General features: G+C 40.6%; 2 protein-coding genes, 2 non-coding genes and 1 pseudogene across 4 annotated transcripts; 2 read left to right on the plus strand and 3 right to left on the minus strand.

Moving 5' to 3' along the window:
• Positions 1 to 10,545: 10,545 nt before the first annotated feature.
• Positions 10,546 to 76,204, minus strand: Zyg11b (zyg-11 family member B, cell cycle regulator). Its single transcript, XM_074080115.1, has 14 exons — positions 75,987 to 76,204; positions 59,242 to 59,407; positions 53,564 to 54,318; positions 45,417 to 45,557; positions 43,448 to 43,624; positions 39,898 to 39,962; positions 34,783 to 34,882; positions 34,483 to 34,533; positions 28,441 to 28,602; positions 28,279 to 28,326; positions 22,418 to 22,615; positions 22,233 to 22,285; positions 20,205 to 20,302; positions 10,546 to 16,203 (listed from the first exon to the last, which is right to left on the minus strand). The coding sequence occupies exons 1-14, from the start codon at positions 76,014 to 76,016 to the stop codon at positions 16,013 to 16,015; spliced, it is 2,235 nt and encodes a 744-aa protein (XP_073936216.1). The 5' UTR covers positions 76,017 to 76,204; the 3' UTR covers positions 10,546 to 16,012.
• LOC141425155 (U6 spliceosomal RNA) lies at positions 18,743 to 18,845 on the minus strand. Its single transcript, XR_012450247.1, has one exon. It is a non-coding gene; the product is annotated as a U6 spliceosomal RNA (small nuclear RNA).
• A 16,446-nt stretch (positions 76,205 to 92,650) lies between the features above and the next one.
• On the plus strand, positions 92,651 to 92,746 carry LOC141425268 (U6 spliceosomal RNA; annotated as a pseudogene).
• A 9,126-nt stretch (positions 92,747 to 101,872) lies between these two features.
• On the plus strand, positions 101,873 to 118,784 carry Coa7 (cytochrome c oxidase assembly factor 7). Its single transcript, XM_020186533.2, has 3 exons — positions 101,873 to 102,025; positions 104,264 to 104,404; positions 117,503 to 118,784. Exons 1-3 carry the CDS (start codon positions 101,920 to 101,922, stop codon positions 117,949 to 117,951), a joined length of 696 nt encoding a protein of 231 aa, XP_020042122.1. The 5' UTR covers positions 101,873 to 101,919; the 3' UTR covers positions 117,952 to 118,784.
• A 12,952-nt stretch (positions 118,785 to 131,736) lies between these two features.
• LOC141425086 (U2 spliceosomal RNA) lies at positions 131,737 to 131,927 on the minus strand. The gene has a single exon (XR_012450191.1). It is a non-coding gene; the product is annotated as a U2 spliceosomal RNA (small nuclear RNA).
• Positions 131,928 to 144,179: the final 12,252 nt, after the last annotated feature.

Genomic DNA, 144,179 nt, shown 5'->3' on the forward strand with positions numbered 1-144,179 from the left:
TCCAATAAGCCATTTCAGGGAACCACTCAGTAGGTTTCGGGGGAGGGTCCCACAAGGAGAACAAGCGATGTTCATCCTCAAGAGACATGATCAAGGCTTGGAGGGGCTGTCCTTGTCCATCTGTCACTTTGATACCGTCTGGCTCAAAGTGAATGTGAGCCCTCACCTTAGTTAGCAGATCGCATCCCAGAAGGGGGGCAGGGCACTCAGGAATGACCAGGAAGGAATGGGTCACCTGATGTCAGCCCAAATCCACCTGACGTTTGCTAGTCCATTGATATGCCTTGGATCCAGTGGCTCCCTGCATGAGACTAATTTTCTGGGACAGTGGCTCAGTAGGTTTATTAAGGACTGAATATTGGGCCCCTGTGTCCACCATGCATCTCACAGGCTTCCCCTCCACGTATATGGTTACCCAAGACTCGGGGAGGGGGTCCAAGTTCCGTGCCCTCTAGTCACTGTCCATTCCGGCTAACAGGACCCGGGTGTCATTATTGGGCCTGCTATTTGGTCCCAGGTGACCCTGGAGTTTGGGACATTCTTTCTTCCAGTGTCCATATTCCTTACAATAGGCACATTGTCCCTGGTCTAGCCTGGGTCAATCTCTTCGGGGACATGTGGGGCTGGTCCATCCAGAACTCGGTCCGGCCAGACCCTGGACTCCTGCTAGCAATATCTTAGCCATCTCCTTTTGCTGTTTCTTGTTTTCCTTACTCTGGTGTTCCCTGCCCTCCTTCCAAAACCTTTCTTGTAGTTCCTGATTCTCCTTCCTGATTCTATCCTCTCGTTCTTCTGGGGTTTCTCGGGTGTTAAAAACCCTTTTGGCTACTTTCATCAGATCCCAGGTAGTCATTTCCCCAAGCCCTTCCTGTTTATATAGTTTCTTCCTGATATCTGGGGCAGCCTGATTTATGAAGGACATTATCACAGCTGACTGATTCACCTCTGCTAGTGGGTCTAGGGGAGTATACTGTCTGTATGCATCATAAAGACGCTCAAGGAATGTGGCAGGGCTTTCATTATTGCCTTTACCTTAGCCAAATTGGTAGGGCAGCTGGCTGCCGCCTGGAGGCCTGCCATAAGAGTCTGGCAGTAGACCCGGAGATGCTCCCTACCTTCTGCATTCCCATAGTCCCAGTCGGGTCTGTTTAAAGGAAAATGAACATCAATCAGGTTCGGCAGGGTGGTCAGTCGCCCATTGTTGCCAGGGACATTCTTTCTGGCTTCAGTGAGAACCCACTCCCATTCCTTGGTGGTGAATAGAGTCTTAAGGAGCTGCTGACAGTCATCCCATGTGGGACTGTGAGTATGCAAAATGGACTCGAACAGATCAGTCAGGCCTCTAGGGTCCTCAGAAAAAGGAGGATTCTGGGCTTTCCAGTTGTACAGGTCACTACTTGAAATAGGCCAATACTGATAGGTGTGTCCCCCATTGGGACCAGCACCATCCAGGGCCTGCACCGGAAGGATGGGGGGCCCGGTGGAAGTGGAGGAGGGCTCCTCCTCTGGGGCTTCTTCTCGCTGCCTATGGGGCCTGAGTCCTCTCGCCGGTCCAGAGACCGGGGCAGGGGATGCAGACGGGGAAGCTGACGAGTGGGAAGGCTCAGGGGAGCCAGCTGCCTCTGGCTGGAGTGGCGCAGCAACAGCATATGGTGGGGGATTTACTTCACAATCTAAGTCTATCAAGGATGGATGGATAGTTGGGTCTTCCTGCAGAATAGGCTTCTTAGGGAAATTAACAGGAGTGGGGGTGTTCCCTGACATGGCCAGTATTGCAGGCCGGTCTGTAGGTGCCCCATGGATAAATGGCCGCAGCCAGGAAGGGGGGTCTTCTACTAAAGTCTGCCACATAAGGACGTAGGGATATTGATCAGGATGGCCATGAAGACCGGGTCTGTTAATGACATCTTGGACCTTCTTAATTGTGTCCAAGAAGAAGGTACCTTGAGGAGGCCAGCCTACATTAAAGGTTGGCCATTCCACTGATCAAAGGGTGTCAAACTTACCTTTCTTAATTTTCATGCCATAATTGTGTCCCTTAGCGCGGATTTCTGAAAAATGACTCAGAAAAAGGGTCTTAGGAGTTACCTGAGCCTGTCCCATGATGATCAGGAGAGATGGACAGAGGAGACAGCAAAGAACAAGAGAGACAATTCCAGCAGACAAACAAATTCGCACAGGATTCTCTAACATACACAAGTACCGGCCGGTCAACCAGACTACTCTCACAGGCATAATTCCATTCACACCAGATTCATGATCCTTACCCAAAGACTGCCCAAACGGCGTCCACTGAGGACGTCAGCGCAGTTACTGACCGTCAGGGATGTCTCCCACGACTTCCAATAGTGGAGCCTCCAGGGCTGTAACCCCTTCCTTCCACTCAATGAGAATTCTCAACCAAATTCAGAAACCAAATTCAGACGGGGACTCTAAGTCCCTCCAAACGGAGGTGGCCAATTCACCTTCCGCGGTCTTTCTCAACTAAACCTCGGTATCGGAGGCTGTTTGTTCCTCTCAGGGAGGGGCTGATATCTCAGTGGGACCTCCAGATGTTGGGGCCCGAGGTTGACCACCCCTCAGAGGAACAAAAGACACTGACGATAATGTAAGCCACAAAGTGAGGTTTATATTTCCAGCTAGCTGGGGTCCGGGTATCCGCCCAATGCAGTGGGTTTCAACGAGGACCCCAAATGCAAAGTTCAGGCTGCTTTTATATTTTTTAGACATTAGTCATGGTCACACAGCAATTTTTATGGCCCCTGGGGTCACATATTTCTGGTATCATCCACATCCTGGTGGTGGGGCAAGATTACTTGAAGATTATTTATCAGGAACTTGATAAACACCAGGTGTCTTAACTCATTGACTCACATACCATTTAGCAAGATTAACCAGAAACAGTCCCTGTTCCCAGAAACCATCCCACCTCCCTTTGTGCCAGTAAGTGGTGGCTTGGGTCATGTTAGTCATGGCCGGTTTCAGGCTGAGTGGGCTGCAAGCCTCAAAGGTACCCTAACAATAACAAGACTATCTTAAAAATATTATTCTTAATAACATTTATAAAAAGTGTTTTAAAAATGGTTTTTGTTTTGTCAAGATAACTGTCAGAAATTTTTGGTGTTACAGGTTAATCTACAAATTTATCAAAACAACAGAAATTTATTAAAACACAAAAAAAGCAGGAGACAACTGAGCACAGGGAGTACTACTGCACTGATCTAAGGGCTGAGACACACTTACTTATATAAAGGAAAAAAAAAACTAAGCCAAAGTACACCCTCCAGATAGGATAAAACTCAAAAAAAAAAAAAAGCACTACACTGGAGATCAAGATGTCTAGTTTTTATTGGAGTCAACAGAACAGAGATGTTAGTTCTACACCTTCTACATAGCAGGCAGAGGGAATTTTTGGCCTGAGATGGCCAGATTGGGCCTGTTATTTTAGGGGTGTTCCATTGACTACAGGTTGATGGGATCCTGCTGTATGTCATGAACCATCTGTTAATGTCAACCATCTGGGATATGATCCCTTAGCAACATCTGAGCCATGATTCTTGGCCATTAGAATTCCTAACTCCACACTTAGTCCCAATAAATATTTACCTGTGTTCTCTGGTGATTTTTGTTGGGATTTTAACTACTAAGGTAACTGAGTCATGTTCATTTAGGAGTTGATTTATGTTGCGGCTAACAGTGAGGACAGCCATGTTAGGACCAGACCCTCTCCCCCCTTGCAGATGTCTTACTAGAAACTCCCCATTCAACCCCAAACACTGACAAAGAGATAATTGTTAACCTTTATCTCCCCAGATGGATGCCAAGGACAGTTGGGCAGACAGTGACCTAACTACAACTTACCTTTCTTGGTTGTCCAGCAACAGTATCCCTTAGTGACCTTCCTGGAACTTTTCCACTACCCCCCAATATCTAGCCCAAGTCTGTGTATGGCAGTTGGCTCTAGCTCTCTTGCTGGGTCCCCCTCCACAGGGCTCCTGCCTAAACAATAAACCCTGTACTGGTATTTGAGCCATCTCTCTGCTTCTTCCATGCCTCTTATTTTCTAACAGTTTATATAAAACTTTCTAGATGACCTCATGGTTAAACAACTGTTGTCTTGAGTGATTCTACTATAGTTGGTACCCTATATGTGTCTGTGACTGGGCTATTTGGATTTACTAAAACTGTTCTTCTCCCCTACAACTGACAAAAATCTAAGGGTTTACTTCAAGAACAATTAAACTAATATGTATATATGACCTCTATAGAGCTATGATGGTATGGACGGTTCCTTATACTAAATATATTTATGTTTTTCAAGTATATCAAACCTTCTAAAATACAAAAGTTAGATAAACACAGTAACAAAAAGTTAATGGTAATGATATACTGTTCTGTTAGTTGTCAAATTGTCCATCAAAATTTTAACCATGGCTCTTTTAAGTTTTTGTCATTACATTCTGATCCTTCTGGGGCATTTATAATCAAGTCCATAAAAAATGACTCTGATAACTACTTATGTGTCAACCAGGTTAACTTTTAGATGTCTGCTTTTGATGGATTTTGCTTTGTATAGTCCTTGTCTAAAAGCCCATTGCCTAAAGGTCACTCCTTCTAAGCCTCTTTGCTGCTTAAATTTGGCCAAAAGGGTCTAGTTGGTACTGACTGACCTGATCTGCTCATTATTTCCCCCACCCCACATGGGACCAAAACCAAACAAACAAAATCCAGGAAAAAAAAATCCTCACAATGAAGAAAGAAAATGACCAATCAAGAGAGATCTTCAGTCTATGGCCATACCACCCTAAACGTGCCCAATCTTGTCTGGCCTCAGAAGCTAAGCAGGGTCAGGCCTGGTTAGTACTTGGATGGGAGACAAATCTTCAAAACAGACTGCTTAGAGACAAACAGTTTGGAGACAAGGGGGGATGCCATCAAAGTTCAAATGGAGTCACTCATGCCAGATCTCTCAAAAATAACCAAGGCCAAGAGGATTGAGGAAATGGTTCTTATACATGTGTGGCTACCTGGCATTAAAGCCAGATACAAACTCATATTTTTTATACAGGCTCTTCTACTTAAATAGAGACAAAATGACTATTTTTACTAGCTCTAAACATGTCCTTTCATACTTAAAGATAGTAGTTTTAACTTGTTAGAACAATGAGTTTTTTGAACACATATACTGATAGTATATTGTTGCCAAGGTAATTCTACTCAGTTAAAAAGGAGAAGAAAAAAAGATACTGTCTAGATAAAAGGGTAAAATGTCCAACCATTAAAACCCCATTAGAGGGGCCCTTTTGTTGTTGTCTTGTCTATCCCCACTACAGTTAAAGTAGCAGAGATTTCTTCTTGGATCCACCACAGTCAAGTCAAGCCAGCTTCTCTTGAGTGGGAGTGCATCCCTGATCCAGCTTCACCATGTAAGATCATCCTCTGGAACCTGAGCATCTTCCCTTGGCAGGACTCCACTTCTCAGTAAACAACAGGGGACCAAGAACAGCAGGACAACTGTCCTGCTCTAGTCATCCCCGGAAGCTGACTGGTCTATGCACGGCTGAAGCTTGAGGAGTCAACTTTCCAATGGGACAAACAGACTATTTTCCACACCAGTTATTTCATTGTAATGCATTGTCTCTCCTTGTCTGTGTCTGTTGCCATAGTTCTCACCCTAGTCTTCACCATAGGCTTGGCAAAAACTGCCCACCGATTGGATTCATGGTGAAAGGCTTTTGTTAGCTCTCTTCTGTCTCTTTTGGGCAGGATGCATAATTACTGCTTATTGTTACTTATATGGTCTCCCTTCATGGTCCCAGAGCTTTCATACATGCATCATGTATACATACTACTCAGGCAGAAAGTGTTGTCACTAGGACTCTGCTTTTCCATACTTACTATTCCTATGCAAGTCTGTCATTGGGTAATGCACTCACAACCACACCACCTATTTAATGTGCTGCCATGGTCATCAGCATATCTGCTTCAACCCCACTTGCCGCCCCCAGGAGCAATGGTTAGAGATCTGGAGCATCTGCAACCCTGGGAACCTCATCAGCCGCACCCAGGTGTTTAACCCTGATAAACCTGTGTCAATGTTCTTTGAGGCATGTGCAGCTATAGACCAAGGTGGATGTGGAGGTATAGGCTGTGGCTGTGACTATGGAGGCCTAGCTTGGGAAAGAGCCTATACATCCAATGATAAGTATATGTGCAGGGGAGATACCTCTTGGCCATGTGATGATGTGGGTTCTTATTATTGTCCTTATTGGGGTTGTGTTTCATGGGCCACATGGGAAAGGTCAAAACAGTACCCCTCCTTCACAAGGGGACAGCTGCCCCAAACTGCACTCCTGGTACCTATAATCCTCTAAATTTCACTGTACTTAAACCATCTGATTGGACATGGGGACATGTAAATGGTATAAGGATAGATGAAAAGGGTCTTAACCCCGGGACTCTGATGCACCTCAAAGTAATAACCATTACCCATAAGAGTTCCTCCTACCAAGTTTTTCACTCCTTTTATGAGGAGATGAAGAGTGAATTTTCCAACTCTGCCAAAGCTAAAAACTTGTTCCTCTCACTGTCTGAGTATGTAGCTCAGATACTGAATGTCACTTCGTGGTATGTTTGTGGGGGACCAATGTGGGAGACCACTGGCCTTGGGAAGCAAGGGAACTGGACCCATGGGAGCCTTTTTAATGAGACTGCCTTCCCAAAATACAGAAAAGATGTCTAGCTCTTAAAAACTTCCATGATTGGAAATTACTGTATCTCCCACCCAGGAGGCCAGTTCTCCACCTCTGTGGAAGATTTAACGCTTAGGACAAAAGTTTTACAAAGACACTGCCCAAGAGACCCAATGATGGGGAGCTCCAAACCACACAGAACCCCAGCCCCATCCGCTGGCCAACTTTTCTAATCTCCAGAAAGCATGGAACAATGTTACTGCACACATAGATTGATTGGCAAGCGCCCAGGGGGCTATATTGGATCTGTTGGGAAGCAAGATTATACAGTGCTACCTAGTAGCTGGTTTGGGTCTTATGTGCTAGGCTCAATCAGACCATCCTTTTTCCTGCTTCCCCTCAGACAAGGTGAAAAGCTAGGAGTCCCCATATGTAAAGAAAGATTAAATAGACAAAAACAGGGTATCTTACAAATTGGCAACTGGAAGGATGATGAATGGCCTCCTGAGCAAATCATCCAGTACTATGGCCCTGCCACTTGGACAGAAGACAGGTCCTGGGGCTATTACACCCCTATATATATGCTCAACCACATCATCAGGCTGCAGGCTGTTGTTAAAATTTTAACTAATAAAACAGCAAGAGCTTTCAATTTACTGGCAAAACAAAGCACTAAGATGCGCAATGCCATCTATCAAAACTGCTTGGCTTAGACTATTTGCTGGCTTCTGAGGGAGGAGTTTATAAAAAGTTTAACTTACAGATTGCTGGTAAAAAAAAAGTCATAAAAAAATCACAGATAAAATGAGAAAGCTTGTCCATGTCCCCGTCCAGCCTTGGGAAAGATGGATTCCCAATGACCTGTTTGGAGGATGGCTCTCTGCCTTAGGCAGTTTCAAAACCCTGACAGGGGCAATAGGCCTAATCCTGGAAGCATGCTTAATATTACCCTGCCTGGTTCCCCTGGTATTGCAGTCTTTCAGGACCACTGTAGAGGTCACTATAAAAAAACAAACAAAAACCAGTCACACATGTAATAATGCTATAAAAATACAAACCTCTAAATCAAGATGATGCTCTTTAATCCTACCCGGGTCCGAGCATCAAAGGGGGGAATGTTGTAGCAGGGAGGAGGACCAGAAGAGAAACAGGCAGGCTGTGTTCTGATGATGAGACAAGGGGAGGGGATGGGAAAGCAGAAAGATAAAACTTAAGAAATTGAAACATGAAGGTCACATAGCACTGGGAAAATGAAATAGCCAATAAAGTCACATGTAGCCACATGTGGGATGAACTTTGCTTTTTGCTTCTGTACCCTGTATATACAGTGAGACCTCTTTGTTCTCGGGGCTCAGCCTTTGGACAGGAGTCCGCTGGGTCTGTCGGCACAATAAAACATTGCTTCCTGATAAATTGCCTCAATGTCCCATATCTCAGTTTGAGATTCCCACAACAGTGTAACAAGCTTATTTTTTGGTGGTACTGGGGTTTGAACTCAGGGCCTCATACCTGCAAGACAGGTGCACTACCACTTGAGACACTGTCAGCCCTTTTTTGTGTTGGGTCTTTGCAAGTTAAGTCTCACAAACTATTTGCTCCTGCTGGCTTCAAACCTCGATCCTCCTGATCTCTGAGTAGGTAGGAGATTACAGATCTCTGAGTAGGTAGGTAGGATTACAGGCATGAGCCACCAGTGCCTGGCTCTCATTTTCTAAACTTGGTAGTTGGCTTTATTTTTTGAGGTACTGGGGCTTGAACTCAGGGCCTTCACCGTGAGCCGCTCCACCAGCCCTATTTTTGTGAAGCATTTTTCGAGATAGGGTCTCACAGAACTATTTGCTCAGACTGGCTTCAAACTGAGATCCTCCTGATCTCTGCCTCCTGAGTAGCTAGGATTACAGGTGTGAGCCACTGGTGCCAGCGGTAGTTGGCTTTAACTGATAAAATTTGTGTCATGCCTGGTGCCAGTGGTTTATACCACCAGCCAGTTGCGGGTGGTCTGGGCCATCCCTGGGCAACCTACATGAGCCACAAACTTTTTCAATTTCTTGCCTGCCTCAGAGTGGCTCAAGGTGCAGGCTCTAGTTCAAAGCCAAGTACTGCCAAAAAAAAAAAAAAGAATTACACTGGTGAGGTTGGGATATTCTCTAGAATATGAGAAGTCCTGGGGTTTGATCCTCAGCACTGAAAAAAAACATAATAAAACTACTTTTTTAAACCCTTTTAATCACTCTAACACATCTACTCCCATTTTCTTCATTAGTGAAGCAGCAGTATTTGGAGTGACCACTTACTAACCCTTCTACAGTGTTTCAACAGTTTGCTGCTCTGTATTAGCATCCTTACTTCATGTTCTCTTTCCTGTAGCATTCACTTGATTCTGACTGAGATCTAGAAAATCTCAGCCTGTTGTGCTACAAAGTGGTGGGGTGGGACCCACTGTATTGAAAACTTAGAAATAACTTGGGTATATATTTGACCTAAGACCTATTTTCTTTAACTGTAAAATGAAGATTCTGGAACTATAATCACTAACTTTGTTTTTTTTTTGTAATCTCCATCACTAAAAGGACAAACAATATACATTATGAGGCAGGATGGAAAAGGAAAATGAGATATGGGAAACAGGAGCCAGGAATTCAAAGGTAAATACTGTATTAATGGATACTTAACCCAAAGTGCACAGGCATGGATTTCATTGCTTTAAGCTTCACACTTCCTCATTAAGCTGCAACATAGTCTTTTGTTTTTTTTAAAAGGCAGCTCACTCCCTGTGTAACCTTGCCTGATTGCCCAAATAATTAGTATACTCTGGGATCTGAGCAAGGATATATAAGGAAAGACACGTATGTTGGGGAACATTTGATGAAATGACTCTTTTGATCATAGTAGTGTTTGTAAAGGAAAATATTATCCTAAGGAAAGACACCTGGCTTAAAAGGAGCATCTGATGAAAACCATCCTCTATTTAAAAGGGATGCTCAAGGAAAACACATCTATGTCACAGTGACCCAAATTTAGTAAACTGACCAGACTTGGTATCTCTGGACCCAAATGATGTCAAAACTGTAATAGTGAGAATAATTGAATGTACTAGGTGTCCAGAACATAGGGAAACATTCATTCTAAGGTAAATTTTTTTGGCAGTACTGGGGTTTGAATTCAGGGTCTTGCTCTTCCTAAGTAGGTGCTTTACCACTTAGGCCAAGCCCCCAGTCACTATGGCAAATTTGAGCCAAATCCCCAACCCACTTTTCTTTTTTTTCATGATGTTAAGAGCACTCAGAGCATCTTTTATCAGATGTACCTTCACCTATTTCTGGTTGTGTACTATCTTTGCTTTACTAATAAATTTCTTGGTCTATACCTCAATATATCCTAAAATTCTTCTTTTTCGACAATGTCACCAATCCAGCAGCCAGGGAAAGGCTTCCTCCCTTTTAGAGACCTCCCTGTTGCTTCATGGGGTTCTGGTAACAATTATACCAATTAATTACTCAGTATTTGTCTGAATGAATGTCAACCAAGATATTATTTTCTCCAGGAATACTTTGTGGGCCTCTATAAGAAGTACTATAGGCTTATCTGAAATACACTGTTAAATAATACTTGTTTAACATTTATTCTTTTCCATTAATTTCCCCTAAGGATTTATAAGTTAAATAAGTTCCAACACTTAAACAGTACCTTGCATAGATATTTAATGAAATGAATGATGTCCCAGTAGTAGAAACTTCTGTAGTTTTCAGAAAGCAGTTATTGCAAGTGGACCATTAAGGAACCCAAAGCTTGAATTAATATTAAATTTTAAAATCAAATGGCCAGAATCAAAGTAAATAAGACACAGTTTACATAAAATTTATAACATTTATTTAGGCAAAAAAGATTCCAAAACAATCTGTACATACAACATTAATACTTAAGTGATGTCCTGATTTAATATATAGCATGATTCATGTACAGAACTCTCCCATTTATCTGGCCATAATGAGAACAATGCCTTCAGTCCAGACACTTAAGAACCTTTGAAATTTACAAGCATTATACTTTTCAATGAATTTTTCATATACCTTGAAAGGAGTTAAATTCAATCAGAATTCAAGCAAAAGATAGCTTTTCTCATACAAGTCAGTGAGAATTTGACAGGGAATTCTGCAAAAGTCCGGGACTTTAAAAATGTATTCATGCAAATTATCTGAGAGTACAAATCTTGACATAATATTCTCTCATTTTTAGAGAAAGAAATGCTATCAAGAGTTACCTTTTATGAAAGTATCTCCATTTTTATTAGCTAGTAGCTTATTGCCTCAAAGCTGATTAAAATAAGCTTAAACAACCTCAACTTGAACAGCTTTCCTCTAAGTAAACCCAAAATCAAGCACATTCTACTAATGAATTACATTTATGATTTCCCATAAAATAATTTCAATAAATTTGGAACTTTGAAATAGTCTTTCCCCTCCACAAAGAGTATTTCACTATGTTGCCCAGGTTTGTCTTAAATTTGTGGGCTCAAGATCCTCCTGCCTCAGCCTCCTTCATAGCTGGGGCTATAGGTTATAAGCCACTACCCACATGTGGCTGAATTTGTTTGTTTTTTTTTAAACAGGGTCTCATTTGTAGCCCAGGATGGTCCTGAAACTCTCAATCATCCTGCATGTGCCACCACATCTAGCTTGAAATATTCTTAATCACCATTTGTCTGGCTACAAAGTTAAGCTGTGTTTTTACTTCATTCAGAGTAATATGAAACTGCATTATCTTTGCATAATTTACCACCAAGAAAGTGGGGGAAGGAAGAAATAGGCAGAAAATGTTCTTTCTTAGGCTACCAGTCAGTCAGTATAGTGTCTTGGGTTAAGATGTGGAAATGGAAGAATGCATAATTAAGAGTGTACCATATCATGTAAGGTCTATGAAACATTTAACAAGATAAATCAATCACTCGTTTAAAGCCCAACGGCTTTAAATTTAGCAAATTTTCCTAAACACTATTATTTTCTCGTCACTGGACAAAGGCTGGTCTTTCATTATTCCCGAAATAAACAGTTCGTGACTTAACACTGAAAATTAAAATTGTGTCAATACAAGTAATGATAAAGACTACACACCCAGTATCCACAAAATACATAGAATCATTTGAAAAAGCTACAGGGGTTTAAGAGGGAATACAGAAGTTTGCAAACCTCTCTGGAAGCTGCCTCAGAGCAGTTCTGAAGCTCTAACAGTATAAAGTCCCCAAATAAATAACATACAAATAAAACTAGAAGAGCCCACATCAGCTGACAAAATGACACTATCTTTATTTAACTTAAGCCTGCAGCTTAATAATACTGTTTATATCATGATTAAGGTTGTACAATAACTAAATAATGTAAACACACCATTAGAGGGTAGGAAAGGGTACATTTCACCACATACAAAATAGTTCGTTTCTATTGCCCCTGTTAAACCATGGGTACTGTTGCATTGTTTTGGTTTTGGTTTTTTTTTTTTTTTGGGGTGTGGAGGGGTGGTACTGGGATTTGAACTTAGGGCTTTCTATGCACTCTACTGAGTAAGTCACAACTCCTGCTTGTTTTGCTTTGGTTATTTTGAATAGGGTCTTGCTTTTTGGCCAGGCTGGCCTGGACTGCAATTCCCTCCCCAACTTTTTTCTTGTGAGACTGGGGTTTGAACTCAGGACTTCAAGCTTGCAAAGCAGATGCTCTACCGCTTGAGCCACACCTCCAGTTCATTTTGCTTTAATTATTTTGGAGATGAGGTCTCACTTTTTGCCCAGACTGGCCTAGAACTGTAATCCTCTGGATATTAGTCTCCCAAGTAGCTAGAATTAAAGGACTGAGCCACTGACACAGGTCTGTGATCCCATTTTAAGGTTCCTGCCCTCACTGGAATGATAGGTGCGAACCACCATGCCCAGCTTTTTTCCACTAAGATGGGTCTCCCAAACTTTTTCGCCTCAACTGGCCTAGAACTTCAGTTCTCTTGATTTCAGCTTCCCATTTAGGTTGGGATGATAGGCCTATGCCACTGATGCTGGCTAAAAGGACTCATTTGTAAGAGCAAGGTCCTAAACTGGATATATGGGATTGATGTTTTTAAATGTTAGTCTTCAATTCTTTGGAAGATTGTAAATAAACTAACCTTTTATTATTACTTTATTTATTTTTTAACTGCAAAGAGAAAAAAAATTAAATCTTTTTTTTTTTTTTCTGGTGCTGGGTTAAAATCCAGGGCTTCATGCATGCTAACCACTCTCTCTAGCACTTAGCTGGGCTGCACCCTTAACCCAAAAGAAAAAAAGAAGCTTTTTTAGACTAGACTATAAAGACCATAGCAAAACTTACTTAATTTACATGATGCAAAGAATAAGATGCCTTAAGTATATTTGCTGTACTTTGTTTTTGTCTTACTCAATGATACCAAATCTGAAATACCTAATTGTTTCTTTTCTTTCTTTTTTCCTTTTTTTTTTTTTTTGGTGGTACTGGGGAGATCAAATACATTTCCTTTAACAGATCCAAACCTTGCTGTTGTTGTGGACTAATCTAGTGATGCTTTACAATATCTGAGGATATCAATGATTTGAGTAGTAGATTGTTCAGTCCTAATCTAAACTGGCTTGAAAGAGCACCCTTAAATCACTAAGAGGTAACTTTTTTCTTTTTTGGGGGGAATACTGGCATTTGGACTCAGGGCCTACTCCTTGAGCCACTCCACCAGCCCTTTTTTTGTGAAGGCTTTTTTAGAGATAGGGTCTTACAAACTATTTGCACAGGCTGGCTTCAAACCACAATCCTCCTGATCTCTGCCTTCTGAGTAGCTAGGATTATAGGCATGAACCACCAGCTCCTGGTGAAAGGTAATCTTTGAAGGACCAAGTACCACTATATTCTTGTCTCCAATTTAAAAAGTAGGTCTCATAGAATCTACAGATTCTAACTGTAGAGACTGTCTAGTTATACCTTACAATTTCAATGCATACATCTACTGTATTTTAGTCAGATTCAGGAACCTACAGATGATTCTGTGCTTTAATTCCATATACAATTTTAAGAACCATCCCAAAGAACCATCCCAACCATAAAGGCACTAAAATTTTTATTATTTGGGATATGATCAGTTATTTTACTTTTAAGATTCAGAAGTATCTGGCTACTACTGATGTTCAAAGTAGTAAATTTAAATAATTTTGAGTCTTCATCTATCAAGGAATTACTATGGGCCGGGTAACACCTGTAATCCTAGCTTCTCAGGAGGTAGAGATCAGGAGGATCAAGGTTCAAGACAGCCCAAGAAAGTATTTCTGTGAGACCCTATCTCGAAAAACCCTTCACAAAAATAGGGCTAGGGCTGGGGCTGGGAGTGTGGCTCAGGTGGTAAAGCGCCTGCCTAGCAAATGCAAGGCTCTGAGTTCAAACCCCATGCCCACCAAAAATAAATAAATAAATAAATGGTGTGTGGGGGATTTACTGTTTTCTGTACATTTTAGGCCATGCACTTTTGTCTGGAAAGGTAATATAAAATAGAAATGTAAGTCTAACTTTTCAAATAGTACTTCTTTTAGCTACAAAAGTAGACCTGGAAATGTCAACATAGTTAAATTTCAAGCTATTGCAGGCCATTCTACTTTCTGAATTTTGCCTTAAGACATTAAAATTGAGAAAAAAAAGGCAGAAAAACAAAACAACTCCCCAAAAAACCTCTAAAAGAATTTTCCATTTCCTCTGAAGTAAACAACTTGTGAAAATTCACCTTATATCTAAACAAATTAGGTGAGAAATAAACCACAATTTAATATGTTTTTTCATGTTTATAAGTATTTTTTTTTAGTTTAATTTAGTTTTCATCCCCATGAAGAATTCTCAAAAATTCATCAATCATCGTGATAGTGATATAAATAGTGTCAGAAATAGGATCAGCATATTAAGAAACCAGCTTCTTTCTAAAATGATTCACTCCTAATAACTACTATCATTTAAGTTTCCCATTTAAAATCTCTATTGAAATATTTGGGCCATCTAGGAAGAAAATGCAATCAGTGTGAGAGCTATGTGGCTCAAACTTGTGATCCTCCTGCCTCAGCCTCCCAAGTGCTGGGATTATCCACCATATTTACCTTAAAATAAAATTTTAAATAGAAATTAAGTCTCTTGGTGACTTGCTGTCTCCCAAGTGCAACTTTTTTTTTTTTTTTGTGGTACTGGGGTTTGAACTCATGGCCTTCAAATTGAGCCACTCCACCAGCCCTTTTTTTGTAAAGGTTTATTTTGAGATAGGGTCTCACGAACTATTTGCCCAAATAGTTCTACCACTGAGCTACACTCCCAGCACAAATATAACTTTATGTGCCAAAATTTACTGTTGTCAATTGTATTTTAACTAAGTAGGTTAACACTCTGAGCGTCTCTATTCCACTGAACAAAACTGATTTTGAAATAGAAGGAAAAGAAAAGCTAGTTCTAATCAGTGACTTGTTTTTAAATTCACATTTCAACAATATAACATATAGAGACTCAGACAGGATTTAATACAGAATGTTGTAATATTTTATACTGTGATACTTGGGGAAATATTTCTTGAGTAACCTGCAGTTACTGTGCAGGAAATAGCAGTTATGCTTCCAGCCACAAATGTGGAAAACAGCTTCTGTTCACTGCCTGAAGAGAGGGGGCTCTAGAAGGGTAGCCTGTTCTGTTTTAAAAACTATACCATGATAGCAATTCCTAGTTCCTAATCTCTGTTCTTCCTTAATAGTTTTTCTTTCTAATATATTTTTCTACCAGCCATCCAGTCTTGAGACAGTGAGTAACTTCCATAAAGAGAGAATTCAGATTTCCATTCTTTCATACTAAGAAGGACATCTTACAACAGATACACAGAGAATAAAGGCATTGTATACAGAAGTGGTATAAAATTTACAACAGAAGCAGTGCCAGAAATCAGATTAATAGCTCATCTAAAGCTGCAAATTAATTGGAAGGGACTTTGAGATCAGAAAAGTCTGGCTTAATGGTTCGTGCAAACTTTACCATAAAACTGTAGAATCTCAAGCACAGGTTAGTTCAAACACTGAAATACATGGAAAATTTCCTAAAAGGCAATGATGAAGGAAGAGACCTTTGTTGTCTCATAAGTTAAAAACCACAAGACAAATTAGAGTGTTCACATGGGCAGTATTGTACATTATCAATCTCAAACTGATCTTATGTTTCTTATCATAGCACCCCCCAAAACACCACAGAGAGTAAACTATTTCAAATAAACCAATCACAAAAGGGATTCCTGTCATTCAATTATCCAATTACCTATGGCTATTAATTTAGTTTGGCCTGCGGCTGCTTTTTACAGGGAGGTGGCCTCCCATGGCGCACAATGTGTTTTTCTAAGCTGTCCAGAATGGCTATAGCAATCTGCTGGACATGGGGATCAGTCTGTTCATGTTCTTTGATGTTGTATAAATGCTGCAGTCCTCCTTCCTCAATCAGCATACTGCAGTACCTTGAAGCTGAGATAAAACAGGAGAAAGATTTTCTTAAACACAAATTATCTCACAAAAAAATGAGTTCTTAAGCTTTCTGTACGTACATTTTATTGTTTTTTTGGTTTTTTTAATGGTACTGGGGATTGAACTCAGGGCCTCATGCATGCGAGGCAAACACTAAACCACTGAGCTATATCCCCAGCCCTGTACTTACATCTTAGACATTTTATTATTTTGATCACTGATAAGCTATAGGCTGATAGATACCAGATAATGATGTTGTGTCCAGAAACAAGGCCCATATGTAAATAATAAATAAATAAATACAATTTTTTATCCTAAACTCAAAACACAGACAACCTGGGAAAGAAAATAAAAAGGGCAAGAATCATAAGTATCTTTGTTAGGTATCTCACTCAAAATCAAAGGTAAAATAAGCACTGTTAGAATTTTACCATTTACTATCCCTTTTTAAAAAACCTAATGGTACTCATACTGCAATTTAATTTTGTTTATAATTTTTAAATATTTTCTGTGACTTTTTTGGTGTGTGGTGCTGAGAGTCAAACGAGGGGGCCCATACATGGAAAGTACATACTCTATTACCAGGCTATATCTCTATCTAGTTATCTATCTATCTATCTATCTACCTACCTACCTACCTACCTACCTATTCAGTAGAGCAGAGACAATTTTGTGTAGTTAAAAGGCTAGATTTTTGTCTTTCATTGTTTTTGTTTTTTACTGTGCTGCTGGGATCAAACCCGGAGCCTGAACTCTACAGGAGCTACATCCCAGGCCCATCCCATAAGTATCTTATATTTATGAATGAGCAACTCTGTTTTGGGTAATTTAGTAGGAAGGGTCAGGGAAGCCTCCAGGTGGCAACTGAGGTAGGCTCAAAGTAGTTTTCTTAGTCACATCCCATGCTCTCAACCCTTCTTCTCTGACACATAAGAGTTTTTATTGAGTTGCCTTTTTGTGATATACATCAAGTTTTCATCAAATAATGCAACAATAAATAATCTCAAAAATATCACTGTCACTGCTGTAAGTATATTGTTAAAAACAACTCTTAGCTGGGTGTGGTGGTACAGCCCTTTACTACTGAGGCAGCTGAACAGTAAAGTACAGTTTGGTTAAGAGGGGGTGGAAACTGACCAAATAAAATGTCAAAAAAATCCTGCCTAAATTGGTGCAGGTGGCTTACGGCTATAATCCTACCTACTTAGGAGGCAGAGATCAGAAGGATCGCAGTTCAAAGCTAGCCTGGGCAAATAGTTTGGGAGACCGTATCTCAAAACAAAACTCTTCACAAAAATGGAGTGGGTGAAGGTGTAGGCCTTGATTGCAAGCCCAAATACTGCAAAAAATAAATAAATAAATAAAATAAAGAGACATCTGGTTGGGAATGTCCTTGAAACTTCCTTTTTTGTGGTTAACTCAGTAGTCACTACATCATGATAAAAGAGATGTTTGTGAAGAAGGGAAAGTTCCAGAACTAGCACATGCCCTGAGGGCTGGGATCTGTCCTCAGATGACTTTTTGAGACACCCCTCCCCAATTAAAGCTTCTTACTTAGGGAATGCATCTCACGTATTAATTATAACAGAATGTATTATGAGTGGAGACATGCAGCAGATAAATTAAGTTATATAACATTTGTCCTGCTAGTCCTAAGAGGATGCCCCTTTCAGCCCACCGTGAGCCACAGCTCTAGTCTTACATTACAACCCCACCAAAAGAGTCCGGGCCTGCGCTTTGCTCAGGTGCTCCTTCTGCCTGTGGGAGTGTATTCCACTTCCACAAATCTATACTTTGCTTGCTACTTTTGTGTGTTTTATGCAAATCTTTTTTTTGGCAATACTTGGGTTTGAACTCTTTTCACTTGAGCCACTCTACCAGCCCTTTTTGGTGATGGGTGTTTTAGAGATAGGTCTCCAGAACTATTTCCCTGGGCTGGCTTTAAAATGTGATCCTCCTGATCTCTGCATCCTGAGTAGCTAGGACTACAGGATGGGCCATCAGCACTGGCCAAATGTTTTTCAATTTCCCAGGAACCTAGAAAACTCGTAATGGACAGGTGCTCAGACACCTCCCCCACTCCTGTATCACCACCTCCCAGAATATATAGAAAGCTTTTTCCCCTTATATGGAAAACCATGGAGCCAATTATTTGTAGCCAGTCACAAAAAAAGTATATGAATTACTATGTAGGGCCTACAAGTCTACATTTTATTATCCTTCTATCTATCTATCTATCTATCTATCTATCTATCTATCTATCTATCTGTTTATACTGCAGTTTAAATTCAGGTCCTTGCCCTTGCTAGGTAGGCACTCTACCACTTGAGCCACAATCCCAGACATCTTTTAATTTTTTAAAAAGTTATTTGTACTGGCTTTTTTTCTTTATTTCTTTTCTTTTCTTTTTTTTAGAGACACAGTTTTGCTGTGTAGCCCAGGTTGGCCTTGAACTCTGAATCCTCCTGTGTCAGCATCCCTAGTGCTAGGATTATAGGCATCTGCCACCACACCCAAATGGATCCTGATTTTTTTTTTTATAAATATGAACTGCTTCACAAATTTGCATGTCATCCTTGCACAGGGGCCATGCTAATCTTTTCTGTATTGTTCCAATTTTAGTATATTTGCTGCTGAAGTGAGTACTGGATCCTGATTTTTAATTTAAAAATATTTTAAGGTGCTGGTGGCTCATGCCTGTAATCCTAGCTACTCAGAAGGCACAGATCAGGAGAATTGCGGTTGGAAGCCAGCCCCGAGCAAATAGTTCAAGAGACCCTATCTCGAAAAAAAAAAAAAAAAAAAATCGCAAAAAAACATGGGGCCAGAGGAGTGGCTAAGCTAGCAAGCATGAGGCCCTGAGTTTGTACCCCATTGCCACCAAAAAAAGAAAGAAATAAAGAAAGAAAAATAAAAAAGTTTTAAGGTATACTTTACCATTAAACTGGTTCTCTATGTTAGGTCAAATCATTTGTAGAATGAGTTTATATTAACAAATATCTGACTAACAACTATATTATGACTTTGAAAAACAATGATATGGAACCTAATCTAAATACTTTGCTTGGGGCTAGGGATGTAGCTCAGTACTATAGTTTTTGCCTAGCATGAGTAAGAACCTGGGTTCAATTTTCAGCAGCAGCCCCATCCCCCACAAAAAAAGGAAAATAAAATATGTATGATATAACATATATATCTTCTGTTCAACACTGCCATTTAACCTGGTGTGGTGACGCACACCTGTATCTCAGCTACTTAGGAGGCTGAAGCAGAAGGATCACTTGAGCCCAGGAGTTCAAAGACAGTGATCCTAGGCAATTTAGTGAGATTCCAGCTTGCTGGACAGATGCTCCATTACTTGAGCCATTCCGCCAGCCCGAGACTCCATTTCTTAAAACAAAGAAAAATAAAAATGAATGCTTTGCTTCTCCAGACATTAAGAGTGCTAACAGCAGTTCTTCACAGAATACTGGGTAAATGAGGATTGAGCACTAGAACATATCATAAATAATGGCTGTAAATCTACTTAAGAACTTTTACTTAACAAATTGAAATTTACTATAGGATCTTAATTTTTAAATTCCAGGAGGTTAGAATAGTATTTCATTCACCATTGTCATTTAGTATGGCAAAGAATACATTTAGTTCATAACTAAAATTCTCTTACATTGAATTTTTAAAAATCAGTGTCTTGGGTTGGGGACATGGCTCAAGTAAAGAGAACCTGCTTAGCAACTGCGAGTGTCTGCGTTCAAACTCCAGTTCCACCAAAAAAAAAAAAAAAAAAAAAAGTAAAAAAAATCAGTGTCTTTAAATGTCATTGAAATACACAAATTAAAAATGGCTTTTTGGTCTGAAGATATACTTAGTGGTAGAGCACTTGCTAGTTAACACGTGGCACACCTTGGGCTCAATCTCCAACACTGAAAAGAAATGGCTTTCCTGTGAAAGGAGAATTTCACTTGAACAAGAATAGCACAATTTTGTTTCCTGGTACATACGATTCTTGCTGCAGACGTGTTGCATGGCCCACACTGCCCATAGCTGAACTCCAGGTGTTGTGAAACAGCCAAGTAACGGGAAAAATGGATTAAAGGATCTAAAAGTTAAAAGAAAAAAACAAAGTTACATTCTATACATAGTGTCAATTTCTAAGCAGTGATTCCTAAAAATTTTGATTTACAAATTATTTTCTATTTCTAGATTAAATGAGCAATAGAACATCTTTTCTTTGTTGTGGCCATTTTGGGAAAGATTGCATTCAGTCATGTCATTGGTACAGAAAGGTGGTTAGAATAGAGTACTAAAAGAGAAAAAAAGGTCTTTCAAAAGAACTTTTTTGGTCTTAAAGATATACATTTTTAAATCATTTTCTCTCCCTTTTGTTTTTTGAGAAATGGTCTCACTATGTAGCCTAGGCTGGTCTCCTGATCCTCCTGCCTCAGCCTCTTGAGTGCTGGGATTATAGCTGGGTGCCATGCCCAGCCTTAAGATACACATTCTAAAGACCTTGATTTGGTAATAAGAAATGGAGAAATCAGGTGATAATTAGTAGAATACCATGAACTAGAACAGAATTAGTTGTTTTTATTTCTACTGGTCTATACAAAAATGGGTAACACATAAGTTGGGGAAGTAAAAAATGCTAACAGCACAGCATTTATGAAGCAGCCAACAAAAATAAGTTGCAATAAAATTAATTATGCAATTAAAATATTTCAGGTAATTAATAAGATGCCTAGCATGCACCTAACTGACATAAACAGGATTAAGCATCCAATACGCACTTAAGATGTTTACCATTTTCTAGTATAGACTTAATCGTTAATTTTCTAACGTTCTATGCATATCTAGCATATTGGTGCACGCTGATATCCCTCACTAGACTATAACATTCTTGTCGAGAATCACATCTTGGTCATTTTTAACTTTCAAAAGCATAGAACATATCCATGGGACTTATCTTCATTAAATGTGAACTAAGGGCTGGAGGCTTGGCTCAAGTGGTAGAGCACCTGCCTAGCAAGCATGAGGCCCTGAATTCAAACTCCAGTAATATCACAATAAATAAGCAAATAATCTATCAATTAATCAATTTAAAAAAAAGTGAACTAAAGGATGGAATGGCGAATGATAGGCAGTAGAAAAAAAATCAAAATACTTCTTCTATTTATTTATTGGTACTGAGGTTTTAACTCAGGGCCTACACCTTGAGCCACTCCACCAGTCCTTTTTTGTGATGTGTTTTTTGAAGACAGGGTCTTAGGAACTATCTGCTGGGGATTGGCTTCGAACTGTGATCTCTCCCTCCTGAGTAGCTAGTATTACAGGTGTGAACCGTTGGCACTCAGGTATTTTTTAATTTGAGTTTTTTTTCTTTTTTTAAATTTGGTGGTAACTACAGTTTGAACTTGGCCTCATGCTTGCTAGGCTGGCGCTCTACCACTTGAGTCATTCCATCTGTGGATTTTTCTTTGTGGTACCAGTCCCAGAATTTTAAATGCTTTAATGCATTAAAATATATTTCCAAGCTGGGTGCTGGTGGCTCATGCCTGTAATCCTAGCTACTCAGGAGGCAGAGCTCAGGAGGATCACGGTTTGAAGCCAGCCAGGGCAAATAGTTCATGAGACCCTATCTCGAAAAAACCCATCACAAAAAAAGGGCTGGTGGAGTTGCTCAAGGTGTATACCCTGAGTTCAAGTCCCAGTCTGCAATATATATACATTTTGTGTGTGTGTGTGTGTGTGTGTGTGTGTGTGTGTGTGTGGTGGGTTTTTTCGAGATAGGGTCTTGCAAACTATTTGTCTGGGCTGGCTTCAAACCACGATTCTCCTGTTCTCTGCCTACTGAGTAGCTAGGATTATAGGCAAGAACCACAGGCACCTGGCCACTCTTTGCTTTTTTTTTTTTTTCTTTAAAGCCAGGACTAACAGATACTTTAGGGTAAGATTTATACATCTTAATAGGAGTGACCTTGAGGTAAGAAAAATGACCAAGTTATTGGCTTATTATATATTGTGCTGATTACCTGTATGCTACCATCTCACATTCTGGAGTTGGCCATTTCAATATAGCTGAATGCTAGAAGATATAAGAAACACAGAAATGATTATGGTATTCATTTAACATCACATTATTACATTATGATTTAGCCATTAAGAATGTTACTTCTGTTTATTCTCAATCTTCCAAGGAAACACCAAATGACCCTACCAAATCATCGAGAAGAGAATTCCTCTGGCTACGGCTCAGAGTCCAAGCTTGTTCACCTCTGGATATTAAATGGGCAATAATTCCAGCAGCAAAATAACTGACTTCCACTTCAACACTATGTAAGAGACTACTGATGTGGTCTATAAAATCTTTCCACATTAATTCAGAATGTAATTCTTGTACTTCAGCTATATTGTTCTGGAAAACAAAAAAAGAAGGTACAAAAGTTAAAGTAATTCATACAGTAAATGGCTGAGAGAACCATTTTCAGACATTGGACAAGAAGTAATGCCAGAAGGCAATCATTGAGAAGAAGTATTCAAATGGGGCAGTTTCCAGATTGCAGTGTAGAGAAGGGAAACCCAGAGAGAGCCTGGCAGTTTTGTTGAGCTGAGGAGGTAGAAATTATACTTTAGGGTGGCCAAGCTACAAAATTATGTACAATAAAGTAAAAATAAAGTAAAAAATAAATAAGGCCCCGGAAAGAGAGGGACACAGAGGAAGAGAAAGAGAGAAAGAGAGAGACAGACAGACAGACAGACAGACACACACACACACACACACACACACACACACACACACACACACACAATGATAGATGGAGGTGATACACCTCTCATGTCTTTGGCTGAGCAATGATATGATATAGGGTGAAACTTCATGAAGCTAAAAAGAACTTCCAGAAAGCAATACACAAACAAATTCCAAAGTAACAAAGGCCTAGGAATAGTTCATAGTCCTATTAGCCAGAGTGAGGAGATGGCAAAATTAGCAAAGGATTTGATAGTAGTGGAGTTACATTATGTATTAGCCCTAGGGTAAAGGCTGATCTGAAGCCACTTAACAAAACAACAAAACAAATATACAAGCTTCAAAAGAAGTAAGTCAGGGCTCAGTGGTAGAACACATGACATATAAGACCCTAGGTTCCATCTCCAACACCACAGGAGAAAGAAAAAAAAACAAAAAGCAATTTGATGTGCAAGTAATTTAACTGTATGACAGTATGAAGTACAAGACTCTTGGCCTTGTGGCATGGCTCAAGTGGTAGAGTACCTGTCTAGTAAGTGCAAGGCCCTGAATTAAAACATGAGCACCAGCCAAAAAAAAAAAGACAGGACTCTTTAGAAGAAAACAGTAAAATTTCACAATGAGTAGCATCCAATAAAAAAAAAAAAATTAAAAGATATCAGATAGACAAAGGGGTAGAAAATATATTCCATAACCAGGAGAAAAATCATAAGAATGGACCCAGAAATGACAGAAATAATAGAATTAGCAGACAAAGATTTAAAACAGCTATTGTAAGTATTATAAATATGATTCAGATATCATTTCTCTGTTTGAAATTCAGTTTTGTCCTTGAATCCCAATTGGGTGGTTTTTGACCTCTGTACTTGAAATTCTCTAGGCTTTTGTTCTTCTGTCCTCTTGTTAATTTTCACTATATTCCTCATAGCTTCCCATCAAGCCACAGGGCATTTGATGGTAGTCCACATGTACCTTGTGGATTACAATTTATTAGATTCTGGTTTTGCCCAAATACTTAGCATGCTTTAGTAATAACTAAAACCTTCCATGATTTGGATAGGAACAGGTATTTTTCCCAAGCTGATTAACAGAATATGGCAGCTGCCCTTTTGGAAGGAACAGTTAAAACCTAGATGTGGATTATGGAATAGCCTAAAGTTGAAATGATCAAGGAAAAAAGGTTTAAATCTAGAGTGAGAGGGAAGATCAACAAGAACATCACAAACTTAATTTTTTAAAGAAAAAACACGGCATTTTCTTTTTTTTTTAATTATTATTTTATTGTTTTTACATTTATTCATATGTGTATACATTGTTTGGGTCACCTCTCCTTCCACATGATGTTTTCAATAAATGGAACTAATGTTTCTTCTGGTCCCATATTCTTTGGTTTAAATGTACTTATATGGCTAGCCTAGGAAATGTTATCATTTTTACTATTTTTTATAGGGAAAACATTTTCTAATGTATGTATCAAACAACTCAATGGACTTTTAAATTACAACTCATTTTCTATGTTAGAGTACATTGTGTAGTGGTTTCTCAGCAGTTTTACATAAAATTTTTCAAGTAAAATGAGTTAATGTATAAAGTACTGCTTAATGCTATATAATAAAGATATTAGTACTTAAAATAAATAAATATAATTAATAAAATAATTATACTTTATAGTTAATTTATAATAAATCACAAAATAAATATGATTCAAGATAAAATGAAAACTTAAACATGAGAAAAAAATAAACAAAAGATGTAAGACCTAAATGAAGTTTCTAGAAATAAAAAACATGTCTGAAATGCAAAATCTGTAGGGGATAGGGATATAGCTCAGTGGTAGAGGGCTTGCCTGGCATGTAGAAGTCTCTGAGTTTGATTCCTAGCACCACAAACACACACACACTCATGAGAGTAATAGCAGATAAGACACTGCAGAAAAAATAGTGAACATGGAAAATATGGAAAACATTTAAACCCTGCCAGGTGTCAGTGGCTCACACCTGTAATCCTAGCTACTCAGGAAGCAGAGATCAGAAGGATAGCAGTTCAAAGCCAAACCAGGCAAAAAGTTCACGAGATCCTATCTCAAAAAAAATCCATCACAAAAAAGGACTGATGGAGTGGCTCAAGATGCAGGCCCTGAGTTCAAACTCCAGTACTGCCAAAAAAAAAGAGAAAGGAACGAGAAAGGAGAGGGGAGAGGGGAGAGGAGAGGAGAGGAGAGGAAAAGAGAGGAAAGAAAAGAAAAAAAAAGACTAGGGGAAAGCCAACAGAGGACTTCTGTGAGCTGTGGGACATTATCAAACTGTTTAACATACTTATAATTGAGTTCTAGAAAAAGAATAGATGAGGAAGGGTATGGAAAAAATATTTGAAGAAATAATGATCAAAATTTTCCAAATTTGATGAAAATTATAAACCCAAAGATTCGACAGAAAAAAAATGGACACTTAAGACTTTAATAGCCAATGACAACTGTATCAAAAATGAGAGCATACTAGGCATCATGGTACACATCTGTAATCTCAACACAGAAGGCTGAAGCACGAGGGTCATGAGTAACACAGTGAGACCCTACCTCAAAAAAAGGAGCAAAATAAAGGAGTCTTTCACCCAAACAAAACCTGAATGAAATTCATGGCCAGGATACCTACAGGATAAGAAATGTAGAAAGACAGAGAGAGAAAAAGAAAAGGGGGTGGGGTTGGTAATAAGAAATATCAAAGGCAAGTTTTTCATTTTTAAATTTATTTAATGGAAGATTATTGAGGATTCCTACTTTTACCTAAGCAGGAGTACAAGCAGCCAGACTTAAACTTCTACCTGGGAGCTACTAGCTTCCAGGCTCCGCTACTCTTCTCTAGCTGTAGCCTTTCCTTTCTCGCTAATAAATCTTACTTTATATTAAAAAAAACCTACCTGAAACAAGTAGTTTTAAAAAACAACAACAAACATGGAACAACGTTTTTCAAGATACTGAACCTTAGACAGTAAAGGACGGTGACTCTTAAAAATGAAAAACAAAGTTAGATATCATCTTGAAATACTTTTCTAGGCTGTGGCATGGGGATAAAGAGCTGAAAGAAAGCTCAGGGACTCATGGAGTAGAGGGCATGAAACCAAGAGTCTACATAGGACAGAACACCAGGGAAAAGGGAACTGCACAGAGATCTGCAGAGGACCTCACTATGCAATAGAGTACTGAACAGACTATCAGAGGACAGGAGAAAATCACCAAAAAAGATTAAGGTAAAGCAGGAAAATCTCTTGAACATAGGAGCTCAAAATCAAGCTGGTGTTGGGTGCTGGTGGCTCACACCTATAATCCTAGCTACCCAGGAGGCAGAGATCAGAAGGATCGGAGTTCAAAGCCAGCCGGGCAAACAGTTTGTAAGCCCTTATCTCGGAAAAACCCATCACAAAAATAGGGTTGGTGGAGCGGATCAAGGTGTAGGGCCTGAGTTTAAACCTCAGTATCGCAAACAAACAAAAACCAAAAAAACCCAACCAGTGCACCACAGGAAGATACTTTCTCAGAAAAAGAAAATTGGGAAGGGGGTTGGCAGAGTGACTCAAGTTGTAGAAAGTGGTAGAGCACCTGCTTAGCAAGCCTGAGACCGAGTTCAAACTCCAGTACCCCCCTCCCCCACTCACGATTAAAGTAGCCAGGGCTCACACCAGTTCAGAAACAGTACTCATTGTCTGTTTGTTTGTTTTGTCTTGCTTTGTAGCCCATGCTAGTCTTAAACCTGCTGTCCTCATGCCTCAGTCTCCCAAGTGCTGGGATTACAGGCATGCACCACCATGCCCAAATCCAAAAAGCATTTTTAAAGCTCTATGAGATCTTTCCAAATTCTTAAAATAAATTCCTCTTTTTCTCTTAAGGTTAACTAAACCAACTTCTGTAACCTAATAGTCTTAGAAGCTCCAACTAAAACAATCAAATACTGTAATTTATGTAATGATTCTGTTATCACTGGACATTTAAATTGATTTCCATTTTCTACTTTACACAACAACTACTCGATATCTCATGCTCTTGCATGTGGAAACAAATACCAATATACATTTTTTAACTCACAAATCTGTGCCTCCTGTGATTCATTCCTGAGAGCACAGGTCTACTTTAAAGTGGCTTTACTACATAGACACTATGACTATAGCAGTGATGTGAGTTGACAAAACATCTGATCGTCTTTGCCTCTAAAGCTTAAAGGCTCACCTTGCCTATGTCTAGTATATTAAGGAATATCTAATTTGTTAAGAAGCCCTTTTAGTAGTGATCATTAGCTATCAAACACTTAACCAAGCATCAAAGAACACTTACAGGTTAATGGAATCTTTTTTGGCAGGAGTGGGGTTTCAAGGGATAGAGCAGTTGCTCTACCACTTGAGCCATACCTCAGTTCAATGACAATTTTTTTTTTTTTTCCAGTATGGGGCTTGAACTCAGGGCCTACACCTTGAGCCACTCCACCAGCCATTTTTTTTTTTTTGAAGAGTATTTTCAAAATAGGGTCTCAAGAACTATTTGCCTAGGCTGGTTTCAAACCAAAATTCTCCTGATCGCTGCCTCCTGAGTATCTAGGATTACAGTGAGCCACTGACACCCGGCTTCAATGACATTTTTTGATAAGATTTTGTTTTTTGGGGGGGAGCAGTACTAGGGTTTGAACTTGAGCCACTCTGCCAGCTCAAGATTTTTTTTCTGATTATAAAAGTTAAAACATGTTTAGTTTAAAACTTTGTACAATGCCAAAAAATATAAAGGAAAGTATGTATATTTATGTTTTTCCTTTTAAAGTGACAAAAGTCTGAATATGTAGTTTTGCTGCTTGTATACGTGTGTGTGTCTGTATGTTTAGAAAAGGTAAGAAATTATCAGGTGCCAGTGGGCTCACAACTGTAATTCTAGCTACTTGGGAGGCTGAGATTGGGAGGATGAAAGTTTGAGGCTAGTCCTGGGCAAATAACTAGAACAAAATGGACTGAAGGTGTGGTTCAAGTGGTAAAGTGCCTGTTTTACCAGCACAAAACCCTGAGTTCAAACTCCAGTAATACCAAAAAAAGGGAAAAAAGATAAGATCTCACTATGTTTGTCAGGTGGACTCTAAATTCCTCAGGTCAAGTGATCCTCCTGTTTTCGCTTCCTGAGTAGGTAGAACTATAGGCATGTACCACCAGGCCTGGCCTTTATGTATTTAACAATTACATTGTACACATCTCCCTATATCATTAAGTGTTCACAAATAGCACAGCAGCAACTTTCAATGTATTCCCTCAGACAGAAAATAATTACAGCTTGGATTTAACAGGAAATGTTTGTATCTTACCAAAAGTCCTAGAACTTTCTGTTGAATGGATGACTCAGTTGGGAAAGACTGTAAAAAACAAAGAGAAAACTATAACTACCACCAAAATCAAATATAATAAATAAATGTTTAAGTAAGTAAAGCGATAAATGTCAAAACTATAAACTAAATTCCCATTCTAACCTCTAGAACCCTCATGAAGAGTTCTAACCCTTGGTTTTCAATAAAGTGTCGGCAAGTAGTTGGGGATTCATCTGTGAGGTTCCAAAGTGCACTCAATGTAAACTTCAATGTAGTGTCCACTGAATTTTGATTGGTTTTCTGCTTCACTATTTGAAGAAGTTGCTAAAAGGAAGAAAACAGAATTAATTTTTCATTTTTGAATTATTACAGTTTGAGATTATTAGTAACTACAAATCCATGAGGATTAGACTCAAAGCTTAAGCATTCCCTATAAAGGTATCTCAGGCTGGTCTTGAGCTCCCAATCTTCCTGCCTCAGTCTCCAGAGTGCTGGCATTACAGACAGGCACCATCTTGCCCAACTTAAAGAGTCTTTTAAATACAAAGAACAGGACCCTTTGCTCTGATTTCCTGCGTGGGGAGCAGGAAATGCTTTTCTCTAGTCCCCTCTGCCCCATTCCTCTCCTAATAAACTTCACTGTTACTTTTAAAAAAATAAATAAATATAAAGAACAATCTGTTGGATCATACATTTCCTTCAATAAGAAAAAAAAAGAGTATTTTTATAAATGCTTTTATATTTTCCTGAGCATGCCTACAACCTAACCACCTGTAAATAATACTTGAAGGCAAGTAATTGAAGCTTTGAACCAACTGTCTTTTCTTTTTTTGTTCTTGGTGGGAGTGGAGTTTGAACTCAGGGCTTCATGCTTGCAAAGCAGGCTCTCTACCAGTTGCATCACACGTGCAACTTATTTTGCTCTGATTAGAGATGGGGTCTTGTGAACTATTCCATGGGCTGTCCTCGAACTTCGATCCTCCTGATCTCAGCCTCCCATGCCTGATCTCGTGCCTGATCTCAGGCATGAGCTGCTGGCACATTCAGCCTCTCTCTCTCTGTCTCTCCCTCTCTCTTCCTCTTGCTCTTTTCCTCCCTCCCTTCCTTTTTCCCTCTTCTATCTGTCCAGCTGTCTATCTATCTATTCATCCATTCATCTATCCATTTTTGGTGGTACTGGAAATAAAGCCAGGGCCTCTACCACTTGATCTGTGCCCCAAATCCTGAACCAAGTATCTTAATTAGTCATAGCATATTCTTATTTCAGAATAAAAGGGGTGGAGGGAGAGAAGGGAAAATGAAACTAACATTTAATAAGCATCAGTAAATTATATCCTATATAGTAGTACTACTATACTCACTTTTTCAGGGAAGAAAACTGAGTCTGAGAAATATTAAGCAATTTTATCATTGTCAACTTAGTAAAATAAAGTAAGAATTGGAAATCCTAGTTGTAACTAATTCTAAATTTTCCTTAAGAAAATTTCTTTAAGAGAATTAGTCTACATTGGATATAAAGGTTTGAAATTCCAGTTGTAAACTATTTGTCATAGTTTTACCCTAAGTAATTTAAGTTTGAAAGGTAAATGGTTTATATACTACACAAGACATCTATATATAATTCAGTCTCTTAAAAATTTAGTATTTTTGTTCATTTTATTTATTTATTTATTTATTTATTTATTTTTACAGTGCTAAGGATTGAACCCAGAGCCTCATTAATGCTGGGCAAGTACTCTACCACTTAGCTACACCCCCAGTCCCTATAATTCCATTTTTAGATTACATTTTTAAAGGTAAGGGGGATCAGTGCTACAACATGTACAACACATTTTCTTAAGAATACTATTATTAAAGGTTATACATAATTTAGGGAAAAAATTTTAAAAGCACAAACATCTATGTACAATTACTTAACTTAATAGCACAGTGGTTAAGAGTGGAAAAGATATAAATAAAAAATTCTTGCTGGGTTCTGGTGGCTCATGCCTATAATCCTAGCTACTCAGGAGGCAGAGATCAGGATGACAGAGGTTCAAAGCCAGCATAGACAAATAGTTTTTGAGACCCATCTCAAAAATACCCATCATAAAAAAGGGATGGTGGAGTGGTGAGAGACCCTCCCTAGCAAGTATAAGGCCCTAAAAAATAAAAGTGTGGCTCTAGAATCAAGTCACCTGAGCTGAAATCGAATTTCTGCATCTGACTAACTGCATAACACTGCTTATCAATTTAACTATTTGTTTTCTCATCTATAATGTGGGGGACAATTAAGAGCTTAAAAAAAAACTCAGTTTGGGGGTGTAACTCAGGGGAAGAGCATTGCTTAGCAAGCTCCAGGCCCGGGTTCAATCCTGATCACTAAAAATTCAAAACAAACCTTAGCAATCATGATTAGTACTACTACTACTATTAATTACTGCTGAAACTAAATTTCACTCTCCCTCTATGAAGAATGAGTAGACTACTTCCTTAAAATCTTTGAACATACTTTCAGACAAAACTACTGAGACATGTATACACTTTCCTGTTCCTTCCCCCTACTCCCCATACCCCCCCCCACCACCCCTACCCCCGACAGCCTTGGGAGGCTGAGGCAGGAATTTTACAACTTTGAAACCAGACTGGGTAACATAGTAAGACCCTGTGTAAGAAAACAAAAAAACAAAAGAAAAGAAAAGAAAAGGAAGAAGTGGTACAAATGGGCAATAAATACATGAAAAAAATGCTGTACCTCCTTGGCCATAAAGGAAATACAGATCAAAAGGACACTGACATTTTTACCCCACTCTAATCAGAATGTCCATGATCAACAACACAAACAAGAACAAATGCCAGTGAGGCAGAGGGGGTACCCTTATCCACTGTTGGTGGAAAGCTGCATACTCTGTATAAGTGTGTGAAAACTGAATAAAGAAATCTTTTGAAATTGTTCTAAGGAGGATAAGGGAGGATGAAAGAGAAGGATGGAGTGGTGAATCTAATCAAGATACACTGTAACCACCCATATAAATGTCACAATGAAACTCCCCTGCACAACTAATATATGTTAATAAAAAATGAAAAAAAACAAAACAAAAAAACAACAAAAAGACATTTTAAAAACTAACGTCATCCCTGAAAGTAGTAAAAGTAAATAAAAAAGCATCCTTTCTTAGCAAAGATAAATTATATTTTGTTTAGGTGCTTAACATAGATTCCTACAATTAATCTTTTTTGGTTTTTCTGGCAGTACTGGAGGTTGAATTCAGGGCCTTGCACTTGCTAGGCAAGCACTCCACCACTTGAGTCACACCTCCAGCCCTTTCAGCATTACTATTTTTTAGATAAGTGTTCATTTTTGCCTGGGGCTAGCCTCGGACAGCAATCCTACTACTTATAGGCTTGTACCATCATGCCTCCCTTGTTAAAATAGGATCTCATGCTAGGCTCTGGTGGCTCACATCTGTAATCCTAGCTACTCAGGAGGCAGAGATTAGGAGGATGGTGGTTTGAAGCCAGCCCAGGCAAACAGTTTGTGAGACCCTATCTTGAAAAATCCTTCACAAAAATAGGGCTGGTGGAATGGCTCAAGGTGAAGGCCCTGAGTTCAAGCCCCACCACCACAAAAAAGCAAAAAAGCAAAAAAAAGGATAGGATCTCACAAACTTTTTTGCCAAGGCTGGCCTCAATCTAAGATCATCCTATCTCCACCTCTCAAGTACTTGGAATTTTAAACACGAGCCACTACAACTAGCTTTTTATACTTTTCACTGTTTACTATTATTTCCTTAACTGATTATAAGCAAGAAAAATCATATATCAGGTGTTTAAATTATCTGCTTCCCCAAAGCATCTACCACAATACTTATATTAGGCTCTATATTGTCTTTTTTTTTCTTTATTCATTTATTCATATGTGCATATATTGTTTGAGCCATTTCTCTCCCCTGCCCCCCACCATTTTTTTTTTTACAGTACTAGGGGGCATGAATTCAGGGCCTACACCTTGAGCTACTTTTTTGTGATGGGTTTTTTCAAGATAGGGGCTTGAAAACTATTTGCCTGGGCTGGCTTTGAACTGTGATCCTACTGATCTCTGCCTCCTGAGTAGCAGCTAGGATTACAAGTGTGAGTCATTGGCGCTGGGCTATATTTTCCTTATAAATAACAAAATTCACAGAATTTTAGAACTAAATAGGATCCTTGTATTTTTCCCCCTGATGCTGAGAATTGAACTCAGGGCCTTGTGTATGCTAGGAGAGCTCTCTACCACTGAGCTAAACCCCCAGCCTCTAGATAAGATTGTCAGGGGAGCAAACATGAGGGGGTATAAACAGCAGAAATGGCTCTGGGAATAAATGGCAGAAATGACCCTGGAAATGTAAAGGAAACAGATGGCAAAAGTAATTTTGTCTTAAAGGAGACAGGAATGCATCCCTAAAAGCAAGTATCAAAGGAGACATGAGGAACAGACTTCTCACTCAGATAATAAAATATAATAGTCTTTCTCCTAGATAAGGAGACAAGGAAGCATCTTTAAAGACAAGTATCTAAAGAGATGAAAAAAAAAAAAAAAGAGAACCCTTAAAAAAAACAACACAGAAAACTTTCCCAAAATAGCAAAAGCTGGGGGGGGGGGTCTCTCCAAAATAACAAGCGGTAGTCATAAAATGTGTATAACAGGTCTCAAGGACAGGATGGACTAACAAGACCCTACTGAATGTCCAGTCCGATAAGGATGGGGGCGGAAGCCAGATGGTTGGGTTCAGCAAGAAGTTAATTAGACAGATAATTATAGATGCAGCTTCAAAGCAGAGTAGGGGGTGCCTAAGTTAAGCTCTATATTACCCCTTAGATTTCAGCTATTCTTTAGCTTAGCTCTTTCGCTAAGTCCTACCAGTTCAGGTGCTTTGCTATCCTTTCAATAATCTATCCTGGTCTGGCATCTTCAATCATCAACCATTCTAGGACATGAACTTGGGAACAACACTCCAGTATCAAGATTTTAATGCTCATGCAGGACTCAATTGTTGAAGTAATTTGCCTAATTTATAAAGTAAGTTTATAAGTTAGAACCTAGGTTATCTAACTCCTAGTTTGAGGGCTGTTTTCATCTGTTAAGGAGTAAAAGCTGCCTCTATGAAAAGACATGAAAACAACATTTAGAAAAAACAAAATAATTTTTTTGAAAATAGGGGAGGAGGAAAAGAAGAAGAAAGTGATAGAGAATGAGTTATATTGAAATACACAGCATCTGTATAGGAACAAGATACAATGAAATGCACTGAAAACTGGGGGCTAGACTGATTAAAGTATAATATATTCACAGGTAAAATACTAAGGAAAGCTGGCCGCCAGTGGCTCACACCTGTAATCCTAGCTACTCAGGAGGCAGAGGTCAGGAGGATTGCCATTTGAAGTCAACCTGGGCAAATAGTTCTCAAGACCCTATCTTGAAAAAAACTATCACAAAGAAAGGCTGGTGGAGTGGCTCAAGGTGCAGAGTTCAAACCCCAATACTGCTAAAATAAAAAAAATAAACCAAGGTAAAATCCCACTGAACAATGAACAGACATTTAAACGATGAAGGACAGGAATATCAAACAGGTCATGTTAAGCGGAAGATACTAGTGGGAGGCGGAGGGTAAATAAAGATGGTAAAGGAGGGTGAAAATGGCTGATGTATTTTCTATATGTGTATGAATAGAAAGTAATCAAGTAATTTGCCTAATTTACAAACACTGAAATTTGTTGAAGTAATTTTAAGAAAGAGGAGGGGGAAGAGGGAGAATAATGGAGGCGATAAGCCAAACCAGGGTACATTGTATGCATATATGGAACCATTACAAGGAAACTCCCTGTACGACTATTATACACTAATAACAATGTTCAAAAAAAAATAAAACCAGTGGGACTGTAGAAACTCATAAAATAACCAAGCTGGGCATCAGTGGCTCTCACTTGTAATCCTAGCTCCTCAGGAGGATCTAGCCTTGGTAAATAGTTTGTGAGACCCTATCTTGAAAATATCCGACACAAAAAAGGGCTGGTGGAGTGGCTCAAGTGGTAGAGCACCTGCCTAGCAAGCGCAAAGCCCTGAGTTCAAACCCCAGTACTACAAAAAAAAAAAAAAAAAAAAAGTCCAAAGATACACAACATGGCCTAACAGCAATAAAAATGGATACTTTCTAGTAGCCTGCAGAGAGGAGATAATGAACTTACCCTGACAATGAACAGCTCAGCACCAAGCTGCGCAGTTTGTTCTGTAGAAAGCTGGAAATAAGCAGAAGACAAAGTAAATGTCCAGGAACTAACTAGTGTGAATTTACTATAATTCATTGTAACAGACTCCAAGGCCAGACTAAAATATCTGATTAACCTGGAATTCGGCAATATTTAATGCAGCTTGAAGAAACAGACTGGCTGAGAGGCTTAATAACCTTTCTGGAACACAGATTGAGGGGAAAATAGTAATTATGAAAACAACTGCCTATGGAATATTATTTGGCAAGGGTCAGGTACCTTGGCAGCCAGGATGGAAATGATGGCAACTGCCATTCTTTGCATGTTTTGATCCTCATAGTTGCAGAGCCACTGCATGACAAGCTTGGCTGCTTCAAACCTGAAAACACACAGAAAGTTTCCTGAGTTAATCCTGGAGGTCCAGGAACCGTTTCTGACTTCCACCTCGGAGCTGATGCTACAATTTAAGTGGATGAGAAGGAAGGGGAACATTCCTCTTAACTAATAGAGAATGACAACTGCACTTAGTGTTTTAGAGATGATGCCTTATTACTTCTGACAACACTAGGTAAAGAAACGAGTTTGGAAATTATGGTTAAAACTAGCATTTTATCTTCTACAATGATAACATATTTCAATATTTCTATACTGCCATTGTAACTTAAGCATATTCTGGCTTCCTCATAGCATGGAGCACAATGGGAATACTCATTCACAAACAGATACTTTTTTTTTTTTGGTGTCACAGGAGTTTGAACTCAAGGCCTCACACTTGTTAGGAAGGCACTCTTACCACTTGAGTTACTCTGCCAGCCTTTTTTTTTTTTTTTTTTTTTTGATGGGTTTTTTCGAGACAGGGTGACAAGAACTATTAGCCTGGGGCTGGCTTTGAACCATGATTCTCCTGATCTCTGCCTCCTGAGTAACTAGAATACAGGTGTGAGCCACTGGCGCCAGATCACAGATACATCAAGCCAAATACTGTTTCTAGTGGTAGAGACATTTACACTTTAGGGCAGAAGAATAATAAATTAAATAAACAAGTAAAGTATATTGTATGGTATTTGCTCTAGAGAAATATGCTATACAGAAAAATTAAATAGAGAAAGAGTGGATATGAAATGTTGAAATTTTATTTAGGGTGGCTAGCACCATTGAACCTTTTGAGGAAATTAGAGAGCCATATGAATATCCCAGGGCAAAACATTCTAGGCAAAGAGGATGGGAAAAACAGCAGCCCTGAAATGGAGGTATGCCTGGAGTTTCTGAGAAATAGTTTGAAGCCAGTGAGACCAAAGTAGAGACAACAAGGGGAAGATTCTAAGAGATGAAGTCAGAGGTAGGTAACAGGCATCTGGATCATAGTCTTAGTGAAGAATTAAGAATTCACTACTCTGAATGAGATGGACAGATATGGAAGGCTTCTGAATAGATGTATGACATGAACTTGTCTTTAACAAGATAACTTTACCAGCTGTGTTTGGAATAAACTTCAGAAGAGGAAAGACAGAAACAGGAGAGCAGTTCTGAGGCTATTACAATACTTTAGGAGACAAATCACTTTAGTCTAGTTAGAAAGGTACCCATGGAAGTGAAGAGAAATGGTAATTCTGTATACAGCTAGATTTGCCAAAGCATTGAATATGGGAGAGAAATCAAGATGACATCTTGAGCTTGTGTGGTTCAAGTGGTAGAGCACCTGCCTAGCAAGCATAAAACTCAGAGTTCAAACCCTCATACCACAGAAAAAAAAAAAAAAAGGACATTATCTTATCTCATCCATAGTCTCATCCTTAAGGACTCAGCTCAAATACTGATTCCTTTAATGGGTTTATCATAGCCTTCTCAGCTCCTCACTGCTTTGTTTATAACTGTTGGAGATCTGCAATCACCTGGAGACTTGTCTCAATCTCTCTCCCCCATGGGCCTGTGAAGTCCTTGAGGGAAAGGATCAGATCCTGTTTAGCTCTTTGTGCCAAGCACTCAGTACAAGTTATTGACACATAAACAGTACTTAATAGCACCAACAGTTGGCTGATTAGTTATATTGAGGTATATTACTGTTCTGCATCTTCCCTCTCCTTTCTATTGCCAAGGTCATCTCTGACCAGGCCAGTTACTGGCGTGTGTGTGTGTGATTACTGGCGTGTGTGTGTGTGTGTGTGTGTGTGTGTGTGTGTGTGTTTTACTGGGGATTGAACCCAGGGCCTCAGAGATGTTAGGAAAGTGTTCTATCACTGAACTACATTTCCAGCCCAGCATAATTCCACAGTAGATTCCCAACAGGCTTCTTTGTTTCCAATGCTTCCCTTCAATTTGTGCCTGTGCTTTAGTAATAAATAAGCCTGTCAGAGGGCTTAGGCATGATGTCATTTCTGTACTTCTAGCATTCTAGGATTCTAGCTTGGGCCCATACTTTCAAATCTTTTTTCTTGCCTACCCTATGCTTACTGTGAAATGGATGCCTTATTAGGCCCAAGCATGCCCATAATTAGGCAGTAATACAGTCTACTGATTAAAGGTACAGATTCTGAAGCCAATTCTGGTGTAGATTTCCATTTCTAATAATGTTAGTGATAATAACAGAATAAATTATTTTATCATGTGAGGCAATGCAGTTAAATCATTAAGAACATCACACACATTGAAGTCAGCCCAGATTCTAATACCAGCTCCACCACTTGTTAATTTTGGAACACTGACAAATTCCTTAATCTCTCTGAACTTCTATATTTTTAATCTGTAAAATAATAACAAAAGACTATTCCACAGGATTTTTGTGAGAATTAAGTATCATATGGTCTGGGGATGTAGCTCAGTAGTAGAGCACTTGCCTAAGAATTCACAAGGCCCTGAGTTTGACCCCCAGCACAACAAGAAAAAAAAGTCTGATATAACATATAAGTTTAAGACTTAGTACAGAAATTGGCACATAATAAACTCTTGGCAAAGGTTAATCTTTAATAGTGTTATTACCATTAACTTCCTCTGTGCCTTCATTCATGCAGTGTCCACAATATAAAACAACTCAACCAGCTTTCATCTTCAAAGTAGTATAGTATGGTTGTAAAAAGCGAAGATGCTGGCACTGGGGATATAGCTTAGTGGTAGAGCACTTTGTCTAGCATGCTAAAGGCCCTGGGTTCAATCCCCAGCACTGCAATAAATAAATTAATTTAAATAAATAAAGAGCAAGACAAGAAAATAGAAAGTGCCTATATCTAAATCTGCTACTAACTTTTTATCTTGAACAAGTTACTAAGCCTTTCTCTGTCTCTGTTTCCTCACTGCAACAATTTCACTGAGTAACAATTTCATTGAGTTGTTGTGAGGACTGAATTAGTACATATAAAACACATCAGCAGGGTACCTGGCAATAGAGCTTCATAAATATTCATGGGTTGTTATCTCAAGTGCCATCACCAGGGCTGGTAGAGTGGCTCAAGTGGTACAGTGCCTGCCTAGCAAGCATGAGGCCGTAATTTCAACACCTCAGGCCATCAAAAAAAGAAAAAAAAAAAAATTCTCAGGTGCCACCACTAACAAGAAGTCTTCAATGATCACCAATCAGATGGAATCTTTCTCTCCTTGCTTGAGGGCCCAATGCATCCCATAAACATCTTTCCTATGAAAAATTCTGTCTTGTATTATATTCATTTATTCATTCATTCATACATTCACTAAACATCCATTTAAACACTAGAGACAAAGAGGTGAACCAATCATAGCTTCTGATCATAAAGAAGCTCAATTCTAGCACAGTGTATTGGCTAGATCAGAGGTAGGCAAACTAGAGCCTGTGGGACAGGCTGCCTTTTGTAAAGGCTAATTGGCTATTTTTGAGGTACAACGAATTAAGTATTTACAACAGACACCCTATGGCCCACAAGCCTAAAATATTTATAATCCAGCCTTTTAAGAAAATGTTTTCCAGGGCCAGGGGAGTTGCTCAAGTGGTAGAATTCTTGCCTAGCATGTGTGAGGCCCTGGGTTCAATCCCCAGTACTTCAAAGAAGAAAATATTTGCCAACCCGTGTGATGAATTATAATTTTCTTTAGGAGAGTGACTATATTTTTCCTACCTTCGACTTCGTTGCAGTGATCAGCAGAGGCTCAATGTTTATAAAATAAAATTAGCAATCTACAAGAGATATATGTAGTTATATTTTTATCCAAATATTTACTTCAAATAAGAAATGGGACACCTTATTCCTTAGCCACTCCAAATAACAGTATACTGTTACCCAAATAAAAGCAAAACTCAGTAAAACTGCTGCTTGAGAAACATACCTTTCATTAAATAATGAAGCATAAATTTCCTTTCCAACATATCATCATTAAACAATACTTAAAAATAAGCCAGGGATGGTAGCTCATGCCTATAATTCTAGCTACCCAGGAAGTAGAGATGGGAGTGGGGGGATGCTATTCAAGGTAAACCCAGGCAAAAAGTTCTCAAGACCCCATATCAATCAATAAAAATGGGTATGGTGGCATGAGTCTGTCATCCTAGTGGGAAACATAAATAAGAAAACTGTTGTTCAAGTCTGCCTGAGCATAAACATAAGAGCCTATCCCAAAATAACTAAAGCAAAAAAGGCTGCCTTTATAGCTCAAGTGGTAGAGTGCCTGCCTAACAAGCAGGTCCCTGAATTCAAACCCTAGTTATGCCTAAATAAATAAATAAATAAATGGTAAAATGAAGAAACTACTTTTATAGCTCCCAAATTACAATACCTTAGAAAACAAAGGATCCCTTTATACCTAATGGAATTCAGCTATATGATTTTCCTTAACCTCTGCTTAAAAAGTTCCTTCCAAAGCTAGGCATAGTCGTAAATGCCTATAATCCCAGCAGTCAGGAGACTAAGGCAGGAGGACGGAAAGTTCAAGGCTAGCCTAAGTTATATAACAAGTTCCAGGCCACCCTGGGCTACATAGCAAGATCCTGTTTTAAAAAAAAAAAAAAAAGTTTCTTCCATAATTTAATACCAAATAATGATAACAATAAGAGGTATGCTACAGAGAAAAGACCATAGCCCTAGAAGTAGAAGACCCAAGTCTTTCTAGCCTTATAATTACAAACTACAAAGCCATGGGCAAGACTCTTAAAAGTCTCCATGACTCAGTTTCTTCATGTTTAGAATGGGGATAAAAATATTCAATACTATGTGAACATTCTAGAAACCATAAACAATATAAAATTTTAAGCAAAGAGCTATGAAAACCATGAGTATCAAAGCATTAAATTTGGGAAAGTGTATTTAGCATTCTTTAAAGCAACCCACAATCCCACCTACTAACTATTTGCACCAAGGATACACTGACTGGTAAGAAACAATTGAAGACAGATTTCTAAAATTCTAAATTTTAAATTTTAGGGCTACCACTTGCCTGTTAAATGGAACATCTTGAAGAATCCGGTCACTGCAGAGTGAAAGGAGGCAATTCTTCTGTAACTAAAGAATCAAAAGGAGAAAAAAATTGCTCAATAAAACATCACTGTTATCCTTTAGCCAGAGAAGACTGATGAAATAAGTTAATTCTTTTTCATCTTGACAAAACTCACAATCTTTATTCTTCAAGCTAGTTCTTTGTAAATGTTACTAAGAGCAGATCAATATTTTAAGAAAATCTGTTGCTTTAAATATAGGAACTTAAATATTCTGGCTTGTATCAGTATACTAAATTTGGATCTTAGAACACTCTTCAAATTTTTGTTTGTTTGTTTTTTGGTGGTACTGGGGTTTGAATTCAGGGCCTTGTAGTTGCTAGGCAAATAATTTTGTAAATTACAGCAACTGATGCTTCAGTACTTTAACTTACTTAAAAATGACTCAGATGTTTTATTTCTACATATATTTATGAGCATCTATCCTTTATATTTACCCAATTTACTTATTTTTAACAGTTATTACCCATTAAAACTAAAATATCAGGAAAATATAATCAGTACTTCAAATTATTTCTTTGCAAAAAAAAAAAAAAAAACCTAAAAGTTGTTGTACTTGAAACATAGAAATCAATGAACATTCTATCTTAAATATCTAACAAAGACAAATATAATTAACTGGCAAGCAACTTGGGGAAAAATGTATGTCAACAATTTTAAAGACATCTTTATGTTTATCTTAACAAATTTAAATTTATTTGTCAAAAATTTATCTAAGTCATGGAAACTTAAAGGCATTTGGCTATTTAATAGTTTTAATTTACATGAGAATTCACTTATCCATAAGTCAATTTGTTACCATGAAAACAATATATAAACATAAACACCCATTTAGATATAACATACAATATATACAATTATACATGAGAGAGAAAACCCCCCAAATTTGATAGCTTTCATCTTTATTCTGCCCATCTACTGTTAAAAGACTGACCTTCACTGGACCCATATAAATTTACTTATATTTTCTATCTTTTCCATTAGATGAGAAATAGAGTAATAAAGAGGTTAATTCCAGTTAATCTCCCTATCTTCAGGTGGCCTATAAAGTAAATTTGTCTTCTGTGTAATCTGAGATGGAGAAGATGTCAAATAATGATGGATGAAAGTTTTGCTTGGTGATATAACATCAAAGAATTTTAAGCCAGCCTGCTGTAAAGATGGTTGGACTCTAACATAGAGTATTGTATATGGAGCTACTTTTCTACATTTTGGTCTCTAAATAAAAAGTGTTATTCTTAGCTGTCTTGTTTGTTTATTTATTTTTGTTTTTCAGACAGAGTCTCTTGATATAGACTGGGCTGGCCTCAAACTCATGGTCCCCCTGCCTCAGATTCTTGAGTGCTGAGACTGCAGTTCTGTGCCACCATATTGAGGTTCTACCTCTCTCTCTCTCTCTCTCTCTCTCTTTTTTTTTGGTAGGACTGGGGTTTTGAACTCAAAGCTTTGTGCTTGCAAAACAGGTGCTCTATCACTTGAGACACACTTTGAGTCCATTTTGCTCTAGTTATTTCGGAGATGGGGTCTCATGAACAATCTGGCCTCGAACCTCGATTCTCCTTATCTACAGTCTCCCAAGTAGCTGGGCTTACAGGTGTGAGCCACAGGTGCCTGGCCTGGGCTTCTATCTTTTAAATGAAGTTTAAATAGACAGTATAATTAAATAATAGTAAACAAAGACATGAATCATTCACCAACCAGTAAATGTACACCCCTGTAACAGAAGGGTGGTTCAGGTTATTCCTGTGAAGCAGAATAATAACTTTTAGGGTGTGGGTTTTTAAAAATATTATTGCTGGGTATGGTGGTGCACACCTGAAATCCTAGCTACTTGGGAAGTAGAGGTAGGATGATCAAGATCCGAAGATCTGACCAAGCCAAACTGTAAGATCCTATCTTACGGGGGAAAAAAAAAAAAAAACTAAAGCAAAAAGGGCTAGATATATGACTCAAGTGGCAGAGCATCTTTATAGCAAGAACAAGACCCTGTACCACGGGGAAAAAAAATGCCCACCAGGCACAATTCTAAGACAGCCCAACACAAAAAAGGGCTGGCAGAGTGGCTCAAGTGAGTGCCTATCTAGCAAGTGTGAAGCCCTGAGTTCAAACCCCAGAGATTCTGTATTATTAACAAGCTTGAAGGGAATGCTCACATAGCTGATTAGCAGAATATACTGTCAGTAGCAAGGGTTTAAGGAATAACAATACAATGAGTACGTTTGTACCTACTAGTCAGTTTAAGAATATTACCCTGTGGGATGTGTGCATAACTTTGTGTATATGGTAATAATCATCAAATTGCATACAATTTGTGAATATACAATTTATGGCGGTAAACTCAGAGCCTCATAGTTGCTAGGTAGGCTCTCTACCATTTGAACCACTCCATCAGCCCCCAAAATAAGTGATTCTAATCTTAACCCTTCCCAGAAACTTTCATTATGACATATGAACAGACTATAGTGAAGGTACTACATGAACATATTTCAACCTGAGTTGAAAATCAGGTAGGTTTATTTATAGCTCTCTTTTACTAAGGATGTATCCCTTTGGGGAAGACAGTGACAGCTTTATGTTCAGGGTCTGTCTTCTGTCCACCTGATTTTCAGAGGCCATGAAAATCAAAGCCTAAATTTCATCTACTTTGGCAATTGCCCTCAATAGAGGAAGCTCGCTTTAATGGTCCGCTTACCAATTTAGGGTTGTCATTTTTACTGGGTTTTGGGTCTCTGAGTATTTTTTTACTAACTTGCCAACTCAGAAGACTTAAATAATTCAAGCAGAATTTTTAGAATTCATCCTGAGGATAGAACAGGTTATGTGGTCTACGAAACTGCTACAAATGGAAAACATGTTATCTTACTCATTCCTGTATCCTAGCATTGATAGTGTTTAACACAGAACACATCCTTTGTGCCTATTTGTTGAAATTATCACAAACTCAAGATTTTGGGGGAAGCTGAATTTTGCATGGCTTGCATTATTCCCCATAACATATGGGTTTAGATGCTTTTAGGCAGGAAATATACTTTTTTTGGGGGTACTGGGGTTTGAACTCAGGGCCTACACTTTGAGCCATTTCACCAGCCCCCTTTTTTGTGAAGGGGTTTTTCAAGATAGGGTCTTGCGAACTATTTGCCCAGGCTGGCTTCAAATTGTGATCCTCCTGATCTCTGCCTCCTGAGTAGCTAGGATTACAGATGTGAGCCACCAGTGCCCAACAGGAATATACTTTTTGTTTTCTATTTTTCTGTGCTGGGATGGAACCTAGTGCCTCTAGCACGCTAGGCAAGCACTCTACCACTGAGCTACGTCCCTGAGAATATATTCTTCAGTTGTCTACTTCTCTGTTATCTGACAAATTTGTTACTATATAGCTTCCAGAAGTATTTAAACTCCCAAGCTTGGTCTATTAAACAGAACTGTATAAAGGTAGGAGATGAGAAGGAGAACCTAGATGGATGACTTGAAAGGAAATCCACATGTACTTACCTGCTGGTGATTAGGAAAATGTTCCATGGCTTTGAGCAGCAAATGGGTCACATCAGCCAGGAGTCGGACAGGCATTCCTGCAGCAAGATCCTGCTTGGTTAAGTTAAATACACAGGCGCTTGCAGCCAGTTGCACTGGCAAATTCATTGGGTGATTTCTCATCCCAGTCACCACAAGCTGGAAAAAAAAAAATCAGTCCACTTAATTCATCTTATAAATATAAACCCTCTTCACAGAGCAACAAAGAAGTCATAGAACAATTCCAAAGAAGTATCAAGTATCTTTCCCAGCCTCATGTGCAAAGAGCCTAGGGCATTATCAGTTACTCACAAATAGCTCCTGCCTACCTGGTCAAAGTAAGCATCCAGTTGTTCATGTCTAGAGGTTTTTCTGTAAAGCAAATTAAACTTCTCTACACATGTACTCACTTTTGTATAGCTGAGACTATATAGTGCCATATAGTTTCCATATAGTTATATGGAAAGCAGTGAATAAATGTTCACTGACTTGAATTGAATGAATCAGTAGCAAACTTCACTCTCAATTCCCAACCTTCCCTTCTTTGAAAACACTGCTGAAGTTAGAGTACAATAAAATCCATTCACTTCCCCCTGGCTTAAACAACTATTCTTCACCTTTCTTCACTCCCCAAATCCCCCAAATCCTCTCCTTTTCTCACTACCAGCTGAAAACCTCACTTTCAACTAGACTAAGAAAACTGAAAAGACCAGGCACCATGGTATATGCCTATAATCCCAGTTCTCAGGAGGCAAACATCTGGAGGATCTTGGTTTGAGGCCAGCTCAGGCAAAAAGTTAGTGACAACCCCATCTCAACCAATAAGCCAGCATGGTGGTGTGCTCCTGTGATCTCAGCTATGCAGGAGGTATAGAAGGATCAGATGTAGTCTGAGGCTTGCCCAAGGCAAAAATGTGAGGCCCCACCAGAAAAAATAACTAAATCAAAAAGGGCTGGGGGTGTGATTCAAGTGATAAAGCACCTGACCAGTAAGTGTAAGGCCCCAGTACTGAAAAAAAAAAAAAAAAGAAGAAGAAAAGAGGGAGGAAGGGAGGGGGAGAGAGAGAGAGAAGAAAGAAAGAGGGAGGAAGGAAGGAAGAAAACTGAATCAACCAGAAAAGAACTTCAGGTTCTGGCTACCCCAAATATGCCCCTGCCACCATCCAGACAGAGATATACATATGCCACCTTCTTGCAGATACCACAAAGTCTTTGTAGATTCCTCTTTTTTCTATTATCACATTATCATCATACTGGGGATACATTGTTTACAAAAGGGCTTACAATATATCTTAGTCAAGTTCACCCCCTCCTCCCTAGACTGATTCCTCTCTAAAGCTGATCCTACCATATATGTGCCAGCTCATTCCCTTCTTATCTACTCAGGATATCACTTCAGCTGTTCTCTTACTCTCATATCAATTTTTTATTCTCTATTAGCTCACTGGCATATAAAAAAGCTATTATTTCCCCATCTTAAAAAACAAGGTATTGGGAGGCAGAGATTGGGATATCACGCTTGTCCTTCAAAAGCTAAGTGGTTAAAACACCTTCAATGGGAAATAATATGGATCATTTACAAAAGTGTAGGAGGTTCATTACGCTCATGGGAAAGTTGGAATTCTAATATTGTATTTCTAAAAAGACTAAGTGGGAAGCAATATGAAGTTAATATACAGTACAATATATTGATTCTAGTTATATACTTCCATTTCTACCACAGATGGCAATAAAATATCACAGTGTTCACTGGTTTTAGGTAGTTAAATATGCCCTAGAAAGCATTTATATTACTTAATGAGACTACAAAACTTCAATAACACTATGCAACTGTCAGATCATCAATCCCATTAAAAATAAGAATCAAAGATTAAAAGAAAATTTACTTACAAAATCATCATCTACCAGGGAGACAATTTGAAAATTTTCATAACCAGTTTCTTATTCTTACCTTTAAAATTTCTGGCTTTGTTTTTTCCATTACATGTGTCAGGCTAAAAAGGTGAAACAGAGCTTCTCGGACAAAAAATGCCCGTTCGCTATACCGCTTCAATGCTTCTGCAATCTGAGTTTCATTGGCTTCTCCTGATACCTTTGAACATAACCAAAAGATTAACATCCAGAATTCTTTTTTTTTTTTTTTGTGGTACTGGGGTTTGAACTCAGGGCCTACACATTGAGCCATTCCACCAGCCCTTTTTTGTGATGGGTTTTTTTTCAACATAGGGTCTTGCAAACAATTTGCCTGGGCTGACTTTGAACTTTGATCCTCCTGATCTCTGCCTCCTAAGTAGCTAGGATTACAGGGGTGAGCCACCAGCACCCGGCCAGAATTCTTTCCAAACCTCTAACTTTCTCTGTCTAAACATCAGTTGTAAAGATGGTATCCAGCATAGTTATGTAGGACTTGAAATTAAGGCGAATGATTACTTTCCAATTCATCCAGAATAGTCATCCTAAAGAAATATGTATTAACTAGGCTCAAAACCTAGTGTAAGCCTATCAGTAAAATTTTTATACTGCACCTAAAATAAGTGTTAATTGTAAGACATTTAACACTATTTATAAAGCCTTACTGCCGCTTAAGATAAACCCTTTCCCCTAGCTAACAATGTTACAGCTACACTGACCTATTTTTTTTCTGATCAATAAGCCAACCTCTTTCTCAGCAAAAGGTCACTACAAGCCAGGCTACTTGGAAGGTTGAGATTGGGGGGGACTGCAATTCAAAGCCAGCTCAGGCAAATAGTTCTTGAGATCCCCATCTCCAAAACAACCAGAGCAAAATGGACTGGAAGTGTGGGTCAAGTAGTAGAGTACCTGCTTTGCAAGCACAAAGCTCTGAGTTCAAACACCAGTCCCCCCCTCCCCCCAAAAAAAACCCACTACATATATTTCAATGTCCACTCTAACTGAAACCCTCCATTCTCTACTTGCCTAATTTCTACTTGTTCTTCCTAACCCAAGTTAAACACTTCTTTAGAGACCTTCCCTGACCCACTGATCTAAATCAGGCCCTCCCAAAAAACTTCTTTTATGGCTATTCTAATAATCTTTCTACTAGTGTAACCCATTCTACACTGTACCCAAACATGTAGAATTATGCTTAGCTCAGAATAAGCATTCAATGAGTACTCATCAAATAAATTTATTAATTTCTCCAGATTTACCAAGCTCTTTAAGAGGTTCTATGAAAAATTAAGTCCACCTAGGAATTTTCCATTTACAAAGGTTAATATACTTATGTTAAACCATGGTTCAGACATCAATGGGTAACCAAATATAGTTGATGCAAAATGGCACTTTATAAAGGTAATCCAACTAATAAATGAAAAAGAAATGACTAAAATATCACCATAATCCCCAAAGAATTAACAGATCTAGTAGGTACTGAATACTAATAACTGCTGACATCAAAGAAAGAGAACTAGACACTAAGTATCTCTCAATGAAAGAGCACAACATATAAGGGTCCTGCCAAAAGGATCATAACCTCCAAATACAGGTACCAATTTGCATAAAATACAAAGAGAGAGACATAGAAATATGGATGATAAGTATACTTAATCAACAAAATTTGGAGTGAGGGAAACTCTCAAAAGGATTGGATTCTTCTAGACAAGTTTTAAGAAAAAGAAAGGGATGAAGAAGGAACCTATAAGACATAAAGAAGAAAACCAGGACTGTAAAGTAGGCACAGTGTGTTTGTGTGGGGGGGGCGGTGACTAATGGGAGGGGGAAGGTGAACTAAGGAGATTAAGGTGATAGTGTATGGTAGATGGACTTCACATACCTATATGAAACAGAACTAGAAAACCTCTTGCAATTGCTTTAAGTGGGGTGGGGAGGAGGCTGAGGGGGAAAGGTTATGGGGACAATGTAACTAATGTGCGATACAAATCTAATCAGAATTGTCACTATGACACCCCCCCCCCCGTGTCATGACTATATCCTAATAAAAATTTATTTAAAAAAAAGATATACCAAAAATATTTAAATGTGCAAGATTAACTGAGTGCCTAGAGACAAACAGTTGGGTTATAAAACTATAAAGAAATGCAAGGACATAATGACTACCAAAATCAGGACAAAGGTTGCTTTTGTGGAGAAGGAGGAAGTTGTGCTCAGGATAGGGCTCACAGAAGAGCTTTGGGGTAGCTGGCAAAGTTCCCTGAGTAACAGTCTCAAGTGGGCTTACCTTATTTTCATTCGTTAAGCTATTATTATTTATTGTCTTTGAATCTGCTTTTTTTTTTTTTTACAGTAAGGTAAAAAATATAAGCAAAAATGTCACAGATAACCTTATTAAGGGAAAAAATTTAATCTTTTCTGGCAATCACATTATATAAGGTGACACAAAAATAAATACTTTGTGGATTTGTGTGTGTGTGTGTTACTGGAGCTTGAACTCATGGCCTCACACTTGCTGCTTGCTAGGCAGGCACTCTACCACTTGAGCCACCTCACCAGCCCTTAAAAATAATCAAATATTTAAGCTCACCAATTACATTTTATAATATTCATATTGGAAAATGCAGCTTTGAGGAAAGTAAAGGATATGTCAGAGATAACATTTCAACCTTTGATATGATATTTTACAAAGGTCTAAAGCAAATTAAATGGGCTGGAGGCAAGGCTCAAGTAGTAGCAAGCAAGAGACCCTGAGATCAATCCCTAGTACTGCCATAAATAAATTAATAAATCTGAACTACACTACATTAGTGATGTATGCCAAGTGACAACGGTGCATCTTGAGAATTTTTAGATTGTAAAAATAAACACTGGAAGTTCTTTACAAAATGCATCTTAAAGTTTTATTTAATATACATATATAAATTGATTATTTTTTAAACTACATAATCACATAAAAAAGCAATTGCTAGCTGAGGGCTGGTGACTCACACCTGTATCCCAGCTACTTGGGAGGCTGAGATCAGAAGAATAGAAGTTGAAGGCTAGTCTGGGCATATATTTCACAAGATCCCGTCTTCAAAATAGTTAGAGCTGGGGCTGGTGGAGTGGTTCAAGTGGTAGAGTGCCTGCCTATCAAGTGTGAAGCCCCGAGTTCAAAGCCCAATACCATCAATAAAATAAAACATAAAATAAATCAGGGCAAAACTGGATAGAGGTGTGGCTCAAGTGAGTACCTGCTTTGCAAGCATGAAGCCCTGAGTTCAAAGTCCAACCCCAGCAAAAAAAAAAAAAAAAGAGTTACTGAACAATAGAAAGTTTTAATTTGTTCAGTTCTTTTTGACTCGTCCTGAACTTTTTCTTTTCTTTCTTTTTTTTGTGGTACTGGGGCTTGAACTCAGGGCCTACACATTGAGCCACTGCACCAACCCTTTTGGTGATGGGTATTTTCAAGATAGTGTCTCACAAGCTATTTGCCTGGGCTGGCTTCAAACCCAGAGATTCTCCTGTTCTCTGCCTTCTGAGTAGCTAGGATAACAGGTGTGAAACACCAGCGCCCAGCCTCAACTTTTTCTTACAGATTCAGAAAGACAGTGAAATGTAAAACGAAAAAGACTGTAAAGAAAAACTTACAATGATAATCTCATTTTTTTATTTATTGGCAGCACTTGGGTTTGAACTCAGGGCCTAATGCTTGCTAGACAGGCACTCTACCACTTGAGCCACTCCATCATCTGGATAATCTAATTTAGACTTCATTTACTTATATATGGTTGGCTTTAACCATTTTATAAATTTCTTTTTTAAGATTATATGAAATACATCCTCCAGTTACATTTGAATATAAAATTAGAGAACTTTTTGTTTGGTATGTTCAATACTCTAAATCAATTTCATTGCCTGTCTGCTTTATTTGATAATAAACACTTTCTAGTCAGTGACAAACCCTCAAATCAAGCAATCTGAAGATGGAATAAGCTTCTTCAATTCAATAAATTTCATTTACTTGATCAAAAAAACAAGGGCTGGCCATGGTGGTACACACCTGTCATCCTAGCTATGTGGAAAGTAGAGAAGAAGAATGACAGTCCAAGACTGGCCCAAGGCAAAAGGTGATACCCTATCTGAAAAATAAACTAAAGCAAAAATGGCCAACGGCATGGCTCAAAGTGGTGGAGTGCCTGCAAGGCCCTAAGTTTAAACCCCAGTATTGCCAAATAAACAAAAATCAAGTGTCTGTATGTATTAGATTTACAAATAGTTTAAAATAGAGGAAATCATCCTTAACTTCTATATTAAGCTTTATTTAATGTATGGATTAAAATTTATACTCTGTGTTACTGGGATAAATTTAGGGCCTCAAGCAAGCACACTAAGTATGCACTCTACTTCTGAGCTACATCCCTCCCTCCCTAGTCTTCTTCTTCTTCTTTTTTTTTTTTTTTTTGGTGAGACAAGGTCTCACTATATTGCCCAAGTTGGCCTGGCTTGAACTCCTGGGCTTGCCTTAGCTTCTGGGAATAACGGCACATGTTATCATACCATGAAGACAAATCTTCTTTTTTGTTTTGTTTTGTTATGGTGCTGGGGATTGAACCCATGGCCTCATATGTACTGCCAAGCTACACCCCCAATTCCAAATTTTCTTTTTTGGTGGTACTGGAGTTTGAACTCAGGACATCATGCTTGTTAGACTGGCACTCTACCACTTAAGCCATGCCCCCAGCCCTTTTTTGTGTCTGATATTTTGAGATAGGTTCTCTCAAACTATTTTCCTCAGCCTGGCTTCTATCCTCCTGATCTCTGCCTCCTGAGTAGCTAGAATTACAGGCATGAGCCACCAGGATCAGTCAGCATTTTTTTTACAGTACTCTATATACAACTCTACTGCACTGGATTGAAGCTATTTTTAAATGTGTTTCTCTCCTCTCCACTAGACTAGATTTGTTCAAGTAGGAATATTAACTCAGACATCTTTAAAAAGTATTTCGTGGGCTGGCAGAGTGGCTCAAGTGGTAAGAGTGCCTGCCTGCCTAGCAAACATGAGGCCCTGAATTCAAACTCCAGTGCCAAAAAAAAAAAAAGTACTTTGTAAACATTTGTTTTTTTTTAAGACTGGGGGCATCACTCAAGTGGCAGCCCCATTACCAAAAAAAAAAAGGGTGGGGAGTCTTAAGTTCAAGGGAAAGGTTTAAGATAAAGATACAAATTTAGGAGTAATCAACACATAAATTTCAGGACTGAGGCATGGAACACTTCAGTAGTCAAAAGCCTGAAAGATGTGGGGTAAAAAAAATTATAAAAGAAATTGAGACTGAGCAACACAAAAAATAGGGAAAAAATTTTAAAAATAAGTGTAATATTCTGGAAGCTAAGTTTAAAAAAAAGCCTTTCAAGGAGGAAGGCAAAATCAATTGTGTCAAATACCACTTTAGGTCAAATAAGATAAAGACTGAGAATTAACATTGGATTTAGCAGATTTCCCATGATTTTTAGGAGCTAAGAGCCATAGTTTGGTGCATAAAGTGAACCTGGGAATGAGGTGGTAACAAATATAAGAATTCTAGTGGAAAATAGACGCTTCAGGAAAACTAATGGTGACAGAAGAAAAAATTGTGTGGGGAAATAGTGATGACAGAGTTGGAAATTCTATGGTCAGAAAACCAGCAGTGGTGGTATTAGAAACTGAGAGAAGGACAGAACTAAAATAGTCCACTAGAGGCAGTGAGGTGCAATGGAAAGGACACAGGCTTCATAATCAAAGTCCAAGGCAGGAGCTAATACCAGCTGGCTTTTACCCTTAAGAAAGCCATTTCCTTGTTTCAGCAATTATTTCTTTGGGCATTTTTTTTTCTGTCCTTTTTTCTCCTTTGAAAATTTCAATTTGCATAAATCTTAGACCTTTCAATTTGTCTCAGATTTTACTGATGCTTTTTTCATTCCCCAGTCATTTTTCTCTGAGTTTAATTTTAGTTTCTATTGCTTAAAGTTAACTAATATTTTCTTCTCTATTGTCTAATGTGCCATTAATCCCATTGAGTGGGGGCTGGGATGTACCTTGGTGGTACAGCACTTGCCTAGCCTGCATGAGGACCTGGGTTCGATCCCAGCACAAAAAAAAAAAAAAAAAAATCCCATTGAGTGTATTTTTCATATGACATTGTAGTTTTTATCTCTAAAAGTTTGATTTGTTTTCCATGCTGCTAATTAACATATTCTTCCACCTTTTTCTTTTTTTTTTTTGGTGGTACTGGGGGGCTTCAACTCAAGGCCTATACCTTAAGCCACTCCACCAGCCCTTTTTTGTGATGGGTTTTTTCAATAGGGTATTGTGAACTATTTGCCCAGCTGGCTTCAAAATGAGATTCTCCTGAGTAGTTAGGATTACAGTCGTGAGCCACCAGTGCTCAGCTCTTCCAGCTTCTTGAGGGTATGGAATACAATTTTAATAACTGCTTTAATGTCCTTGTCTACTAATTCTATCATATATGTCATTTCTGAGTCAATTTTATTGATAAATTCTCTCCATTATATCTTTAAAAAACAAAGAAAAAAGCCATTTCCTCTGTGACTCCCTCACAGAGTCAATGGGCCAAATAAGTAATGCACATGAAAGTGCAATAAGCACATCATTTATTCTTAGAACCACCCACCCCATATAAATACTATGGAATTATACTATTTCTTGCTTGTTTTTTAGTATGGCCTAAAAAACAGAGACACATAAAGCCAAAAAGTCAATCTAAACTAATTTAAAGCATCAGAACACATTACTGAGATAATCACTTCAGACAAGGTTTCCATCAACTATGCCAAATTGGGCAATTTTAAAATAGGAGATGTAGTAATCTCAGCTCTACTCCTTTATCAAGTTTTATTATTTTCCAGCCTTCAAATCAGTAGTCAAAAAAATACATTAAAAGGAGCACCAACTTTTGTACATATTTGAATCAAGGACAAAGTGCCAATGACTTTTATTTTTTAAAGATAATTTAAAACAGTGATTTATAACTTTTGTTTAAACATAGCATTCACCTAGGTAGCTTTAAAAAATACTGATGCCAGGTCCCACCTCCCTTCCTGTCACACAGGCCTTTACATATATCATTCCCTGTGCCTGGATTGGTCTTTGTCAAGTTAACCTACCCTTAGGATCTTCACTTGTTCACTTTTTCTTCAGAGAAACCTTAAATTAAGTCAGGTCGCTCTGCTAAACATTCCCACATATAGCATTATGTATTCCCAAGATTCTTAGATGCTGCAGTTTAAAATAAAAGTAAATGTAAACTGGACACTGGTGGCTCACGCCTGTAATCCTAGCTACTCAGGAGGCAGAGATTAGGAGGATCACAAAGTCAGCCTGGGCAAATAGTTCCAGAGATCCTATCTCAAAAAACCACCTTCTCACAAAAAAGGGCTGGTGGAGTGGCCCAAGGTATAGGCCCTGAGTTCAAAACCCATTACCACACAAAACAAAAGTAAGTATAAATAAATATAACTTTATAAATATATTTGTAATCATATCACCACCACTCCCATTAGATTTATCTTCCACAGAGGCAGATCCTTGAGTCCCAAGCAGTACCAAATTCAAATGAAGCTAAATTTTAACCCTTAGATGTGAGATCCCTTGCGAAAAGAAAATAATTACAATTTCTTTAGTGGAGATCTCAGAGAACTTGATTTCCCATTAGGTATTCAATTCAACAATGGGTATCCCTAGTTTCAGTGAAGTGATCCATTAGAAAAGTTATGTTTAAACATTTCAAGAGTTGGCAGTACAGCACCTGCCTAACAAGTACAAGGCCTTGAGTTTAAACCCCAGTACCATCCCCGCCCCGCAAATACTTTAAAATATCTAAATATCATCATTAACAAGATCTACTGCATATCTGAAACTAACTATGCAACTTGCACCATTTACAATTATTCATCTTCAGAAGAACTTGGTGATGCTATCTATTTTACAAATAAGGAAAAGGAAACTCAAAAAAGTTACACTGTAGTTTGCTCTGGGTCATAAAGCAACAAAACTGGGCTTTTAATTAGGATTCTGACCCTAAAGTAAGCCTGCTAAACAAGCTGTATTTCATGAACATATTTCATATATTAGACATTCATCTTAATATAGTCTTATGCTACTAAAATATGGTCACTCAGACAAAATAATACATTTTAAAGTCTAACCTTCAAATGTCCTTCGCCAGTGAGGAATTCAGAGTAGCCAGCATCAGTGGCCAGCAAACCTACAAACTGCATGCTGGGCCTTTGTTGTATAAAGGCTTCAACAGCTTTGTCTGTCACATGCTTTCTCCCAGAAACATCTAAGGAGATGAGATTTGGTAGGATGTCCTTTTGTTCTAGTAAGCGAAGAGCTATGTCTGATGTAAACTGTTTATCATCTGAGATGTCAAGATGATTCAGATGTTTTAGTTCCCGAACAACATCTAGTATCTGGGTAGTTGTCATTTTTAAACATTTCAAGTGGTGCATGGTTAGAGATTTGAGTCGGTCTTTGCAGGCCAGGAGAGCAGTGATGTCTGTGATGGAGGTATTAGAAATATCGAGGCTCTCTAATCTTGGCAATGAGGCAACTTCAGCCAGGTCTTCATTGTAAAAGAGAACATTGGTGATGCTTAGAGCTCGAAGACCAGAAAGCTGGCTAAAGCACCGCTCATAAGGATCCTCCAGGGAGAGAGTTAATGAGTTCAGCACTAAGCACTGTAGATTTTGCTGGATCCACTTGTTACTGCCAAGACCACTGATAATGTCTGTGATGGTGATGTCAGCATTTACACCTGTGGCATCAAGTTCCACTAACTTGTGGTGGCAGAAGGCTTTCCGAAAAGCAACAGCAGAGATCTTTGCTTTTCGAATGCAAGCTCGCTTTAAGCGCATCTGGTTGCCCCTGAAAATTCCCACAGTTCCATCATTCAGCAGACCTGGGGAAAAACAAGTAACACTAACTTTAAAAACAGATAAAGAATAGCTAAAATTTCCATCATACTTTACATTTCCAAAGTGCTCCTGTGTAATAGTATCTCATGTGATATTCATAATTCAGTGAGAGGAGGCTATTATTATCTACAATTTGCAAGTGAGTAAAGTGGGGTTTAGAAAGTGGCTGTCCAAGATTGGTGGAGTGGCTCAAGTGATAAACCACCTATCTAGCAAGCATGAGGCCCTGAGTTCAAACCATAGTACTACCAAAAACAAAAACAAAAACAAAAACAATTCGAGATTATGAAACTAGGCTGATTGCCAGTAATCTCAGCTTCTCAGGAAGCAGAAATCAGGAGAAGCACAGTTCAAAGCCAGCATAGGGAAATAGTTCGTGAGACCCTATCTCGAAAAAAACCAACACAAAACAGGGCTGGTGGAGTGGCTCAAGGTGTAGGCCTTGAGTTCAAGTCCTAGTACCACACACACACACAAAAAAGAAAAGATTATGAAATTAGCAAGTGGCACAGTCAGGACTGTGGTAGACAATACTGGTATCTACAAACACCGATGAGGCTATGTGCTAGTTCTACCCAATGGGTGACAGGCTGAATCATCTGAGAAACAATGCGTGAGTTTCCATGTTATCTTCTCCTGCTATGGTAAACAAGAAGGCTTCAAATTCTAGACAGTACAGCTTTATGAAGGCTGAGCCTCTATCAATCTGGATACTATGGTGACCATGAAACAGAACCTTCTATGGACTTACAGAGTTTGTGTGAAGGTATTTGATTTGTTACCAATACATTTCTAGCCTATCCTTTAAATTTATAATATGTCATTATACAAATACACATACACACAATCTACTTGGCACACAAATAATGCCTATAATTCATTATTAAACCACTAGCCAAATCTGAAATCTTATAGCTCCCCCTTTCAGATGAATGCAAATAAAGTGGACACAGTAACCTTCTGAGGTAGTCTTCAAACAACAGGAAAAAATTAATGAAAAAAGCCTACTCCCCCCAACAAAAAAAATCCAAAGACAATAGGATACCTACTGGACTCATTGGAGTACCTAAAAGAGAAAGAGGGTAGTGCTAAAAAATTACTTGAAATAATATCGGCAAAAAAAAAAAAAAAGTTAACTGTATAGATTGAATAAGATGAGTGAATACCAAACAAAATAAAACCGAAGAAAGTCAAGGGGCTAGGGGGTATGGCTCAAGTAGTAAAGCATCTACTAGCAAACACAAGCCTCTGACAGAGAGGGAGGGAGGGAAGGAAGGAAGGAAGGAGAAGGAAAAGGAAAAGGAAAAAGATAGTTGAAATAAATTTTTTAAGCAAAAAAGAGAAATGATAAAAGAAGGAAATGGTAAAGAGAAACACTGGTAAGTCCTGTCGGAGTGGCTCAAGTGGTAAAGCACCTACTTAGCAAGTACTAAGCCCTGAGTTCAAACCCCGGTACTGAAAAAAAAAAAAAGAAAAGAAAAGAAAAACATGGGTAAATAGCATGTTTATTTTATTATTTATTATGTAAATAGATGTCCCTCATCTCTTGAGTTTTCTTAACTATGTTTGATTGTAGAAGCAAAATTAAAAATGTTTGAAATGGTTCTAAAATGTACATAGACAACTTAAGACAATTATAACCAAGAGAAAGTAAAGGGATATAGAGGGAGATAAGGTTTCTACACTTTATTCAGACTGGTAACATGATGAAGAGTACACTGTTATATGTTATCTACAAGAAGCTCACTTCAAATATTATAGAAACAAGTTGAAAATAACAGAAAAAATAAAAGAATAGAAGATACATCATGTAAACATTAAACAAAGCAGGCATGGATATATTAATATCATATAAAGTATAATGCAGAGCAAAGAAACGAAACAAAGAAAGACATTATATAATGATGAAAGGTTAATATTAAATGTGTGTACACCAAAAAAATCTGCAAAATATGTGAACAGAAACTGACAGAACTGAAAGGAAAAATATAGGGGGGGGTAAGAAAGGGGGTAGGGGTAAGCGGGGAGAAATGACCCAAACATTATATGCACATATGAATAAAATAAAAATTAAAAAAAAAGAAAGGAAAAATATATAAACCTACTACTACACGTAGTTGGAGACATAACATTCCTCTTTCAACAGGACAGAACCACACAAAAAACCAGCAAAGACAGAAGAACTCAATACTATTCACTAACAGGACCCAATTGACATTTATACAACAATTCCCCAAACAATAGCAGAACACACATTCTTCTCAAGTGCTCTAAAATAAATGTAAACAAATTTAAAATAACTTATATTATACAGAATGTATTTTCTAACACAATGGAGTCTCAAATTAAAAATCAATAATTAAAAAAATGTAGAATTAACACCAATTCTGCACAATCTTTTTCAGAAAACAGAAGACAAGGAAATCTTCCTCATTTGTTTTATGAAGCCAATAGTACCCTAATACCAAAACCAGATAAGGACAGAATAAAAGAAGAAAATTTATCAATATCCATCATGAATGTAAATTTAAAAATCCTTAACAATACATAAAAAAGAATTTTATACCATGACCAAATTGTGTTTACTCCAGGGATGCAAGGCTGGGTCAATATTTGAAAATCAATTTAATCCATCATTTTAATAGGCAAAGGAAGAAAAATCATATGATCATATCAATCAATATAGGAAAGACCTTTGACAAAATTCAATACCAATTAATGATTTTAAAAATAAATCATAGGATAAATGGATAGTGGGAACTTTTGAAATTTGGTAAGTTTAACACAAAAATCTACAGCTAACATTACACTTGATGAAAGATTGAATCCTTTTTCTCCAAGACAAGGAACAAGCAAACACATCTGTTCTTACCACTCTTCAATATGGTGCAAGCTCTAGACAATGAACTCGAGCAATAAAAGGAAATACAAGGCATACAAATAAAAAAGAAAAAGGTCTCTACTTGCAGATGACATGATTATCTATAGATACAGAAAAAGTATTTAATAAAATTCAGTACCCATTCATGACAAAGTACAAATTCCAAGGAATGTATCAAAACCCAAAAATACAGCTGCTGTAACTAAGTAAACTCAGCAAAGTTGCAGAAAACAAGATGAACATACAAAACTAATTGTGCTTTTTCATACTAGCAATGAATGCATGGACACAAAAATTCAAAATACACATAGGACTTAGAATCAGCAGGATGCCAGTGATACTAGCTACTCAGGAGGCAGAAATCAGAAGGATCTTTGTTCAAAGCCGGCTCAGGCAAATAGTTCGAGAAACCCTATCTCAAAAAACCTTTCACAAAAACAGGGCTGGTGGAGTGACTCAAGGTGAAGACCCCCAGTACCACAAAAAAAAAAAAAAAAGAGAGAGAGAGATTTAGAATCAGTTGGTCAGGGGCAATGGTTCGAGCCTACTCAGGAGGCAAAGTTAGGGACAATCATGGCTCAAGGCCAGTCTGGGCAAAAAGTAAGCACGACTCCATCTTACCAACAAGCCTGCTGTGGGAGAGGCATAGGTAGGAGGATCATAGTCTGAGGCTGGGTGTGGGCAAAAATGCTAGACCCTACCTGAAAAAAATAACTAAAGCAAACATATACACACATATACATATTAAAACTACTCAAAAGGAATGGTATCTTAGGTGTAAATCTAATAAACCATGTATACATCTGGTTATGTTAAAAACTATAAAACATTGATGAAAGAAACCAAAGAATTTCTAAACAGAGACACAAGATGCTCATAGAAACTCAACACACACACACACTCAAAAAAAAAAAAAGAAATTCTACAGAGTAAAGATAACAATTTTTTCTAAATTGACATGCAGGTTTAATCCAATTCCTATTCAAATACAAGGGAGATTTTTAATAGATATATTCTCAAAAGTATGTGGAAAGGGAAAGGAACTTAACAAGTTTGAGAATGAATAGGACTGGAGTCATAGTTCAGTGATAAAATGCTTACCTGGCAAGCCATGGGTTCAATCCAGGGAGGGAGGGAGGGAAGACCAGAGGAGGGAAGGGAGGGAGGGAGGGAGGGAGGAAAAAAAAGAAGACAGTGAGAAGAATCTACTCAATTTCAAGAATGATTATTATGTAACTACAGTAATCAAGACTATGTGGTATTGACGAGGGGACAGACATGCACAGTTATAGAACAGAATAGAGAATCTAGAAATAAAGCCATAGAAACACACCAAACTGAGTTTTGACAAAAAGATGAAAGCAACTGAAATTGAGAAAGGAAGCATTTCAATGAATGGATGTTACAGCAGTTGGACACCCACAAGTAAAACAATAAAAGCTAGTGGAGCAACTCAAATGGTAAAGCACCAGCCTAGTAAGCATGAAGCTAAGTTTAAAAACCAGTACTATCAAAAAAAAAAAAAAAAAAAAAAATTCCTTCTCAAGCCAGGTGCCAGTGGCTTATGCCTATAATCCTAGCTACTTGGGAGGCTGAAATCACAAGGTTCATGGTTCCAGGCCATCCCAGGCAAATAGTTCCCAAGACCCCAGGTCCAAAATAACTAGAGCAAAATAGACTGGAGGTGTGGCTCAAGTGGTAGAATGCCTGCTTTCCAGGTACTAAGCCCTGAGTTCAAACCCCAGTACCATTAAAAAAAAAAGTCTTCTCAAACCAAAATAAAAAAAAAAAAAAAAAAAGATGAAGAAAAGCTTGTCCACATTAGAAAAGAAAAATGCTTATTCTGATAAATATACAGTAAGAAGCAAGACAGGTAAAATTAAATGAATTTCTTTTCTTGGAATCAGGTTCATCTGGCCTTGTCTTTTATTTCTAAGAAAATATTTAATTGGCACAATGGTACTTCAAAATCCAATGCCAATTAAGAGCACATAAATTTTGTTTCGCCTTTTTTTTTTTTTTTTACCATGAAATGCCATGGTCTGAAGCAGTCGATCAGCCACCTCCTGTGGAAATACACCAGGTTCCTGCAGACACAGTGTTCCATCTTGTCTTGCTGAACAGAACTTCTCAAGGTGAGTGGTCAGGAAACTCAAGCAGATATCAAGTAAGGAATAGGGAGATGCTTCCTCCTTGGAGTCCAGGAAGGGAACATAAAAGAAACACAAAAGTGAACAAGTTAGTCTCCAGAAAAGAAGAGAACAAAACATTCATTTACTCATCCAATATATGATAGACAAGTGTAGTGGTTCACACTTGTTATCCCAGTACTCAAGAGGCAGAGACAGCTGAGTGCTGGTGGCTCAAGGAGGCAGAGATCAGGAGGATCTCAGTTGGAAGCGAGGGTAGGAAAATTGTTTTCAAGACCCTATCTTGAAAAAACGCTTTACAGAAAACGGGCTGATGGAGTGGCTCAAGCCCCAGTACCACAAAAAGAAAAAAAAAGGCAGAGGCAAAAGATTGTGAGTTCCAGGCCAGCCTGGGCTAAACAATGAAACCCTGTTTAGATAAACAGTCTATCTAACATTAGATAGACTGTTTAATTTAGATAAATAGTTTATCTATCTCCATCTGATGACCATCTATAAAAAAAGTCACTGGCAGAGTAGCTTAAGTGGTAAGAGCACGTGCCTCGCTAGCAAGCATGAGGCCCTGAATTCAAACCTCAGTGCCTCCAAAAAAAAAAAAAAAAAAATCCATTTGGTAGAATGAGGTGTAGCTCAAATGCCCTTCAATTTAAACCTCAGTACTGCCCCACACAAAAAATCCAGTTGGCATCATACTTAGTGAGGAAAGTCTCAATGTTTTCCCTAAAATCAGGAATAAGATGAGGATGATTGTTCTCACCGTGTCTACTCCACATTTTACTGAAGGTTCTAGCCAGGCAATTAGGCAGAAAAAGAAATAAAAACAAGTACAGATTAGAAAAGAAGAAGTAAAACTATTTCTATTTGCCAGTACCAATGATAGATACAGAAAATCTTCATGAAATTTTAAAAAACTATCAGGAATTTAAAAAAAAAAGAGAGAGAATTCACAAGGGTGTAGCTTACAGGACCAATACAAAAAAACTATTGCATTTCTATACTTTTACAATAAACAATCTTAAAATTATACTGAAGAAATAATTCTATTTACAATAGCATCAAATAAAATATTTAGGAATAAATTTAACAAAAGTATAAAATTAAGAAATTAAAGAAGACCTAGATAAATGGAAAGACATCCCATATTTATAAATCATAAGATTTAATACTGTTAAACTGATCTATACATTCAATACAATCTGTACCACACTTCTACCTTCATTTTTTTTTCTTTTTGTAGGAATTGACAAACTGGTCCTAAAATGCATATGGACATGGAAAAGACCTAGATAGCCAAGACAACCTTGGAAAGGAAGAATGAAGTTGTAGGACTCATAACCAAACAATTTCAAAACTTACTATAAAACTGCATTGATCAAAACAGTGCAGCCCTAGTGGAACAACAGACACAGAGATCAATGGAATACAATTAAGAGTCTAGAAATAAATTCTTACATTGCAAGCATGAAGTCCTGAGTTTAAACCTTAGTACCACCAAAGAAACAAACAAACAAAAAAAAACTGGTAACAGCTACCACTATCAAGAGTAAACTGTATAACAAATGGTACTGGAACAACTAGATGGATAAACTCATAGAAGAAAACATAGGTGTAATTCTTCTTGACTTTAGTAAATGGTTTATTTGATATGATACCAAATGCACATACAATAAAAGAAAAAATAGTTGTGCTAGATTTCATCAAAATTAATAACTTTTAGCCAGGTGCTGGTGGCTCATGCCTGTAATCCTAGCTACTTGGGAGTTGAGATTAGGAGAATCACAGTTCGAGGCCACCTGGGGCAAACAGCTCTTGAGACCTCATGTCCAAAATAACCAAAACAAAATGAACTGGAGGTGTGGCACAAGTGGTAGAGCATCTGCTTTGCAAGTGCAAAGCCTTGAGTTCAAGCACTAGTCCCACCAAAGAAAAAGAACTCATTAAAAACACAACCTAATTAAAACTAGGCAAACGCTAAATACATTTCTTCAAAGAATTTCAAATGATAGATGAAAAATGTCAACATCAATAGTTACAAGAAAATGTATTTCAAAACCTCAATGAAATAATACTTAACATACACTAGAATGGCTATCACTAAAAAGATGGCCCATACCAAGTGCTGATTGGGATATGGAGAAATTGGCTGGTGGAGATGTAAGATGTTACACCTGTCTTGAAAACAGTTTGGTAGTTCATCAAAAAGTTAAACGTAGAATTAACATATACCCTGCAATTCTACTCCTAGATATAAACCAAAGAGAAATGAGAACATATTTTTAAATTAAAATTTGTAAATGAATGCTTATAGAAGCATTATTCGTAGTAGCTTATAAAAGTGGTCCAATATATGAAACAGAACTAAAAAACCTCTTGCAATTGCTTGAGTGATGTGGGGAATGTGCTGAGGGAGAGAAACAATGGGGGAAATGTAAACAATGTACAATACAAGTCTGATTGGAATTGTTACTTTGAATCCCCCCGTATAATGAATATATCCTAATAAAAATTTTATAACAAAAAAGTGGTCCAAGATGTTTGTACTCACAAGACTAGTATACCAAATATGTAGGTTTTTGTCCACATCAACAACCAGGTCTTTTTGCTTTTTAATTTCCTAACTGCAACCAGTTCTGACATCATCTGGGGTCCTACAGTTCAATTTGATTCTAATACTAACTGCTCAGAATGGACATAGACTCCACAGGCTAATGGCTCAGCCCTACCAGCCTGCCCCACACTTGAGACCCAGATTCCCTCCTGTACTTCTTTTTTATTAGCATAAATTATGCAAAGGGATTTCATTGTGATATTTGCATACATGCATATCCCACCCGTACTTCTAACATACAGGTTATAAACTGAGGGTTCCCAGGGTCCTCTTGAGAAGGACCTTATGTTCAATTATTTACTAAAATGGCTCTCAGAACTCTTGAAGGCACTTTACTTACTTCTAACCTTCAAGAAGGGGAAAGGTGCTGAAGGTTGAATTAATCTTCAGTGACCAATGATTTAAGTAATCATGCATCTGTAATGAAACTTCCATTAAAAACTAAAAAGGATAAGGTTTAGAGAGCTTCCAGGCTGCTGAACATATAGGGGGAATAGGCAGAGACCATAGAAGCTTCAAACCCTTTACCCCACACTTTGTCTTATACATATCTTCCATCTAGTTGTTTTATATTCTTACAAATATCCTTTGTAATAAATTAGCAATATAAAGTAAACTGTTTCCAGGGTTCTGTGAACCTCCCTAGCAAATAATCAAACTTAAGGAAAGATGTGAGAACGTCCAATTTGTAGCCAAGTCAGACACAAGTTGTGGGTAACCTAGGAACTAACTACTTGCAGATGGTATCTGAAGTGGGGGGCAGACTTAAAGGACTAAGCTCTTATAACCTGTGGGTCTACACTGACTGTGGTTACTGTCAGAACTGAATTAAATTGTAGGATAACCAGGTGGTATTTGCTAAGAACTGGAGAACTGCTTAGTATTGGGGTGGGGTGTGGGGAACATACATTTGGTCAGAGGAGTATTCTGTGTTGAGACTTCAGTATGAGAAAACAGTTTGCTTTTTTCCACTATACGGTATGGTGTCAAAAGTGGAATATAAGGCTGGGTGTGGTGGTGCACACTATAATCCCAGCATTAGGGAGAACATGAGGATTACGAATTCAAAGCCAGTCTGGGATACACAGTAAGATCCTGTCTCAAAACAAAAATTTTTTTTAGCTTTAAAAGAAATTTTTTTGGTAGTACTGGGGTTTGATATCAGGGTCTCACACTTGCTAAGCAGGGACTTTACCACTTGAGACACTCCACCCTTTTTTTTGTGCTGGATATTTTTAAGATAGGGTTTCTTGAACTATTTGCCTAGACTGGCTTATACCTGTAATCCTAGCTACTCAGGAGGCAGAGATCAGGAGGATCTCATGTTTCAAAGCCAGCCTAGGCAAATAGTTCAAGAGACCCTATCTCAAAAAACCCACCAAAAGGGCTGGTGGAATGGCTCAAGGTGTAGGCCATAAGTTCAAACCCCAGCATTGCAAATAAATAAATAAAAATAAAAACCATGCCTTTGAGACTGGCACTGGTGGCTCACACCTAGCCACTCAGGAGGCAGAAGTCAGGAAGATGGAAGCCAGCCCCAGGGAAATAGTTCGGGAGACCCTGTCTCGAAAATACTCAACACACACACACACACACACACACACACACACAAAAGGGCTGACAAAGTGGCTTAAGCACCTGCCTAGCAAGCCAAAAAAAAAAAAAAAAAATATGCTGCCTGGGGTGCTCACTTAGCATGATGGGGAGCAGGGGGAGTAACCATGCTTTACATATAATTTTTGTGTCTCCTACTCTGACAAGAGTAAATGCTCAGTGCCTATTAAGTAAGAAATATTGAACCATAGCTTCATATAAACACAGCATACTTGAGGGCATAAGCAATGAAGACAAGGCCAGAAAGAGATCTAATATCCTCTTGTAGCTTTCTTTTTTATGCTCCCCTGGGGCTTGTAGATTTTTGCTTGTTTGCTGTTGTTTTTGTTTTGTTTTTTTGTGGTGCCAGGAGTTAAACTCAGAGTATTGTTTGTGCTAGGCAAGTATTCTACCACTCAATGAACTATATCCAGCGCCAGTTTGCCTTCTTATATTCGCTTTCTTGAAGTATTTAGTCACATATACACACTCAACTAGAGGCACTCCTAGTCATTTCCCTATGACTTAGGTATGTGTTTTGTTGGTTTGTTTTTATATGTTTATTATTTCTTTATTTTGTGGTACTAGGCATAGAATCCAGGCCTCAAGCATGTAGGCCTCTTTAGTATATTTGTATTTCTAGGGCCATAGCAAACAATTATTTCAACAGTGCAAGTAATGACAGGAGTGGGGGGGCCTCAAGTGGTAAAGTGCTTGTCTAGCAAGTTCAATGCCCTGAGTTCAAACAACAGTACTACAAAAAAAAAAAAAAGAAAAAGAAAAGAAAAAGAAAACTCTTTAAGCTAAGCACTGATGGCTCACGCTTATAATCCTAGATACTTAGGAGGCTGAGATCGAGGAGGATCAATGTTTGAGGCCACCCCAGGCAAACAGTTCATCAGAGCCCATCCCCAAAATAACCAGAAAGTAAAATGGACTGAAGGTGTGGCTCAAGCAGTAGAGTGTCTGCTTTGTCAGCACCTGCTTTACAAGCATGAAGTCCTAAATTCAAACACCATTACCACAAAACTAAAACTAAAACATTGTGAGCAATGACCCAGTTTCTACCAAGTGGGGAAAAGGAACACTGGACATTGCAACCTACTGTTGGAAGAGACTGGGGTTTCCACTGCTGTTACTGTGATAACAATGAGAGATCCTGTTGATCAAGCATCTTTTATACATGAGAAATGAACTACAATATGGATCCTGTAAATTATTTGCTGAATGAATTTGTAAATTACTAAGTGCCTGGCTTGACTCAAAATTTATTTTTCCTCATGACAGTGATGCAGGAAATATTTGAATCTGAGTAATGAGCTCTGTTTTTGTTAATTCACAGGAAAAATACCCTTTATGGATGACAATAGTAACATTCTTACAGGAAACAAGACATATTCAGTTCCTTTAGTTCACTTGATATAATAGCTTTATGAAGTAAAAAAGAAGGTCATACAAATTTCATTTAGAGATAAGGTAGCTATAGCATAAAAGTGAAGATGCTAGGCTTCACTGGTGGTATTGTGGTTTACTAGAACTAGATTTGAATTCTAGTGATATACCTAGCTTTCCTGTTTTTCCATTATATGTCCTTTGTAGAATGAGAATAATATTAGTATTTATCTCATGATGTCAGGGTATAGTGAGATGTACTTAAATCCCTAGACAATATCCAACAGAACAGTTACTCAGTAAAGGCTCCCTTCCTACTTAGCCACCATCTCTTGCACAAGTAACATAAATTCTAGTCACAGACACACAGGACAGTAGGCTCATGGTTCTAAATTCTCAAGAGACTTTTTCCATCCAGAATCCATGTAATGATAAACATTCTTCTGTATCTGCCTACTCCATCAAGCAGGTATTTTTTAGTCTTCCTTTCCATGAAGAATATGGATATTTTAGGGTCCCCTGGCTTTATGTAGTAGTCTCAGATTCAACTCATATCAATCAGGCTCAAAAGGTTCCTAAGGCCGACCAGTCCTCCAATAGACTACAATGGTTCTCTAAGAGTGCTCCTTTTCTTGTACTCCTGAATAATTGTTGAGGTTTTTGTTTGTCTGTTTGTTTTTTGTTTTGTGGTACTGGGATTTGAACTTAGGGCCTCAAGCTTACTAGGCAGGTACTCTTATTACTTGAGCCACTCTACCAGTCCTTTTTTGTGTGGTATTTTTGAGATAGGGTCTCATGAACTATTTGCCCAGGCTGGCAAACCAAGATCTTCCTGATCTCTGCCTCCCCAGTAGATAGGGTTACAGGCATGTGCCACCAGCGATTGGCCAATAATTATTTTTTTGTTTGTTTGTTTGGTTGGTTTTTTGCGGTGCTGGCTATCAAACCTAATGCCTTTCGCATGCTAGGCAAGCACTCTACCATGAGCTACATCAGTCATTTTACTTTCTAATGACTGGGTCAGAAACTAAGTGACTATAATATTAAAATAATAATTTTGTTTGTTTGTTTGTTGTTTTGGGAGGCATCGGTGTTTGAGCTCAGGGATTTGTACTTGCTAGGCAGATACTCTACTGCTTAAGCCATGACTCTAGTCCTTAAAATAACAATTTTTGATAGAAATAATCTACTTTTTTATTGTTTGTTTTTTTTAAGACAGAGTCATGCTATGTAGCCCAGGTTGGTCTTGAACTATCTATGCAGCCTTGGGTGACTTCAAACTTGCAATCCTCCTGCCTTAGCCTCCCAAGTGCTAGGATTACAGGCTTGTGCCACCATGTCTGGTTGTGAAATTTTCTTTTCTCAGTACTGGGGTTTGAATTCAGAGTCTCACACTTGCTAGGCAAGTATACTACCACTTGAGCCACCCTACCAGCCAAAATAAAATTTTATTGACATCTTTCTGAAGGACTGTGTAATAATGTGGTGAAGAGTATGGGCTTGGAACCCCAATAGCCTGAGTTAAAATACCAGTTCTACCACTTATAAAATTATATAACATTATTGGGCAAAGGACTTAATCTCCCTGCAGTTCATGATCTATAAAATGCAGACCATAACAAAATCTACATTGTGGAACTGTTGTCAGAATTAAATAAATTCTACACGCAAAATGCAATGGTGAATGGCACATATTAATCTCTCAGTCCATGTTAACTACTATTATAGAATATAAACTCTGCCAGGCGCCAGCTATCTGGGGCACAGAGATCAGGAGGACTGCAGTTCTAAGCCAGACTGGGCAAATAGTTCCCAAGACCCTATCTAAAAAATACTTACCATACACAAAAAAAGGGCTGGTGGAGTGACTCAAGTGGTAGAGCACCTGCCTAGCACATGTGAGGCCTTGAGTTCAAATTCCATTACCAATCGATCAATCAATCAATGGAACACAAGTTCCATTTTTCTCTCCAATATGGTCACAGAGCCTAAAATGATGCTTACAACATAATAGCACTGAACTTCTGTTGAATGAACAAGTGAACAGACAGTACAAATTTATTGTTAGGTACAATGAAATACTTATTTGCTCCTAGAAAGAAACCTCATATCCAGAGAAAAATATTAAATCCCAAGTCTAGCCCTAAAATTAAAGAATGCAATTAAAAGGCAGACAAGTGTCATTTAAGTTCACAGATGCTTATAGGAAATTTCAAATATTAGATGTCTCTGGCTTTTGGCCATAGTTCTCTGAAAAATCTCCTGCTATTTTATGGGTTTCTTATTTATTTTGCAGTGCTAAGAATCAAACCAGGGCCTCATGCAAGCACTTACCACAAACAACACTCCAGCCTTTAAAAAAAAAAAAAAAAACTCATTCAACCAAATCAGACTTCTAGAAATAATCATCTAATAAAATCCTACATATGATCAAATCCCTCTACCCTCCCCCTCCCCAACCACAATAATTTTACAAATGAAGAAACTGACAAAAAAAAAAAAAAAAACAACACATCAAGGGGACAGATAATATTATCCCCAAGAATACAGACATTGTGAAGTATTTGACATGATTTTTCTTTTTCTATGTGGTGCTGGAGATTAAGCCCAGGATCTTGCCCATGCTAGGCAAGCACTCTACCACTAAGCTACATTCCAGCTAATTTTCTTTTTTAAAAACCACCAACTACTCTTCAGAGACCTCTAGATGCCAAATTAAAAAGCAGGTAAAGCAAGGTTTCTGCATCCATCACTTCAAAACCTGGCTAATATGGCTAGTGGATATGTGCTAAAGGGCAAGGAGGTACAGTTCTATCTCACAAAGATCAAGGCATCAAAAGGTAAATAAATACCCCTGGGTTTCCATCTTAGGTCATGTAATAAAGCTATTCTAAGGAACAAAACAAAAAGTTCAGCTGTTATCACTGAGATGAGCAGATCACACAAACAGATAACTCAAAGTGATACTTTAGCATTATTTTCCTCTTAACTACAGCATGAGTTCTGAAATATAATACAGTAAACAAAGACATGGGTTTAATAATGGAAAGCAGTGGACTTGCAGTCATCTTGGCTCTGCTACATACTAGCTGTGTGACCACAGGAAAATAACTTCTCAGTTTCCTTACCTGAAAATTTGAAGTTAAACTCTATCTTAACTATCCCACAAAAAGGTAGTAAGAAAGAGATGGGATGTGTGTGAAAATTCTTTTTAGAATACCAAAAAACGCCGGCATGGTGGTGCACACCAGTAATCAACAGTCCTCAGGAAGTAGAGGCAAGAGCATTTGTGAGCTCAAGGCCAGCAAGGATTAAAAAGAAAGACAATGTCTCCAAAAACTAAGGGCTGAGCCAGGCTCAGTGACTCACATCTGTAATCCTAGCTACTAGGGAGGCAAACATCAGAATTGAGGTTCAAGACCCATCTAGGCAAACAGTAAGACACCATCTTAACCATTAAAAAGCACAATGGCACATGTCTATATCCAGCTACTTGGGAAGCATAAACAGGAAGATCGTGATCCAGGCTGGCCCAGGCATAAAAATGAGACGCTATTCAAAAAATAACTTGCCAGGCACCAGTTCATGCCCTAGCTACTCAGAAGGTAGATATCAAGAGGATCATCAAAGTCAGCCTGGCAAGTAGTTTGAGAGACCCATCTCAAAAATACCCAACACAAAAAAGGGCTGGCTGAGCGGCTCAGGTGGTAATAGTGCCTACCTAGCAAGCATGAGGCCGTAAGTTCAAACCCCAGTGCTGCCAAAAAAAAAAAAAAAACTCAATAAAATAAAAGCAGCTTGACCAAATCTCATAGTTTTATGGCTAATAGATTGTACCTTCCATAGTACTTAGCTTTAAATTGTTAAACTCTTATTACTCTTTCTTTAAGAGATGGAAGGAATTACAGAGATTTAATATAACCTTTTTATTTTAGAGATTTAAAAAAGGAGGCAAAGAAATAAAATGATTTGGCAAAGTTTTTAAGGTCTATGAAAAGAAAACAGTATTATAAAAATAAGAACATTCCAATTTGTTTGAAATGTCTTTAGAAAAGAGCTAGATGGGTGGCTGACACCTATAGTCCTAGCTACTCAGGATACAGAGATCAGGAGGATCAAGACTCAAAGCCAGCCTGGGGCAAATAGTTCTTGACACCCATCTCAAAAATACCCAATAAAAACAGGGTTGGTGGAGTGGCTCAAGTGGTAGAACATCTGCCTCGCAAGCATGCGGTCCTGAATTCAAACCCCAGTACCACCAAAAAAAAAAAAAGAAAAAGGAAGAAGAAAGAATATGAGCAGGGCACAGTGGCACATACCAGTAGTCCCAGCTACTTGGGATGCTGAGGCAGGAAGATCAATTAAGCCCAAGAGTTCAAGGCCAGCCTGGGCAACATGGCTAGATCCTGTCTCAAAAATGTTAAGTAAGGAAAAAAAAAAAAAAAAGAAAAGTAAGGAAGGGAGGGAGAGAGAAAAAGAGGGAGGGAAGAAGGATAGGACATTAAATAGGCATGTAGATCCCGGAGAACTAAGAAAAATGTTCATCTAAAGGAGCAGTGGAGATAGGGAAAAAAAGAAAACAATACATCTTTATATAGTTAATTTAAATTAAAAAAAAATTAACCATCCCTAATTCTTTACTACTGGAGCTTAAATATCTAGTGTCTGGAGCGTTACCATTAGATAAGTAACTTACAAGTATTTATACAAAGGTTTACTGCTTTGCAATCCATCCTGAAATCATTTGGCTTTTTCCCCAACATTTCTGGTTTAAATAGAACTTTCATCCTAGGTCAAAATACCATCTAGGCTAGCAATGGAAACTATCTGAACTAACATTTCTTACCCATCAAACCTTTTTCCCCTCAGGGGACCTGCAGAGTGTTCAACTTTCTTTTTCTCTTTCATAACTCACATCTCAGTTTACATCACCTTATGGAATCCTCTACTAAGTATACACATCAATTATAAATATTTACTTGCTATGTCTTAGGTACCAAGTGCTTATCACATGAAACTGAAAAAACACGGTAAGTACTGCCCCTCCCCTCAAACAGTTCACAATCTGGAGACACAACCTAATTAATTAACAATAATACCACTACAAAATAATTGCTACAGAGGGGAGGATGTAGCTCAATAATAAAAATGCTCCAAATCCTTGGGTTTTATCTCAAACAGAAAAAACTAGGTATCATGCTACAGTGTAGAAAAGGAATAAGCCAAGGCTGCCTGGAGATAACTGAGGGCTTTAAAAGAAAAAGCACGGCTAAAGAGGAAACGTGAAGGCTTCATAGTCAAGAACTGAGACAGCATTATAGAAAAAAGGAAAACAGTAAGTTTTAGTTTTGTTTTTTGGTGGGACTGGGGTTTGAACTCAGGGTTTCACCCTTGCTAGTTAGGTATGCTACCACTTCAGTCACTCCACCAGCCCTGTTTGGTGTTGGGTATCTTCAAGATAGGGTCTCTCGAACTATTTGCCCAGGCTGGCTCTGAACCATGATCCTTCTGATCTCTGCCTCCTGAGTAGCTAGGATTACAGGCGTGAGTCACCAGCTGAGTAGAAAAAGTGACAAGCCTCCATTCTTCTTTCTCTCTTTCTACCTTTACTATTATTATAGAATTCTTGTCATTTAGAAGCCTGATAGTCTTCATCAAGATTGGTGTGAGAGCAGAAGTAGTAGCAGCAAACAGTTTGCCAAAAAACAGTTAAATGGGAAAAGCATAAATATTCTCAAAGTACTTTATAGCTGGGTATAGTGGCTCATGCCTGTAATTCCAGCTACTTAGGAAGGCAAGAGATAGGAGCACTGCAGTTCGAGGCCATCCTGGGAAAAAAAGTTGGCTAAACTCTATCTGAAAAAACAAGCCGGCCCCAGGAATGTATTAAAAAAATAAATAAAGAAAGAATAAGCCAGGCACAGTGGCTTGCGTCTGTAATCACAACTATGCAGGAGGCATAAGATAAGCAGATAGGATCTGAGGCCAGCCTGGGCAAAAAGAGTATGACCCTATCTGAAAAATAACTAATACAGAACTAACTAGGGGTGTGGCTGCTCAAGTAATAGAGCACTTCAATGCCCTAAGTTCAAAATCCCAGAACCTAAAAAAAAAAAAAAAAAAAAAAGGAACCCTAAGACTGTACATACCCTTTGGCCAACTTTCTTTTAATAAACATGAATTACTTTTATAATGGAAACAAAAGTCAAAATATTTTAAATGCTTGAATTTAGTTTAAATCCCTACCACCTCAGGGAATCCAGGGATGATACTCAAAAACAGTACAGGCTTAGGAGGTCAAACCTGTGTTTGAATCTGGCTCTGTTACTTATGCTATGACCACAGCAAAGTTACTTGATTTCTCAAAGCCTCAGTTCTTTATCTGTACAATGAGAAAATAATATCAACCTCATGGTACTGTGAAGATTAATTAGTACATCCCTGATACATTGTGGACACACTAAATGAAAGTTATTGCATGACATCATGCTCCTCTAAATAAATGCCCCAATATTCATGAATTCTGCCTTTAACGTTGTTTTTCTATTTGGATTATTAGCTACTTGGGAGTTAGAGATAGGACAGGAGAATAGCAATTCCAGACCAGTCTGGTAAAAGTTAGCAGAAGACCCTTACTAAAAAGCAAAAGGACTGAGGGTATGGCTCAAGTGGTAGGGAATTGGGGGCCCTGAGATCAATCCCCAATGCAAAAAACAAAAACAAAAAAACTCTTAGAAAGGAGTATGAATTCTAGCATATCTAGAATAAACAAATTTAAGAAAAAGGATTAAAAAGTAACAAGAGATACATTATTTTGAAATGAAAACCCATAATAGGCCTGACTCAGTAACACAAGCTAGAAGTTGATAAGAAACTGTATCAATAATTTAAGTTAATTTGTTCTAGAGAAATTCAATGCAAGTTACTCTTAAAATTACTAGAATGACTATTTGGAAGAAAACAAAGTAATTGAGTCATGTTTGCAAATTTTAGTAAAATAGGAAGTGATTCTGTCACCATGATTGCTTCCATGGCTAAGGTTTATTATATTTGGAAAATAACTCCCTATATAGAATCATTGTTTAACTTAGAAATTAGTTAAGCCAGCTAAAAAATTAAATTATATGCCTGAAAGTTGGGTGGAAGGAGATACATAATAGTACCAGTGGTAATGTTTAGTATCTACATATAACATATCAATGCGTTTAAGAAAGGAATGAAATTTAGTAAGACTTCCTACTTATTGTAGGACATTTCTCTCCACTTGTGCTTCTGAAATGATTCTGTGATTCACAATGATTATGTCTCAGACCTGTGGTTCAAAAGCATTAACTTGAGGCCAGGTATGGTAGGGCACACTTTTAATCTCAGCACTCAGGAGTCCGTGGCAAGAGAGTAGGGAGTTCAAGGTGAACTTGGGCTACATAGCAAGACCTCATTTCAAAAAAACAAAGAGTAGCTCAAGTGGTAGAGTGCCTGCCTAGTAAGCGCAAGGCCCTGACTTTAACCTTCAGTAACACATACACACATACACACACACACCACCATCACCACCACCACCACCACCACCACCACAAAAAAACAAACAAAAAAGCATAAGCATGGAAGGGACTTCATTTTTTTCAAGAACACATTTACTGATATTAATAATAACCTCTATCCTCTTAGCTCAAAATTTCACTATAACATGGGAACCAGGGTGCAAGAACCTTGTGATTTATTGGGCTCCCCAATACCAGGATCCCCTTGCCAAGATCTATAGCAAGAATCCCATCACAAGCTGGAAAAACATTTCAAGATGGACTAGTACCCCACTATGAAGTTCAGCTACCCCTGGCTGCCAGGTTCAACCTAAAGAAGCTCCTCGTGAGATTGTGGTTCATAAAGCATGAGACCACATACCCTAAGCTGAGTTACTGGAGTGACTCACCTCCCTCTGAGCTTGCCAGGCAAGAGCCTAAGAGGCACTCAAGGCAGTGGAGCTCAGGACGGGGTGGCTTAGGTATCAGCTGCCTCCTTCCACTCTATCCCTGGGAATTCTCACTCTCAGTAGAGCCCAGCTTCTCTGAGGGGGCAGGGGTGGTGCTATGCCCAGTAGGATGTCTAAACTGCTACAGCCACAATCTGGCCTTGGGGCCCCTATGCCCCAGACCACTCACCAGATATTGATTCATCCCCAGGTCCTATGCAACTCCTTCAGACCTAGAGGCCTTCCAGAGACTTTTGTTCTCTACCAGGACATCTGGGTAGCAAGAGGTAGTAGCATTATGAACAAGGACAAATCAGCACCAAGACATTTTTGAATCTCTAGGGTGGTCTGTGCCCACAGCATCCTGAAGATCCCAGGGGGCTACATCCCAGTGGGTCCTCATGCTGGGTATTTTTTTGTCTTGTGAACACATTCTCTCCAACCTGTTATGGCTATTTGCTATTTTCACTGAGCAGACACCCCACCAGGAATGTCCCCACATGCTCATTATATAGGTTTCCAGTCTAGGAGCAGAATTATGGTGCATGGGTGTATTTCCTTCAGTAGGTGCTGCCCATGTGCTCTCTAAGGAGCCTTCCCTATCCTTGCCTACACCTCGGATTGTGAGGCTTTTTTTTTCTTGTAGTACTGGGGTGTTTGAATGCAGGGCCTACACCTTGAGCCACTCCACCAGCCCTTTTTTGTGAAGGGTTTTTTCAAAATAGGGTCTCACAAACTATTTGTCGGGGCTGGCTTCAAACCTCAACCCTCTTGATCTCTGACTCCTGAGTACCTAGGATTACAAGCATGAGCCACTGGTGCCCAACCCAACAGGTATTTTGTTACAGCAGACCAAAAGGATTGAGACAATCTTTCTAGCCTTGTTTTCTATTACCCATCCTTATTTTTTTTTTCTCTTCTCTGTACTTGGGTTTGAACTCAGGACCTTGTTAGGCAGTACTACCACTTGAGCCATGCCCTTTTTTGCTTTAGTTATTTTTTTGGATAGGGTCTCTTTTGCCTGGAACAAGTCTGTTCAGACTGCCTCTGCAGAACTGGGATCACAAGCACAAGTTACTACACACAGCTTTTTGGTTGAGATGTAGTCTCAGTAACTTTTGGCCCAGGCTGGCCTGGAACCAAGGTTCTCCCAATCTCTGCCTCCTGAGTAGCTAGGATTCAGGTGTGAACCACCATGTCTGCCTTTGCACACCATCATTCCTGCATCCTTTCATACTATATAAAGGTAATCCTTCCTACAACATAGCCTAATTCCTTTCTACTTTCAACTCAAATTCACAATGAAGCCTTCTACCCCTTTCCAAAATGATCTACATAAATCCTATTAATCTTTCAGGCCCAGCTCAAATGACACATTTAGATCCTAAATACCCAAAGAGGAACCTGTAGCTCCTCCCTCTGTACTCATATATTCATTCTCAGTAGGAGGGCCCACATTTCCAAAAGCCTATCAGTTTGATAGTTTGATATCTTAGATAGAATGGCTCTTTATTTTGAGGAGTATCAATCATCACATCTCACTATATTTTTGCACCAAAAATAAGATGCTCAAACTCACTCAAGTACAGTTTAAGACTGTACTTATCAGGTGGGAAAATGAGACCATAAAGTGAATCACTGAAACCTACTTGACCTGGGCACTGGGAATAACAGGAATAAGTAAGGCATAGCGCTCGGGAACTCATGTTCTACAGGAAGAAACAGGATAGCACACAATGACAGTGTGATGGGTGGTAAAAGTGAAGGAGACAGACACAGGAGAATAACAACCTATAAACACAGGAGTCAGTGAGTCAGGGAATATTTATAGATTAAATGATGTGATAATAAACCACTTTCCTAAAAATCAGAGGGAGGGAAAAGACAAACTGACTAATGTAAGAGAACATGATTATCAGGACTAGTTTTGACTAGAATGTCTACTCCTCTCAGACATCAAAATTTAGCTTACTGTATATGATTGACCACTGTCTTCCATAAAAGTACTGCAAAACACGTGTAACTCAACTCAATGAAAAAAACAACTGAAGTCAGAACATATTTTGAAATAGGAAGAAAACTTTCAAATAAATGGTTCCCCCAAGAAAGGGCAGGAAGGACAAAACAAACGAACCCTTTAGAGAAGGTATTAAAGACTGTCACAGTCTGACTGCCAAACTGATTTTCAGTCCTCAAATGTCCTTGGTCTACGCCTCCAAACAAAAACAAAATCATTTGTTCTAAGTAGTAACAGTCAAGCTTGGAAATAATTTTTTTTAATTTCCCACACTATACTTCTGCATTAAAATACGCTCAAAATAAAAATAAATTTCAAAACATTTTTAGCGATTTCTATCAAAAGGCTAGATTAATCTCGTAAGGTGACAATATGAATGCTGGCCCTCCATCACTCTGAAACACACCATCACTCAGGTTTTGCAACGATACTAAGTAATAAGGCTTCCAGGCTCTCTTCCAAACCTCCAACCTCCCTCTTCCGCCCTCCAAAAAAGAAAAGGAAGAAGAAAGGCTGTGAATCGCTCTGTGCCCGCCCAACAGCTCCCGGGGAGCAATAGCCTTGCGGGCCGGCGGGCGAGGACATCCGATAAGGGGCAGAGGAAACAGGAATGGCAGAGGACGAGGGGAGGAGGGGGCAGTGGAGATAAAATGGTGACGGGGGTGAGAAGGGAGAGCAGAAGGCTGGGGCGAAAAAGATGGGAGGAAAAGGGGGGAGGGTGAAGATCGCAAGAGAAAAAGGCAAAATGGTAGAAAAGGAAGGAGGGAAGGGTTAAGGAAGATTGGGGGGACGCGAAGAGAATGCGAAGGAGGCTGTCGCGGGGGGGGGAGTGATAAAAGTGTCACGAGAGGGGAGGGACATTAAGGGATGTCACCCTTGGGTTGGCCCCAGCAGGTGGGCAGGGAACGCCGAGAAGGAGCTGGACGCCCAGGATGTGGTCACAAGAGGGCCAGGCGACGCAGGGCGTCCAGGCTAGGGAGGGGCAGGCCGCGGGGGCTAGGCTGGCGGGCGGCTGCGGCTCGGGCAGGCCTCGCTCCCTCACCATGGCTGCACCGGCCTGGTCCTCGTGCATGCAGCCTCGGTCCTGGGTGCCACGGCGGGCCGGGCTCGAGCCCGCCCCCAGGCTGAGCCGGCGCGGGGGCTCCAGGAGGCTCGGTCCCGCAGCGGCGCCGGGCTTGGCCCAGGCCTCAGCCTCGTTCCCTCAGAAGCTGGAAGTGCGGCACCGCAGCCGCAGCCTCAGCCGCAGCCAGACCCCAGCACAGGCTCCGCCCCCGCGAGGCCCCGCCCCATCGCCCGCCCCGCTCCGTCCGTTCTGACTCGGCCTCGGCCACCGCCTTTGCGCAGACTCCGAGCGGGGTCCGCCCCCAGCCGGACCCTCCGGCTTCCCAACCGCCCGCCCTTAAAGGGGCAACGTCCCTTCAAGTCCGCCTAGCCCCTTTAACTAGAAGAGGAGCTCTAAACCTTACGTCACGACAGGAGAGCAGAGCACTCGCTTAGGTCATCACAGATCTCTGTGTCACTCACCATCGTTCTTTTAGATTTCAGCTTCTGATTCGCTGACATTCATTGTGTGGCTGTGCCACTGAGCCACATCCCCAGCCCCCATGATCTCAAGTTAACTTTCCCACCACAACCTCCTGCCTTTCTAGTTTACTCTCTCCGATATTCCAAATCCAACTGTTCAAGTCCACCGTCATCCAAAATCCATTGACCCGACTACCTTTTTACTATTCCTCATACTGCCCTTACATCCTCCCTTAAATAGTGGCAATCGTTGCCAGGTATTCACCCTCATCGCTCCAATCCTTCTCTCCTGTCTTTGTACTGACAAAACTCTGGGTCCTAACCCTGCAGCAAAGTGAAAAGGGGGTTGGGATACATCAAATCCATACTGACCGACTGATTGTCTCCCCGAAATTTGACATCACTATCTCAAATGGGCCTTTTAGTGGTTGGATAAACTACTACATTTCTCCAGCTGCGTATCTCCCACTCTCCTAGATAATTATTCCCAAACCCTCTCTTTTTCAAACCTTCAACACTTCCTCCTCCATCCTCATTTATCTGATGATTTTGCTTCCCATTCACTGAGAAAATGAACAGAAGAGAACATGGTCCACCTACATGTGTATTTGTGTGTGTGTGTGTGTGTGTGTGTGTGTGTGTGTGTGTGTGTGTTGGGAGATCAGCCTCAAACATGCAGGCAAATGCTCTGCCACTGAGCTACATATCCATCTTTTTTAGCTAAAGTCAAACACTTCTCAGTCCTCAAATCATCATGCTAAAGAACCCAGGCTTTTCCTCTAATGTTAGATTCATATTTTTGTAAAATACAATAAAAAATACTAGAAAAAATGAAATTTAGAAAGACAGTTATACCAATGCAAGCCCTGTCTTTTATTCTTGTTTTATGTGGATCTGGGAATCTAGCACAGCACCTTACACACGTTAAGCATATTCTCTACCACTGAGCTACCCTCAGAGTATTAACGTTTTTTTAACGCGCCTTTATTGGTACTAAAGCCATGAGTTTGCAGTATTGGGGTTTGGACTCAGAGCTTCATAGTTGCTAGGCAGGCGTTCTATCACCTGCACCTAGGCTTTAGTCCCGTCTTAACCATTTTTAAATGTAGAATTCAGTGGAATTAAAAATATGCACATTGTACCACCATCACCATCATGCAGCTCCAGAAGTCTTCTCATCTTGCAAAAATGAAACTCTGTACGCATTAGATAATAACTCCCCATTCTCTTTCCCCACATCCTGGCGAGCTCAGTGCTGGGGATTAAACTGAGGGCCTCACACGGGCTTTGTATGTGAGATCTCTACCACTGTGCCACACCCCAAACCCCAGCCCTACGTTCGTTCCTCTCTCTCTCTCTCTCTCTCTCTCTTTCTCTCTTTCTCTCTGTCTCTTTCTTCAAAGGAGGAAATACTAATTTTGGCTGTTTCAGAGGTGTCAGTACATCATGGCAGGGACAGTGTGGCAGAGCATCCAGGAGCAGACAAAGCACTATTCTACTTCCTATCTCTGAATTTGACAACATCAGATTCTGTATGTGTGCGTGTGTGCTGGGGATTGAGCCAGGGCCTCGCACATGCTGGATATGCCAGGCAAGCATTCTACCACTGTTTACTCCAGGTTTCAGATTTTTTATTATTAGATCCAACAGACACAAATGTTTTCTGTCTGAGGGTGTATGTCTGTAGCTCCTGCTACTCAGGAGGCTGAGGTGGGAGGGTCACTCAAGCCCAGGATTTTGAGGACAGCCTGGGCAGTACAGTATTCATCTGGGGGTGGGGGTGGGAGGACAACTATTTAGGAGGCTGAGATCAGGAGGATCATGATTTGAGGCCAGCCCAGACAGATAGTTGCAAGGCCCCATCTCCAAAATAACCAGAGCAAATGGGCTGGAGGTATGACTCAAGTTGTAGAGTACTTGCTTTGGAAGCCCAAAACCCTGAGTTCAAACCCTAGTACCCCCCACAAAAGAAAATTCTAATTGTTATAAAACAATTAGAATTTTCCCACACAAAACCCACAAAAGAAAATTCTAATTGTTATAAAAGTTTCTGAACATTTATTCTCAATTTCCATCACAGTTTTGGGGGTTTTTATTTGTTTGTTTGTTTTGAGATACGAGGGTCTGAACTCAGGGTTTCATGCTTGCTAAGGCGGGTGCTCTACCACTTGAGTTACTCCAAAGCCCTTTTTTCTGTTAGGTATTTTTGAAATACAGTCTTTCAAACTGTTTGCTCAAACCTCAATCCTCCTGATCTCTGCCCTCTGAGTAGCTAGGATTATAGGCATGAGTCACTGGCACCCAGCCACAAACTGATTTTTAGACTATCCATTCTTTTTTTCTTTAGTACTGGGGTTTAATCTCACCTTGAGCCATTTCACCAGCCTTTTTTTTTTTAATGGGTTTGTTGTTGTTGTTTGTTGCTGTTGTTGTTGTTTTGAGATAGAATCTCAAGAGCTATTTGCCCAGGCTGGCATCAAACCCTGATCCTCCTGATCTCTGCCTTCTGAGTAGCAAAGATTACAGATGTAAACCACCGGTGCCAGCTAGATTATCCATTCTTAGATTGGCACTAGAGGAGCACAAGTACTAGGACTCACGTCTTTCTTTCTGTCTCAAAGACAACTATTCAGCAATTCCTCCCCCATCACCATTTTTCCAATTTTCTTTCCTATTGTTATACCAACATGAATTTATTTCTTCCATCTTAAAAAAACCAAATGGCTGGGTAAGTAGCTCAAGTGGTAAAGCACCTGCCTAGCTGGCATGAGCCCTGAGTTCAAATCCCAGTACTGCCAAAACAACAAGGATAAAAAAAACTTTGTCTTAGTGGAGCACTGATGGCTCACAACTGTAATCCTAGCTATGAGGGAGACAGATTAGGAGGATGGCAGTTAGAAGGCAGCCCGGGCAAATAGGTCAGGAGATCCTATCTCGAAGATACCCAACACACACAAAAGGGCTGGTAGAATGGCTCAAGAGGTAGAGCACTTGCTTAGCAAGCACAAGATCTTGAGTTCAAACCCTAGTACCACCAAAAAAAAAAAACACAAAAAAAATCAAACAAATCTGTCTTGACTAGGCTTGTCCCTGCAGCTACTGACCAGTTTCTCCGCCCTCCTTTACAGCAAATGCCTCACAAATGCAACCTGTCCTTATTACTTATCTGGTCATATTACTTTAAACATAATCTATTAGTAGTAACTGCCCCAATGCTTCCATTCTGGATCTCCTGAATTTTAGACTTAAATATCCTACTGCCAACTAAACATCACCCTTCATAGAACACTATTTTTCCATGTAGCTCCTCAAGAGACATCCTTTCAAGTCCTATTTGCTATGGATAAACCAATAAGTAGCAAAGGGAATAGACCACCAATGTTAGGTAAATTATGACCATAACTTGCTGTCTGATCTGGTAGTCACTTTCTCTAAGGACCTGGTGGTAGTGGAGGAAAAGCACTACTTAAAAAAAAAAGTCAGAGTTAGCTGGGCAACAATGTCTCATGCCTGCAATCCTCGTCCTTAAGAGGCTGAGATTGGGGGAACTGAGGTTTGAGGCCAGCCAGGGCAAATATTCAAGAGACCTCCCCCATCTCCAAAATAACCAGAGCAAAATGGACTAGAGATGTGGCTCAAGTGTCAAGTGGTAAAGTGCCTGCTTTGCAAGTGCAAAACCCTGAGTTCAAAACCCAGTCCCACCAAAAAAAAAAAAGAAAGAAAGAAAGAAAGAAGGAAATCACAGTTATTCTACTTATTACATATTGTGTGTGTGTGTGTGTGTGTGTGTATAATGGTTTTCTTGTTTGTTTGTTTGTTTGTTTGTTCGTTTTTGGTGGGACTGGGGTTTGAACTCAGGGTTTCACTCTGCAAAGCAGGTGCTCTACCTCTTGAGCCATGTCTCCAGTCCACAAATTCTTAAAGTACCAAAACTATTTCCTCAATGGGTTGATTCAAATTCATGTAATTTGTTGGCAATGAGTGTTTTATATAGTAACTAAACTGAGGATATACAGAAGCAAAAGGAAGAAAAGAGGGGAAAACTAATAATTATTGAAACTACTCAACATAAATTCAAAACCATTGGGAACAATAACAAAAAAAGGCAGGGTTTTGACATCAAGAACAAATGGAGCCACAATTGTCCTGTGATCAGTGAAACAGAATATAAAGTCCAAAAACATCAATATATATGGAAATGTAGCATAATAAAGGTAGAACTTCAAATCAGTAAGAAAAAGGTGAGACTGTATTTGGTATTAGAATAACTGGATAGCCACCTAGAAAATTTGAACTTGCATCTACACAGCACACAGGTCAAAATGAAACCAAAACATACTGGAAGGAACCATGGGAGAACTTTTTATAATCTCAAAGTGAGGGAAGTCTTTTTAAGTACAAAACAAAAACTAGATGCCATATAAGGAAAGAGTGATATATTCAGCTGTGTTGGAAGAAAAAAATATCTGTGAGGCTAAAGCCATCATAAAAGTCAGGTTGCCAGACACCAGTGGCTCATGCCTATAATCCTAGCTACTCAGGAGGGAGAGATTGGGAGAACTGCAGTTCAAAGCCGGTGCTGGGCAAATAGTTCAAAAGACCTTATCTCGAAAAAACTCAACACAAAACAGGACTGATGGAGTGACTCAAAAAGTAAAAGCAACTGCCTAGCAAATGTGAAGCCCTGAGTTCAAACACCAGTGCCACAAAAATGATTTCTTTTTACCTATCGGATTAACCAAGAGTCATAAGACTGATAAAACACTATGTGACAGGTAGGCTTGCAAAATGGCTCAGGTGGTAGAGCTCCTGGCTACCAAGCCTGAGGTCCTGAGTTCAAGCCCCAGCAAATTGGAGAACAATTTGCTAGTGGTATTTATCAGATATTTAAATGCACATTCCTTTTAACCCAATAATTCTGCTTCTAAAAATGTAATTTACACATATGCTTAAGTATCTGTGTAAGCCTTATTTGAAATTGTAAAAAATGAGTTGCATTTTTTTTTGAAGGGGGAAAGTCTGCTTTTTTTTGTGGTACTGCAGATGGAACCCAGGGCCTTGACCATATTCTACCACCGGGCTACCTCTATAGCCTTTAAATGTTAATGAATACCAGCCTGGTTAAATAATAGTGCAGTTATACAATTCATATTTTGCAGCCATCAAAAAGAAAGTTGTTCATGTACTAATATGGATTTATTTTTAAGTGAGAAAGCAAGGTTCTAAACAGTATGTGTTACATGCTATCAGGAACGCAATACCAGAATGATGATAGCCTGGAAGAAGTGGTGATTGTAGTATACATTCCTTATTGCTTATATGTGCATAAAATATTCTGGGAAGAACTTCACAGAACTGACCAAGAGAGCTAGATGGCAGAAGACAGGTAGGAAGGAGATTTTTCATAGTAGGTAGCCTTTGGAATATCTTAGTATTTTTAATCATTAGAATGTATTGCCTATTCTAAAAGTAAATAAATAAAACATTTAAAATAATAGTTTAAAGCCACTTATTTCATATGTAAAATTAATTTTTATAATGGGGAATCCCTTTATTGGTGTTCCTAACTTTAAGCAATTCTGTTACAGTATTTTATTCTTGCTGAATTAGTATAGAATGATGTCAGGGGCTACTCACCATAAGGTGGGTGAATGTAATCAACCTCCTTTGGCAGACAGAGTTTACAACTTATGTGAATGAATATTTTCTACAGCAAACATTCAAGCAAATATAATTTTCTATAACAATTTAATCTCAAAAATACAAATTGAGATGGCTTGGAACTATCACAATAAACTTTTTTATATTTTTGGGAACCTCTATTCATTTTGATGAACATAGAAACTCAACATTATGAGAAAGGACTCAAGTATACCTTTACCCTAAAGTCAATGGTAAATGATATATAATTATGCACTATTATTTCCTCTCATTTGTGGAAGCAGAAGTTAATGATTAATACAGGGCTTTGCCCTCTCAAAAACACTTGTGTCCTTTCAAAATTCCTGCTATTGAAGCTTGTGACTTCTGGTCTCAACCTAATTATACTCGAGGCTGAATCTAACATGAATCTAAGGGTTTATAATTATAATTTCAAAATTTAGAAGACTCATATTTTTAAATGATAGGAATTATGATTATGAAGAGAATGTGAATTTATTCCAGGAGGGAGAACCAGAAGCAAAGGACAAATGGAAAGCTACAGGAAGGTAGGTATCAGTTCAAAAAGGAAGAACATTTTTTTTCTTTTTCTTTTTCTTTTCTTTTTTTTTCTTCTTTTTTTTTTTGGCACCAGGGCTTGAACTCAGGGCTTCATGCTTGCTAGGTAGGTCTCTATCACTTGAGCCACTTCATCAGCTCTTTCCTATATTGACTTTTTTAAGATAGGGTCCTTGAACTGTTTGCCACGGCTGGCTTCAAACTACAATCCTCCTGATTTCTGCCTCCTCAGTAGCTAGGATCATAGGCATGAGCCACCAGCGCCTGGCAGGAAAAAACATTTTAAGAGTGAGAATTATCCCAAATGGGATGGGCTACTCATAAGGTATAAAATCCTGATCATCAGTTACGTGCAAAAATGGGCTAATAGAGAAAATATTGGGGATATAACAAATGGTATTTAGTGTCTAAAAATTTTTGGATCAGATCATTAGTTAAAATTCCTCCAAAAAGTCAATTATTCATGAACGTTAAGTGGAAAAAGGCAGGATTTCTGGTTATTTTTTAATATTCAGTTCCCTGAAACTTTGAGGGAGGAGACCACTGTCATTTGTGAACTGCTGGATATAAAAAAGACTCCCAATCAAAATAAATGAGCTCCTCCTTAACAATTTAATAAAGAAGAGCACAAACTTACTACGTGTGATGAAATTTCAGCTGCCATTCTCTAAGCATGAGAGTCTTAGAGACTCTCTAAGACCCAGAACCCAAAGACTCAGTGCAGAATTTTCCAGAAAGGACCATCCACTAAAAGAACTACCCCTGGTTTATGGGGCTGACTATCCTTTATGTAGAGCTATGCAGTAGCACAGGACTTTTCAGAGCTGAAAGTAACAATCCAGATACTAACTCTCGAAATCCCTCTCAAAGTCATAGAAGACAGTTATGGAGTTATTTGGTGTTTTGTTGTTGTTGTTGTTTTATCATATAAAACATCAGCCATGTTTCAGGAAAGATTTTGTTATTGTTTTTGGCCTTTTGTTTTGTTTGCTGTGCTGGGGTTCAAACCCAGGGTCTTGAGCATGCTAGACAAGTGCTCTACCACTGAGCTTCGTCCCCAGCCCTGTTGGGGTGTTGTTTGTTTGCTTTTTACTGTGTAGCCCAAACTGGCCTCAAACTCTCCATCCTTCTGCCTCAGACTCTTAAGTGCTAGGATTATAGTTGTGTGCCTGGCACAGCAGACAGGTTTTTAGAAAGCACTTTATCAGTCAGCCTCACAGTACTCCTCTGGGGTTAATAGAAGAGGTTAATATCCCATTTGACAGATGAGAAAACACAGACCCAGAGAAAGGAAATATCACAAGTTCTATAGAAGAGTAAAATCTGACCTCTGAGATCATTCCACTTCCTCACATCCTTGTAGAGGACAGGAATTTCTCTGTAGGGTAGGAAAGATCAAATGAACTTTTAGAACCAGGGCCTCAAGAAGGCTAGGCAAGGACTTGAGGTGTGGCTAAATGGCAGAGTACCTGCTTTGCAAGCATGAAGCCCTGACTTCAAACCCCAGTACCATCAAAAAAAAAAAAAAAAAAAAAAGTCAGGCAAGATCTCTACCACCTGAGCCATGCTCCCAGCCCAACAGGCCTTTGTGTGTGTGTGTGTGATACTGGGGTTTGGAGTCAGGGCTTCACACTTGCTAGGCAGGCACTCTACCACTTGAACCACTCCACCATCCCTTTTGTGTGTTTGGTATTTTTGAGATAGGGTCTTAGGAACTATTTGCCTAGGCTGGCTTCAAACTATAATCTTTCTGATCTCTACCTCCTGAGTAGCTAGCATTATAGGCATGAGCCACCAGCACCCAGTCCAACATGTCTTTTTAATGTGAAATAAATTTTCTACTATGGCTGTCACAAATCTTAGTGCCTATAGGTTATTACCTGTCCTGTTTCGTAAAGCTTTTGCTAGGTCACCCCACGCTGCCCACCGCGCGACCCCCTCTCCACCCCCTTCTCCCCCTCCCCGTCCCCCGGTTTCTGGTCTATTATATCTAGGTTAGGGCTCAAAATTTTGCATTATTAGCATGTTCCCCAGAGATGATGATGCTGGACCAGGAAGACACTTGGAAGCCAGTCTCCTACTGTATTTTTCCATTCTAGTTTCTTCTGTTAGATGCCAGAAGGCAGGTGAGAATGATGTGAACAGATATAATAGGTTTATATACCTGTTCAGGCTGCTTCTGAAACATAAGTGTGCTATCTCAGAATAAGACTGGGAGCACTGTACCAGGAATCAGAAGGGTTGAATTCTAGTCCCTGGCTCTGACACTGGAGATGTAGAATTTGATGACCTTTCAAGTCATTTGATATACTGAGACCCTGGGGCATTGGGCAAAATTCCTCTCTCTGCGGTTGGGTTAGATGATCTGTAAAACATCCTAAGGGCGTTAAGTGGTCAGGAGAGGATTTTATCAGATCTAACATTGTGGCTCTATGCTTTTCTAGCCAGAGTTGATTTTTCTAGATACAAATGCCTCCAGAGTGGACAAGGAATAGCTGATATTTAACATGAGCTGCAAGAATTCCGAAATTAGAGTGTACCTGGGAAGTCTTCTACACATGATGGCTCCAAAACCTCTTTGGGGAGCTGGTGAGAAATCCTGACTGGAATAAAAAATTGTGTCTCTAAAGGACTATAAAGTGTGGCTCAATGATAGAACACAGGCTTAGCATGCATAAGGCCCTGATTCAATCCCCAGAGCATGTGGGTACACACACACACACACACACACATACACACACACATATTACATTTGCAAAGAAGAGAAATGTGTCTGAGTGCTGATGGCTCACTCCTGTAATCCTAGCTACTCAGGAGGCAGAGATCAAGAGTATCAGAATTCGAAGCCAGCCCAGGCAAATAGATCTAGAGACCCTATCTTGAAAAAACCCTTCACAAAAAAGGGCTGGTGGAGTGCTCAAAGTGTAGGCCGAGTTCAAGCTCTAGTACTGCAAAAACAAAAAAAAAAAAAAAAAGAAGAAGAAGAAGAAGAGAAATGTGGATTTAAAACCAATTAAGTACCTGTTCTGTCTTGATTAAAAAGGATCAGCTGAGTAGCAATAGCTCACAGCTATAATCCTAGTTACCAAAGAGGCAGAGGTAGGAGGATAGCGGTTCCAAGCCAGCCCAAGCAAATAGTCCACGGGACCCTATCTCAAAAAAACCCTTCACAAAAAAAGGGCTGGTGGAGTGGCTCAAAGTGTAGATCCTGAATTCAAACCCCAGTACTGCAAAACCAGTAACAAAATAAAAGGAACAATAGAGCCAGGTGTGGTAACACAGACCTGTAATCCCTAGAGTGTATGATGCATTTATGAGGCAGAGGTAGTAGGATGGAGAGTTTGAGACCAGTCTTGGTTACACAGCAAATTCAAGTCCAGTCTGGGCCACATATCAAGACCCTATCTCAAAAAAACAAAGGCTGTGGATGTAGCTCAGTGACAGAAACACTTGCCATGCATGCACAAGACCCTGGGTTCTATCCCCAGGATGTGGGGAGCAGAGAGAACAATGGATATGGAGTTTTGTAGAGAAAGGACGCAAACTCCTTGGACCTATAAGTACAGTGATGTAAACCAAGTCTTCTGTGACTAATCAAACTGAGGCAAAGGTCTCCAGGCTCTTTTATTTCAAGTTATACGACCTTCCCGTTTGTCTGACTTTTAATATAAATAGGTGAGGTTAACTATTAAAGCTTATAAACTATGTTTCAGAGAATTGCATAAGGATACAAAACATGTTTTTTGTAAGAAAGAATACTAGTTTAAGAAATATGCCTGTTATTTTCACTTAATTAATAAATGAGCTCCCTAGATATGTCATTTTTTCTTTTCCTTTCTTCAATCCCCAGCTCATAGTGACGTTTCTGGGGCAGATAGAAAGCAGTTTGGTGATTAACTCTGGTTTTTCTCCCTCAAGTTGCTGGAATAAAGGTGCCTATAGTTGTTTCTGATGTAAACATGAAGGCGAAGTATAGTCCATGCAATGAATTAATGGTGAGGTGAATTCCATAGAAGTATGTTCCTTATAGAACAAGGAACCAAAGTTCTAAGACACAGAGTTTAAATCTTTAGACCATGTTGGGGAGCCAAAGGCTGCCTAATTTCTGGTGTTGGGTAAGAGGAAGTGTGTGGCCGATGTGCACAAAGAATTAGCCGTCAGAGGAAGCATACAACTGCCCAACCACTTAGAATTAGTTTCTCTCCCTCTTCATTGCTGTCATCAACTATTCGCATTCATAGAACACCTTGGCACATGACCCAGTTTTTACTGCAGTAAAGATCAGACCACCCATAAAAGCATCACCTGGGAACTTGGTAGAAATGCAAATGCTTGGGTTACCAAGACAAACTGAATCAGCAACTCTGGGTGTGGAGCCCTGCAAACTGTGTTTTAACAAGTCTTCCAAGTGATTCTGAAGCACTCCCAAAGTTTGAGAGCCACTGGGCTACTGCAGTCGTACCACAATTTGGGTAATTTCCACATTTACCTCAGTGAATCCAGCTCTTTGGTCTTTCTGCTTCTTTTCAGTTCTAATGGCCCTCCCTTCTACTATAGCCACCCACTCCCACTGCCACCCTATCAAACTAAAATTATTTCACATCTGAATTTTTAAAATATCCCATGTACTTATCACAATCTTTTTATTTTTGTACTATCTCTGCTTCCCTTGAAGCAGAGAAAGCAGTATATCCTGAAAAGTCCAAAACATTACACTAGCCCAAATGTTTCTTAAGCTTTGACTTCTTCATCCATTGCCAAATTTGGACTCCATGGTTCAATGAGTAACTCCCCATTTCCCCCAAAGCTTTCCCCTTCTTGTATTCCTTCTCTCAGGAACAGAGATCTCACATGTGTTTTTAAGGGTCACCTGGAAGTTATCTTCACACTTTCCCCTCTTTCACCCCTTGCAAGCAATCACCCCAATGGCACTAATTTTACATCTTAGTGGGCCATATGTAAATTCTTATTTACACACACACATATTTTTCTGGTTTTTTTTTTTCAGTACTGGGTTTGAATTCAGGGCTTCACGCTTGCTAGGCAGGTACTCTACCACTTGAGCCACTCTGCCAACCTTACTTTGTATTGGTTTTTTTCAAGATAGGGTTTCAAAGACTATTGCCCAGGCTGGCTTCAAACAGCAATCCTCCTGATCTCTGCCTCCTGAGTAGCTAGGATTACAGGTGTGAGCCTCCAGGGTCCTGCCCCTTCTGTTGGATATTTTCAAGATAGGGTCTTATGAACTATTTGTCCTGACTGGCTTTGAACTGAGATCCTCCTGATCTCTGCCTCCCAAATATCTAGGATTACAGATGTGAGCCACCGGCTCCCGGCTATCCAACATATACTGAAATTTCAATCCAGGAACTCTGTGGGTGATTTCTCAAATCTGTCCCTGCCTTCTCCATATTTCTATTACCAGTATTTAAGCTGTGATTTTCTTTTCCCAAGAACAGTGATTTTCAACACTGACTTCCAAAGCTATAAGGCCTTAACAAAATAATATAATGTAATTGGACTGGACTGGGAAACCAGCACTGGAGCTTTTTATTTTAAGCACCCCAGGTGCTAATTATAGACTTTAAGGTAAAGATATTCTTGACTTCATCCTTCAACACCCTGTAGAAGAATTTTGAAAAACTGTGGTCCTCCTCATGAACTTTAATTTGACATCAACATGTTTATTATCAGTTTGGTAGTCGTGTACTGAAACACTCCTGCTTTGCTGTCTTGTGACTCTCCCTCAGAAGCCCTGCATACTTAAATCATCCTGTTCAATGGTGCTCTAGATATTTTTACCTCCAGGGCAATATCCTCATAGTAATGATCAGAAAAAATGAAAGGCGTATCTTTCTTCTCAGGGTAAGAGAAAAACCTATTGTGAAAGAGAAACAAAAGGTACATCCTCAAGCAGATTAGTTTTAGGAAAGAGGATACATGTTAAAGTGAGAAATGATTTCCTTAAAATTATTCATGTATGTGTGCCCCCTGGAAAGTCTTTATAACCGTCCAGGGGTATATATGAAGTCTGAGGCAGAGCACTGTTGTAACCTCCTCATGCATCACTCTGCCTCAAGTAATAAAACTAATCTTTTTAAAGTGCACAATTCAGCCAGGTACCTGTGGCTTATACCTGTAATCCTAGCTACTCAGGAGGCAGAGATCAGGAGGATCTCAGTTCAAAGACAGCCTGGGCAAAAAGTTCAAGAGAACCCTATCTCAAAAAAAACCATCACAAAAAAGGGCTGATGAAGTGGCTCAAGGGGTAGGCCCTGAGTTCAAGTCCCAATACCACAAAAAAAAAGTATACAATTTAGGAAGGAGGGATAAGAAACAGTTACAGAGGGCGTAAATTTGCTCAAGGTACATTATATATGTATATGGAAATATCACAATGAAACCCCTTTGTACAATTAATATACACTAATAAAAATAAAGTGTATAATTCAATGGCTTTTAGGAATATTCACACGATTGTACAACCATCACTACTAATTTCTGAAGTCCATATCTAATAGGAGTCACTCTCTATTCCTCCCTAGCTCTGGCAACCACTAATTTATATTTTGACTCTGTGGATTTGCCTATTCTGGATATTTACTATAAATGGAATCATACAACACGTGACTTTTTTGTGTCTGGCTTCTTCCACTTAGCATTATGTTTTCAAGACTCATCCATATTGTAGCATCAGGACTTAATTCCTCTTTATGGCTGAATAATATTCCACTGTATGGATATACCATATTTCATTTATCTACATATCAGCTGATGGACATTTGGGTTATTTACACTTTTTTGGTATTATGAATAATTCTATGAACATTTGTGTACATGTTTTTACATGAATATTTATCTTCATTTCTCTTGGATATATACACAGGAGCAGAATTGCTATATCAAATTTTCAGTGAACTGCCAAACTGTCCTTCAAGGCAGTGGCATTGTTTTACATTCTCACCAAGAGTGTATGATCCAGTTTCTCCACAACCTCATCAGCCCTTGTTATTGTCCAGTAAGAACATTTTTTGCAGTGCTGGGGCTCAAACCCATGGCCTTGTACATTCTGGGCAAGCACTCTACCACTGGGCTTCATCCCCAGCCCCATCTTTTTTTTACTATTATTGTTTTTATCCCAATAGGTGCAAAGTGGTATCTCATTATGTTTTTAATTTACATTTCCCTAGTGGCTAATAATATTGAGTGTCTTTTAATGTGTTAAAAAGCTATCTTTATTCTAAAAGCTCTGACTGAATCCACTTTTTAATGGTTAACTTTCTAAACCATATTGCACTTCTGGGTTTGTTGTTGTTTTCTTTGTTTTTTTTGGTTTCACTTTTTTACACTTCTGTTTTGATGTAATACGGTCTACAGGATGAGGGTCAAACCTTGAATTTGACAAGTGAGACACTTCCCCATCTGGCTTCTGTGTATGCCTTGGTGTATTAGTTACTTTTGTGTAGTTGTGACCAAAATACCTGACCAAAGCAATTTACTTTAGTTCACAGTTTCAGAGATTTCAGTCCGTAGTCCTTGGCTCCATTGATTCTGGGCCCATGATGAGGCAAACATCATGGTGGCTGGTGTGTAAAGAAAGAGACTGGTCACTTTATGGTGGACAGGAAGCAAAATATAAAGAAGGAATGTGGAGCAGATACAACCTTCAAAGCTACACCCCTTAGCCAGGTGCTGGTGGCTCACGCCTGTAATCCAGCTACTCCAGAGGCAGAGATCAAGAGGATCAAGGTTCAAAGCCAGCCCAGGCAAATAGTTTGCAGGACTCTTTCTCGAAAAAACCCATCACAAAAAAGGATTGGTGGAATGGCTCAAGGTATAGGCCCTGAGTTCAAGCTCCAGTATTGCCAAAAAAAAAAAAAGCCACCCCCCACAAGTGACCTACTTCCTCCAGCTGGGCCCCACCTCTTAAAGTTTCCAGAACCTGTCCAAATAGGCCACCAGCTAGGGACTATTCATTCAGCACATGAGCCTGAGGGGCACAAAGCACACTTCATATTCAGATTGTAACACTTGGTTATCAACACTCACACTACAAGTCTTATGGTTGTGCTCTAGCCATATTGAATTACTCAGAGAATATAAAGTGCTATTTCAAGACTCTGTGCATTTGCTCATGGTATTCCCTTTGTCAAGAAACTGTCTTATTTCTTCAAATATGCCTTCCACTTGTCTTTTAATACTAGATTCATGTGTCTTCACCTCTGCAAGGCCTTTCTTGATCACCCCCTCCATAATTAAATTAATCATCCTGATGACCATCCCCCTGTAGATTCTACCATATTGATGCTGTCCCATTTGTTTGCCTTCCTGACGAGGTTACAGGCAGCTTGAGAGCACCAACTGGATTTGATTTACCTCTGTCTTCAGGACCCAGAATATGGCCTGCCTGGAAGGAATTAATTACATGTGATCCTAGTGTCCCTCAAATGCCCTCTGGCTCAAATGCTAAGAACTCAATCCAGTTTCTCAGAAGGCAATGTCAGCTTACCTTTAGGAACCTTAAAATAGTCCAGCCTTTAGATAGAAAACTAATCACAAGAGTACATAATAGTTGAAATACTAAAACATTCTAAAAATGAATAAGGTAATATTTTACCCTTAATATTAATCCTTTTATTTCATCTCATCAACTATAGAAACTGAATTACCTTTCTTGTTCTCAATATTTGTTGTTTATTACTATGGGCCAACACCTTCATTTTCATATAATTATTTTATTGGAGAAGCAATAGATTATGGTCCTTGTTAAGACAAGGACCAAACTAGGAGTGTGGGTGGTGGCTCAGAGGTAGAGCACTTGCCTAGCATGTGCAATGCCCTGGTTTTTATCTCTAGCACTGCCAAGAAAAAAAAAAAAGTCAAGTCGATCTGGACTCTAGTCCAGTGCACAACAAATTGCCTAGCTTCCACTCCCACTACCACATTTATTCTCCATATGATCTTAGGAAAGTATGACATATCTGTGTCTTTGTTTTATTTTTAGAGTTTATATAATAGTGTTACTTTATAAAGGTCCAGCAAGGATTAACTGAATTATTATATACTTATACCACATAATTAAGTTCTTAGAACAGGAGTAACATGATGTAGCTATTAGATAAATGTTAGCTACTATTATAAAACCCTCCTTCTAATTCTGCAAACTAGATATGATTATCCTCATTTTACAGATGAGGAAACTACAGCCTAAAGAGAAGATGTGTAACAGAGCCAGATCTAGTAGTTTGTGTGCTTGGGACCTTGTCTCCTGGGTATCCTTCTGTAGAGGGTCATCTGTCCATGCACATTGCACATCTACCATGAAGGTATGTGTGTATGTTTGGGGACAGGGATAATTCTCACTTGTGATCTAAGGGTCGTATACTTGTAAATAACTTATGCTCCAACAATTATTTATTGAGGATATGCAAAGTCCTTCCTGAAGTAGGAATTCTAATGGTGACAATTCCCTCTTTTACTCTACATCCTTTCTCTCTCTTCTCTCTCTCCCTCTCTCTCTCTCTCTCTCTCTCTCTCTCTCTCTCTGTCTTTGTGTGTGTGTGTGTGTGTGTGTGTGTAGTATGGGATTTGAACTCATGGCTTTGTGCTTATAAGGCAGGCACTCTACCACTTGACCCACACTGCTAGTTCATTTTTTGTTCTGGTTATTTTGGAGATGGGATCTCATGAACTATTTGCCCTGGCTAGCCTCCAACCTTAATTCTCTATATCTCACCCTCCCAAGTAGCTAGAATTATAGACATGAGCCTATAAAACCGATACCTGGCTATCACTCTACATCTTTTCTACTGACTTGAGTCATGTGACCAATAAATATCTTTCCTTTGTCTCATGCTGGTGTTGGACACTAAGGAAACAAAAATGACTAAGACCCAGTCCCTGCCCTCAAGTACTCAAATCTAATGTGGGGAGAAGACAGACAACAGAAAAGGAATATGGTCAGTACTCATAAAAAGAAGCATGCACATATACTAAAATTGGAATGATACAGAGAAGATTAGCAAAGATTTGCAAATTCATGAAGAGTTCCATATTTTAAAATAAAGAAGCATGGTGTGTTTCTATAGTCCCAGCTTCTTGGGAGGGCTGATGTGGGAGGATTGCTGGAGCACAGGAGTTGGAAACCAGCCTGGACAACATAATTGAGACCTTGTCTCAAAAAAAAAAAAAAAGAAAAAAGAAGAAGAAGCATGCCTGGGGCACAGGGTGTAGCTCAATGGAAGAGCACTTGCTTAGCATCCATAAAGCCCTGGGTTCCATCCCCAGCACTACAAAAAAAAAAAAAAAAAGCATGGAGCACAGAGGCATGCCGCCTGGCCAGATGGTGCATGGAGGTCAGAGAAGGCTTCCTAAAAGAGGTACTGTTTGACCTGGGCTTTGAAGGACAAGTAAGAATTGTCAAAATAACTATGTATAGAGAACCACTTCTGTGAAGGTACTGGAGCGTGAGACCGGATGATATGCTTAGGGTCTACAAATAGAGTGTGTATGGGAGGGGAAGAGACAAAGCTGGAAAAGCAGGCTGGGGCAGGTGACTGAGGGTTTGTGGGCAAAGGTAAAGAGCTTACTCTTCATCTTTAATGCTATGTGACATTTGGTTACAACTGCCTTCTGGCACAAGTGCTTGTTTCTGACAGTCAGCATTTGGTTCCACTTAGAAGTCCAGATTAATTTATTCATTCATGCACACATACAGAGCACTTACTTATATCAGTTCTTATGGACAGGCAAGAAGTTTCAGGAATAGACTTTTGGGGTCACAGTTTAAAACTTTTAGCATTTTTAGAAGGCACTAAATCTCAGGCCAGACTTAAGATAATTTAGCCTGAAATCTGATCCCTTCCCTGCTCCTGGTTTTGCAACCCTAGCTAGATCATTTGGACTTCCCAAAGCATGCTGCAGTGAAATGGATCCACGCACATTCTGTGGGCATGGCGACAATCACAACAGTCAGTTTGGGCGGCAAACAAGTGCCTTTTGTACATTGGCTCACAAAATGTTAGGAGTGAGATGGAGAAGGAAGAGACTCTCGGTTCCCAACTCTCAGGGATTTCCACAGTCTAAAATTGCAAAAATAGTCCTGAAGGAAATCTTAGAGACCGTAAGCTACAGGGATAAATTGGGCACAAACAAAGTGCCTGACAACATGTTGAAATAAATCAGATCTGGTTCTTATCTTAAGGAGTAATAAAAAATAGGAAATGACCTCAGTGTTTCAGGAGCAGGGGACCTCAGTTGGCTAACCACAGTCCAAGGTCAACCAGTCAAGATTAGGAAGGCATCCTTGATAAGGACTGGGGTCAAAAGTGTCACATCCAAAACAGAGGCCCTGAGTTCAAACCCCAGGGAACCCAAGATTCTCCATTTTTGTCATGATACTTAGGCTGCATTCTCAGACTACATTTTGAGTAGCAAGGATTTAGAGTCATTGTTTCCAATGTGTAAATTCTGTAAATTATCTGATTATAAATAGTATTCCACTTAATATTTACAGTATTTTAAGGTTTGCACTGAGGTATGGCACTCAGGAGAGGAAGGGGGAGGGGGAAGAAGAGGGAGAGGGGAAAGAGGAGAAGGAGGAGACAGAGAGAGAGAGAGAGAGAGAGAGAGAGAGAGAGAGACAGAGAGACAGAAACTTTATCTTCTTTACTGTTTTCAGCAGTTCATCCTGAGGGGTAAGATAAGGAGACAACACAACTGTGTTTGTGTGAAAGATCCTTAAAACTGTTGGTCTGTCTCTCCTGGCAGCATTGGGGTGGGATAGAAGTGTGAGTCCCATTGTACAGATCAGGAGACTGAGAATCTGAAAAAGAAAGGATTTATGCAAAGCCAAACACTATAGAGCCAGCAGAACAGGATTAGAATTGAAGCCTCCTGATCTTTATTCCAGTGCAATTTCCTGCATATTTCTTTGCTCTATAATTGAGGTGCTTGTTCAGTGATTCAGAACGGATTTACCAATCACTACCTACATTTCAGACCAATCACAACATGTGAATGCTGAAAAAAGTACCCTTCATCAACTGGAAAGAATGAAATATTCACATGTAAGGGAGGAGGCTTATTGGAGCGTCTGGCTTATTATTGAGCCATCAACTCTCAAGATGGATCGTAGAGGAAGCAGACAGGTAGCAATATTAGTCTGTGACTTTTGAACATTCATCATATATTAGATTCTGATGACTCAGGTATGAGTCAGAGGCTGGTCTCAGAGACCTCACAACTTAGTTATTAGACAACTTAGTCTAATAGAGTATTGTTCTGTTTATAAACAGAATATGTACTTTATACATCATTATCATAATTACCTTTTTTTGTTAGTGGTACTGGGGTTTGAACTCAGGGCCTCACAGTTGCTAGGCAGGCACTCTACCACGCTACCAGTCTCTTACCATAATTATCTTAATCCTCAAAATTCTCACTAGAATGTATATTAGATGAGGGCAGGGAGTTTTTTGTCTGACCTGCTTACTGATGCATCTCTAGAACCTAGAAAAATGTTTGCCACATGATAAGCATTAGGGTTTTTTGTTTTGTTTTGTTTTGTTTTTTGTCCAATGAATAAACAATCTTATTAAGTATAGATCTACCCTTTGCCTCCATTTCACAGATGTGTAAACTAAACATTGGGTAAGTAAAATATTTTGCTTCAAGCCTGTCAAATAGTAAAAGATAGTACCAAGACTCTTTTAGAATCCAGAAACATCTGATCCCCAAACCTCATGGCCTTAACGTAACTTTGTACACTAGTGGTTCTCAAACTTTATCTGAGATCAAGGGGACCCACACTCAGAGTTTCAAATTCTGTAGGGTCTGGAGTGGGACTGGAGAAACTTATTTCTAACAAATTCCCAGATGATTCTCATGGTGCTGGTCCAAAATTTGAAAAACATTCTACACCAATCAGCCTCCCAATTTTTCTATTCCTATAACATGAATAGAGTGGAGATTAACACCCCAGAAAAGATGAGGAAAACTGGGCCAAAAAAAAGTAAATGATTTCAAGGTCCCACAGCAAATACCAAGGTCTTTATTATCCTTGATAAAACTTGCTGCCTCAGATACAGAGGATACAGAAGTAAGGAAAGAGTATTTGTCAAGATAAAGTTGGAAATGTTATCACTGGACTCTCTACCCTGAGGGAAGAAAGCGTTCTAGGCTTGTCACTAACTTGCAATGTGCCCAGGGACAAGTCCCTCCCTCTGGACCCCAGTCCTCTGTGAAGCAGGTGCATTGCCAGCTTAAAGCGCAGCCTGGGAGCTTCAGAGACCTAGAGGTGGCCCTGGGTCGGATTTCTGGCCCTTTGCGTTGGCTCAAGGCCAGGCAGGTCATTCGAGGATTATGGGATGTGCAATCGTAGTTGATACATGAGTCTGGGCAGGGGTGGCAGCTGTTCCTGCCTTTCCGTGTCTGGATGGGGGTAGTTTTGCAGAGAGGGAGAGCTGCAGGCTTAGGCGATTGGCCACAGCAGGAAGGGCAGGTAGCTCCATCCACGGCTATTATATCCAACGCTGAAGGTTCCCAGGGGACATGCAAGAGCCTGGGAACAGGGCCAATCCGGATTAACCCCTCAGCGAGCCATGTTCAGCCTCGTGCCACCCCTAGGTTCACTAGCCGCTGGGAAGTTCAGCGCGTTTGGACGAGCACCAATCCCAGGCCTTCAAAGTGACCTCACAGCAAACGTGATTGGTCCTGCTTCTCCGCAGGGGGCGGGTCTAGTTGAAACCCTATGGGGATTGCTTGACCTTGAGGAAATAACTTTATTGGTTTACTTCTCTGAACTGCCTTTTAAAAAATGGAGATATTAATACCTATCCTGAGCAAGGACATAACACACGTGTAGGAGAGACATTAGATTTTTTTTTTTTTGGTGGGACCGGGGTTTGAACTCATGGCTTCGTGCTTGCAAAACAGAGGCTCTTCCTCTTGAGTCACACGTCTAGTCAATTTTGGGTGGTAATTTTTGGAGATGAGGTCTTGGGAACTGTTTGTCCAGGCTGGCCTTTAACCTCAAACCTCCCAATCTGGGCCTCCCAAATAGCTGGGATTAGACACAAGCCGCTGGCGCCTAGCTGACATTATGTGTTCAAAAGTTGTCTTATTATTTTACAAAAGTAATATATTCTTATAAAAATAAATATGGAATACAAGCAGTAGAAGTTTGTACACTATTTCTTTGGTCTTTCCCAGCCCATAGTTAGCAACTGCTAACAATTCAGTGTATTTTCCCTCATTCCCTCAGGTTTAATTTTTTTTTTTTTTTTTGTAGTGCTGGAGATGTAATCAGAGCCTCAAGCAATGTAAACAAGCACTACCACTGAGTTAAATGGTCAACCCTCATAGTTTGTTTTTATTGTAATTTATTCTTCTAATTTAAGTAAAATTATTTTTTTAAAAGACAAGGTCTTGCTATGTTTCCCAGCTATCCTGGACCTCCTGGTCTAAAGCAATTCTCTTGCCTTAAGCCTCCCTGACAAGCTGGAACCATAGGTTCCTGTCTTAAATGTTTAATTTTTAAATAAAAATTACACTATGTAACCTTTTTGTTGCTGTTGTTTGCAGTATTGGGGCTTGAACTCAGGGTCTTCACCTTGAGCCATTCTGCCAGCCCTTTTTTGATGGGTATTTTCAAGGCAGGGTCTCAAAACCGAGGTGGCTCTGGACTGCAATCCTCCTGATCTCTGCCTCCTGAGTAGCTAGGATTACAGGCATGAGCCATTGGTGCCCAACACTATATAACCTTTTATTCACTTAAAAAATGCATTCAATGGACAGACAAAGTGGCTCAAGTGGTAGAGTGCCTGCCTAGCAAGCAGAAGGCCCTGAGTTCAAGCTGTAGTACAACAACAAAAAAATACATTTAAGTCAGTGCCGGTAGCTCACACCTGTAATCCTAGCTACTCAGGAGACCAAGATCAGGAGTATCATAGTTCAAAGCCAGCCTTGGGCAAATAATTTGAGAGACCCTATCTTGAAAAATCCCAATCACTAAAAAAGGGCTGGTAGAGCAAGTGGTAAGAGCAACTGCCTAGCAAGTGTGAGGACCTGAGTTCAAATCCCAGTGCCACAAAAAGAGTGCAAACATCTTCCAACACAAGTATAAATAGATCTATTTCATTCTTTTTAATGTTTACATTGTATTCAAATTTACTACTGTTGGACATTTGTTGATTTTAGTATAAGAACTGCAGCAGCAACAATGAAATCTGTAGCAAATATTTATTTGTGCAACAGCAAGATGCACTCACAGATCTCAATTTCTAAGTCAAAAATATAAGCAAATTTAAATGTTAGTAAATATTATAAATTGCCTTCAAAGAGGAGGCATTGATCTATATTTCTACCAGCACACTCAACAAATAATAAGAATCCAATCTTTACTAATCACACTGTTTTTTTAACTGACTTTAATTACTAGGAGGAACAGCTTATGTGTTTATTAACCAGTGTTTTTCCTCTTCTAAGAGTTGCCAGTTGTGATGAAACCTTGTGTTTTTGAAACTGCACCCCTTAAGCTCTCATAAGCACCCAGGGAATGTCTAATGAATGAGTGAAGAGCAATGCTGTGAATAATAAATTATATAATGAATCTAACGTGCTAAACCCATCGTTAATGATCAATATAACGAATCTAAGTCTGGATACAGTAGTAAGCTCTATAACTCTCTGAAATTCTTCTCTTCAGAACGTGAGGTAGTTGTTGTGAACTCTAGGATTACAAAAGGCATAGCTTCTCCTCAGTGTGTTTTAGGGTGAATCACTTCTCTGATCTCAATCTGCAACTGTGTCTGAAGGCTGCCTTATATTTATAGAAAAGGGTTATTAGGTTAAAAAAATATAAGATTAATTTACAATAAATATAGATTTGTGTATTACTTGGATAATTAAAATAATTAAATTTAAAAAGTAACTGAACACATCAGAACAGAGGGGGTTTGAGGGTGTATATCAGTAGGGAGCATTTGCCTAGCACATGTATCTAAATACAGATTGGTTCCATCTCCAGCACCAAAAAATACAGGGGAAAAAAACTTACAGGGAAAAGAACAATACTTAAAAAATTAAAGGGGGAGGGAGGGTGGAGGTAGCCCAAACAATGTACACATGAAAGTAAATGTAAAAACAAAAAATAAAAGGAGAAAAGAAAAAAATAAAAATTAAAGAAAACTTGCAGCCTTTTTAATAATCTTAAATTTCTTTTTAAAATATGTGACTTCAAGCCGGGTGCCGGTGGCTCATGCCTGTAATCCTAGCTACTCAGGAGGCAGAGATCAGGAGGATCTCTGTTCAAAGCCAGCCTGGGCAAATAGTTCACGAGACCCTACCTCAAAAAACGCTTCCCCAAAATAGGGCTGGTGGAGTGGCTCAAGGTGAAGGCCATGAGTTCAAGCCCCAATACTGTTTAAAAAAAAAAAAAAAAGTGACTTCATACTTGGCCCAGGCTCCCACCCTCCCTCCCTCCTTTCTTTCCTTCCCTTTTTTTTTTTTTTTTTTTAACCAACTCTCTGTTGCCCTCTACTGCTCAGGTAATCTCATTTCAATGAAGTTCTACTCTACAAATACAATTAAGAGAAAAGTACTACTTGTGGCCAGTCTTTGGCTTTGGTTATCTATATCATCCTAACTGAGCCCTGCTTTATTTTGTTTTGTTTTATTGTATTTTAGTACTGGGGATTGAATTCAGGGCTTTGCACATGCTAGGCAAGTGCTCTACCACTGAGCTATATCTGCAGCCCACTGCTCTATTCTTGACTCTGTGACCAGCACAAGAGACAAAGAAATCACAGTATGTTGAGAGATACAGATTTTCATGCATTATAGGCATGATAAGAAATATTTCTGGAACAGGAATTACTCTAGCCAGGCACCGTGCTAAGCATATTGCATATACAAATTTGTAGCCAGACTGACAGTCATATAATGGATCCATATTTATAAAAGAGGAATCAGATCCCTAAACGTGCTTGGTTCAAGGTCACAATATGGGACTCAAATCCTGAACTAAGTAAATCTGTCTCCCTTCCAAAGTCAGTCCTTCCCTAATAGATTATGTCAAAATAAACTAAGTAGTGTGGAGCACTAAGTCGAGCTTCTCATCTATTTTGGGTGTGTTTGGTTGTTGCATCTGGGAAGACTTCATAGAGGAGAGGATTTCTGATTTGGTCCAGGCACCAAGAACATTTGTAAACAGTAACACAAACCTAGGACTTACTCAGAGAAGAGAAGGTTTGGTGTAGTGTAGGGGGAAGACAGATAGGAAAGAGGCTAGAATCAGATTTTACTAGGCCGTGAAGGTCAGGCTAACAAAGGAGGGCTCCAAACTAAAGGTCAGATGTTCCCACTCCAGGGCATGTGCTCCAAGTCCCTCCCCTCAATGTGATCAGTTGTATGAGAATACATGGGTAAAAGTGGCATATCACCTTGGAATGTCAGAGGCTTGGGGGAAAAGGCAATCTTTTGTTACCCTGTGAAAGATGTATCATGGAACTGATCGTAAAATCATACAAATTTTAAAAATAAAACTGAGATTTCAAAGCCATGTCCCAGCTACAATAGTTTACTAAGGAAATGACTGAATGTGGTCTACTCTCTGCTGCCATTAATGTAAGTTAGTAGTGAAACCAGTTGGTAAGCAAGCTACAGGTGATGGGAAGCCTGAGCTCCACTAAATTCTCCAGACTATAACTAAATGGCATTCAAAGAGGAACTGACTCTTGCCTGCAATCTTAGCTACTCAGGAGGCAAAGATCAGGAGGACTGCAGTTGGAAGGCAGCCCTGGTGGCTAGTTCTCGAGACCCTATCTTGAAAACACTCAACACAAAACAGGGCCAGTGGAGTGGCTCAAGCAGTAGCGTGCCTGCCTAGCAAGTGTGAGGCCCTGAGGTCAAACTCCGCTACCACCAAAAAAAAAAAAAAAAAAAGAAAGAAAGAAAAATATAGAGGAGCTGACTTCCTTCTCAGTTTTGTGAAGCCGATTCTAAGCAGAACAAAGCAAAAATCAGGTTGCGTTCCTCTCCCTGCATCTCCTTGGCATGTTCCTCTTAATTTTTTTTTTTTTTTTTTTGAGACACGGTCCCTCTTTGTTCAGGCTGACCTTGAACTCTCTATCTTCCCACCTTAGCCTCCACTCCCCAAGTGCTGGGATTACAGGTTTGCTCTACCATTCATTCATTCTTTGTGTATGTGTGTGTGTGCGTGTGGTACTGGTGTGCGTGTGTATGTGGTACTGGGGTTTTGAACCCAGGGCCTTGTACTTGCTAGGCAGGCACTCTACCACTTGAGCCACACCTCCAGTCCTTCATTCATTCTTTTATTCAAAAAATATTTATTGTACACCAACTCCCTCACTGTGTGCCTGTAGACAAGTTAACTTCTCTGCAGATTAGGGACAGTCATACCTAATGTCATAATGAGTGTCACAGTAAAAATTAAATGAAGTAATTAGTATACAGCTCTTACAAACAGTCTGAGACAAAGTTCAGCACTGTCTAAGCACTAGCTAACAGAACAATGTGGTCATGAAAACCTCTATTGCTACTGTGTCCAGCCATCACTACTCACTGCCATAGTTACATTCTAGGTCTTTCACGTTGGTGGTACTGATAGGTCTGGAAAAAAATACAGAGATAAAGCATTGCACTTGTATAGACAGACTTATAGGTTTGCCCATCTACAACTGGCACAAAGAAGGCACTCAAAATACTAGCTGAATTAATAAACAAATGTTTTCCCGTGAATTGCAGCCTCTTTGTTTCCAAGTGCTGGGAATCGAACCTAGGGCCTCGAGTATGATAGGTAAGAACCTTGTCACTGAGCTACACCTCCTACCCTGAACTGCAAGTTTTTTTAAAGACAGGGGCCATAGTTCCTAGCTATGATATTCTTAGACCCAAACAGCTGTTGAAGCACACAGTAGGTACTTAGGTATTACCGAACTAATGAAAGAATGGATGGTTTACTGGATAAATAACTGCAAGATGGAAGTCACCAAGGCGACAAGGCAGGCACCAACAAGGAATGCTGTTGGCAGAGGATACTGGAGCTGAAGAATTTCAATAGCGCGAGGGCTCACGGGAAGACCAGGCTCGCCGCGGGGTCTCCGGGAATCCCGCAGGGAGTGCTGACGTCAGCGCCCGTCCTCTTCCGCCCCGCCCACTCACGTGACTGCGGGCGGGGCGCCGGGGTAAAGTGGGTGGGGCGAGCGAGAGCCATGGCGGGTCTGGTGGACTTCCAGGACGAGGAGCAGGTGAAGTCCTTTCTGGAGAACATGGAGGTGGAGTGCCACTACCAGTGCTACCGCGAGAAGGACCCGGACGGTAAGCGCCGCCTGCGCAGCCTGGGGACACGTAGGCAGGGGTTGGGCGACCGAGCTCTAGGGGAACCTGGAAGGGGTCACGTGGAGGGCTGAGGGCGCGGTGGGACGACGTCTGGGACACTCACGACCTGTGTGGTGGGCGGGGCATTTATTCCTTGGGATCCGGAATACTCCGGGGCGGAGCCTGGAGGCGGTTGGGGGAGGAAGAGACGTTCCTGCTTTTGGGATAGAGGGACTGGGGACATCTCAGTGAACCAGCTTTCTTGCTAGGGGATAAGTCGGTCCACAAGCATAAGGAAATAAATGTAATGTCGTTAGAAAGTAGTAAGTGCAGCCGGGCGCCTGTGGCTCACTCCTGTAATCCTTGCTACTCAGGAGGCAGAGATCAGGAGGATTGCTGTTCGAAGCCAGCCAGGGCAAATAATTTGCGAGCTCCTGTCTGGAAAATACCTAACACAAAAAGAATTGGTGGAGTGGCTCAGGTAGAAGTCCTGAGTTCAAGCTTCGGTACCGCAAAAACAAAAAAGTACCAAGTGCCAGCCAGGTATGGTGGCGTGCAGGAGACTGAAGGAGGAGGATCACTTGAGCTCGGGAGTTCGAGACCAGCCTGAGCAACATAGTGAGACCCCCCCATCCCCTCTTAAAAAAAAAAAAAAGTAATAAAGCAGTGGGAAAAAGAACTGGGTGAAGGGTATCAGGAGTTCAGTAAGATGATTGTAAATTGATCGCGGACAAGGCAATCGCTGAGAAAATGGCATTTGAATAAAGTTTTGAAGAACCATGCAGATCTTTGCCAGGCAGAGGCAACAGTTGGTGAAAAAGGTCCTGAGGCAGGAATGTGCGGCTTGTGCGGTGTGGACGTTGAGTTGATTGAGTGGATGGATGGATGGATGGTGGTGTCCAGAGTTGGCAATCTGCATCAATGTATTTGGGTGGTTTTCTTACTACTTTATTTTATATCAGGGCTTCCCCACTTGAATAACAGGCACTTGAACCACACTTCTAGTCCATTTCCATTTTGTTCTGGTTATTTTGTATTTACTGTGGAGGTGGGGGTCTCCCAAACTACTTGCTTGGCTGTCCTCCAACCTCTATCTTCCCCTGATCTCAGCATCTCAACTAGCTAGGATTACAGGCTACTACATTTTTTTTTTTTAAAGGGGAAAAAAAATGGTCTTTCTAGTGGTTTGCAGTCTAGTTTCCAGAACATGACTTTGCTATTTGTTGAAACTAATCTAGTGTCTATGCAGTATGATGGATGAAAAAACCCAGGATTTTTTTTTTTTTTTGAGAGCTAATCTATGTCCTAATTACAGAAGAGTTTGAGAGGAATTGGGGTTACTGAGGGGCAGAGTAGCTAGGGGGATGGTCTGGAGGGGTAAGCAGTGTTGATTAAATGGAAGAGATGGTGGGAGAAGGGTTTTTGTGTTTTTGTTTTTTGTTTTTTTTGGAAGATTGAAGTCAGGATGCAGTCAGAATTAAAAGTGTTTGTTGTTTTGTTTTGTGGTACTGGAAGCTGAACTTATAGTCTCCTAGACAAGTCCTTTACCACTGAGCTATACCCTCACTCCCTTAAGCTTATAGACGGAGCGTGGGTCTCAGTATAATATATCAGGCCTTGAATGCCAGGGTAAGGAATTTAGACTTGATTCTATAGGCATGTTGTTTGAGATGAGAGTTCAAGATAGTGTATTTACTGTGGAGAACACACCGAGCAATGAGTGGGGAAGGACAAAATATAAGGTCTTGCTGCAGCAATTTAGAAGCCTGAGCAGAGGTTGTGGTTACTATAACTACTTGACTAGTAGTTTCTTTGAAAGGTTTAATCTCTCACATTCCCAACCTGGCCAAGGAGTAAGTCTTCGCCACACTTCTTTCTTGCTGCTATAAGATTAGCTCATGAGTCCTTTTGGTTTATAGTGTTTTTACTGCTGAATTTCATGAGAGATTCCAAAGCTAGCAAAATTTTAGTCATGGAAGTCAGTGGATCTTTGGGTCAGGCAGACAGGGAGCAGAAAGGTTGGGGAGTGATAGGGGCCAAGGTTTTCACAGTTCATACATTGCTCATTCCTGAATGGCTGAACACCATCTGTGTTCTTTGGGGTAAGGACAGTTTGCCATACATGAAGAAGACAGAGGCCAGTCCTAATTAAAGACTCAATCTGACCTGTTACATCTTGGCCCTACCGACTGCTAGCAGCAGCTACAAGTACAAACAGCTCTCGCCTTTGCCTCACAGGTTGCTATCGGCTGGTGGACTATTTGGAAGGGATCCAGAAGAATTTTGATGAGGCTGCCAAGGTTTTGAAGTTCAACTGTGAAGAGAACAAACACAGTGATAGCTGCTACAAACTGGGGGCCTACTATGTGACAGGAAAAGGTAAGGAGGGCCTGCCTGCTTTCTTTGTCCTTGCTGACATTAGTGCTGGCATCACACCTGAGCCTCATGTTGAGCTCTCTTCACGGAAAGACCCTTACATGCATTGAAGAAGCACGGTGTAGGAAAGTTGGAGGTGAGAGAGAGTTCAGCAGATCAGAGAGAACACAGCCTTTAGTTAAGCAAACCTTAGGGAATGCTATTTGCGAGTAGTGGGACCTTTTGAGCCACTCACTTTAACCCTGTCTCAGTTACATCACCTGTCAAGTGGGGGACATAGTTCTTGCTTTATGGGGCTATTGTGAAGATTAAATAGGATAATGGTAAAGGCATCAGCATATGCTTGGCATAGAGTAAAAGAACAGTAAATGCTGTGTACTGTGGCTCACATCTGTAATCCCAGCTACTTGGGAAGCAGAGATCAAGAGGATTGTGGTTTGAAGCCAGCCAGGGCAAAAAGTTCACAAGACCCCATCTCAACCAATAAAAAGCTGGGCATGGTCGTACACCTGTCATCCCACCTATGTGGGAAGCATAATTAGGAGGAGCTCAGTCCAGGCTGGTCCAGGCATAAACTCGAGCCCTTATTAGAAAAACAACTAAAGCAAAAAGGACAAGGGGCATGGTTCAAGTGGTATATAGACCCTGAGTTCAAACCTCAGTGCTGCCAAAAAAAATTCCCCTTCTTTTTATTGTTTCTCTTTATGTTCTAATTGTAGATTTTGCTGGAGTAGCATTTAAAAGTTACTGCTAAATAATATATTACCACACTAGTTTCTGTGGGTCAGAAATTTAGCAGTGGTTTAGCTGGATGCTTTAGGGTATTTCATGAGGTTGCAGTAAGGACACTGGTCAGGCTGGGTGACTGGCTCACACCTGTAATCCTAGCTACTTCAGAGGCAGAGATCAGGAGGATTGTGGTTTAGGTCAGCATGGGGCAAATAGTTCTCTTCTTGAAAATATCCAACACAAAAAGACGACTGGCAGAGTGGCTCAGTATGAAGCCCTGAGTTCAAACCCAACACCACAAAAAAAAAAAAAATTTTTAAACAAAAATACTGACCAGGGAGCCAGGGCTGCACTCATTTGAAGACTTAGCTGGAGGTGGAATTTCCAATTCTAAGATGACTCACTCAATGTGCCTCTTGGCAAAGGCCTCACTCTGTGCATTGCCAGCTCAGATCCTTGTGACATGGATCTCTCTGTGTCTCCAAGGGCTGCTTGAGTATCCTTATGACATGGCATCTAACTTCTCCCAGAGTAAGTAATTGAAGAGAGAGAGACTACATTTGGAAGCTACATGTTTTTCATTTCTATCACATTCTATTTATATAAAGTGATTGGGCTAGTGGAGTGGTTCAAGTGGTAGAGTGCCTGCCTAGCAAGCATGAGGCCCTGAGTTCAAACTCCAGTAATGCCAAAAAAAAAGGCGGTCACTAAATTTAGTCCACACTAAGGGGAAAGGACTTAACTTGCAATCCTTGTCAGATGTGGTTGTGCACACCTGTAATCCCACCACTTGAGAGGCTGAAGTAGGAGGATGGAGAGTTAGAGGCCAGCCTAGGCTACAGAGCAAGTTCTAGGCCAACCTAGGCTGCATAGCACATCCTTGTCTCAGTCTCAAAAAAATAAATAATAAAATCAATATTTTAAAATGCCAATTCTTGAAAGAAAGAATATCAAAGAATTTATGGGCATACTTTATTATTTGCATGGGTATGTGCCAGGCAAGTACTGTACTACTGAGGTTCATCTCCAGTCCCCAGTGAACATATTTTAAAACTACCACACAAGTAGAATATGACTTTGACAGGCAGGCTTTTTTTTTTTCATTCACTGTATCATGAGCTGCTGCTTTTTTTTTTTTTTCTTTTTTTGCAGTACTGGGGTTTGAACTCAGGGCCTCATGCTTGCTAAGCAGGTGCTCTACCACTTGAGCCACTCCCCTAGCCCTCATGATCTTCTCTAGGGTAATGATTTGTTCAGTCCTTGTTCCCAGAGATCAGCCAACCCTAGTTAGAAGATACTCGATGAAAGTTTGATGAAGAGGGTGTCTTCATTCTTTGGTGTTAAGTGGACTATTTTTGTTCTCAAGTGGAACACAGTGCCTGTAGATAATCTCTTTTATTTTTTAATTCTTAATTTTCCTCCCAGCTTTATTGAAGTATACAGTAATAGACAAATGCTGTACCTTTTTTTTGGCAATACTGGGGTTTGAACTCAGCCTCATACTTGCTAGGCAGGCACTCTACCAGCCCTTGTCACTCCACCAGCCCTTTTTTTTTTAACTGGGAATTTTTCAAGATAGGGTCTCTTGAACTGTTTGCCTGGGCTGGCTTTGATCCTCGATCTTTCTGCTTTGCCTCCTGAGTAGCTAGGATTACAGGCATGAGCCACTGGCACTAAGCTTCTAGGAATTTATTTCTTCTTGTTATCCAACTCGTTAGGATGTAATTGTTCATAGTATTCTCTTAGAGCCATGATTATTTTTCTTTTTTTGCAGTACTGGGGCTTGAACTCAGGGCCTACACATTGAGCCACTCCACCAGCTCTTTTTTGTGAATGGCTTTTTAGAGATAGGGTCTCACAGAACTGTTTGTCTGGGTTGGCTTCAAACCACGATCCTCCTGATCTCTGCCTCCTGAGTAGTTAAGTTCCCGGCACCTAGTTGACCCCTAGGTAGGCAGATATTTCTGTGCTATCAGCTGCAGTGTCTCCTCTTTCATTTGTAATTTTATTTTGAGTTGTCTTTTTCTTAGTTCATCTAAAGATTTATCAGTTTTTGAAACTAGATCTATGTTTATCACCCTATACTAATAGTAACTCAAAATGGATCAAGGATCTTAATATCAGACCCCAAACTCTAAAGTTGATACAGGAAAGAGTAGGAAATACCTTGAAATTAATGGGTATAAGCAAGAATTTTCTCAATGGAATCCCAGCAGCTCAGCAACTAAGAGATAGCATAGATAAATGGGACTTCGTACAATTAAAAAGCTTCTGCTCAACAAAAGAAAAGGTCTCTAAACTGAAGAGACCACCCACAGAGTGGGAGAAAATATTTGCCAGCTACACATCAGACAAAGGACTGATAACCAGAATATACAGGGAACTTAAGAAACTAAATTCTCCCAAAATCAATGAACCAATAAAGAAATGGGCAAGTGAACTAAACAGAACTTTCTCAAAAGAAGAAATTCAAATGGCCAAAAAACACTTGAAAAAATGCTCACCATCCCTAGCACTAAAGGAAATGCAAATTAAAACCATACTAAGATTCCACCCCACCCCCGTTAGAATAGCCATCATTAGCAACACCACTAACAACAGGTGTTGGCAAGGATGTGGGAAAAAAGGAACCCTCTTACACTGCTGGTGGGAATGTAAACTAGTACAAGCACTCTGGAAAAAAATCTGGAGGCTTCTTAAAAATCTAAACATAGATCTACCATATGATCCAGCAATACCAGTCTTGGGGATATACCCAAAAGAATGTGACACAGGTTACTCCAGAGGCACTTGCACACCCATGTTCATTGCAGCACTATTCACAATAGCCAAGTTATGGAAACAGCCAAGATGCCCCACTACTGACGAATGGATTAAGAAAATGTAGTATGTATACACAATGGAATTTTATGCAGCCATGAAGAAGAATGAAATGTTATCATTCGCAGGTGAATGGATGGAACTGGAGAACATCATTCTGAGTGAGGTTAGCCTGGCCCAAAAGACCAAAAATCGTATGTTCTCCCTCATGTGGACCTTAGATCAAGGGCAAACACAATAAGGATATTGGACTTTGATCACATGATAAAGCGAGAGCACACAAGGGAGGTATGAGGATAGGTAAGACACCTAAAAAACTAGATAACATTTTTTGCCCTCAACGCAGAGAAACTAAAGCAGATACTTTAAAGCAACTGAGGCCAATAGGAGAAGGGGACCAGGAACTAGAGAAAAGGTTAGTTCGAGAAGAATTAAACTTAGAAGATAACACACATGTACAGGAAAGCAATGCAAGTCAATGCCCTGTATAGCTATCCTTATCTCAACTAGCAAAACCCCTTGGTCCTTCCTATTATTGCTTATACTCTCTCTTCAACAAAACTAGAGATAAGGGCAAAATAGTTTCTGCCTGGTAGTGAGGGGTTGGGGAGTAAGGAAGGGAGTGGGAGGGTATGGGAGGGGGCAGGGGAAAAGGGGGAGAAATAACCCAAACATTGTATCCACATATGAATATAATAAAAAAAAAAAAAAAAGACAAGAAAAAAAATACTAAAAAACTAAAGATTTATCAGTTTTATTTATAGTACATGTAGTACAGAATACTTGATAATAAATGACTATGATCTAGTTTATGTACTTACTATACTTTTTATTGTTATTTTAGAGTGTACTCTTTATAAAAGGAAGTTTACAATAAAACAGTATGCTGTGTTGTACTGGCAATAGCCTCATACATCTCATATCCACTATGTCTCTTAATTGCATCAAGAGGCCCCATGGAGTATAGACCTATATGGGCTAGATTTGTATGAGCATACTCTATGGTGTTCACTTAATGAGAAAATTGCCTAACAGTGAATTTCTGAGAAGGCATACCCGTTCTTAAGCAACATATAACTACTTAATCCTGTCAATATCCGTAGGTTTCTTCATGTGTTTAATCCAGAATGGCTACAAAGATCCTGTTATCTTTGCTACTTGAGCCCTTTTGGATTGCTTAGTAGACTTTTGGCCTTGCTATGATAAAAACCTATACCATCATGCTAGGGATGAAGCTCAGTGGTAGAGTACTTGCCTAGCATGCACAAGGCCCTGGATTCAATCCCCAGCACCAAAGACAGAAGCAAAAATCCCACTAGTACTATGGATTCTCCCTCCCTAGTTTTGAGCCAAAGATTTTCTAGACTTTTGGTTTTACCTTCTGTTCCTGAGAATATATCCACTGTCCTTTCTCAACACATAGTGGCCTTTTACAAAGGCTAGCATGGGGATAGAGACAAACAACCCACTTTTAGTATTGAACATTAACTGGTAGTGACATCAGAGAAGGGATTTTCCTTCTCTAGCTACAAATACCTCATTGACAAAATGAGATGGTCTGCTCATACCTTCTACGTAGGGTTTTGCTAGGCTTTGTGAAATTCAAAACATTCTATCAGTGTGAACAAGTCTGCTTTGTACTGATTGTTGCAGAGGTCACATCTGATTGTATAGTTAGACTAGCCCAAGGAATGTTTTGGCCAGATGTTTCCATCAATGAAATCAGCCTTAAATAAACTATATTCGTGAAACAATGTAAGTATCCAGCAAAAGGAAATGAAAAACTAGATGTGGTGGCACACTTAGGAGATGGAGGCAGGAGCTGAGGCAGGAGGATCTGGAGTTCAATATCATCCTGGGCTATATAGCAAGACCCTATGCCTAAAAGCCAAGGGTGGGAGAAATAACTCTTGTACAAGAGTACTTGCTGGGCATGCACAAAGACCTAGGTTCAATGACTAACACTGCAAAAAAAAGAAGTATATTGACACATCTCTTTGATGAAATATTATGCAGCCAATAAAAACATCTTAAGAAAGGAGGCTTCTTATGAGGTATGAAGAAGGCTAGTGATTCCAACATGTAAAAACAAGACCAAACTACTTTAAAAAGTTAAAAATTAGAGTAGTGGTCTCTATCACTGATACATAATTTTTCTTTTCTTTCTTTGTTTTATTGTGTTTTTTTTTTGGTGGTACTGCAGTTTGAACTCAGAGGTTCATGGTTGCTAGGCAGGCCCTCTTACCACTTGAGCCACTCTGCCAGTCTCTGTTTGTCTTGGGCTGGCTTTGAACCATGATCCTTCTGATCTCAGCCTCCTGAGTAGCTAGGGTTACAGCTGTGAGCCAGCAGCACCTGGCTGATTTTGGTTTTTGAGACAGAGTCTCACTCACTATGTAGCCCAGGCTGCCCCTGAACTTTTTTTTTTTCCCCTCTTCCAATGACTATTTGGTTTTCATTCACTCTCATATATTAAGAATTAGGCTTCTCTTTTTTTACATAAAACATGATTACAAGCACAGGAGTTAGCTCTAGACTTAATCCTGTCTTTCTAAAGCACTTCAAAGAGATAATTTTTATAGGCAGCAGGTTAGTGCTTATTTTATACAGATTATGTTATTTCATTCCTAACCCTGAGAGTTAGGTTTGTTTATCCCCATTTCACAGATTAAAAACTGAGGCCTGGGAAGCAAAAGTGCTTCACATTTCTGTCTTCTCTTACACAGTGTGTCTTCATTTGCTCAAGGTGTCAGAGAATCAATGATGAGCATTAACAGAGTGCAGTCTCTGTCTTCAGGGAGCTTAGAGTTGGGTAGGATCCACCCGACTCTAAGCTCCTTGACTCTTCACTTCCTCCAAGTCAGTACAGGCAGGTAGTCTTTAAGTGAGTTCTCAGAAACTGTGGAATAGCACCTACACCGTAGAGAATCTTTATGAGGATGAAATGTAATAGTTTAAGTAGAAGACTGGAAGAGTGCAAGGGATTCACAGGATGCTCTATAAACACCACTGATGATGACGAAGAGAAAAAAGACAGCTGTTAGCACTGCAGTGCTCTTATCGTGACCTCACTTTCAGGCCACATTTGTAAGGCTGCTTCTGACTCAAGCCAGTATTCCTTCTATTATTTCAGAAAGGGAAGGAAAAGGATGACTCATATTGTACAGCAGAGTGGAGCTTCTGGGTGGCCTGCACCAACTGGGGAGAGGAAGCCCCACACCTTTTCTAATTTCACAGGCAGCCTGATCATTAGTACCAGCTGGGCAGACAGGGAAGGGTGAAGAGTGAGCAATGCATCCCACCAGGGCTACACTTCTAGCACAGGGCTGGAAACTCTGACTTGGAAAGCAGTTGGCCCTGGCTTCAAGGGCTGTGGAGGCAGCAGTATTCCAGCACTAGCAAGGAGGCACTAGGACTTCAAATCATTTTCCTATTCCCCATGTGGCCAGTTCACTTCTGGGTGCTCAGTTCCAGCTTTACAACAGAGAAGACAGGATGCCAGTTGCAAAGTGGGCCAAGTTCAGGAACATGACATTGCACAGCCTGGAACCACAAGTGGGCCATGATCTTATGTGTCCAAGAGATAGTTGAGGAAAAGGAGGAGAGTTCAAGCCCTGCAGCTGTTCCCCATCATCGTTCAGCTGCAACGGCAGTGGTTGCAGAGCCAGCACAGAACCCGATGGGTTTTTTCCCAGGTAGGGTCTCACGAACTGTTTCCCCAGTCTGGCTTTGAGCTGTAATCTTCTTGATCTCTGCCTTCTGAGTAGCTAGGATTATAGGTCTGAGCCACTGGTGTCCAGTTTGGGTTTGAACTCTTGATCCTCCTGTGTGCTACCATGTGTGGTTTGATTTTGTTTTCCCTTTTGGTCTCAATTTGATCTTCTAAGGAGTAGAAATACTCTAGAAGAGGAAATGAAGACTCATAAATTAATGACAATAATTACAAAACAAATCTTTATCTCTAGTAATGACCACTCTTGTGGATCTAGACTGTATATAGCTGACTACTTACAGGGCAACTCTGTCATGGGACATGTCAAATTTAGCAAGCCCAGTGTGAAATTCTCAGTCTCCTCCACTGAGGTGGCTGGAGTTCTCAGGACAGGATGCCAGAGAAGGAGGAGTTCCAAAAATCCACATAGGGTAGCCTTTGGTCAGTGTTCACATAGACAGAGGCTCTGAGAGACCTTGCATGAAAAACTACTGGGGAGCTGTGAGCTGAAAAGAGATTCAAGAGGTTTCTCAGTGCTGGGAGTGGTTGAACAGCCAGCATAGGCATTCAACAGAGACTCTAGAAGGGCCATGTCACAGTGCCAATACTACTCTAGATCTGCTTCGACAAACTTAAATGCAAATCTCTGAAGGAGCAGGGTGATAACTACCTTCTAGAACCAAATTCATCAGTCTCAAGAGAATAGGATAAACTCCAAACCTAACAAAGTATCATCTACAAAGTCCGGCATAATTAAGCTGGGTGCCCCAGTGGCTCACACCTGTAATCCTAGCTACTCAGGAGGCAGAGATCAGGAGGATCAAGGTTCAAAGCCAGCCTGAGCAAGTAGTTCACAAGACCCTATCTCAAAAAAACCCATCACAAAAAAGGGCTGGTGGAGTGGCTCAAGGTGTAGGCCTGGAGTTCAAACCCCACTACCAAAAAAAACAAACAAACAAACAAAAGTTTCAGCATTATTACCGAATAGGAAAAATAGTAGAAACATATGCAGATAGACCAAAGATGTTGGAATTAACAGGTATTTTAAACAGGTATGATAAATATGAGGATTTAAGTAAAAGATGGACATACTGAACAGATGAGGAATCTCAGTAAAGAAACTGAAGCTATTTAAAAAGAACGAAATGAAACCCTAGAATTGAAAGACACGATATTCAAAGATGACAGGCTTAACAGCAAAGTAGACACTTGACAAGAAAAACATGAGCAAAATTGAAAGGTGAATGGATGTGGAGATAGAATGATATCAACTATCTAAACTGAGGCACTGTGAGAAAAGCCAAAAAAGAACAGAGCCTCAACCTGTGGCTCATTCTCCACCACTCTATCATATGTGCATTGGAATCTCAGAAAGAGAAGTGAGGGAGGTTGGACCGGACACATTTGAAGAAGTAACAGGTGAGTAATTTCCAAATCAGATGAAAATACCAGCCCACAGAGCCACGAACCTCAGCAAACCCAAGCAGGATAACTTGAGAAAATCACCTCTAGACACATTATTGTCAATTTGTTGAAAACCAAAGACAAAAAGGGTATCTTGAAAGCAGACAGAAAAAAAGGCCATGGTAAGAAGCCATGGAAGCCAGACAATAAAAGGACATCTTTTAAATGTTGAAGAAAAGTTAGGCTAGTTGTGCCTGTAATGCTAGCTACACAGGAATCAGATCAGGAGGATTGAGGTTTGAAGCCAGCCTGGACTTCGAGAAACCCTATCTTGAAAATATCCAACACAAAAAAGGGCAGGTAGAATGCCTGCGTAGCAAGTGTGAGGCCCTGAACTCAAAACCCAGCACTGCCCAAAAAAAAGTTAAACTTGAATTTAAAGGAATTAATTTATTTTGAATTAAAAGTGAAGATGAAATAAATTCATCTTCAGATAAAAGCTTACCGAATGAGTCACTTGCAAACTTACACTATAAGAAATGCTAAAGGTGATGTTTGAGGGAAAATGATGACATGGAAAGTAGAAACAAACTGAACACTGTAAGTATACAACTTTTTTCATTTGTTAATGTTTTTAAAAGTTTGTTTAAAGCAAAAAATAGCATTCTATTGTGACTGTACATACAGTACATGGAACTTAAACAAAGTACATGGCTGCAGTATCACAAAGATGGAAATGTAAATGAAAGAATACCATCGTAAGACTCTTACATTGTGTGTAAAGTGGTGTAATAGTCATGGTAGATTGTGATAAGGATACATATTTCATTCAGATAAAACACTGGGAAAGAAAAGGAGGCATAACTAAAAAGGCAGTGACGGAAATGAAATGTAATATTAGAAATATATAATTCAAAGGAGGCACAAAATATGAAAAAGGGACAGAAGCATTTTAGATGAGTGGGAGGCTAGATTGTAGATTTAAACCCAGCTATATCAGTAATTGCATTAAATGTAAGAGAATACTCCCATAAAACAGAGATTGTCAGGCTGGATATAAAATCAAACACCCAACTAAACACTGTTTAATTATAAAAATGTACTTCAACACTTGCCTGGCAGATGAGGCCCTGGGTTCAATTCCCAGCACTACAGCAAATAAATAAATAAATAAATAGGGGTCAGGAATACTTTCTCAAAACTGAAAGAACTCAGAGGATATAGAGTGTGTGAGCTTTTCTAGAAAAATCTGATAACCAATAAAGGAGTGTATCAGGAGAAATAATTCAGAAGTGGAGAAACTCTTAGGAAGAAACTAGTGAGCAGAATGAATTAGAATGTAAATAATATAAACTTTTACAGCATAAAAACATAACTGTTGGGGCTGGGGGTGTAGCTCAGTGGAGGAGCACTTGCCTAGCATGTGCAAGGCTATGAGTTCAAACCCCAACACCACAAAACAACAAAACTGTATACATAAGCCTGGCATCAGTGGCTCACCCTTGTAATCCTAGCTACTTGGGAGGCTGAGATCAGGAGGATCACAGTTCAAGACCAGCTTGGACCAAAAAAGTTGACAAGACCTCATCTCAACCAATAACTGGATGTGGTGGTACACATCTGTCATCCTAGCAATGGCAGGAAGTATGAAATAGGAGAATCATGGTCCAGGCCAGCCTGAGCAAAAAGCAAGACCCTGTCTCCAAAATAACATAGCAGAAAGGGCTGGAGGCGTAGCTCAAGTCGTAGAGCACCTGCCTAGCAAGTGTAAAACCCTGAGTTCAAATCCCAGTACTGCAGAAAAATATTAAGAAAAACCTATTTATATGTTTATAGCACTTATTACTTGCCAAGCTCTTTGTAAGAATATATTTAAGCTTCCAACATAGGAAATAGATACTATTATTCTTATTTTACAGATGAGAAAAGCAGGTTTATAGGAGTTAAGTAACTTCTCCAAGGTCACACAGCCAGCAAGTAATGGAGCCAAGACTGGAGCCCCAGTTTTCTGGAGCTTTTACTATTCTCTGTGCTGTGCTGTTTCACTGAGCTGAACTAACATCACCCACAAAGCAGATGAGAGGAGAGATGGAAGTATGAGGTACAAACATCCTCCTCCTCCCGGCTTTATTTTGTTTTCTTGTTTATTTTTGTTTTGTTTTTGGTGAGACAGGAGTTTGAATTCAGGGCTTCCTGCTTGCATTTTTTTTTTTTTTAAGACAAGGTCTAGCTATGTAGGCAAAGCTGGCACTGACCTCATGATTCTCCTGCCTCTGCCTCCCAAGTGCTGGGATTACAGATGTGAAACCACTATGCCTGGCATTCTTGCTTTTTATAGTTGTGATTTTGTAGTTGTGAGATAGTATTCTGCCTAAAATTTAAAATCAGTGATTCTAACCTTTGAATATTTTCTTTCTAATCTCTTCATAACTTTAGAGGATTATTTAGGAAACTTCCCTATATGGATATTTCTTAGTTAATGAATTTGTTATTAATTAGTAATTAATTTGAACAGGAACAGTTCCCTTAGTTTCGCTTCATTCCCTTCTGACCCCCTCGCCCCCACACTAGGGTTTGAATTCAAGGCCTCATGGTTGCTAGGCAGGCACTGCACCACTTATAGCTGGGATGACAGGCATGAGACACCATGGCCAGCTTATTTGTTGAGATGGGGGTCTTGCTAACTTTGCTCAGACAGGCCTCCTACCTCCCTCTTCCTAATCTGCACTGCCAGGGTAGCTGGAAATACAAGCATGAACCACCTCACCTGGCTCAGTTTGTTTTCAGCCTGACAAATTCATGTAAAATCAAAGTTAAATTTCTATTTACAAATAGTATATGTGGGCTCAAGGCATGGCTCAAGTGGCAAGGTCAGTATTGTTCCAAAAAGCCAAAAGCAAATTAAACAAAAGAAAAACCAAATAGTGTATGTGATCCAGCTTTTCAAAGTACTTCTGTTTGTTATACATTAGGCCAGCTAGCATTTAATCTCAACAAATGCCATAACGATGCCTGGAATGGTGCTGGCTTAATGATAATTGCAGGTGGTAGATTTGAAGTGATTACTTTTTTTAAGGAATAATGTTGAAATGTTTATATTTTTCGAGAATGAGTGACTTGAAATTTTGCATATAAAATTGTTTTAAAAATGAACCCTGTCACCACCTCTGCTTAAGTAAATTACTTATTAGTAGTTTCTCCTTGCTTGCAGGTAGGGCTCTAGCACTAGAGTGCCTGCTTTGTAAGTGTGAAGCCCTGAGTTCAGACTCCCAGTCCTGAATATGACCCACCAGACCTGGCAAGATCTGGCAACTGCCTGCCTCTCCAGCTTCCCTCCTTCAGTGGCTTCTGGGTTCTAGCCAGAATGGCTCCTTTTCTTTTTGTACCGTTCTCCCCTGCCTGGAAAATCCTTCGTTTTACAGTACAAAGTCACTTTTGGTGTTTTGGTTTTTTTTTTTAAACAGGGCCTCAGTATGTAGCCCAGGCTAGCCTTGAACTCGAGATCCTCCTACCTCAGTCTCCTAAGTGCTGGGAGGCCTGACCACTGTCCCCAGCTCAAATATCGATTCTTTAAGGGAGCTTTCTTTGACCTCACCCCCATGTCTAGGTCAGGGCCCTGGCACATTCTCATAGCACCCTGTACTTCTCCTCCATACCCTTGTCACACATATCCTCACACGTTTATTTGTATTTTGTCTAATACATCTTATTAGACCATAAAATCCACAAGCATAGAACAGTGTCTGTTATCCAGGACTTAGCACAGTAGTTGGCAAATAATAGACATTTGTTACAATTGTCTCTTTAGAAATTAGTTCTGGGATCCCTGAAGTTATCAGAATTCTTGGATGCTTAAGTCCCCTGATAATAAAATGTCATAAAGCGTATACATATTCCCCCATATGTTTTAAGTCATGTCTAGATTCCTGAGGATACCTAATATAGTGTGATGATAATGTAAATAGTCATTATACCATGGATGGTTCTGAGAATAATGACAAGGAAAGAAGTCCATACACATTTAGTATAGACACAGTATTTTTCCTGAATATTTGCAATCCATGCTTGTTTGAATCTCAGATACTGGCTGGTCTGATGCAGTGGGGTTTATAGCCAGTTGAATCTGCAGATGCAGAACCCATGGCTGTGGAGGGCCAACTGTATATTTAAATTAATGAACATTTAGTTAAACATAAAATGCTGTGCTCACTGTAATTCCATGATGTAGCTACTATCATTCCTAATTTTCACCTCTTTAGCTGTATGGGCCTCCTTATAAGATAACATTGAACAAAAGACTCCATGGCTAAAAAAGTTGGAATGTCTGTGCACCAAACCTGGCTGCCTTCTTTTCATGTTCTTAGGTCAGAGGACTTTATTCAGGAATTACCCCTAACTTTGACCTTAGACAAATAGTTTCTTCCCTATCCTTGCAGGTGGACTGACCCAGGACCTGAAAGCTGCCTCCAGCTGCTTTCTGATGGCATGTGAGAAGCCTGGAAAGAAATCTGTGGAAGCCTGTCATAATGTTGGTCTCCTGGCCCATGATGGACAGGTCAATGAGGATGGCCAGCCTGACCTGGCGAAGGCCAGGGACTACTACACACGGGCCTGCGATGGCAGCTATGCTTCTAGCTGCTTCAACCTCAGCGCCATGTTCCTACAGGGTGCCCCTGGCTTTCCCAAGGACATGGGCCTGGCATGCAAATACTCAGTGAAAGCCTGTGACCTTGGCCACATCTGGGCCTGTGCCAATGCCAGCCGCATGTACAAGCTGGGGGATGGTGTTGATAAGGACGAGGCAAAGGCTGAGGTGCTGAAAAATCGGGCCCGGCAGCTACACAAAGAACAGCAGAAAAGTGTCCAGCCCTTAACATTTGGGTAGTGTGGCCCAGCCTCCCTCCCAGGCAACAGCTCGAGGCTGGCACCTCCTGTCTCTGAGACCTGATACAGTCCTTGAAGGTCAGCCTGCTGGAGCAGGAACACTTGGTACTTAATAGCTCTGGTTACATAGATCCATTTGCCCCAGAGTGTCACCTGCTGGGATGTGGCCTGCAATGTGTATTTCAGTCAGTAATCATTTGTCTGGGTACGTTCTATAAAGACACTCACACTTACGGGGTCTTAGTTTTCACACTTGGAGCTCTGTGAAAACTAGAGAGCCATAGAGTTAAAAAAACAAATTAGCCACAAGGCTTGAAGAAGTCAGCCATCTCCATCTCAGTATCACTTTAGTTCAAAGAACTTGAAAATCAGTAGTATCCCAATTTACATAATCGAGGTCCTAAGGAGCTAAGAACAGTGAAATACCACGACTGCCACCCTCTGACTTACGTAGTCGCTGGTGTGGGCTTCCTTTTTGCCTTTAGAGTCAGATCTCAGTAAGTTCATAGATCAGGAGGGACTTGCAACAAAGGTTAAAGGTTGCGCCTCAGTTGCTGAAGAAGTGGAACCAAGCCTGCCTTCCTCTACAAGAGATACTCACAGTTAAAAGTTAACCTCCATGGTACTCTCCTAACACTGCTCCTCATGCTGCTGAGGGGGCTCATTATTCCCGGAACAGCTCCAGCAAGGATTTTGTGATACATTTTGCCCACCGGAACTGAACCTTTTGCCACAGCCTCTCAAGTGCTGGGATTACAGGTGTGTGTCATCACACCTGGAAGAACTGAACTTTTTGAACTATCCCTGTAAATAAACTATTTTGACTGATTCATAGTCTGTGGTGGTAGTGTTCTCTCCATATCCCAGGTATTCCAGTATATTCATAGCAGTGGTACCTTTAAGAACATTTGCTTTGTCTGTTATCCCCAGTTTGTCACCAGGGGGCGACCTTGTCATTTTTCTGCTGTAACAAAACCATTGTTCTACCACTCCCACTTTTACAGATGTCCTAGGTCTACCCTGTGAAGGGTTGTAAGCACAGCAGGCTAGATTCTCAAATTGATAGAGGACTGGGATTTTCTCAAGTGTAGAGAGAGGTTTTAAAAGACGGGATTCATTTTTAACATGTAAAGTACCTGGGCACCAGTGGCTCATGCCTGTAATCCTAGCTATTCAGGAGGCAGAGATCAGGAGGATCTTTGTTTGAAATTGCCCAGGCAAATAGTTTCTGAGACCCTGTCTCAGAAAACTCAACACAAAGAAGGGCTGGTGGAGTGGCTCAAGTGGTAGAGCACCTGCCTGGCAAGTACAAGGCTTGGAGTTCAAGCCCCAGTACCACCCATAAAATGTAAAGTTGCTTTTGGTGTACTTAAACTCTGCAAGTTGCACATGAAAAGATTCTCAATGTTGCTAGTAGGGAATTACAAGTCAAAATTTCAATGACTTTTTTTTTTTTTTGAGACAGAATCATGTAGCCCAGGCTGTCCTCAAACTCACGATTCTCTTGCCTCAGTCTCCTGAGTACTGGGATTACAGGTGCTTGCCAGCATGTCCAGCCACAGTGAACTCTTAAAACTCAACCAGCAGAAAACAAACAACTTGATTAGAAAATGGGCCAAAGACCTTGCTAGATACCTCACTAAATAGGGTAACACGAATGGGAAATAAGCATATGAAAAGATACTCCGTATAAGGTGTAATGAAGAAAGTGCAGTTTAAAACATAGCCCACTAAAAAGTTCCTAGAATGGTCAAATCACACTGACAACATCAAATGCTGCTTCTGATAGGGAGCAACAGGATCTCATTCACTGCTTGTGACATGCGAGGTGATACAGCCCTCTGAAAGACAGGTTAGCAGTCTCAACAGAACTAAACACTGTCCCAGCAATCTTGCTCTTGGCATTTACCCAAATGAATTGAGAACATGTCCCAACAAAAACCAGCATGTGGATATCTGTAGTTTTATTTGTAATTGCCCAAACTTGAAAGCAACCACGAAGGCCTTTGGTAGATGGAAGGATTAAACAAACTCGTACATTCAGACAATGGAATATTAAGCACTTAAGAAGATATGAGTTAGCAAGCCACAAAAAGATGTGGAGGAAAGTGATTAAGAAGCCACATTGAAGCTGAGTGCTGGAGGCTCACGCCTGTAATCCTAGCTACTCAGGAGGCAGAGATCAAGAGGATCACAGTTCAAAATCAACCCCAGGCAAATAGTTCATGAGACCCTATCTCAAAACAACCCATCACGCAAAAGGGTTGGTAGAGTGGCCCCTGAGTTCAAACCCCAGTACCACAAAAAAAAAAAAAAAAAAAAAACCCACACACTGAGAAGGTTACATTCTAGGTGATTCCAACTATATGATACCGGTATCTCTTCTGGAAAAGGCAAACCAGAGACACTAAAAAGATCGGGGATTAGGGGCTGGTGATGTGGCTCAGTGGTAGTGCATTTGCCTAGCATGCCCGAGGTTTTGTTTTTTAATTGGGTTAAATGGGAATGGGGAGGATAAACAGAGAATTTTTAGGGTAGTGAAACTACTGTGTATGAAACTCTTGAACAGTGGATACATGCCACCATTAACACGCCATTACCATAACCTAGTGTTACCTGTAGACTTGGGTAATGATGTGTCAGTATAGGTTCCTCGAGTTATAACAAATGTACCATTCTGGTGGGAGATGTCTTTAATAGGGAGACTGCTATTCATGTGTGAGAACCATACCTTCTGCTCAGTTTTGCTGTGAGCCTAATACCTCTAAAGAAGTCTATTCAAAACAAAATTGCAAGGACTGATGGAGTGGCTCAAGTGGTACAGAGCCTGCCTACCAATGGTGAGGCCCTGAATTCAAACCTTTCTACTGCCAAAAAATACATAAGTAAATGTAAAGTTTGAAGTTTTTATTATTAAAGTAGTGTCTTTATGAAATGAAATTTGGAATGTAGCAAAAGAATCTATTACCCCTCATTTTTATTAGTTTATGGTAGTTATACAGGGAGTTTGCTGTGACATTTTCACACATATGTACAATGTATGTACCCTGGTTTGGCTCATCCCCTCAATTACTCTCCCTTTTCCCCCTCCCCTATTTAATTTTCTTTTTTTGTTTGTTTTAATAATCACGTCTTTTCAATTAAATAATGGGTTTTGTGATTCTGAACACTTGGTTATTTATTTGGTTGTTGGGAGGCAGATGTACTAAATTACTTTTTTATGGAGTAGCTCCTGCCCGGGACCTCTGTTTCCTCATTCCGGAGTCGCATGCTGAGTGGAGCAGGGAACAATGGAGCAGTAACTCAAAATGTTTTGGGCCAGCTGTGGATGGTGAATCCCATAGGCTGAGGCAGGGGGATCTTGAGATTGAGGCCAGCCTCAGGTACATAGAGAGACCCTGTTTCAAATCAAAACAAAAAGTTCTGTTTCAGCAAAGCTACTAAAATGCAAAGAATAATTATTTACTGCTGAGAGAAGTCCAGGCCTTTTCATACACAGGCTGCTGTGGGAGGGAGGCTGAGGAAAAGCAGCATGGAAGAGTGCCCCGCTTTTGTGCAGCCTTTGCAGCAAGGTTTGAAGATGGCTTTAGACTCTGGACAGAGCAAGCAGCCTCACTGGGCCTCCTGGTCAGCAGGCACCTGAATCATCATTAGCAACTGCTTCCTGCATCTTTCCTTCATTCCAGGCAATTTAGAGATGGTGTGACAGCGAAGGGGTAGAAGATGCACAACTAATGGTTTGTGTTCTCTACAATCTGAGTACAGTGCGTGAATGCTGTGAGATAGGCAGGAAATCTCTGCTCCTTCTGGATTTAGATTTTATCTTATAGGCAATGCAGAGTTTTGAGTAGGACAATGAAATGATCACATCTGAAACCAGGAGGATAGTCCCAGTGCAGAGAATGAATTAGAAGGGAAAAGACTGGAGGCAGGGAGACAAACCAGTTAGGAGACTGCTACAAAATGTCAGTGTGGGCAGCCAGGCATGGTGGTACACATCTATAATCCCAGCACTCAAGAAGCTGAGTTCAGAGCCAGCCTGGGCCATGTAGCAAGACTCTGTCTCAAAAAAAAAAAAAATCTGTGCATGCTGTCTCAAGCCTATAATCCTAGCTACTTACGGGGCAGAGATCAGGAGGCTACAGGTTCCAGGCCAGCCCAGAACAAAAGTTAGCAAGATCCCATCTCAACCAACAAGCTGGTGTGCTATTAAATACCTGTAGTCCCAGCTACTTGGGAGGCTGTAGGTAGGAGGACTGGTCCTGGGCAAAAGCTCCAAACCCTATCTGGAAAAATAAAGCAGAAAAGGACTGGGAGCATGGCTCAAGTGGTAGAGCCCTTGCCTAACAAGCAGGAATCCCTGAGTTCAAACCCCAGTACAGTCTTAAAACAAACAAACAAACAAAAAAAAACATGAAAGAATCACTTTGGGGGGAAATGGAAACTTTTTTGGCTTCCTAGCATTCATTTTGCAGTTTAGATCTCTTGTTTTGAATTCTACATTAGGGTTAGTGGTGGTTGGGGGGAACTAGACACTCCAGTTCTTGGTTGTAAATTTCATAACCTTGCTTCTAACCTTTGTTATGCGTTTTATTGGCTGCATGACTTACCTTGGGCAAGTTACCCAACCTTTTATGTTTGGGTTTTGTTACCTCTCAGATGGGGATAACAAACCTTTCTAACAGATTCTTAGAGGGATTAAGTAGTAGCCCTTACAGGATGATACGCGTTTGTTTGTTTGTTTGTTTTTCATTTGTTTGTTTTTGATGGGGGTGTTAAGACAAGGTCTTGCTAAATTGCCAGGCTGGCCTCAAACTTGCAATCCTTCTGCCTCAGCCTCCTGAGTGCTCAAATTACAGGTGTGCACCAACATGTCCAGCTGGACTGACAGATTTTTATGAGAAAAGATTTTACAGTTACATTATTTTCTCTCCATGTGACATGATTAGCTTGAGAGGGAGTCTAGCTTTTAAAACAGGCTGCCTCTGTGGCTGTTCTTTTAATATCTGGGGAGTTAACTGGGGCAGGGAAGTTGCTTTCTGGGGGTATTGATGGCACAAAACAGCTGCACGAGGCAGGCCTGGGACCCCTCCCCCTTCTGCTTTCTCTGCTGTCTGAGTGCAGAAGCCTTCCACCTGCTAGGGGCCCAGAGTGGAAGCTGTTCCCAGCTGGTGCCCCTCCCGGGCATGAGGGATGATGATTGTATTACAGTTTATAAATCAGGCCTCCCTGCGGTCTAAAGGGGAAAGGCCAACATTCTTGGCCCCACATACAAGTCCCCCTGCCCCCGTGACATCCCTGCCTCCATATTTAGCCTCATCTTGCTCCTAACTTAGGCTTCTGCATTGGGGACTCCTGGAGAAGAGATTTTAACACATACACACACACACACACACACGCAGTGACTATGGATGGTGATAGGTGTGTGTGTCAATTAACCTGCGGTAATAAGTACATAATGTATACGTATATCAAATCACATTGTACCTTGAATACTTTTTATATATCAATTTAATATTTAAAAAGAAAAGGAAAAGGACCAACAAAATACCAAGCCGCCACACCTTTGCTGATGCTGGCCTCTGTCCCTGGCCTACCCTTTTCCCTGTTCCCTTCCTATTTTAAGTCTCTGGGAGCCTCCCCTCAAACACCGGGCTGTGACAGGGGCTTTGTGTGTCCACACAAGCCTGTAGCTTCTTCCTTCACAGCACCCATCACACCGTGCTAACCCCGGGTACATTATGGCCTCTACTTCTCACGAGACTGGAAACAGTGACTTGGTTGACTCCATGTTTACTTTGGTGTCCAGAGAGAGGCTGGGCACATCCTATGCCATCAGTGGCTCCTTGCTGAAATGAACAGAATGGTACCTTTGTCACCTCTTCACCCTGCCAAGAGAAATCTGGTCCAGGTTCCTGTTCACATCTGAGGACAGGTGTGGGCCATGGGGCTGTACTCTTTGAAACTCCTGACAGAGAAAAGCTCCTGGCTGTGGCGGGAATGGCACAGCTTAAGCACATGACAGATCAGTAGTCTTTTCTTAGATTCTGTTCTTTAAAACAAGAAGGTTTTGAAATAATGAAGGGAAAGGACCCAGCACTGCTACCCTGGCATCCTAAGCACGTGCTTGTGACTTAATGACTTAATATCCTCATAGATATTAAGAATCACAAGCTAGAGAATCACAAGTTCAAGTAGCCCTCATTCTTCTTGAAGAACTAAGAATAACTAATGTCTTTTCTTATAAAACTACTTGTTTTATGTTTGTGTCCCTGGTTAGTCTATGAGGCTCCAAAGGCAGGGACCAAGAACTCTTTGAAATCCTTCTAAGATGTCTGGTCTCCTCCAGCAGTGGGCACCCCACTCCTCATTCACCTGGGGCACTGCCTAAAAAGAGAGCTTCTTGGGACCACACGGACCTCCTAAATGGAAATCAATCTGGACTTAGACATAAGCAAACCCAGGAGACTCTTAGCACACTAAAGTGTGCACCACACAACAGTGGTGTGAACCTGCTCTTCAGCATGGCACCACCACCTCTCTGTGGTCTAGACACCACAGCTTCAGCTTTTTACACAGCAGTCCCACTGAAATATCCTGTTGCTCACCTCCATTGGCAGAAACCTGGCCAACTCTTAAAGAGTCCTTCAGAACTCAGCCCAGATATCGCTTCCTCCAGGAAGCCTTCCTGGACTCCCAAGGTCTGTGGTGTTCAGAGAGTCCTTGCGCATCTCACTCAGTTCTTTTCACATGACTTGGGACAGGTTGAGCATGCCTCAAAGTATAGATTATGCCTGACTCATTTCTACTCCCAATTCCAAACTTAGGACCCAGTAAAGAAACATAAGAAATCTTTATGGGTTTTGTGTGTGTGTGTATGTGTGTGTGGGGGGGGGGCACTGGGGTTTGAACTCAGGTTTCATGCTTGCTATGCAGGCGCTCTACTACTTGAGTCATGCTCCCAGCCTTTTTTTTTTTTTACTTTAGTTATTTTTCAGGTAGGGTCTTGCCCTGGCCTCAGACTTCAATCTTCCTGTCCACAGCCTCCCACTTAATTGTGATCACAGGTGTGCACCACCCCCAGTTTATTGATTGAGATGGGATCTCAATAACTTTCTGCCCAGGCCACCCTTGAACTGTGATGATCCTGATCTCCACCTCTGGAATAGCAGGTATTGTAGATATGAGCCACTGTGCCCAGCAGAAATATAATACATCTTTACTGAAGGAAAGGAAGAGGAAGGGAAACTGTAGAGATAAGTCCTATCTTCAAGGAGATCCATTGAACATTTAGAGAAGGATCTGGGCTTCAGTGGATTCTCGATCACATACAAATGTGTATGTCACCTCTCTGAGCCTCATTTTCCTCATCTCAGAAGTGGGGATGATGCTTACTTTTCAGGGTTAAGGCAGTAGATGAGATAGCAAGGGTGGGGTGTCTAGCTCAAGGCCTGGCACATTCTAACTATGTAAGACTATCTTTTGGATTTGGAAATGGGCTTGTTCTGTACAGATCCAGAGAGCAGAACTAGGAAGCTGCCATGAGACAGATGTCAGGTCAAGACACAGAACTCTCTACTTGGCAGAATGGGAAGAGAGAGGTGAGCTTCTGATCAGGAGAAGCCAAGGTAGATGCTGACCTGTCAGTGTTGATGGAGAGGCCATGATCTATGAGGTTTGGGAGGAGTGAATGTGGAAAATTTGAAATATGAAAGCCAGAAAAGGCATTTCCGTTCAATGCCTGCAAAACTCACTTTTGTCTTTGCTGCAACAAAATACCCAAGGCAGCTAACTTTTTTTTGTTTTGTTTTTTGGTGGACCCTGTGTTTGAACTGAATTCATGATTGCAAAGCAGATGCTCTACCCTTAAGCCACACCTCCAGTCCAATTTGCTCTGATTGTTTTGGAGATGGGGGTCTCATGAACTATTTGCCCCCCTGGAACTAAGATCCTCCAGATTTCAGCTTCCCAATTAGCTAGGATTACAGGAGTGAGCCACCGGCGCCTATCAAGGTTGCTAACTTTATAAGAGAAGAGGTTTATTTAGCTTACAGTTCTGAAGCAGGTTCTGTGGTGAGGCAGTCCCTTAGCTGTATCACCTTGAGACACAGATAGTAATGACAGGAGTGTGTGGGAAAGAGCAAGTGATTACTCTCAAATAAGGAGCAAAGAGATGGATGGAAGGGGCCAGCATGCTAGCTCCTTTTTTAACAGCCCTCTGGGGAGTAATTGAACAAGAACTGCCCCCCGACACCTAAGGACCACCCATTAGGCCCCGTGTCTTAAAAGTAACACCACCTCCCAATAGTGCCAACCTTTGACACATGAACCTTTTGGGGCAGACAGTTAAACCACATCCAGACCATGGCAGTGCTGTTTGTGATTCCTTATCTTTCAACCAACAGTGATAGCTTCCTCTTGGTTGGTCACTAGGTTGACCCTGGGAACCCAGAGCTGAATCTGACAAAGTCTCTGTCATTCAAGAGTTCAGTCTAAAAAGTGATTATTATTATTATTATTATTATTATTATTATTGAGCAAAACTAGTGTCAGATGCTCTAATCCTTTTGGCAACTCTGTAAGGAAACTTTCATTCTCACCATTTTTCAGACAAAGAACCTGAGGCTCAGCTAAAGTAGCTGGCAGAAAGACATGCAGACCAAATGAGTATTGCAGCTGGGATTAGAATTGAGTCCTGTCTGTCTCCCAAACCTTTCACTACAGGAGCTGCCTCCCATTCAGATGTTAGAAACTCTTTGCAGTCTTGGGAGATCCCCAAATAGCACTCATGATGTCTCTGGGCACCACAGAGATGCTGATGAGAGTGAGTTAAAAAGCTGGGCAGGTACAGGAGGTTGTGGTCTCTCTGCAGAATGCTCTGTGTCCCAGAGTTCTCTCCAGCCTGGGCCATGTCGAGGCCCAGGAGAACACACTGAGGTCAGACCTCACTGCTCACATGACCAGCCTAGCTGCCTGGGCCAAGGCTCCCTGAGGGAACTTGAAACCTGCAGGGTTCCATCGGCTCCCAGAATAGCCGCTGACCCTACTCCCCTCAATCCATGGCCTCCGATCAGGTTCCAGGAGGCCCCACAGCAGACTCCAGACATCAGAGGCAGCAAGCTGTGACCTGAAGCTGCTCTGGGGTGGGCTGATAAGAGAGACATTTATTAATTGCCCTCTGTGTGCAGGGAACCTCCTGGAGGAAGTGATATCCTGGGAGTGATAGCCTGGGAGGGAGGCCTGGGAAATAAGGGGCCCATTTTGCAGATGAAGAAGTGAGGGCTCAGAAAGAGTGAGAATTTGCCCAAGGTCACAGTGAGTGCGTGGTTTGAGTCCCTGCCAGTGACCCTGATTTTTCGAGAAAGGAAAGGACACTCAGGACCTCGGGAGAGTCCTGAGCAGAGGAAACAAATTCTATGAGGTTCCAACAAGATGTTACTCCAGCAGCACAGGGCCCTGGTGCTTAGAAACACAAGATTTCAGAGCAAGGAGGGTCCTGGGGCACATCCTCCTCCACGTGATCCTAGCTCCTTAGCTGTAAAATGGGACTTCCACCCACAGACGACAAGCATAAAACACCGACTTCACAGCCAGGCAGATCTGGATTTCAATGCTGCCCCCTTGGACAAGTCATGTCATTGCCTTTGTGCCTGTGTGCTCATTCATTTGTTCCACAAATAGCTTCCGAGCAAGTGCTGTGTACCAGGCATTGTTCTAGCAGCTGGGGATCTATGAGTGAAAAAAGTAGACAAAAATCACCACCTTTGTTGGGTTTGCATTCTAGAATTCTAAAAAATACCTCATTGGATTGTCATAAGGATAAAACAGAGGAATGTGAAAGTGAATGATAGTTTTATTTCAGTAATAAGTGTTCAATTTAGGAAGATGATTTTTATGATGTGTATATTCCTAGCCAGGGCTTGGTAAAACAGCATTTAATTTGATGTGAAATTCAACCTTTTAATTTAGCAGACAAGGAAACTGAGTACAGAGATGACACAAAACTCACCTCCAGGTACCCAGGAAGCCAATGAGACATCCCCAGTTCTTAGTCTGTCTTCCCATAACTACTGAGGCTGACCTGGTATTAATCTAATCCACTGAACCCAGACAGACAAAGGGGCCAGGGAGGTGGGCAGACTGAATCACATAGCCAGTGAGGTTCAAGGTAGGCATAGAGCTACTTGCTGGACTCCAGAGCCCAGCTAGGCTGTAATTCTCCTGGTGCCAGATACTTTCTGTGTCTCTCAGGTGTGCCAGGAGCTTCCTAGTCACAGCCACCATGCATATACATGTTGGAATGGGCTGTGGGGGTGTGGGGGAGAATGGGGAGGACATAAAATATGCCTGGCTTAATGATTGCTTTGCTGTCCCCATCTTGAAATTCTCAATAATTTCCTAACAAGGGGCCTATGTTTTCATGTTTCACTGGACTCTGGGAATTATATAATGTATTTATGTAGGTGCTGGACTCTTGGGTAGGAGGCGGCAACTCCCTACTTGCAGTAGTTCTGGGACTTGTCAATCTTATAGGCCAATGGCTGAGTCACCAACAGATAGGAAGGAAGTTGGGTCAAGTCCTTCCAGATAGGCCTAGCTTATAACTTCAAACCTCTAGGAGACTAAAACGGAGCAAAGGAGATTATAGACTTTAAGGAGATTCTGGGGATAGATCTGAACCCCACAGTGGAGAGCCTTGATTTGAGGCTCAGTGTCAGAAACTTTGCTAAAAGTCAAAATGTAGCCACTATGTGTAAAATATGCCTCCATAAAGCTAAATGTGCTCGGTGTGGGTGGCTCACACTTGAAATTCTAGCTATTTTGGAGACAGAGATCGGGAGGATTGAGGTTCAAAGTCAGCCTGAGCAAATAGTTTGCAAGATCCTATCTTGAAACTACCCAACATAAAAAAGGACTGGTGGAGTGGCTCAAGTGGTAGAGTGCCTGTCTAGCAAGCCCCAGTACCACCAAAAAAAGAAAAGGAAAGAAAAACAGCTGTTAAAATGTAATTATGATCTCATGACACTGGCAGCTGACACAGACTGAATACTTCTTATGTACAAGTTGCCATACTAAGCACATCATTGAAAACAAAGAATAGCAGAGCAGTCAAGAGCACACACTTAGTGGGACTCAGAGGCTCATGTCTGTAATCCTGGCTACTTGGGAGGTAGAGAGAGGTCAAATGAAGTTTGAAGCCAGCCTGGGCAAAAAGTTAGTGAGACTCTATCTCAAAGAACAAGCTGGCTGTGGTGGTACATACTTATAATTCCAGCTATGCAGGAGGGAGAGGTAGGAGGATCAAACTTTGAAGCCAGCCCCAGTCAAAAGCTTGTGGCCACTGATGGCCCACACCTGTAATCCTAGCTACTCAGGAGACAGAGATCAGGAGGATCTTAGTTCGAAGCCAGACTGGGAAAGTAGTTCATGAGACCTTATCTTGAAAAAACCCATTACTAAACCCATTACGAAAAATGGCTGGTAAAATGGCTTAAGGTGTAGGCCCTGAGTTCAAGTCCCATATCGCAAAAAAAAAAAAAAAAAAGCTCGAGATCCTATCTGAAAAATAACTAAAACAAAAAAGAGCTGTGGGCATGGCTCAAGTGGTAGATCACCTATCTGCCTAGCAAGCATGAGTCCCTGAGTTGAAACCTCAGACCAAAACACCCTCCCCTCCACCCTCCCAAAAAAGAACAGTCTTTAGAGTCAGATGGCCTGAGTCCAATCCGGGCTCTGCCATTCTACCACTTAGTTACGTGGTGGCCTGGCCAAGTCAGTTGGCCGTCACTGGAAAGTGAGGGTAAAAACAGTGTCTCCCTCTGAGAGCTGTTGTGAGGATCCCATGAGTTTATATACGTAATATGAGGGGTAGTGTCTGACACATACCGTGTATGTGTTATATGGCCTTATTTGATCCTCAGAACAATCCTATGGTGTATTATTTCATACCATTCCCGGTTATCACACCTGTGAACTGAGCCTTAGAAGAGGTAAGCGACTTGATCATAGCATTGTTAGGTGGTGGAGCAGAAAGTTCTGCCTTAGGAGTTGAATGGGACTTCATGACCACAACGCCTAGAGTTTAGATCACAGTAGGTGTCTAGTGAGCTTGTGTTGAATGAATTATTGCTTCTTTCCACTCAGAGATTCTATACCTCTGGGAAACATGTGCTCTGGAAGAGGAGGACTTGGGAACCGGACCATCTTAGGATGCTGACCCCAGCATAGTGAAGATCAGAGGCTTCTGAATCAATTTCTCCCTCCTTCATGCCCACAGGTATTGGCCAGGCTCTAGACTTCGAGCTCAACACCACTGTGTGCCAGTCTTTGTTCTCTCACATCTGCACAGCAGTTCACAGTGCACAGTGTTTTCACATTCAGTGACTCCATTGGTCTGTGTGGCAGACTTTCTGGCATATAGCCCAGTACTCATACCAGACCTCCAAACATCCTAGTCAGCCAGGGTGACCTACCTTCAAGGACCAGAGCAGATTGCATGGGAGGGGGCTGTGCAGCCTGAGCACAGGGAGCTCAGTGCGTTGCTGCTATCTGGGTGTGTTTGGGGATCTCCTAAGCTAAGGCCTGGAGTAAAGGGACAGGCCCACTCTCCCACTCATGCTGGGGAAGAATCTTCTGAAGAAGGCAGCCCACTACTCTCCTAAGACATAAAAGTACCATATTCCTGCATGAATTTGCAATGACAGAAGGCTAGGCTGTTCACCTTGTCTCTGCCACAGAAGGTCTTTTTCCTAAATGGACATCAGGGGCTATACCCAGGATTACTATAGAAAAATACAGAAGGTTGTCACCCTGTGTTTAGTAATGTGAAGAGCAAACACTTGGAGCTTACTCTAAGTCAGATACTGTTTTGAGTACTTTATAAATATTAACTTTTTTTTTTTTCTTCTGGTGCTGGAGATCAGACCCAGGGCCTTGTGCACCCTAGGCAAGTGCTCTACCACTGAGCTTTCCCCTCCAGCCTACAATATTCTTTTAATTCTCACAACAATCCTATGAGGTAGGTACTATTTATATTTAGCTCACAGAAATTCAATTATATTTGCTATGAAAGAATGGAGAGTGATGGAAAAAAAAAGAGCAAGATAGTGCTATCTCATACATTGTACTCACTCAGCATAGGCCCCAGGACGAGTGTGTGGTGGGAGAGGTAAATGGTTCCCTCCACTGATGTGAGTTCCTAGGTGCCCCACAAAATCCTCCATGTGTGTGTAGCTCGTCACACTGAGTGTGGCCCTGTGTGTAAGGATGTGTCTTTGTCCTGGGGCGAGCCAGTGTCTTCCCACCAACAGACAGCAGTCTCCCACTGACTGGAAGATATGAATGTGTATTGAGAGATGGTATTATATTTTACTTTATGGGCAATTAAAAGAATTTACAAGGATAATTTTTATTATACACAATTTTCAAGAACCTTACCCAGATTAGATTTTGTTTTTTCCTTTTTGGTGCTAGAGATTGAATCCACCACTTTGCACATGGTAAGCACATGCTGTACCCACTGAACTACACTCCTATCCCTGGAAAAGCTCTGACTGAACAAATAAGATGACCAAATTATTCATGCAAAGGTCCCTACCTTCTCGTTTGCCCGGAACTGAAGGGCTCCCAGAATATAGGACTGTGAATACTAAAACTGAGGAAGTCCCAGCAAACCAGAGCAAGTTGGTCACTCTACCACTCAGCATGTGGCTGGGTCTGTGTGAGGGCTCTGTCGAGGTCATGTTCTTTACATCACTCTTCTTTTTGCTTTGTTTTTTGGGGGTTTTTTTGGTGCACCGTTCCTGGAGGTACTGCAATTCCAGGTCGATGCGTGGAGTGGACGAAACAAGCTCCTATTCCATCTCCTAGTTCCAAAAATCCATTTAATATATTGTCCTCGGATAGAGGACGTATCAGATATTAAACTGATAAGAACAGATACTACACTTGATCTTAGCCAAAAGGCCGAGAAGCGATTCTTTACATCACTCTTTATGATGTTCTCAGAAGAAATTTTTGTCTGATCTTCATACCAAGAATAGTTGTATGTTCTCTAAAGAGTACATGATTTGTTTTTATCTCGTGAACACTGTGAGCCTTAAAAGTGAACAGGATTCCCTTTCTGCCTTGGCTGCTAGAAGTTTTAGGTATAAATATGTAAGACACAAATTTAGCAGTATATATCACTATGGTCTGCACTTTTTGTATCATTCCAGGCTCCACTCTATCTCTATCTTGTTTTTTCTAGTCCTCTCTTGATCCGTCTTAAATTTGATCTTGTTTTATTTTAAATGTCTTTCTGGATCAAGGCAGGGTAAAATTAAACAGTTCTTAACTTAGAGTCTATGGATTCTGCCAAGAGTCATTGAGTATATGAAATGATATGCAAAATTTATGTTTATAAATAATTTTTTCCAGGGGAGAAAGAACCATAAATTTTAACAGTTTCTTAAAGGAGCCTGCATTCCCCAAATTCTAAGGGCCATTGGCATAAGAAACAAATACAGATTTGTAGTAGAAGGAAGTTGAAACGTTGAAAATTTCTGTCCTCATGCTAGTATTTTCAAACGTTGGAGTAATGGTATAGAGGAAAATTGGTGGAGTGGAATGCCCCCTGTAATGAATAGCAAAGTGATAGAATGTGTTTTGGAACATAAGCATGTCAGAATATTAGAATGTTCTGGAATGTTGATTTAACTAAGTCCTTAGACAACCTTCTTCCAGACATCCTGGTTCTATCTGATTCAGCCTCTGAGTCTCCAACATCCCTTAGCTCAGTGCTCCTATAAGGGTCTCATAAAAAAACAAGTGGTCACTGGAGTCTCTCACCAATGGGCACCTGGCTGGTACATGGCTTCTGTCCATGTCACACTGAGTTCCCTATCCCTTCCTGGCCTTGCCCACTCTCCTTTGAAATCTGTCTCAAATACCTGGTAGACTCAGCATCCTGGTGGACCTTGTCCACTTCGGTGACTTATGTGCCTGGTCCAAGGCCTGACCAGAAGACGTGACAACCCTCTGGCCACTCTTGGGTAGCCTCACTTAGCGGTGGTGGAGGGGCTGCCTGCAGATGGGACCAGGGCTGAGAGTCAGCTTCTGTGGTCACTCAGGATCCTCGCTGTTGGTCAGGAGCAGAGAAGCCAGTCAGAGTTAGTTGGGGGTGAAGGCAAATCCTGGAGCTGTGTAGGACAGAGCCTGATGTCCCTCAGCCCAGAGTTCAGAGTGGAAGCAGATTCTGTCTGCTGGGGTGAGGGCTAGCTTTCTGGGTTGTTCTCTCCTCTTTTTCTCCCTCCACTCCTTCATGTAGCAACTGTGGCAGACCTGTCCATACCCTAGAATTAACAGACTATGATGGAAAAGATAGGCACATAGACAATGACAACTTAGTGTGATCAGAACCATGACATGGGGAAGCTGTGGAGCCTGTATAAGTCCCAACCCAGCTTGGGAATCGCAAAAGTTTCCTAGAGGTGTGGAAGTCCAAGATGAGTCTGGAAGGATTTGGGGCAGGGATGAAGAGCTAAGGCACATGGAATCCCCAGTATTAGGTGAGGGCCTTGGATCAAGGTGCTAATAATCACAGGCTGTCCTGTTCTTTAGGCTGCAGAAGTTTCGTCTGTCCAGGTCTAACTACCTTCAAACTTCTCTCCCCAGATATTCCAACGACTCACAAGTTTGAGTCTGTTGCAATCAATTCTAACCAGGAGAGGATAGTTGGCTCTTAATGTGATTTTCCTGATTTTGAGAGAACAGTAATTTCTAGAGGTTCAAAGCCTGTTACCTCCCAGCTACCCTGCCACCATGTCCTTGTTTCAGAGCCTACACCTTAGCAAGGTCCTCAGGGCAACTGCTGAGTGGGCTATTTACCCCCCTGCTGTCTACTTCAGTGACTTGGATTTAAAACATGAGTTCCATAACAGTGTGGGGGAGGTGAGAGAATTGCCTTTGAACCCTAACTCTTGTGCAGAACTTCATCAATGGCAACCGTGTGAGATGGAGCAGGACACTTCTCTCTGGAACTCAACTTTCACATCAACTAACGGCTGAAAGGATACAGTGGTGGCCCAGGCCTCTTCCTGCCTTGACAACATGTCTATGTGGAACCCTGCATGTCCTGTTTTTAGCCTGTCTCTGTGAAAGAGAGGCTGGGTGATAGAGTAGACTCTGGAGACAAGACATTTAGATATGATTCTGGCTCTAACTGGCTTTGTGAGCTTGGGACAGCCACTAACCCATTCTGGGCCTTCATTTTGTCATTTGGTAAACTGAGGAATGTCTTCATGGATGCAACAGGATGATAGTGATGATGATGAAGGTGGTGATTGATGATCTGTTTGCATAGCGATCAATCTCTACCTGAATTACAATTGTGATTGTTGCCAGGATGACAGGCGCCAGCTTCAGACTCTTAGGGAATGTGAAAGAATTCTCCAGGCTCAGCAAACATTCCCAGCAACAGCTATTACTGAGGTGAAAATGGAATTAACCCTTGCCAGCACCTATACCCATTTGTTTTTCCTATTCCTGTGAGGTAGGTTGTTTGTGTACCCATTTACTAGCGGAGTGATCAGTAAATAAACCTTTCAAAGACTTGTTTCTTCATCCATAAACTGAAGTCACAGAGGGCTGGGGGCATGGCTCAAGTGTAAAATGTCTGCCTAGCAAGCACAAGGTCCTGAGTTCAAACCCTAATACTGCAAAAAAAAAAAAAAAGGAGTCACTGGGTCTTTGAATGTTATAGTGGACATGTTGCTTTGGGCTGCCCCATGTCCAAATACTTTACCTAGGGCTGGCAGAGTGGCTCAAGCAGGAAGAGCACCTGCCTAAGTGTGGGGTCCTGAGTTCAAACCCCAGTGTTGCTAAAAATATTAAAGCAAATACTTTACCTATTTGAGGGACTTCCAAGATATTTGGAAGCTGAAGAAAGCAGGAACTCCATGCTCTGACCCATTGTGGATCTGGCCTGGGCTAAGGCTGAGTTCATGCCCTACCTGGGCTTTGAGTCTGTAAGAATTAAGGACAGTCACAGAGTACTTCAGTTGGCTACAATGGGGACAAGAGCCCAACAAGGCAGTGATGATCAGAAAGTAGCTGCATGGCCAAAAAAGGAGTCTGTCCTAAACAGGCAGCTCCTATGGCAGGATTTTGGCTGTATCCAGCCGCCCTTGATTCTTATCTGGTTTCGGTTTGCCTGTTACTTCAGTGAGCTATCCAATAGCCTTTCGATAAAGTCCTTTTTTACTAGCTCAGGGGAATCCTGCTGACAGTGGTGTCTGGGACCCAAGTGTCAAGTCTGAGGCTCAGGGCTGGCACTCTGGTGGTACCCACACATGCAAACTCCCACGTGCGCAGGCTGCTGCGTTTTGTGAAGTGGCCCCTTCTGAAAACATGGATGCCCTGTGCATTAGCAACCTGGGGCAAGTCAGCAGCTGCCTGTGAGGCCATCAGGGAGGGAACAATATGTACCTGCAGAAGGGAATGCTGCATACCCATGCTAGCCTGGGGGTGGGGGGTCGGGGGGGCCATGCTTGGGAGATGGAATAGAGATGGGGGAACAGATAGAAGCCTAAACTGAGGCCCCCCTCTGCTACCCCTACAGGGCCTATACTAAGCAAGGGAGGTTTTAGCTCCTCTGTGTTGGCAAGGTGGTTTAATTGGAATTAATGGAAGAAAAATTTGCAATGAATATGGATAATGCAGGCGATAAGGCCCCAAAGGAGGGTGGAAGAGTGACAGCTGAGGACAATGAGAATTAGGCTGTGACTCCATGGATGAGACTAGGTGGTGGACAGCAGGGAAATTACTTGTCCCTAGGGGCCTATGACCATCCTGCTGACCTGGGTCCCCACCCTGCACTGGCCTTCCCACCTGGATAGAGTCAGACAATGTCAGACTCAGAGGATCATAGGATTAGAACGAGGCTCAAGATTCTGGAATCACAAACCTTTAGCATCACATATGTTACCAATAGGAAATTTCAGAATCTAACATTGTGACAAGTGGAGGACCTTGGGGGAAAATCTAGGACCTAGAGAAAAATATTTCTCTAACATTCATTTAATAGCAGTAAGTAACATCTGTTGAGCATACTGCACCTTCCAAAGTCCTTTCACAAGTCGTGGCTCCAGTGGCGCAATCGGTTAGCGCGCGGTACTTATACAAAGTCCTTTCACATCTGTATCTGTGATACAGATATCACATAGGTGTTCAGATTAAGTAATCGGCAGAAGACAAAATGGTTGGTCAGGATTGGAACCCACACCAAAGGAGTTTTTTTGGGTTGGTTTGGGGTTATTTTTGTTGTTTGTTTGTTTTGTTTTGGTGGTACTGCATATTGGATTTTGAACTCAGGGCCTTGTGTTTTCTAGGCATGCAATCTACCACTTTTTTTTTTATTCATATGTACATACAATATTTGGGTCATTTCTCCCCCCTCCCCCGGCCCCCTCCTTTACCCCCTACCCCATCCCCTCCCTCTCCCCCCCCACCCCCTTGATACCTGGCAGAAACTATTTTGCCCTTATCTCTAATTTTGTTGAAGAGAGAGTATAAGCAATAATAGGAAGGAACAAGGGTTTTTGCTAGTTGAGATAAGGATAGCTATACAGGGAGTTGACTCGCATTGATTTCCTGTGCATGTGTGTTACCTTCTAGGTTAATTCTTCTTGAACTAACCTTTTCTCTAGTTTCTGGTTCCCCTTCTCCTATTGGCCTCAGTTGCTTTTAAGGTATCTGCCTTAGTTTCTCTGCGTTGAGGGCAACAAATGCTATCCAGTTTTTTTAGGTGTCTTACCTATCCTCTTATCTCCCTTGTGTGCTCTCGCTTTTATCCTGTGCTCAAAGTCCAATCCCATTGTTGTGTTTGCCCTTGATCTAATGTCCGCATATGAGGGAGAACATACGATTTTTGGTCTTTTGGGCCAGGCTAACCTCACTCAGAATGATGTTCTCCAATTCCATCCACTTACCAGCGAATGATAACATTTCGTTCTTCTTCATGGCTGCATAAAATTCCATTGTGTATAGGTACCACATTTTCTTGATCCATTTGTCAGTAGTGGGGGGGCATCTTGGCTGTTTCCATAACTTGGCTATTGTGAATAGTGCTGCAATAAACATGGGTGTGCAGGTGCCTCTGGAGTAACCTGTGTCACAGTTTTTGGGTATATCCCCAAGAGTGGTATTGCTGGATCAAATGGTAGATCAATGTTTAGCTTTTTAAGTAGCCTCCAAATTTTTTCCAGAGTGGTTGTACTAGTCTACATTCCCACCAACAGTGTAAGAGGGTTCCTTTTTCCCCGCATCCTCGCCAACACCTGTTGTTGGTAGTGTTGCTAATGATGGCTATTCTAACAGGGGTGAGGTGGAATCTTAGTGTGGTTTTAATTTGCATTTCCTTTTGCAATCTACCACTTAAGATATGCCCTCAGTCCTCTTTTTTTTTTTTTTTTTTTTTGGTCTTAATTTTTTTTTTGTTTTTTCAGGCAGGGTCTTGAGCTTTCTGCCTGAGGCCGGCCTCAGACTGAATTTCTCTTATTTATATGTCCTACATAGCAGGGATTACAAACGTTGACCACTTAGCTTGTTTGTTTGGTCTTTTTGGTTTGTTTTTTTGGTAGTGCTGAGGTTTGAACTCAGGGCCTCATGCTTGCTAGGCTCACTTGAGCCACTGCACTGGCCCAGGTTGTTTGTTGAGATGGGATCTTACTAACTTTCCCCCCCAGGTTGTGGAATAACCTCAGTCCTCTCAATCTCCCACTCTTGAGTAGCAGGGATTGCAGGCAAGGTTTTGTTTTGTTTCCTTTTGTGCTGGGAATGGAACCCAGGGCCTTGTGCATGCTAGGCAAGTGCTCTACCACTAAGCCACATCCCGAGCCTTGTGCCAAGGTTTTGATGCCGTCTTTGGAGTTATAGGAACACTGCTAACGACTTGCTTTAATGTGTTTAAATTCTCTGTTTGTTGTGCAAATTCTGCATGGTTGTGTATGTTTTTCTTAGTGCATCCTGCCATACTGTAATGCTTAAAAATACGATTATCCTTGTTGCATCAGCATAACCAAGGCTGGAGCATTTTGCGATTTTTTTTTTTTTTTTGGCAGGTCTTTATCATCCAGCACTATTTTCAGTTCACAAAGTACTGGAAACAATATATCCAAGAATAGATTTAAAGTCACTAATGTAAAGACTGAATTTCAAATCATTGGTAGCTTTAGTCAGAGCATGTTCTGATTTTCTTTGAATAAAAAGTTAAACTACCAAAGATAGAGCAGGAAGATAAAGGAAAAATAAGCCTCGGTGGCTAGGAGGCATAATGAATGCCACACGGAGGTTGTAGTGAGGGCCAAGGTCACATACTTCAGGGAATCCCGAGCTGGAGAGTCTGTCTGGGACAGGCTTCGGGGGAGCCTGAGGGGAAATCTTACATCTCTGGGGCTCAGTTTTCTCTGATTTCAAATGGGGACAGTAATTCCTGCGTTCTCCCCCCCCCCCCCGCCTAGAAAGTTGGGGAGTTTATTAGCCCTGGAGGAGACCTACAGCCCGGCAGGCCGTAAGAGATGTCCAAGGGGGAGGGGCGCGGAATAGCAGGGAGCTGCAGAGGGTTTGGTCTCCATGGAAACGCGCCGCAGCCGCCAGAGAGAGAAAGAAGGCGGGGCTTGGGAACCCGGAGCTGGAGGTTCGGAGGATGAAGGTTTCACAAAGAAAGCTCCCTTCTCCCTGGAAGGCCTTCCATATAGATCAGCCCTCTGTGCTGGACTGGGCGGTGACTTTGCTCCGCTAAAAAAGTGGAGCAGTCTTCACACTGTAGTGTGAATGTCTAATTTATCACCCAACCGTCTGAGAGATTCCTGAGGCAGAAAGTAAAACAGATTCATTCCTACAGTACAGGGCAAGGCCTGGCACACAAAAGATTTAAGTGTATATTGGCTGGGGCTAGGGAATCATCTATTTGTCCAAAGCCCTGGGAGTCACAGTGGGTATCCTTTTTAAAATATGAAGTCAAAGCTGGTGTGGTAGTACATATCTGTAATCCCAGCACTCTGGAGGGTGAGGCAGGAGAATCAGGCGTTTGAAGCCAGCCTGAGCCACACAGTGTGACTCTCTCTCAAGAAAAAAATGTAACACTATTCTGTCTCTGTGAGACCTTTCAAGTATTGCTGTGACCCACCAAGGACAAATTCAGTCCATACTTCCTTCAAAGGCTTCCAGACTATTTCTTATTTCCTGCCTCAGAATCTCTGCAGCTCTAATGGCCCTTACCCGTCACTAGTGGGGTATTTGGAAAAGAGATTTCCCTGAGGAAAAAGGGAACTCAATTTCCCAAGACCATTGAGACCCTAGGAATTTGGACTACTTACGAAATGAATTTGATGCAATCCACAAAGAAGGCACACAAGGTAGCAGGCCGGCAGAGATTTATTCTGCATAGGGAGACAAAATGGGAGAAAGGAAAAAGGAAGAGTAAGCCAGCACCTTTTGAGAAGCAGTCAAGGTGGGAGCTAAGGCTCGTGGTCTGGTCTTCATCCCAGGGTATCTATGTCCCTGACTGGGCTGGGGGCATCCAGTTCAAAATTGGACACTGGATGTCTGGTCAGCTAGCGACTTTCCAGGTATCCTGTTTGATACCATCGCCCAAGCATGGAGACAATGGGTCTGAGTTTGCCTTACAATCCAGAGGTCTTTGGGGGGTGGTGCCATAGCTCAAGAGGTAAGAATGCCTCTTTGAAAGCATGAAGCCCTGAGTTCAAACTCCAGAACTGCCAAAAACAAAACAAACAAAAGGTCTTTGGGACATGGGTATCTGTTCTTTGTGGTCTTTTTTTAGGTATTCTTTTTGGTTGCAGATTTACAAAAACCAGGCATTTTCTATTCTTGGATTCAATTCCTTATCTAAGGGCATTATATCTCATTTAGCAGCTAAAAGAAGAGAGAGTGATGGAAGGAATGTAGGTCTGTTCATTCTTGAACAATTGACTCAATTCCTTGCTGTCGCTCTCACCTCCTGAACCTGGCTTATTATTTTTATATGTTTACTAATTTCACTGTCACCTTCCTCAACCCCACACAGTGGTATTTATGCAACAACTCTCCCTGACTTCTCTCTAGGGACTTCATAAACTAGCTGACTGGACTTCTTTTGCTCCAGATAGAAATCACAGGCAGGCATGGAGAAGCTTTTCCAGTAGTTTTAAGCCCTTGCAGGTATTCACAGGCAACAGGGAGGATGACAATGGGTAGCAGCAGTCAGCCCTGAGCTACTGATGGGGATGGCATGAGGTCTGGGAACCTAAGGTGAGGGGTGGTCTCTACCAGCTGATCCCGACCAGCTGCCATGAGTTTTACTTTCTCTATTGTTCAACCATATTCTCTGCTGCCAGCATTGCCTACCCCTGTCCTCTAGTTTTTTTTGTGTGAGTGTGATATTGGGGTTTGAACTCAGGGCCTACACCTTGAGCCACTCCACCAGCCCTTTTTTTGTGAAGGTTTCTTTCCCCCCACCCCGAGATAGTCTCGCCAACTATTTACCCGGGATAGCTTCAAACTGAAATCCTCCTGATCTCTGCCTCCTGAGTAGTTGGGATTATAGGCGTGAGCCACCAGCGCTAGCTAGGAGCAGGGTTTTTGAGGAAAAAAGAAATAATGTTTATTATTCATCGGACAAAGAGGAGGACAATTAGATTCAACCTCTCAAAGTTCTGTTGTCCCTCTTACAAAATGTCTGCTTTTTATTATCCTTTTTTTTTGATGGTACTGAGATTTGAACTCAGCCTCACGATTGCTAGGCAGATGCTCTACCACTTAAGCCACTCCACCGCCCAAATGTCTGCTTTTTAAAAGGGAGTTCAGGGGCTCAGTTTGAATACACCATGAAATGGATGTCCAGAATTGGTGCTGGCCTTGGTTCTCCAGGTGCCTGGCAACACATCTCTAAAGCTGTATGTCTTGGTTGACAGGTTTAATTCTCTGGTGTTCAGAAAGAAAGATAAGGAATCGAAGACTGCCTGGTTTAATTGAAGAGTAAAGTTTGTTAACCTTGGGCTCTCCGCATGTAGACAAAGAGGGAAAATATGTCAGTTTGATTAACAAGCAGAATAAATTGGTCAGCATACAAGCTGGCTAACCAAAAGTTTTTCCCTTTTGTAGTCCTGGTTACAAAAGCCTTTATTGGGATCTGGTGCTTATAACATGAGAGGTGCAGCATTAAGGGTGCCTCCTATGTGCTCACCAAAGTAAGTTCAGCAACCTCTTTATATATCCTGAAGGGTGTGTGTACCAATCACAACAGTCCCCTCATGTTTACATCAATCAGGTACAGTCTGTTATGCATATGAAGGACTGAGCTCACACCAATCGTACATTCTGCTATGCAAATGAAGCATTGTGTTTGCACCAATAACAGGTCTTCTGTTGAGGTGAAGTCCAGTACAAGCTGCTTGCTGGGGTAGTAGTGCCTTCTGGAGCTGAAGTCCTGCTTTGGGTTTGGCATGAGGTCAGTTCAGCTGCTTGGTTGGTAGTCCTTTGCTCAAGGCAGCCAAGACCCTAGAGAATGGTTTAGCAGCTGTCAGTTAGGGATTAAGTCTCCCTTGCCCCCAATATTTCAGCACACATAAGAAAAAAATTAAATTTTCAAAATGGAGGGTGGTAATAGAGCACCTGCCTAGCAAGTACAAGACCCTGAGTTCAAATCTTGATACCCTAAAGAAAAGGGTGCTTACAACAAAGGCCTATCAGTAACAATACCTTAATATTTAGCACTGCTCTAACAATGCTTAACTTCTGTTTCAGTGTCCCAGTGAGAGGTGAGTCCCTGCTGTTTCAAAACTTACTCTTCATCCCTAGTAAGGGCAAAGTGGCATGCTCCATCTATCCTAAGGGGCTTGTCACCATGCTGGACCCACAGTATGTCCTCACTGAACACTGAGTGGACCATCCACTCAGGATGGCCTTGATCCTGTGAGGCATGGAAAGGCATGCCAGGAGCCATTCTCAGATCCGTGATTGCACCACATGTGAGAGCCTCCCATGTACTTGGGTGAGATCCAGGGCTCTGCAGCAGAGCAGGGCATGTGGCTTTCCTGGGCTCTGACCTGTGGCTTGGCCTGTTACCCTAGGGGGCAGGTGTTCAATAAGTCTTAAAGGCAGAGAGCCTGAGTGGCAAATTGTATGTCACTGTCATAAAGGAGAGCAAATTATCACCTGAAGTGCTTCAACCCCTGCTCTGTGGCTCCCTTTCCCCTCAGATTAAAAGTCTTAACAGGGTGAAGACTTCAATACTTGGCCCTTCTGCCCCTCTAGTTTCATCTCTTGCCATTACTCACCCTGACTCTAGTGTCCACTAAACAGAATTACTTATTGTTACTTGAAATCACCACATGTCCTCTCTAAACTGTGGGCCTTCCTATATGCTGTTCCCTCTGCCTTGAATGCTGTTCATCATATTGGATCACAAATCCCCTTTCACCTGTCAGTGGGTTCAGGACTTAATTCCTCCAGGAAACCTTCTTTGAAGTCCTTAGTTGAGATAAGAACTTCTTGTAGGGAAAAAAAAAAAAAAAGGAAAAAAAGAAAAACCCAAAAAACAAAACAACAAAAAAATAACCTCTTGTAGATGCCTATAGCCATGAGTCCTTTAAAGACAGGGATCTGGGAGGCTGGCAGAGAATCATTGTCAATGTTGAATGGACACAGGCAATGTTTGAGGAGAGGCTAGAATGCCACCTGGCAGAAATGCTATAAAGGAGAGTGGAAGGTTCTAAGATTTCCAAGTTCTTTAATTCTTGGCTAAGGACTTTGACTATGGCTCTCCTCCATCTGTAGCCCACTCCGCAGCTAGCCACCTCCACCCTGTGCCCCTGAGTACTTTGTTCTCAGACAGTCACACACACATTCTGAACATAACCGGGAAAGCAATTTAAAGAAATAATTGCTGGTCCATGTGAGCCACAGTGAGCTCAGACTATTCCTGTCTGAGTCAGCCCACCCACCTCCTGCTTAGCTGCCCTGGGGGAGGGATTCTGGCCTCCCAGGGTGGGCAGTTTGTTTCTAAAGCAGAACTCAGACAAGCCAACCCCAGTGAAAGCCTGCTCTGAGGATTGATTGAATTCAAAGGAGAAAAACATAGGGGTGGGGAGCTTCATGAGGCTGGTAATGTGTAGGCAGCTGGCACCTTCTATTCTCTACCTATGCCCACCCTATAGGCATGCACTCCTGTGAGGAAGACTCTACCAGGTCTTCAGGGCCCTGCTCTGTGTGAGGTCTTGTCCTAACCTCTGTACCCAGAGTCTCAAAGCCGGTCTTTGTTCATCAAGGCCAGTTGTACTCCAAGGGTGGTCCCTGACCAGCAAGCATCACCTGGAACTTATTAGAAATGCAAATTGTAGGGACGTCTCTCCGGCCCTAGTGACTCAGAGCTGGGGTGGGGTGAGGGGCAGCAGCCTGTGGATTAATCAGCCCTTTGCTGAGCCTGATGCAGTCGAAGTTCAAGACCCCTGATGGCCACTTGAGTTTTTAGAATCTGCTGATTCCCTCTCCCGCACAAGGCTGGGAACATGTGCCAGGACATGATCAAATTCTTCCTTGTAACTTCCCAGAAGGCCCAGTTCTGAAAGTGTTCAGAGAAGAATCAAATTTTCCTGATGAGGATACAGAGAATAGATTTGTCCCAGGAAAGGTCACGAACAAGGGTGACTACCATGACTGTCACCCACCCTCACTACAAACCCTAAGTGCTCCCTACAACAAAATGACTCGCAGTTCCTGGGCCACACTGGGCTCTCGCCATTTCTGAACAGCCTGTACTCTGACCATCATGTGTTTCCACCCTGTCTCACCTGGAAACTGACTCATCTTTGATGATTCGGCTCAGACATCGCTTTCTTCCTTCTTCAAGCAGTGTGAAAACCCCCTGAAAGCCCGCTCCTTTTTTGTACCTTGCCGTCCATATGAGCCCCTGTTTCTGGCAACTCGAATAGGCCCTGGCAGAGAACAGACACTCACTGCCAAGTATATGATTAGTGGACAGAGGTGCTGCAAATAAACGACCATGCACACACACAATGATAAATTAAGACCAAAGTCAGGCCTCCTGACCTTTAGCCTAGGGTACTTTTGTGGGTGGTTAACCCTGCTTCCCACCCCACATTTATGCCTTTGGCTGGCTCAGGAGCTGTGCACAGATATCTAAGAGTGACTGTGTAACTGTTGCCAAATCCAACGACAGATCATGTCACT

Source organism: Castor canadensis, chromosome 7, assembly GCF_047511655.1.
Source record: "Castor canadensis chromosome 7, mCasCan1.hap1v2, whole genome shotgun sequence".
Classification (NCBI taxonomy): domain Eukaryota; kingdom Metazoa; phylum Chordata; class Mammalia; order Rodentia; family Castoridae; genus Castor; species Castor canadensis.

Bases quoted from the DNA above. Each gene is read 5' to 3' on its own strand.
- Zyg11b (XM_074080115.1), bottom strand. From the start codon at position 76,016: ATGCACGAGGACCAGGCCGGTGCAGCCATG. The intron at 34,883-39,897 runs GCAAGTGGTAGC...GTGTGTTTTCAG, and splicing joins CAAGATGTTCCATTTAACAG to GTTTGAAGCAGCCAAGCTTG. The intron at 16,204-20,204 runs GTATGTACCAGG...GTTTTATCTCAG, and splicing joins ACACGTCTGCAGCAAGAATC to CTTCAAGGTACTGCAGTATG.
- Coa7 (XM_020186533.2), top strand. From the start codon at position 101,920: ATGGCGGGTCTGGTGGACTTCCAGGACGAGGAGCAGGTGAAGTCCTTT. The intron at 102,026-104,263 runs GTAAGCGCCGCC...TTTGCCTCACAG, and splicing joins CCGCGAGAAGGACCCGGACG to GTTGCTATCGGCTGGTGGAC. The intron at 104,405-117,502 runs GTAAGGAGGGCC...CTATCCTTGCAG, and splicing joins CTACTATGTGACAGGAAAAG to GTGGACTGACCCAGGACCTG.